Source organism: Podarcis muralis, chromosome 3 (assembly GCF_964188315.1).
Source record: "Podarcis muralis chromosome 3, rPodMur119.hap1.1, whole genome shotgun sequence".
Taxonomy (NCBI): domain Eukaryota; kingdom Metazoa; phylum Chordata; class Lepidosauria; order Squamata; family Lacertidae; genus Podarcis; species Podarcis muralis.
In genome coordinates, this window is record NC_135657.1 from 49844715 (window position 1) to 49957194 (window position 112480).

At 43.5% G+C, this 112480-nt stretch overlaps 5 protein-coding genes and 1 long non-coding RNA gene across 8 annotated transcripts; 3 read left to right on the forward strand and 3 right to left on the reverse strand.

Annotated features, from left to right (window-relative positions):
* The first annotated feature begins 25908 nt into the window (after nt 1-25908).
* Nucleotides 25909-40685, forward strand: UNC93A (unc-93 homolog A). Its single transcript, XM_077925831.1, has 8 exons — nt 25909-26278; nt 27082-27263; nt 28446-28675; nt 30811-30939; nt 32166-32377; nt 34064-34199; nt 36225-36356; nt 40007-40685. The coding sequence occupies exons 1-8, from the start codon at nt 26192-26194 to the stop codon at nt 40282-40284; spliced, it is 1386 nt and encodes a 461-aa protein (XP_077781957.1). The 5' UTR covers nt 25909-26191; the 3' UTR covers nt 40285-40685.
* A 1476-nt stretch (nt 40686-42161) lies between these two features.
* TTLL2 (tubulin tyrosine ligase like 2) lies at nt 42162-46838 on the forward strand. The gene is made up of 2 exons (XM_077925334.1): nt 42162-42236; nt 45156-46838. Exons 1-2 carry the CDS (start codon nt 42162-42164, stop codon nt 46836-46838), a joined length of 1758 nt encoding a protein of 585 aa, XP_077781460.1.
* A 396-nt stretch (nt 46839-47234) lies between these two features.
* Nucleotides 47235-80465, reverse strand: LOC114594336 (uncharacterized). 3 transcript variants are annotated; one of them, XM_028723896.2, is made up of 20 exons: nt 79454-80465; nt 76926-77501; nt 74498-74594; nt 73411-73656; nt 71871-72015; nt 70517-70616; nt 68459-69881; nt 68140-68263; nt 66947-67097; nt 65550-65765; nt 64781-64924; nt 64201-64350; nt 63290-63395; nt 62861-62964; nt 62221-62376; nt 61759-61860; nt 51543-51683; nt 50675-50759; nt 50100-50223; nt 47235-49076 (listed from the first exon to the last, which is right to left on the reverse strand). In XM_028723896.2, exons 2-20 carry the CDS (start codon nt 77349-77351, stop codon nt 48887-48889), a joined length of 4230 nt encoding a protein of 1409 aa, XP_028579729.2. In that variant the 5' UTR covers nt 77352-77501; nt 79454-80465; the 3' UTR covers nt 47235-48886. The 3 variants fall into 3 exon arrangements, with proteins under 3 accessions (XP_028579729.2, XP_077781959.1, XP_077781958.1); XM_077925833.1 differs by lacking the exons at nt 76926-77501; nt 79454-80465 and adding an exon at nt 75171-75643; XM_077925832.1 differs by lacking the exons at nt 76926-77501; nt 79454-80465 and adding an exon at nt 75092-75178.
* Nucleotides 80466-81918: 1453 nt separating this feature from the next.
* LOC114594335 (uncharacterized) lies at nt 81919-83873 on the reverse strand. The gene is made up of 2 exons (XR_013392201.1): nt 83748-83873; nt 81919-82856 (listed from the first exon to the last, which is right to left on the reverse strand). It is a non-coding gene; the product is annotated as an uncharacterized LOC114594335 (long non-coding RNA).
* Nucleotides 83874-83967: 94 nt separating this feature from the next.
* Nucleotides 83968-95420, forward strand: LOC114594333 (uncharacterized). Its single transcript, XM_028723891.2, has 9 exons — nt 83968-84100; nt 84841-85103; nt 85558-85773; nt 86606-86815; nt 88422-88576; nt 90702-90864; nt 92247-92450; nt 92708-92910; nt 93712-95420. The coding sequence occupies exons 2-9, from the start codon at nt 84857-84859 to the stop codon at nt 95023-95025; spliced, it is 2712 nt and encodes a 903-aa protein (XP_028579724.2). The 5' UTR covers nt 83968-84100; nt 84841-84856; the 3' UTR covers nt 95026-95420.
* A 1593-nt stretch (nt 95421-97013) lies between these two features.
* CCR6 (C-C motif chemokine receptor 6) lies at nt 97014-102178 on the reverse strand. The gene is made up of 2 exons (XM_028723893.2): nt 101451-102178; nt 97014-98999 (listed from the first exon to the last, which is right to left on the reverse strand). Exons 1-2 carry the CDS (start codon nt 101457-101459, stop codon nt 97947-97949), a joined length of 1062 nt encoding a protein of 353 aa, XP_028579726.1. The 5' UTR covers nt 101460-102178; the 3' UTR covers nt 97014-97946.
* Nucleotides 102179-112480: the final 10302 nt, after the last annotated feature.

Here is a 112480-nt window from a genome sequence, read left to right on the forward strand (position 1 = left end):
AATGATGTAATATCAATTTCCTTTTCTCTGATTACTTGGCAGCAGAATTAAATCTATAAATAAGCACAACTGATTATGATGATTCCCACCTTTATTTATTATTTCTGTATACATTGCAACCATAGCAGATCATTCTTCTCAAACCTTTTTTAATAAAAAATTATATTCTCCAAAGGAAGTACTTTTGCATAAAGTGTTGATTAAAGTTAGTGGGGAAAGTATTCCCTTCAAAGGTTCATAAATGACCCAACTGAATAACCCCAGGCAGAAATCCAGACCACCCTAAGTCACTGCGATCACATTTTATACTCATCTAAAAAAATCAGGGAAAAGTCTGGGAAGATGTAGATAATGGCCAAGGAGTGAGAGCTTTCCAATTCCCTTGGTAAAACAAAACTTGCCACTTGAGACTTAATTTTGCTTTCCAAACCCTAATGTCGTTGCCCAAATTAAATAGTATCTAAGTAAAGATGTTTTTGTTTTCCTGGGCATTTGGGCAACACCAGTGATATGTTATTGTACTGATAAATCTGCTGTATACAGAGCTTCATTTCCCAGAATGTTTTAACAGGCAATCCCTCTTCCTATGAAACTCGGAGGATTGTAGCTCTGTGGGATCTCCTAAGAACTATCTGCATCCCAAACAAACTACAGTTCCCACAATCCTTTAGGGGAAGTCGTGAAAGTGGTATGATACTACTTTAAATGTGTATCACAGATGGGTCCTGAGGCAGCTGTCTATGTTTGTAGAGGTCCCCATTATGCCTGAACTGTGGAACTATTGGCTTAATACAAGCCAGAATCCTCATGCCAAAGCAAGGGAATGATGGAACAGGGGACAAGCACTTCGCCTCAAAACTCATTCCTAGGTTCATGACAATGGTTTGCAATAATCATGTGATTTGGGCCTTTCTGTGTGCCTGCCTCACCCTCCTCAACTTGTACCTTTGTAAATAAAATAAATCTGATGTACTCTTATTTTTTCTCTCCCTCATAAAGAGAATGGCCAACCTGAAACTTGTGAAAATATGAAATACAACACCGGATGCTAATAAGTTGCCCATAGGGGCCTGCTGTCTATGCAATCACTTTGACTTCAGGGAAGTCATTTGATTTCAGTTTGATTATGATGCTGCTGCTGTAACAAAGAATGATAGGGAGGGTGGAAATCTCATTAACAGTGGTATAATACTGCCTAATTTGTGCAAAGCGGTGCCTGAGTGGCTGTAAATTAGATTACCATATTCAATTACTTACTGGAAACATTCCCGGCTGAGAATCACCTAGGTCCTAGCCCCTCACCCCCATGCCAAATGCACTTTTTTTGTTTTTTTACAATCCCTGCCTCAGCACACATAAAAGGAAAGACAGAATGGTCAATGACATGGTGTTTAATATTTTATTTGGGTGGATTCATAGAACCAGATATCTTCAAGGTGATTCTTTTTTCCTACCCATGGTGGATAGCCTCAGCTTGACCTACATCACAGGGTTTTAGTGAAGGCAAAACAACACAACTACATGTAGTCATGGAAGCTATGCTCTATAAATTACATACAAATAAACTGAATTTACACATTACAATAAACGAATGTGAGTTTACTTTTTGCTGTTGTTGACGTAGAGGTAGGCAGCACGAGGTTTCCATAACACCCTTTGGCAGAAGGTCACCTGCTGCCAAGTCTCAAATCTCATCTATTTGTACAGGCCTTTCAATCTGTCTGCATAGTTGGGATACCATATTCATTTGATCTGAGCTGTACCGTGTAAGTTATATTATTATTTATATTATTATTTATTTTATGTTCTCATTTGTTTTTGAATGTTGCTGTAAGTGAATGAATGAATGAATGAGTGAGTGAGTGAATTATGGCAAAGAAAGTATCCAAAATATCCTTAATATCTGTTTATTTTAGCAAATTATATTTGTAAATATAAGAAAGGGAAGTGAGGGAGGAAATAAAAACATTGCCAGCTGACCCTCACAATGAATATATTCTGTCAATCCTGATTTAAATGCATAGATGAATATAAGCAGTCCATCTGTCTAAATAAGTAATCAAGATTGATTATTATAAGACTTTTCTTTCTTTCTTTCAAAGGTAGAAAGCGCAGTGAGATCTTCAGACCACTGAGTTGTGGATCATGGGTGTTTGACCTTCCAGCTTTGCAGCAAACGTTTCTTAGCCACCACAAGGTCTCACAGACCTCACTTTTGTTGTCCATCTGCTAGTTCCCAAGACACGAGGATATAAAGTAAGAGTGTATGAACATCCACAAGCATCAAGGATTTCTTCAAGACAAGGTTAACATAAATGTGCTGTGGGAGGGGGGTTATTATTGGTTTGTTGTTCTTATTTTTTACTATGTATTTTGTGGCTTTTATATTGCAATGTCACGTTGTGTATGGGCTTGAGATCTACAGACGTAGGTCAGTACAGTGGTGCCTCGCAAGACGAAATTAATCCGTTCCGCGAGTCTCTTCGTCTTGTGGTTTTTAAGTCTTGCGAAGCATGGCTATTAGTGGCTTAGCGGCTATTAACGGCTTAGCGGCTTTAAGAAAAAAGAAACAAACTCGCAAGAACTCGCAAGACGTTTCGTCTTGCGAAGCAAGCCCATAGGGAAATTCGTCTTGCGGAACGACTCAAAAAACGGAAAACCCTTTCGTCTAGCGAGTTTTTCGTCTTGCGAGGCATTCGTCTTGTGGGGCACCACTGTATACAAATATAATAAATTATAATAATAAATAGGGTTGCCATATTTCAAAAAGTAAAATTCCTGACACCCTGAACTTTTTATATATATAAATCATTTAATGTGTCAACATAAATAGAAGTTATTAATATTGCAGTTGTTGCATAAGGGATTATTATTATGACCGGAATATAATTGAAATTAATAAGATTTTGGAATGCAGAAATAAAGAAAATCATCAAGCCATCAATTCTACCATGTGGGGTGCCACTTTTTATAATTTATATAATTTGGTATTTGAACAATTTGTGAGATGAGCACTGCAAACCCATAGTCGCCTTTGACTGGGCTTAACCGTCTAGGGGTCCTTTAACGTTTTACCTTATTAGTAATTTTATTATAAATCGGTAATGTTATAATGAGGCTATTATTGGATTGTAATTGAAAACTAATAAAAATTATTATAAAAAAACATGTAGTGAAACATAAAGTCTTCAAATGGTTGTTATCCTTTAAAAGTAAGAATTCCCTTCAAGGTTTTCCAGTGAGCAAAAATTAACAGTTTAAAGGGTTGTTTATATTGACAGAAGCACAGTTCAAGGACCGTGGCTGATGAAATCAAGTCTGAAATGAAATCTCTGTTTGGAGGAAGGTGTAATAGTCAATAAATGATCCCGTGACCTGTACGTATGCACAGGGCTGCTCAGGACTCTCCAGCGACGGTTCAGTAGTTTTGTTTGAATCACTCTGTTTTCACTAAGATTTCCTTTGTCCTTGAAATGACAATCTTCTAGCTAATCCTTTGGAGGCCACATATTCTTTGAATTCATTAGGCATATATATTTTTTGCTCCAAAAGCAAAAAAACAAAACCATTACACTCTTTTCATTTCCTTGAGAAATGAAATGTTAAGTCTCCGTATATTCAATTAGTAATTCTTTGTCGTTCTAGTAATCATCTTGGACCGAATGACTCTCTCATAAGAGAAAGCCCACAAATCTGAGCATTACCTTAAAAAACTAGAACAGAACTACCTATTTGAGTCTTCATAGCAATAGAATTTACCTGTTTCAAATCACCTGCATCCCACTTATGAAAGTAACTCTGCCTTCATAAATTTAATAAAGTGAAACATTTCTGTGTGTCTTTCATACATGGAAGAAGCGACCAAAGCATGCCAAAATACTAAGACTTAATTATTGATAGATTAATCAACTGAAATTTGATCGGTGAGGTTGAGTCCTAAAGGCATACATTTCTAAGGTTATTAGTTTTTTATGTTCGTTATGATAAATGGGATATTAAAATATCAAATATTGTATTTTTTCTATCATCATTTCAATTTGTTAAATTGTATGCTATATCACAAATCTTTCAATATTTCAAAAAGTATACTGCTGGTGTAGCACAGTATCTAATAGTGCAAACCTTTTCACTGTGCAGCGCAAAAGGGATCCCAAATCCCATTATGCTGGCAGAGCAGCACATCACATGAACATAAAAGAATCAGGCTGGCAAAATGTCACCTGCACAATAAAAGAAACTTGGTTGTAGTGGGGGCATGCAGAAAAGGAATGTAGATTAGCTGGACTCCAAAATGCAGGGGTGGAGAACTTCTGGCCCACCAGTCTTCCCCATTTGGTTCACCAGTCCATTTTCCCCAAACCATGCCCACCTGACCCACACCTGATGTCGTATAGGTAATATCACCTGTGGGGCAGGTAGAGATGCAGCTGGACTGGCTGCTCACACAGCTGATTCCTGCAGAAACCGAGATTGAGTTCCACACACACCTGCAGGTTTTGGATGTGTGGTTTTGACTCCTGCCAACCTAGCAGTTCGAAAGCACATCAAAGTGCAAGTAGATAAATAGGTACCGCTCTGGTGGGAAGGTAAACGGCGTTTCCATGCGCTGCTCTGGTTCGCCAGAAGCAGCTTGGTCATGCTGGCCACATGACCCAGAAGCTGTCTGCGGATAAAGGCCAATAAAGCGAGATGAGTGCCGCAACCCCAGAGTCAGTCACAACTGGACCTAATGATCAGGGGTCCCTTTACCTTTACCTTTACCTTAACTTACCTGAAGCCTGCAGGATTGAACACCCTGCACATCTGCTGAAGTGCAGGGACTTTAATCTTGCTTGGTATTAGTGTATAAGAGACATCCTCACAGGAAACTCTCTCATGCACCAGAACCCTGCAGAAAGCAGGATTCAAATGTGGGGTGTTTAATCCTACTTGGTCACTATCTCCTACCACACCCATGGGACAATTTTGGCAGGTGGGCAGGACCACCTGCATGTCAGTCACCTGGCCTGTTGGGCCTGAAAGATCCGTATCACTGCTATTCTCCCTCAAGGGTTCATCCCATCTCTTTCCATTATACCTACAAAAGCTGAGGTGTCACTCCAAACAATGTGGCACAGCGAAGCACAAAGAAGTTCCTTGACTTCAGTGGGAGATAAACAAGTTCATTTGCTAGAGCTCTTGTTTATAATTGTCAACTTTTCATTCTGTATGTTTTAATCTGCTCTTTTATATGGAGCCCACCCTCAACCTTTCTAATGTTGTAGGTTATAATTTGGGGGGGGGGTGTGCAAATTATAATTCCGTTATTCCCTCTACCTTTAGCTTTTCTCTAAAGCGTGATCTCTGCTCCCAATTCCATGGTTATTACATTGCCCATATGGCTCACTGGTGCAGTTTGTACCATGTTCTCCTTGTAATCTATGTTGTTTCTCGTGCCTAATTTTAAAGAAAAAATGTATAAACTATATTACAGTATTTATTTATTTCAGAAGGGTTCTATCAATGTGTTTATGTGTGTGTGAGAGAGAGGGGGGGAGAATAGTTTTGCTATGATTTTAGGAAAATAAAAAATAAAGAGAATCCACATATATGCTTTGTTCTGTGTCGTTATTCATTTCCCTAGGGAGCAGGAGGGGGGTCACGGGGTCTTGGCACGCAAGGTTTACAGGCTGAGCAGAGTTAGCATCTCTCTTCCTGACCAGATCCCCTTAACCCATGCTATTTCATTTTCAGCAAAGTTATCTAAAGCTGACCTTAGATCTTGGTGTAAACAAACTAGTGTAAGCCCCTGTCTCTTATCACAGTCTACGTGTGAGAGCTGCTTTAGCCAGACGGGCACGTAGACTTCTTTGGAGGGAGAAGTTTCTTCAGTTAATCCTTGCTATCATTTGGAATGTTTTAAACATGTCTGATTTCTAATAGGGGGTGGCCATTAGACACCACAAATGGAAGGCCAGAATCACCTCCACCCAAATGCACCACAGACTCTATTATTATTATTATTATTATTATTATTATTATTATTATTATTATTATTACTACTACTACTACTACTACTACAGTTTCAACAAAACAAATTATCAATCCAAATAATCCATTACATTATTTCCCCCCATTTTGTTCCCCCATCCCTCCCTCCCTCCCCCCCCCCCCCAAAGAGCTTCCCTCAGCTCCTCTCTCTGGTTTGTTTACACATTCCTCTTCTCTGCATGTTAAAAATTGTACATATCATTACCTTGTCTATCATATATTTTTACAAACTACTTAAAAAAACAACAAAATGATTTGGACTCCTTGGCAGTTTTTGAATAAACATCCACAAATTTATTAGTAGAACTCAGTCTCTTATTCCCTGTCAAACCAGATGTACCCAAAGAAAACTGTAGAGCTGGAAAAGGCTCAGAAAAGAGTGACTAGACTGCTCAAGAAAAGTTTCCCCCCTTTCCCTGGGCAACTTAAACTTGTTAGGAGCTTTCCATATGTACTGCGTCAGGAAGATTTTGGGCATCACATGGCAGGACAGAGTTTCAAACAAAGATGTGCTCTCCCAAACCCACATTCCCAGCATGTTCCCACTCCTATTTCAGCAACATCTACACTGTCTTGGTCATGTCCACAGAATGGAAGATGGCAGGATCTCCAAGGACTATGGGGAGCTGGCTTCAGGCACCAGACCTGTTGGCAGACCACCTCTATGTTACAAAGATGTCTGCAAATGTGGGAATTCCTTGCAAACGACTGCAGTGACTGGAGACAGACAGTCGGGATATGGTTCCAGAGCAGTGACCAGAGGAGGGATGGATTGCTGGGAGGACTGCAGAAAAAAGAAGTGCCATGGTGCATCTGCAGCAGCAAAACTAGACATCTCCATCTGCCCCAGCTGTATTAAAACATGTCTCTCCTGTATCGGTCTCTACAGCCACAGCAGGTGCTGTAACTCTCAAACAGTTTGACTTTACCCCTGAAGCTGAACTCTTTCATTGTCTCCAGAGACAGACAGATACCAATCTTCTCTAACACCAGAGTTACTTTGCTTCTGAATACTGGTTGATGGGAACCACAAATGGGTCCTAGGCTCTGTGGTTTAACCTACAGCGCCACCCGCATCCCCCATGCATGTGTACCTACTGCGTAAAAATGAATGAGAAGTCCTGTTCTCTGTGCAGCGGTATATAGATGGAATTGTTGCTCAGGTTAACAGTAGCTTTGCATGATTCCCTGGTAGATCCAGTGTCGTACTCAGGTGCTGCTTGTGGGCTTCCCATAGGCATCTGGTTGACCAGTGTGAGAACATAATACTGATGGACCTTTAGTCTGTTATAGCAAGGCTGTTCTTATGAAATTATTCAACAGTGGTGCAAATAATTATTATTTATTTGCATATTTATTTACTTATTTATGAATTGCTTCCCCTGAGGCATTCCAAAGAAATCTGCAACACAACTTTGACTGTTCGTTTTCCTTGCTCATAATGAGCATGTTTAGTTAGTATTGCCTGTGACTGATATACTTACATGGCAGTGAGTATGATGGTATGGACATTATATATTTAGATAGCATCAACAATAAAAAATTATGTGTCTACTTCTGGTCACCCTTCTGAATTCTTCTCACCTTCTTTTATGTCTTGGTTTCTCTACCTCAGCCACTCTCTCTAGCCCACATTAGACAAAGAACGTCAAGCAGACCTGTCTCTTTTCCTGCAATGCAGTGACTCCTTGTGGATGTAGATGCAGAAGCTTTGATGCACATATGTGAGCTCCACTGCCCACAAGAGCATCATCTCTTACCTCAGTGGAAGGAATAACACACACACACACACACACAGACACGCACGCACGCACACACATACACACACACACACACACACACAGAGGGAAACCCATGCATGTGTACCTACTGCATAAAAATGAATGAGAACTACTGCATAAAAATGAATGAGAAGTCCTGTACTGTGTGCAGCGGTGTATGGATGGAATTGTTGCTCAGGTTAAAAGTGGCTTTGCATGGTTCCCTGGCAAATCCAGTGCTGCAAGGGTGTCTTTTCCCCCCAGTTACCCATCCTGTCTAGTAGCAATTGATGAGAAAGCAGAGCTATGTCCTTGGGGAGGCTCAGATCCATTGTGAGGATGCTGGACTAGATGTGTCATTGGCCTGATCCAGCAGGGCTCCTTTTTTCTGTCCACTATTCCCAGCCAGAGACCACTCCAGAGAGGTTGATTATGCTGTGTTTTTCTTGGCTTTCTCCTGGCTGCTACTCACCCCCTTCCTCCTCCAGGTTCTTTTGGTCTCCTTGCCTGGACGTGGGAAGCTATCTTGTTCAATATTGTCTACACTGACCCGCAACAGCTCTCTAAGGATACCAGACTGGCTTCTCTTCCATTCCTATCTGGAGACCTTGGAGATTGAACATTGAGATGCTCTGCTATGGAGCTACAGCCCTTCCTCTAACACATTCTTTTAGGTGTCTCTTCCAATTCACTCCCCACTGCTTCCACATTGCCAGACTGACTTCCATTCCTGGCGTTGAAGAACATCTGAGTGGTGTCATTCTTGGGTGACTAGCTGCAGCTGATTCCAGGGATTATTGCTGAACTATCCACAGAGCTTCCAAGGATCTCGTATGTCCTTAATCTAAACAGTGTCCATCTTTTTGCAATCGCACACTACATGCTGAGTGTACCACAGCAATGTATTGTTTATTTAAAAGCACACTCTTGACTACTCTGAAATTGCTTTTGGCTGGCTAAACAAGTTTTGAATCATCTCATTACAATGCCTCCCTTCTCCTGATAATCTGAGTGGCTCTTCTTTCGCACTTGGCCCAGCTTGAATGAACTGTTCTTGGACATGTTGCAGGGCTCAAAACAGTTAACAAGTGAAGATTAATTTTTGCTTCTCTTTAGCCATTTTTATTTTAGGAAAACAAAATAAAAAAAATCCCCAAACAAACAGCAAAACAAAAAGGAAACATAGATGTATTTACCTCTACAATTGAAGATGAATTTGAGCCACATTGCATCAGGGCCTTAGTTCTGGATCATATAAAGCAATAACTGTGCATAATGAATATTATTGTAAAAATAACATATTCTCTGTTTAGAGTTTTGTTCAGCTTGTTACAGTGGCACCTCGGGTTACAGACGCTTCAGGCTACAGACGCTTCAGGTTACAGACTCCACTAACCCAGAAATAGTACCTCGGGTTAAAAACTTTGCTTCAGGATGAGAACAGAAATTGTGCTACAGCAGTGGGAGGCCCCATTGGCTAAAGTGGTACCTCAGGTTAAGAGAAGTTTCAGGTTAAGAATGGAACTCCGGAACAAATTAAGTTCTTAACGCGAGGTACCACTGTACTTGGTGGTGGCAGAGGCACCAACTTGAGCAGAAGATTGCAGGGAAGCAATGACATTCACGTGATGCAGGGAATAGCCAGGGGATGGGGCTGAATGCAGTGGCAGCACAGCTTCAGTGGCTGGTGGCTCCTTCTCTGTGGCACTTGGCCTCCTCCTCCTGTTGCCACTACTGGCCCAAGCCTGCTGTCCCCCTCCTTCCTCTCCACAGCAGCAGGAGGAGGATGAGCCGCCAGCCACTGAAGCTGCACTGTGCTCGGTTGTGGACTCGGCCTCCTTCGCTCTTAATTGTTCTCAGCATGGGGGGCGGGGGGCGGGAAGGGACCTGGGCCTCTTAAAGTAGGTGCCTATGGATGGTGGACAATAGGCTTTCTAAGTATCAGCTGGTGCAAACTAGGGAAATTTGTGTTAACTCCAGTCTTTATTTGCCAAGAGGTTCCTGGCTCCCAAAAATTATCTTGATGGTTGAAGGTGATTAAAATATACCACACAACACTATACTGTGCCCCACAGCAGCAAATAAGGGGCAATCACAGCTTCAGGCAGGACAGTTTTAATATGAGGAAACCATGGCTGTGGTTAGCTTTTAAAAAGTGGGAGATCCTGATCATGGATCCCCTGGATTATGGATCCATGCTTTCTACCCAACGGTTCAGCCACTGCATTTATGAATTAGCAATTTATTCAGAACAAACAGCACATCACAAGTCTTCAAGCCCCTCTCTTCCTCACAAAGAAACTGCCCTGGCCTATAGTTTGGATAAGTAAAAAATACAAAAAAGTTGGTGTTTTATATATACGGTATATATATTCAAGGTTGATAATGATGAATAAGGAAGTGAGAGTGCCTTTGAACATGTGCTGTATACTCCTTTTACAGTCCCAAGTGGCCCAAAATTAGCCAAGGATTAAGAGAAAGGGTTGTCAGGTCAAAGGACATGACTTTCTAACAAGCACTAGCCTTGGTGCCCCTTAGACATTCATAAGGCACACAGCATTCCTTGCGAGACCTTATCTCTTAGGCAGATGCCAGGGTTTTTCTCCCATAGGAGTACAGGAATGCAGGACTAATCTCAGGCAGCTTTAATTGGTTTTAGGAGAATGCAACCTGGCTGAGAGGCAACCAACTCTTTGCGGCTCACTCCTACTCTAGACCGATACTCTTTCAGGAGGAATATACCGTACCTGTTAAAGGAGAAAAGGGGGAAGAAAGAAAAGTAACGAAACAGAAGATGTGGGTGTAGTCAGTTGGTGTGAAAAAACAAACATTAAAAATCCTCATCTGCAGAGAGATAAAAATAGGTAGCGCATAGGAAGCTGCCTTATATGGACTCAGACCATTGCTCCATCTGTCTCAGTGTTTTTTGTCTACTCCACACAGACTGCCACTAGCTCTTTGGGGTTTTAGCTAGAAACACTGGGGATTGAACCTGGGACTGTCTGCATGCAAAGCAGATGCTCTACCACTGAGCTACAGTTGAGAAAGAGAAATTACCTATTTCAGCTTTCAGGTGTATCTCGACTTGGACACAAGTGAAAGAGCACACCAAGCTCTGCAGCCCCTTCAGCAAAGGCTGAACATGCACCTTCTCCAAAGCAGCCAGGTGCTACATATTATGGTATCATTGCATCACATTTCCAGTGTTTGCATTTTGTGTGGGTTTTTTCCCTGCTTGATAATTGGCTACAAATATCACTCTGCCTTCCTTGGGCCATCTACTTGCATTGGTTGGGGTGTGAAAAACCAGCCAGCGCCATTTGCAAATATTGGCCTACGGCCAACAAACACAGTTGCACAGTTAGCATCCGTCTGTTCAGCTGCCAAGGCTGCAAAACTCGGATTTGTCTCCATTCCTTTTAATTTTGCAAACAGTGTGTAGTTTGCTGTCAAAGAATAGGAACCTGGCTGGGCCAAATGCTGTCTTGCAGCCTTATGTTTTGATGACATCTGGCGGTCAGCTTGATAGATTATTTCCCAATGCTCTCAAACCACGTTTGCAGGTGGAATTTTGTTTCTCAAAATAACTGCTCACGTAAGTACTTCAGAAGTGTTTGATTAGCAATAGGGCTTTTATTGACTAAAGCTTTCTAAGGAGGAGGTCTAACACAAAAATGCACTTGTTGTCAGGGGGGGATTGTTCTCTTAAGTGAACACACCACAAAGAGGCATGAGTCAGTGCTTGCAGTTCCCCAGTCACCATGGACAACTGTCATGGAAACAGATATAACTCTGTAATCTTGCCAAATCCATTCAGCTTTGCCACCAAGGGAAGTGTGTGTTTGAAGAGCGCAGGCATATGTGCTTTGGCCTCTGCTGAATAATGTCTGCCAGCATGAGTGTGGCTTGGGGGAAATGTGTGGCTGTAGACAAAAATAAAATTATAGACATTCATAGAAATCCAACCTCATACCCAGAACCTGGGCCACCCCTGAGAGTGGACCTGTGCCCTACTTTACAGAAGAGAGATCTCTTTTCGAAGGGATGCGCTGTTTGACGGATTGTCTGACTGAAAGATAAAAGAGCCCAAAGAAGGGGCTTGGAGAAGTTGTCCATCAGTTGCATGTAGATAGCAGATTGAGAAGGCACACAGGTCACTTGGTCATAGGGCGGGATTCAACAAATAAGTCCAGTCAGTGGAAGCCCTGCACATGTGATCTCACTCAAAAAAACCCCCAAAGCCTTGGTAAACTTGCAGGTCTGGAGTTTTCACCAGTCAGACAATTGGGATGCAAGCTTTTAACACTGCAGAAGTCCTATGTTCATATTTACAAACCATAAGATTGTAGGGAATAGTCATTTTTTGGATAATGCAATATCGGGGGAAATGTAGTGACATATCCCTTAAGACAGTCTTCATTGTTAGCTTACTTAAAATTAATGAGAGGCTTCCTGTGAATACAGAAAACTATCTTGAGCATGATTGCATGGATCTGCAAGACTTTGCAGTCAAGAGGTACTCTGAAAGATGTTCTGTGTAGAAGCCACACATGAAGAAGTTGCTTCTGATATTTGCTGAAGCAGAGAAAACTAAACTATACAGTGCAAAATGTGGCTTGAAGTATGTCATGGTGCCTATTTTATATCCAAGTAATTCCATTTTTCATTTTCACATATATTTAATATGTTGTATATCATTTAAAAGAGAATTTCCAAAGGTTTCATTGTCTGGCAACTGTTTTTCAAAACAACATTTTAAACCTCAGGGTTTTTTTAAACAGCCAGAAGCAGGACATGCAATATGACTCAGAATTTCTTTAATTCCCCCCCCCCCAATCTTCCATTAAAGGCCTCTCCAAGGGAATAGATAATAGCTTAATGACCTTTTGTTGCATTGATAGTTTTGCTTTATCATTTGATAAACTGAGAAGAATAGGAATAAAATCAGATGAGCTAAAGACAATAAAACTAGTCTCGGCTTTGTGCTATGTTGGTTACAAAAACACTTACTTTTCCCACCTAACCAAATGACAAGATATATATGTGTGTCTGTTTGAACTTTATTCTCTTCTTTGAGTTTATTAGCATTAAGAAAATGTGACAAGATGTCACCTAAAACATTATTTACATGCAACAGTTCTTATGACCAACACATCACAATATGCAACTTACAAAACATATACCGGTATGTGTTGTCATGCACATCTAAACTCCTTTTTAGGAATGTTGTAATTTCGTTCCTGATTCTTCTTCTTCTTCTTCTTCTTCTTCTTCTTCTTCTTCTTCTTCTTCTTCTTCTTCTTCTTCTTTGGCAATCACTCGTAGCCGAGTAATATTGTCTTCCATAAACGTGGTTTTAAAGGTGAGTCCGTACGTGACTGTGGAGGTCAATTCTGGATCCATACGTCCTTCCACAGTGGGGACATAGTTTTCTGGGTGGGTGTTGATCATAATTATAAGGCCTATTATTTGTACAATACCATCAGTGTAGGGCACCTTACAGAGTTTTACAAAAAGAGACAGGCCATTGCTTTCAAGAAGCTTACAATCTGAAAGATACTGTATTTTTCCGTGTATAAGATGGTGTTTTTTGCTTTAAAAAAATTAGGCAAAAATTGGGTGTCGTCTTATACATGGATAGTGAATGCATGCGATTAATGGCAGGAGCAAGCAAGAGATTGGCAGCAGCAATTGGGCGGGTGATTGGTGGCTGCGGCAAGACCTGCTGGTGATTGGTTGTGACTGTGGCAATTGGGCAGGTGATTGGCGGCTGCAGCTAGGTGTGCGATTGGCAGTGGCTGTGGCAAGCGATTGGCAGTAGCGAGCATGCGGGTGAGTGATTGATGGAAGTGACCTCCCCCACCCTCCAAACAAGCTAAACAACTCAATTTCTTGATATTGGGTTTAAAAAATTAGGGGTTGTCTTATACATGGGGGTGTCTTATACTTGGAAAAATATGGTGACTCAGGCAAGAGAATGGTGGACATGTTACTGGCCGTTCCGTAGTTTGCCTGTGTAGAGATTAAAAATAAGACACAGCTGGTTTTTGGTATCATTTAAAGCACCATTCATTGTTTGTTTTGCAATGTTTGGCAGATTGCTGTTCCTAGTCATTAAAATTTTAGTTGCATCATGTGATCCTGTGTCTCCAAACGGAAAAAATGCCATGCTTCCTCATTAGGCCCAGTGGGCACTGCCACTCTGGTGCCATGTTATAAACCAAGTTGTTCCATCCAGAGCAGGAAATGCCTCTTAACCTCTAGTTAAAAACCTCCCACCCAAAAACCCAAAATATCCTCAACCTACCCCAAGTCTCCTGTTAAAAAAGCATTGATTTGACGCATATGACTAACCACATTGCTCTTTTACACAGCTCCTGACACAACGCTTGGCAAATCCGTCCCTTTAGGCTCTTCCTAATGCCTTTCACGAGCCTGTTTGGTCTGTCTGCTTAAATGCTTTGGGACACCAAGTAGACGTCCAAAGGCATTTCCCATGCTTTTTGCCCTATTGTGTGCAATACAATTTCACTGCATAGGATCCCTAGTGACTCTGAAAAGAAAAAAGAGAAAATTATGTTTTAAATGAATGCTTAATGTGCTGTTGGCTAATGAAATATCTGTTAACGTATTGCTCTTTTGAAGCTGGAAAAAATATTCAGATAAAGTAGGTTAGAACACAATCGTAAGAAACTTTTCTAGACTGTTGTTTTACCGCACAATAAATACAAGTATTTGGGGGAAGGGTGACTGAGCAAGATGCCTTTTACGGGCTCCTGCCCCCCTGCCTAGGGGTGCATGCCTTCCCTTACCTCTGCATTAGTTTCCTGTGTGTTGCTTCCAGGCTGCAGAGGAACTGGCTGTCTTTCCTAGCCCTGCCAAGACCTTCTGGGATTGGTGTCCAGGAAGCGCAAGGCCCCGTAAAACCTTTGGCTGTATCATCTGATCAAAGTAAATGTGGGCAGTAAATTATCCACACAGCAGCTAACTTAAAAGAATGAGAAAGTGGGACAACTTGCCTCCAGCGAGGAGAGGCTATCACATGCATTGAATCAGCTTGCATGAGGATGACATTTCTGAAAGATGGCATTGCACAGATGGGCAAGCATCACAAGTATCACCAACTTGTGGTATGCTAGATTTCCTTTACTGGGTGGTATCACAGACTGATTAAGTTTTTGAAATCTTGAATTGCTTCTCTAGATTAAATAGTTCTCCTTACAGTGGTAAGGATAATTGCTTGTGAAATATTAGACACTGTCTTTAGATGCAAACCTGCACGACCCTAGCAAAATTGCCTAACATTAGCCACATTATATGCTAACCTGTTAACTTTGGGGTTGATTAGTGCTGGGAATATTGAATAGATCATAGAATCATAGAGTTGGAAGAGACCCTGAGGGTCATCTAGTGCAATGCAGGCCTATGCAGCTGTGCCATATAGGCCTTGCACCTGCAACCTTTGTATTATTGATGGCTGAATGTATGCCTGGCTATAAAAACAAAGCTATGTGGTGGCTGTTGTAAATAATACAAAGTGCCAGGAGTTCCCCATGTCTTTTGATTCCAAAGGAAACCCAAAGTCAGAAGTGCTGGAAACACAGAACCTTCACTGCTTGGAGAACTGGGGTATATGCATAACAGTGTTTTCTCAGTCCCTCCTTGCCATCTTGTTCTCAGCTCTTAAAGCTTCCTTCAAATCCTCATCTTTTTCCTGTAGCCTTTGATAAAACACATTCATCCTCATGTTTTACCCCAGGCTTCCTCAAACTCGGCCCTCCAGATGCTTTTGGACTACAACTCCCATGACCCCTAGCTAGCAGAACCAGTGGTCAGGGATGATGGGAATTGTAGCCTCAAAACATCTGGAGGGCGAAGTTTGAGGAAGCCTGCTTTACCCAGACTATACCAAAGTACACATGTAACTGAACTGAAAATTCTGAGAGAGCATTCCAAGCAGAGATTTTGATCTTCTGTTATCCTAACAGCATTAAGTGGGCTGTAAATCAAGGTGGACTTCTCTTAACTCTGGCATCATGCAATAGTATTCCAGTCTATACTTTCTATTTTATTTACATATATACTCAGGTTATTCTTAGGTGGGGAAAGTATTTGACAGGGTTACACTCCCTCTGAAGGAGCAGGTACACAGCCTGGGGGTACTGCTGCTGTCACCTGAGGCTCAGGTGGCCTCAGTGGCATGGAGTGCCCTCCATCAGCTTCAGCTGGTGGCCCAGCTGCATCCCTATATGGACAGCGAATAGCCTCACTTCTGCTAGCTATGCTCTGGTAACCTCTAGGTTACATTATTGCACTATGCTGTGCTTGAGGCTGCCTCTGAAAACAATTCGGAAACTTCAACTGATGCAGAATTCAGCACCTAGGTTGCTCACCAGGGCAAGATGGTTTGAGCATATTACCCTGACTGCACTGACTGCCAAGTAGTTTCTGAGCCCAATTCAAAGTTTTGACCTACAAAGCCTTAAACAGCTCATGACTGCAGGGACACTTGGAAGGTCTAGTCTCATGGGTCAATGTTTGCTGCAATATAAAGGAAAAATAAGTCACTTGACATCATTGGGATGTCAGATGATTGACAGGTGGGCAGGCCGCAAACACTTGTCAAAGTCCTTAGAGGAAGAGCAATATATAAATTTAATAAGTCACCCTCTGAGGTTATGGGACACCAAATCTGGCCAGAAAAAAATGTTATGGTCCCTTGACATAAAACTTTAGATTCCAAAGGTTTCTGTCAAGAAACAAGACCACTGTATAATAATTTTGTTCACAAGGAAAGTGTTTTAGGCAATGCATGTTCTACCCCAGATAAGTGAGCTGATTATCTAAGAGATCAGTAATTAGTTTCTCAGGCCTCTGGCTGAGACATTAGCTGACCTGTCTTGCCTGTAGTTTGTTTATAGAAGAATCAGACAAATGTTTTTTTCTGCTTTGCCTTCAACTGCTTTTTCTTGTCCACACCCTTTGGTATAAGATAAAAGAAGCTGGGAGTCTCTGCAAACTTTGAAGACTAAACTCTTACCATCTTTCATGTTATCCCAGGCAGCCTCCACTTAAGAAAAATGCTGTATTTGAAACACCACTCTTTGTAATAACAATCTTAAGATGCAGTGTAAGGAACTTAGTCCTTCATGCAAAATTACTGAAATAGCTATTTAGCGACAGTGGTGGGTGGGGTCGGGTGTAAAAGGCAGCATCAGTCTCTCTCAATTACCCCAGAATACTTTCCCAAAATTGACCTTTACATATTTGAAGGCTTCAAACATTCCTTCCTCCCTTCTTCCAGCAAATTAAATGCTCAAAAGAATGCCAGTCCACACTGACCTGGTTTTATGACTTCTAGAGAAATTTTAAAAAACAACCATCATCTTAAATGTGACATGTGTTCCATGAATAGCAATGTTAGGAGCTGCTTGCAAGTGGGTGTGAGCCTCTTCTATTATTAGGATTTGTTTGGGATTTTTCCTTTACTACTTTGGATTATTTAAGCAATTGACTTATTTTAAAATGAGGGATATATTTAGTTCAGCTTTGCATGGGACCCTGACCAGAAAAAAATGTAACAGTTTGTTTTTGATAGAACAAGAAAGCTACATGAATCTTGTTGATTGGAAAGTGTGGTTATCATTTTGTTTCAGTTGCTCAGAGGATATATTGCTGCATGTCTGGGTCCCAGAGTCGTGGGTGCATGGGCAATAGTAAAATTAATAAATTTTAGTAAAAGTTAGAATGAATCAAAGTTTGGTTAAAACTGTGCCAAATACTGAAACCCATTGATTAAGCTCAGTGCTTTTTTCCTGAGGGGACGCATACCCCTAAACATTTTGTGAATCTTTGTACTTTTGTCCAATTACTGTATTTATTCTGATTTGAACTATAAAATGGTGATTTTCTTGAGTCAAAATGAGAGTAGCCCTAAACATTTTTTTTAGAAAAAAGCACTGATTAAGCTAATGCTAACAACATTGACCAGCTTCCTCATGAGGTAATCACCAATAGTGGTTGAGTGATTTGCCTAACAAAAGGAAAGCAGACTGGGCCACTGAGGGATTCAGTGTGAGACAGCTAAATGGGTGAAGCCTCCCTGGGCCCTGGTCTTAGCTAGTAACACAAAAGGCCAGTAGCTTTGGTGTAGGATTACAGTTTGCCTGTGGTAAACAACAGGGGAAAGTGCTATTTTGCATCAGGCTTGGTAAACAGGGGTTGCCAGGGTGGCAGTAGGTGATGATATAAACAAAAGGGGGACTTGCGTTTGGAAGAAGTTCCGGGAAGAAGAAGCAGGAAATGGACAGAACTCCATCCAGGCTAGCTAAGATAAGCTGGCGGAGAGACACAGAGATGGTGCCCTGGAATCCACGGCCACACTCCTAAAGGAAGCAAGGCCTTCCTGAGATGTGAATGCTCTGAACTTTCTCCACAGTAGGCTCATGTGTAAATAAACCATATTTCATAAAGACACTTCAGTCTCTGCTGTGCCTCATTTTTCCAAAGGAAACATAAACCCTGGGTGAGTACCAAGACCCCTGGAATCTCACACCACTCAGCAGAGATTGGCGTGGCTTGTAACAATATGTTAATTGGGAGGGGAGGGCATCACTACTGTAAAAAAAAATAATAAAACCACTGTTTCAAGTGGTGGCTGATGCTCTCGTCTTCTGTTAACAGAGCCATGGGCCAAGGCTATGCACTCCTATAGCAAAGATGTGTGGGTTACAGAGCCCACTAAACTTCTCCTGGTTTTTGTGAGGCAGCCTGCATATCATGGCATCTTCACCCTTGTGTTGGCAAACCCTTAGCAAGCTACTGGGTGGAAAAGGAAGAAAAGGTAAGGTGTATCGGATGCATTCCCTTTCTCCCAGAACCAAGCCATTTTGTTCCACGGTCCTTCTTTGATCCTGCAGACGTGGGGGAACTGCCTGTGACATATATAGGTCATGAAAGAAGGATGTGGACATTGCAAGTGACACACTCAGTGTTCTTGCTCTTCTCCTTGTGGGTGTGCACCAGGAACTGAGAGACTCACAAGGTGTTTCCAGCTAAAGGAAAAATGCAAAATGAAGTTATGCAATGCGGTTTGCGAGAGACTGGTAGGATGTTCCTGAAGTGGCCTTTTGCTTTGGGGTGACCTAGGAGATGGCAGTGCTGAGCCTTGGAAGAACAGGTGCTGCCAAATCCTGAGAAAGCCAGGTTCTTGAGCCACCATCCTGGGAGGCCCACCATCACGGCTGTGACTGCAGTTAGCGAGAAGGCTTTTCAAAGGTAACTCATACTGAATACACTGGAATGGGGGAGAAGGAAAGAAAACCCGAGGGTTCTTCCTGCTGTTTAGTGTGTGCAATATATTGCAGGTCCTTCAGGCTCTGCCCTAGGTGGAAATGAGGCTCCACTTACATGGGGTCTGCCACAGAACTATGTCTCCCCCTCACTAAAGAGACCCATTGGTTGGTGACAGATCACATGGTGGCATGCAGAAGATCCTGGGTTCAATATCTTGTGCATCCCAAGCTAGAAGGATCAGGAAGCAGAGCTAGATAAGATTCCTGCTTTAAACCCTGGAGAGCCATTGCCAGCTGGAATGGGCACTTCTAGGCTAGAGAGCTTTAGGAAGGCTGCTGCTACTGCAGAACAGAACGCTCAAATGGGACATGGGACGGAATAAAGGAGTGAGGGTTGGATTTCATTGCTGTATGGCTAAACTGGATGGCTTGAGAAGACAAATTCATGGGGGATAAGGCTATCAATGGCTACTAATTGTGTTAGTTGTACTTTACTTGCACTGTCTGAGTCAGTGAGCCTCTGAGGACCAGGTGCTGGAAATTGATTTTATTTATTTAAATCACTTATGTACAACTTTATACATATATATCTTTAAAACCCTCAAAGCAATTTACAACCTAAAGCATGAAATAAAACATTGTAGATGAAAGCCAAATACACAAACATGTCGGAGAGAAAACATGTCAGCTTGTGAGATTCTCCAGTGACCCTTGCAGGGTTTGGCTGCACTTATTTTTTAGACACCTCTTTTAAGGGTGCTTTTCAAAGGATATAGGTGGGGGGGGGGACCTGACTCCAAAAAGCAGACACAGATCAAACCTAACTGTGCCCAAATCTCCACCTTGCAAACATTTCCATTTTCTCCTGGGGCAGGAAAAACATAGCACCCTTCTTCCTTTTTTTCCAAGGCACAGAGGGAAATTGGCACAGCAGCCTGTATGCATCATGAGTGTGGCACAACTCTGGACAAAGTGTTCCAAGAATAAGCACACCAGTAAGGAAACAACCATTCATAATTAGCTCTTTGAGGGGGCGAGAGACGAGTAAATATAAAACCACAGCAACATAGAGATGTAGAGGGTGAAGGAGTGAAGAAGACCGGTTGTGCAACTCACCAATGAGAGCAATCTCTCATCCTGTAGTTGAATGAACGCCAGGGTAAGATTATGAATAGAAGATGACATTGTTTTGATGCAAGCTTGTGGTTTCTTCTCCTGATACATGTACTGGGGCCATGTGATTGTCTTGAGTCACGTAGCCCTTTTCAAAGTAGACACTTGCTCTGGGAACGATAGACTTTCATATCAGATGGGTCTTTGCCTTTGATCAAAAAGATTGCCCCTTGGAGCTGTGGCCACTCCAAAGTCACACTGAGTCCACCTAATTGTCCACATGCTTCCACAGTCTTTCCAGAAGGTGAAAAGAAATGAAGATTGAAGTGAGCACTGCTGAAAAGAAGATTACTAGATCATAGAATTGTAGAACTCTGGAGTTGGAAGGAACCCAAGGGCCATCTAGATCAACCCTCTGCAATGCAGGAATGACATTCTGCATGCAGAAATCAGCTGCGCTAGCAAGTCGGCAGCATTGGAAACAACCCTAACAGCTGCTGATGCGACCAGTGTGCTCACGTAAAGAATGGAAGCGCAACAACAAAATTGTGAAATCTTTCAAATAAGACTATAAAAAGGAAAGCTGGATCTTTGGGGGAATTGGGACACAGTTACGTTCCTATAAAACAAAAATCTAAGTGAAGATGAACTTCCTTGATTTTGGGATCATTAATCTTGATGACTTCTCTCTTTTCCTCTCACTTCTATGCTCTCTTGGTATGAGAGCTTTTAATGGGACATTTTTTGAATTCCCTATGTATGTAAGACCTGAGACTGAGACAGAACGCCTGTTTGGTTCTTAGGAGGCAACCTAATCTTAGGTGCCCTGACAGAAAGAATGAAAGGGTGTCAGGACTGATAAGTAGCAGGCCTATGGAACATGTTCACAGCTTGGTACAAACTTAAAAAATAAATAAATGCCAGCCCTATCAGATTTCTGTGGTAAAGACGCTGCACATTCCTAAGAAGGAACTGACTCATGGGGAGTTGGAAAATCCATTCCCTGGACAGAGATATGGAGCAAGCCAGACTGATCTCAAATCAGCTGCCAAACAGGGCTGATGGAGGGCGGGGGAGCTTTCATGTCCTGGGAAGCAGCAAAGACTCTAAGACTCTGGTCTACACTGTGGAATTTCACTGCCATGGTTTTGTGAGCATTTCGAGAGGATAAACTGATTCACTCCGCCGGTATCAGCCCAAAGGGTCAGAGATGTCACCCACCTGGGGAATCTCTGGGAATTGTCCATTACAGTTTATGCCTCACTTTGATGGAATGTAATACAATACCAGCTCCCTGAAGCCTGTCCTGCCCCAAGCAGGAGCTCATTTTCACATTCCAGAGGAAGATTCAGGACCCTCTGTGGCCATTTGGTGAACTGTTTTCCAAGCACTTTTGAGTATTTGGACCACTGGTGCAGGAAGGATCTCTAAATTGTCTGCCCTTCCCTGGATCGTTGCTTGACCTGGGAGTGTGCTTTCCTCCTATGTTTTACATTCTCTCACCTGTCTACTCTGTGCACGGTAAGAACTGCTCCCGTTTTTACACATGGCTAAATTATGCACCTGAGAAACAGATGCCCAATGGGTGCTTGTGCTTCCTGCAACCAATGTCCATACCATGGAGGCCCATTCTGACAACAGTTAGAACAAGGATGGGGAATCTGTGGCTCTCCATATGTTGCTGGACTGAAACTCTCCCTGAATATTGGCTGGGGCTGCTGAGAGTTGGAGTCCAATGGCAACTGAAGGACCCCAGGATCCTCATCTGTGAATAAGATAATGAATAAAAAATATCAGTGAGAGATCACCTTGTTGCAAAGAGACTACAAGGCCATTTGCACCTTCCAAGCATTGAAATTGTTTTTTAAACGACAACTGCTGGGTGTCTCCTCCTTCACTGATTTTCCTTGCAATGTGGTGTTGCTCAGACCATTGAGCATTGTGTTCTCCCCTCCACACATGCACACCTTTTATTGCAAATCAGACAGCTGCAGGGTTGCACTTCTGCTGTCTGCATGTAGTTAGGTTGCCTGAGTGACGGGGATTAGTTTGAGCCTTCCCATTCTCCAAATGAACCACATTGTGTAAGGGGTTTCATCCTTTCTTTAATCTGAGGGCCGCATTCCTCAGTGCGCAATCTGCCAGGAGCCCCATACCAGCATTGAGCATGGCCTTTGTATTGCGTATAGTGGGTGAAAAGATACCAAGGGAAGATAAAAGACTGTTTATGTATGCAGCAACAGTGGCAAGAATTCCTTTAGCCCAGAAATGGAAACAACAAGAACTACCAACTAAAGAAGAGCGGCGATGAAAATGATGGACTTTGTGGAACTGGTGAAGCTGACAGGAAAAATCCGAAACCAGCATTATCAAAAGAACTGGAGCAAATTTATATGATATTTGAAAGATTACTGTAAGCAATTAACAACACTAGCAGGGTTGTCTGAAGACTAGTAATGAGAAATTTTCTCCCTCTTTATTAACTTAAATTTTAAAGTATTTTTTTCGTAATGAGTGAAATTAGAATTGGAAAATGTATAAAATGCAATGATATAAAGGCTGATTTTGAAAGCCATAAGGGGGAGGGAAGGAAGTCAGTGTGCTCTAAAGAGCCATGGAGGTAAAATGGATAACAATTATATGATTGTATATTATTAAATGGAAAACTAATAAAAATTACGGTATATACAAAAAAAGAAAAGAAAGTGGACCTACACCAGACTCCATTCTTCATCCAGGCAAGCAAGAGATATTGCCATGGTTCAAGCGCACATGCCAGCCAGACAAAATCATGAGAAAAGGATCAGAGGAGGGCCAGTGTGGCCAGGCTGCTTGGCAGAGTCCCCACAGCTAGGCCAAGAGTTCTGAAGGACTGAGGGTACCTATCCCTGACAAAGCAGATTTAGGTAGGCCCTAACTTCAGGAGAGGGACGTGGGTGGCTCTGTGGTTTAACCCACAGAGCCTCGGACTTGCCAATCAGAAGGTCGGTGGTTCGAATCCCCGTGACGGGGTGAGCTCCCGTTACCCAGTCCCTGCTCCTGCCCACCTAGCAGTTCCAAAGCACGTCAAAGTGCAAGTAGAGAAATAGGTACCGCTCCAACGGGAAGGTAAACGTCGTTTCCGTGCGCTGCTCTGGTTTGCCAGAAGCGGCTTAGGCATGCTGGCCACATGACGCAGAAGCTGTACGCCGGCTCCCTCGGCCAGTAAAGCGAGATGAGCGCCACAACCCCAGAGTCTGCCACAACTGGACCTAATGGTCAGGGGTCCCTTTACCTTTTAACTTCAGGAGACATAAGCCCATCTATCTCAGCATCCTGTTCTCACAGTGGCCAATGACATGCCTGCGGGAAGCCCACAAGCAGGACGTGAGCACAAAACCACACTCTCTTCCTGCAGCTTCCAGCAACTGGTACTCAGCAGTACAGAATCAGAGCACTGCTGTCATGGCTAGTGGCCATCAATAGTCTTATCCTCCACAAACCATTTTTTTTTAAGCCACTAGCCTGCATCTCCCGCACACACATCTCTCGAGTAACATTTGGGCTGTCGTCGTGTCATTGAGTTCATTGCCCACTCTCTCAAAGCAGCAGCTGATGAATGGGAGAAGGGAGCAAGAACATGTCAAGTCACTTTAACGATGTATTAACAGGATATCCTTTGGTTGGAAAGCTGCTTTTTGCCTGTTTGGACAGTGTAGTTGCAACCAAAGGAAACTCCGGAGTCCTGCCTCATCTTGGAAGCTCAAATATTGGAGCAAAGGCTGATTTTCTTTACCATTCCGCCTGTATTGCTGAAAAGCAACACCGTGCTGCCCTCTAGTGGCTATTTCATTGGCTGCTTGGTATTCCCCAAGGAGATTCCACCCTGTATAGGAAATTCCTGCCAGTCTGTTGCTGCAAAAGTAACCAAAAGTCCTGCGGCACTTTATAGCAGCATAGTTGTTTGTGGGCTTGGGGCCACTTTATCCAATGCATAAAGTGGGCAGAACTGCTATTCCTTCCATTTCATAGACTTTTTGGTGCCACTGTTTACAAACATTGTTCCTTTAGAACAGGGGTCAGCAACCTTTTTCAGCTGTGGGCCGGTCCACCCTCCTTCAGAACATGTGGGGGGCTGGACTATATTTTGAAAGGGAAAAAAAGAATGAATTCCTATGCCCCACAAATAACCCAGAGATGCATTTAAATAAAAGCACACATTCTACTCATGTAAAAACACCAGGCAGGCCCCAAAAATAACCCAGAGATGCATTTTAAATAAAAGGACACATTCTACTCATGTAAAAACAGGCTGATTCCTGGACCGACCGTGGGCCGGACAGGGAAAGCGATTGGGCCGCATTTTGCCCACGGGCCTTAGGTTGCCTACACCTGCTTTAGAAGATTGAAAGATACAATGGAATAGTTAAATCTATGAACAAATAGAGCCTACAACAAAATGTTGCAGTGTGGGGTACAGCACTTCCTTGTCAGGTTTCCAGCCCCTCCATTCCATTTTCCCTCCCCACCAATCTTTCATCTGCCCTGCTGGACCCCCAACAGTCAGCATTCCAAAGCCAATGAGCATACAGTCTCTAGTGCTGACACAGACAAACTCAGCCCTCCAGATGTTTTGGGACCAGAACCCCCATCATCCCTGACCACTGGTCCTCTTAGCTAGGGCCGAGTTTGCCTATGCCTGCTCTAGTGGGCTGTTGGGGGGGGGGTTCCCCCCCCCTTTGGGTTGTTTCTCTCTAAATATTTTTTTGTACTTCTGCAGGGCTCAAAATTCCCCCCCTAGCCTGCAAATACCGTGTGGGTGGGTGGGTGTGGTGTGTCATTTTGGCTAAATAAGCAGCAGCAGCTGAAGTCTAAACACCAAAAATGGAGGGCATGGCACTGGAGGAGGTGGGGCTCTTCCCAATGAATAACTTTCGCACACACATGTGCCATACATTGAAAGCACATGGCTTCCCCCCAAAAAAACAGGGAATAATTTTCATCCAGTTCACGTTTAAAGAAAAACTAATCTAATTTGCATTTTTCGAAACAATACGGGAAATAAAATACAGGCATCCTTCAAAAATCACACTTCTCAAAATTTTGCAGTGTCTTTCTCCAGCCAAGTATTATGTACAAAAATGCACATACTAGGGCATAGTGCGTATAAAACACATATATTAGTGAAAACAACATGCAAACATGCATAGTACATGCTTAGCAAAACTGTGCACTGGAAGAAATTTGCACTAAAATGCCGATGGATTTCCATGAGAGTTTTTATTTTTAGAAAATAATAATCATCTCAAACTGATCTGGAAAAGTGGAGAACTGAATTTAAGATTGGAAAAGTGAGAAACAGTGAGGAATTGAAACTGGCCTGGCCCTAGTTGCAGGAGAGAGAGATAGATTATGATTTCATGGACTATCCTTATTTTTGCATGCAGTGAATCTGCAGTGGTTGTTGCCCAGAAGGAATGACAGTGCCCTGTTACCCTGTCATATTAAGATTCTGGATTAATAACAGGTACGATACCTCCCTTGTAAGCAATTAAGCAATCAGGCCTTCCAAGTGACCTTTCAGCCACTTCCCTTTATGGCTAACCTGTAACTGTATCCCACCCACATGCTACTCAAAAGGCATTCATTCCTCTGTGCCAGCTCTTCGCACTGTTACGTTGCGAAAGAGCAATATGAAAAACGCTATTGCGGTTGAACACACTTTGTAACTGGGTGTTAAAGGGCACAAATTATGCAAATAATCAAGGCATCTTTAAAACCCTTTTCGTCTAACAGAACAAGTGAATAAGTAACAAGTTCTTGAAGTATTTTCAATGCTGGAGAAGGTAAAGTTCATTGGCTTTAGCCCAAATGGTTGACTTGACATTTTTGCATTACAGGAGAAGCAAAGTTGTTGCTTGGCTGCCATTTCTCCTCCTTCCTTGGACTCCTCAGCTGGAATGATTCAGTGAACACCTAAAACCTTGCAATAAACAAATCTTATGGGACCCCAAAATGGAGAAGCATCTGAAGAATATTATTCTGGTTTCGGTTGGATTCTTGTTTCTATTTACTGCTTATGGAGGGCTCCAGAGCTTGCAGGTAGGTGGACCTTGTCATGGAGTGTACATTTTAAGGGGGTATCTTTGAAGACGATCTGTGGGGATATAATGCAACAGGGATGCTAGCCCAGTGAAAGGTAGCATGGGTCTTCCATAACAGAAGAGAAATCCCTAGAGATCACACAAACTTCTGGATCAGGTTAAAGGTCTGTCTAGTCTAGCACCATAGAGACCTTTGGAAGTCAACAGCCCTCTTCCACTGTTTCTTCTTAGTGGCATGTGGTCTTTGAACATGAAAGTTCAACATCATCATCATGGCTAATAGCTGTTGGGAGACAATGCTCCCATGATTTTGCCTAGTTCTCTTTTAAGCTAGTGGCCATCACTCCTTCTATAAGTGAATTGCATTATCAAATTATTCATTTGTCTCCCCTGAACCTCCTACCAATCGGAGCTAGAAGAGTCTGATATAATGAGAGAAGGAGAAACCTTTCTCCCCCCTATCAACTTCTTTGACACCATGCATCAATTTATAGACTTCTGTCATGTCCTCGTTGGACATTTGTTCTAAAAATGGTTTTTAACTTATTTTCATATTTTGTGTTGTTGTTGTTGCATTTATTTCTGACCCTTCTTCCTCCAGTGAGCTCAAGGTGTCATGCATGTCTCTCTTGCTCTCCATATTATCCTTAGTCCTTTGCAGTGTTTGTGCTTCCAAATGCTCCACTTAAGTCCTTGTCTTAAGGACTTGCTGACTTCTCTCTCTCCCCTACCCACGCCGGTCAGTCAAAGTCCCCTTATTTATTGCAAAGCTTTTGATTCCATTTCATTTTGTCTCTATAGAGCAGCCTCCACTCTCAAGAAGGCCTGGGCTTTGCCTCTCTGAGTGTTGTCTATGCAGCCCTTATCCTCTCCTCCATGTTTCTCCCACCGATCCTCATTAAGAAGCTTGGGTGCAAGTGGACCATTGTGGGCTCCATGTGCTGCTATATCACATACTCTTTGGGGAACTTCTACGCCAGCTGGTAATGCTGCTAGCCTACTTCTGATGAGATCTGTGGGACTGTGGTCTACTTCCATCAGCAGCCAGACTTTTTTCCATAGAATGATTGTGGCATCACTGCAAGGCTGAAAACCAAGTTGGGCGAGGGGGATTATACGAGCAGAAAATCTTCATATCTTAATTCTTTGTGGTGACTGCAATACAGAGGTGGGGGCCCTCAGCCCTCCAGATGTTGATGGACTCCAATACTTGTCAGTTCCATCTGGCACGGTCGATCATCAAGGATGGAGGAGCTGTTGTCCGGCAACATCTGGGTGGCCACAGGTCCCCCAACCTGCTGTAATATGTAAAGCAGCTTCTATAATGTGGGTGGTTTCTGGGTCCCTGCCAGCAATATCTCACAGTGGTGTGGAAATATCCCATAACGCAATGTGAGCGAGCCACGAGTGAGCCACTGTCCACATTATGGCTGCCACTAGGGAGTGGGCCATTGCCACGCAGCCACTGTTTCCATTTGCAGGAGCTTCCCTGTAACCATCCAATACAAACTTGCCTCCAAAATATGCATCCACAAAAGGAAGAGAAACAGCTCTTTCCAGTAGGCTTCTTTATGACTGTTCTGTGGTCAGAATTGATACCACCCCTAATCTGGACTAGAGTCCATTATCATGAGACACAGAGAGAGAAGGCTGGAGAATGGTGTTCCTCTTGCTCCAAAGAATCCCAAAGCTGACCCAGCCCTTTTAGCAGAGATGTGCTGAATGGTTCCATTGGGTATATGAGCGCAGCTTTAATGTTGTGGTTTTCAAATCACTCTGTTGAGAGCTGCATGAGCTTATTTCAACCCCCCAACCCCACTTAACTTGAAATGAACCTGATACACAATTATGCCCAGCCTCCTAGACCTGGGGAAAAACTTCCTGGTGAAAAGTCCAATGCATATTGAGGTCTCCGTCTATCATGTATTAGACAAACATGAATTCTGAATATTGCTTAAAATATGATAAGCAGGGAGTTAACAGCAAACCTTCAATACAATCTAGCTCCTTATGGCTCTTATATCACATGAATACGTGTTATAGTATAGGGGTAAACATTTGAGCAATTCATCTTGAATTTAATGATGTAACAAGCTGTCTTTGGGCTTTCTTTCAAGAATGCTAGCAGCGTAAAAGAGATATCTAAATAATGTGGTTTTTTGCAGGTACACACTGATCCCCACATCGATGATCTTGGGGCTGGGAGGAGCACCACTCTGGTCAGCCAAGTGCACATATCTCACCATCGCTGGAAACTCGTATGCTCGGAAAGCAGGGAAAGTTGGGAAAGATATTGTCAACCAGTACTTTGGAATATTCTTTCTGATATTCCAGTCCTCTGGAGTATGGGGAAATCTTATATCATCCCTTGTATTTGAGCAGACTCCCAACCAAGGTAAATATTAAAAGGTAAAGGTAAAGGTACCCCTGCCCGTACGGGCCAGTCTTGACAGACTCTGGGGTTGTGCGCCCATCTCACTCAAGAGGCCGGGGGCCAGCGCTGTCCGGAGACACTTCCGGGTCACGTGGCCAGCGTGACAAAGCTGCATCTGACGAGCCAGCACAGCACACGGAAACGCCGTTTACCTTCCCGCTGGTAAGCGGTCCCTATTTATCTACGTGCACCCGGGGGTGCTTTTGAACTGCTAGGTTGGCAGGCAAGGTAAATATTACATACACACAAACACACCCTAGGGGCTGTGTCCCTGCTTACACCACTTGTCAGCTCCCCTGCCATTCCCCCCCATACGAACCCCACCTAGAGCTTGCCCACCCCACCCCACCCCATGCCACTGCTGAACTCTCACCCTCCCAGCCCCATTTCTGAAGCTGTTCTACAGTCCTGCTTTGCACCTGCTCTCCCCTTCACTCCCATGTCCTTGCATCCTACCTCTTCCATTTGTGCACCCTGCCCTTACGCACAAACCACCCTCCTGGTAACCTCTGGCATCTTCCTCCTCTCCCACATTGCAACTACCTTTTCACTCTGACTTCATGAAAATCCAGGATTCTGGATCCTCCAATGAGGGCTACGCGATGGCAGCCTTACATTTTTATGATATTACCACAGGGTACCACGTCCTCGCCTATATCTGCCTTTGGAAGTGCTACTGATCAATAAAACCACTTTTTCATCATTTTTTTTTTTAAAAGTGTGATACTGTATCAGATACAGTAGTATAGATGCAATTTTAAGGATAATGGAATAACCAAAGCCTAGCGTGATTCTCCCCTCTTCCAGCAGCCCCCATAACCTAGCTACATTACTCTGGAGGGCATTCTGATACCACCACCACCCCTCAGTGTGGCTGCAGGGGAGGGAGGGCAGGAAAATACCTCCTGTTCAACTATCTGAGGATCTAAACTATTAAACCCAGTTAAAGGATTGTTTTCTTATTGGCATGGGTGCCCAGTTTGCAGTTCCTGTGGACAACTTCCTAGAGCATTGGGAAGAGGTCTAGTGGAATGGACTCCTTCGGATGGTGGTGGACTCTCCTTCCTTGGAAGCTTTTAAGCAGAGGTTGGATGGCCATCTGTCATGGATGCTTTAGATGAGATTCCTGCATTGCAGGTGGTTTGGGTCCCTTCCAACTTGATATTCTAGGTCTTCTAATGATTCAGTCTATGGGTTTGTCTTCTATTTGTGTGTGTGTGTGTGTGTGTGTGTGTGTGTGTGTGTGTTCAGCACAGGAGTTAAAGGATTAATTGGGCAGTGGTTGTTAACTCAGGCCAGGTGGAGTAGGCCGGTTAAAAGCAAATCCAGGGATAACAATAAAAGCAGGCTGCCTCAAGGGACAGATTAGGGCTAAATGCCACCGGAACTATATAGGGGGGGAAAGCCTGCCCCACAACTGCAGTCTTAAGCTAGTTTAAGGGGATAAAACTCCACTGGCTGACCAAACCAAAAGTTACTGCTAGGAGATTAGAAAATGCTGGTAACGTCCTTGAAGACTGGCAAGGGATCAAAACATTTGATCATGGCTCAAAGGCACGGTTACTTTGAAACTGCGAAATACCAATACTATATGAAATAGCAAAGCTTAATGAACAGAAGTAGCATTCTCTGAAGCTGTATCTGGCTTTTACACTGTTGTTCATGCCAGTCCAAGTGAGCTCCCTACGGCACTGTCAGAACTTATAGGACCAGAAAGGGCAATTTAGATGGTCCTGATCTTTGAAGTGCAGAGGGCACAACGGTGACCAGTTATGCATTGATGGAGCACATCAAATGCCCTGCTGCTCAAGCAGCTGCTTCCACATGGAATTGTCCACTAAAGGAACCCTGTCAATTGGCTATGGCATTTCTGTGTGTTGCAAAGGATTCCTGGACATGTTCCACTATTGCCTCTCAAGCAGCCTGTCCACCATTATTGATTTCATTGGTGATGAGAACCTCGATCATATTTTGAAGTACCTACCTCAGGGTTTTTTGGAACACAGCTTGAAATCCATTGCGGATGTATGCTTGAATTTATGGTCTTGATTTTGACCACTAACAACCACTGCTCTTTTCTTTTTCCTATGGCCTAGTGGAACACTCAGACGCAGATCTGTGCTGTGGTGCAGAACATTGCACGGGGGTAAATGCTACAAACAGCACTGTGGCTCAAAAAAAACCACACGAAACCTTAATCTACACTCTGCTGGGAATCTACACAGGTAGGTGCTTCCAGACACCATTTGTTTGTTTGCTGTTTGCTCGCTATTTCAGTTGATATCACCTAAGAACAGTTATCTCAGGTGTGCCAGGAACAATGTCTTTTAGCCATCAAATGCCTAGGTAAACAGAAGTGAACTACATGTCCCAGGATTCTTTGTGGAAAGCCACAACTGTTAAAGTGTTAGCTGTTAAAGCTTTAACATATAGCATAGAAGGTGTGCACCAGATCATCTCCAACATTTCACTTTGGATGGTCATTGCAGAGGAAGAAAAGGAGTAGTGGGCAAAGTATATTTCATGGACCTTTGTTTGCCATTATTGATTTTATCATCTAAGAACCCCTTGATGTGCTTTTTTTCCTGGAAAACCATTTGTAATATATCATATTTGACAGTATTTTATGGTATGCAATATCATTTAACTGTTTTTGATCGCTGTCTTGTAACTCACTTAAAAAATCTTACAGCATTTGATAAACAACATTCAGTGATTTTTAGTATTTGACAGCTTTCAATCTGCAAAATCTAGGACTGGTTATGATAGAGGCCCCCAGGCAAAATTATAACTGTCAGAAAATACTAACAGTGCCAAAGCCTTCAAATTTTAATTTTTTGGGTCAAGATTTCATCTTCCAAATTGTTGATTCAGATTTTGAATATGAATTTTCCCACTCAGAACTTAACAGGAAAGTTCAGCAAATTTGGCGTATTCATGAATATTCATTTCAGCTGTAAATTGTAAATTGTATGGCCTATGAGTGATTCAGGCCTCAGTTAATGAAATAAAGTCTAACATTCCAGTTCCATAGTATAATTTCCCTCTTCACATGTGCTTTGGAAAAGACTGTCACTAATTCTGAAGCCAGAGGCTCAGGAAACAAATTCACCTAGAGGCAATGTTGACAGACGCAATCATGGTGATCTCTCTTTAACCTCTGACCTAACCTGGAAGGGTAAGAAATCTGTCTTATGCAACAGCACAGTTGGTTTTTCCAGCTGCCCTAGCACAAATGACACAGCAGAGCAGTTTGCTGTGCATGGTGGATGCCCTGATATTGAAGACAGAGACTTCAAAACAGTTGATTTTATTTAAACTCTCTTGGCCTCTAGAGCTGAATTTAAAGACACTTATTGACTGAGTATTCTAAACCCATAACTGAGCTCTGAGAATAAATCTATGAATTGCTTGTCACTTTGGGACTTGGTTCTTATTCCAATGCATCCAGGCAGTGGGGTGCTAGCTGTGTTGCTAGTTGCTATTTTTCTGGATCGGATCACAGACGACCAAGCAGAGGGCGAGAAAAAGGAGACACCTTCCTTGTGCTTCACTTTCATGGCAACATTTCGGCATCTTAAAGATAAACGCCAGTGTCTCCTGATTCCCCTGACCATGTACAGCGGGTTTGAACAAGGATTCCTTGCTGGCGACTACACCAAGGTAGGAACGCGAGCAAAATGTGAGTTCTACCCTGAGTTCTTCAATGAATACATGGGGAAATGTTCATGGGACACTCAGGACTCTTGAGTCCCAACTCCCACTACAGATGGATGCCCTACTGAGAATACCTGAAACCTGCCCAAGAAGCCTCTGGAGTCAGTGAAGAAAGTGTTTTAGATGCCATTAGCCAGGAAGAGCAGGAATCAAACAAAACACACCAGTAGGTCCACCAAGAGAGACCTGATGAAAATCATGTGCCATCAGAAGTCAAATAAATCCCATGTGGCTCCAATACTTTCTAAAGGTCCTGTTGTCACTCAGGTCCTGTTTGTGGGCTTCTCATAGGCATCTGGTTGGCCAGGGTGAGAACAGGGTGCTGGATTAAATGGGCCTTTGGCTCTTATGATGCTCTTGTTATGTACTTATGTGACCTGCTGAGGGGAAGAGGGAGCGGACAACCACTCGGTGCTGCAGGGATCAGAGGGAGTTGGATCTGAATGGGGAAACATTGATACAAGGAGCAATTGCCATGGGTTAGAAGTCAAGTGTCAGGTCACTTCTCTCACACAAGACACAACACGCTGGCAGTTTAACTAGTTGGGGTTTATTAGCAATAACAGGCTTCCAGCAATCTGAGCTTCCCACAGCTCACTCCTCACTGTCGGAGTCAGTTGACTCGACTGGCTTCCTGCCCTTCCCAAGGCCAGCTATACCCCAGGACCGCCCTCGCTTCCTGCTGGTCCTCCTTGGTTCTAATCGCTTGCTCCACCTCCTACTTCTTGGAGACTCAGGTGCAGCCAGTTCCTCCTCCTCGGGAGTTGAATCCAACTCCCTCCTACCACCTGCATCCTGCTCCTTCATCTCTGTGCTGCTGCAAAAACTCACAGGCAGCATTCCAGAGCGAGAAGGGCTTACCTCACTTTCGTTGTGTGAAAGAATCAAGTTTCTATTTCCCTCTTCGTCCCCCTCTGTAGATTCCTCTCTGCCGGCCATGTCTCTGGTTAATGTGAGCTTAGTGGTAGCTCTAAGTTTATTTTTAGTACTAGCATATTGCTTCTGTGGTCTCCATCTGATTAAATGCATCATACTCTGATGTCCAGGAAGCCAAAGAGTTACTCATATGGTTGGCAATCATCTACCTTGTGGACACTTCCAGGCAGCCTGTTTATGATGTTACTGGCAAGTGTTATCCTAGATCCACACTTCCCAGTGCATTTCCCCATCACTTTCCTTACTGCAAAAAATCCCATCTTTGGGGGAAGCAGGCATGTTATGCAAGACCTTCCAAATCAATTATTGTTGCCCAACCTGAACTTACTGGTGGTATGTGATTGAATCCCACCCCAAAATAGTGACAGTCTGGAAGCGCTGTGTGTCAACTCCTCTCCCTACACATCCCCAGTTCTTCTGCTGCTTTAGCATTTGATAACATGTACGGCACATGAGCAAATTATCCCCCCACCCCGGCTCTCAACTCCATCACCGCACAGCAGGCACACACATTAAATCTGGAGGCCCTACGGCAAGGCACAGAGCTGTGCTTTATTGATCGCATCTTCTCTGTATGAATATTCACCCAGCACTCAGAAAGAGACACGAAGTCCTAAGCCTCAGATGACAGAAACAACGTTGCTGCATTGAATAATAATGCCATGTGCGCCTGTGTGTCTTTCTCTTTTTCTCTAGTCCTATGTGACCTGTGCCCTTGGGATAAATTTTGTTGGCTATGTGATGATCTGCTTCTCGGCTGCAAATTCACTCTGCTCCCTGCTCTTTGGGAAGATTTCCCAATTTACTGGCAGAAAAATTCTATTTGCAATGGGTATGTAAAGGCTAACGGAGGACCGGGGGGCTCATCTAGTGTGAAAAATTGGGTGTTCTCATACTAAGAGGCAGGGGGTATAATTTAATGAAGAACTGGCTAAAAACATGATCAGTTCAGATGAGGATTCTCCCCTCATTACTGGGAATGAAACAGTCTTGGCCAATTTGAATATCAAATATGTCTGTTTGCTCAGTCACTTCAGAGAAAGTCTCAGCATTTCTAACACAGCAGAAGGTGGTTCTCAACTCATGAATCACATATACTAATAGCAATCTCAATTCTCTGGGTGCCAGTTCTGAAGCAGTCAAAGCAGCACTAGTCTCACACAAAAGAGTGGTATCAGCAGAGCTGGTTTGCAGGGGAATAAAAAATAATATTGAGGGTGAGGACCCCAAAACAGTTCATTGAGGACTGAGGGTTGTATCCAATGTAATACTAACAAACACATTCTGTCAGGAAAAGATTTATTCTTGTGCAACAAAATGTCCCCCCCCTCTCCTCCCCCTGTGCACCCCCTAAATGTGTTCTGGGGGTTCTCCAAACCCTCCGGGGCAGATTTGGAGAGGGCACAGAGTGTTCATGAGGAAAAGAGAAAGAGTTCCATTGCATAAATGAAAATCCTTGCGCCAACAGAACACAGTAGTCAGTGTCACCCTGAGCATGCTCAGTTGGTGTGGAATGCTCACTGACGGCTAAGAGGGGGAACAGGGAATGGAAAATGGAGATGGAATAGAGGATCCTAGAAAATAACGTGGCTGGTTGGTTGGAAATCTGAGCAGAAGCACTCCACACAGCAACATTTTGCTGCAGGTCCCCTTTGTATTTCCTACCTCTGAAACTTTACTTTTGTGTGTCCACATGGGGTTCTTGGAGTGGTTGCATGGCATACTGATTTATACCACGTAATCCTGAATTAAATGACCCACAAACAAATCCCATCCCAGCATCTTGGACAGGGGAGAAGAAGGTTCCCTTCCTTTCATCTAATGACTGGCATTCCCTGAACAGGGAGGTGTCATGGCTTCTGCAGTCATGAAGCAATAAGCTACATATTTGCCTGTCCCTTTTGGAGGTGCTGATCTGACAATAATATAATTTATAGGGCCAACTGGCAGCACTTGCTAAGGCACTGATCTGACCAACATCAGGGAGGGAGGACAGACTATGAAGAAACATTTGGAGAACTTGGCACTCCTGGCAAATTATGTCTCTTGGGGTTCTCTTTCTCATGTTTCACTGGACTTTTTTTTAATGAGCACATTCTCCAAACTGAATGTACTTCACATCTAATATGACTTAAGAGAAATGTTCCCAACTACACATCCTGGATAAAATTTCACTCTTGAGAAAATCAGCTGACATTTTGCTGCCTACTTCACCCATATCATTAGGCTGACAGGTGCCCATTATATGCCAGGACTAAATTACTTGCCTTGACAATGGGCTGGCTGGCTTGTTAGGCTAAGCCAAGCCAAGCAAGAATGGGTGGGCATGAGAGACCCCAAAGAAGAGATTGTGGCTCCTGCCTGCAATCCTCCTGCTGCAACACCACGGTGAGCTAAGCTGTGCTTTGGCTTAGCCAACATGTCATCTGAACCAGGACTCAAGGTTTGTTTCCTCCAGGCAACCAGCAGAAGAGATAGCAGGTCCTTCCCTCTGTGACCTTGGGGGCCAATAGAAATGAGAAGACTCTTGATTTGTTTCCTGAACGGCAGGGTACATTGCCCAGCCAATGTGCTCCTAAGCAGCCTCATTGCCCCTCTGTGCACTCTGGTGGATCTCCAAAACATTTATGTAGCTGGAATTTTGACATCCCAGGTGGTTGCTTACTTCATCTTTATACCATAGCCAGCCTTGCTGATACTGCTTCTTTGCTTCCAATGTCACCTGGGGGGTTCCACTGTTGGAAACTAATGCACAATGTGGACCGTGGCCTGGTGCAGCTATATAATTCTCACTATCTGAAATGGCCTACTTCTGAAACTCTTTATTGTTTTCTCTCAACCTTTCATCATCTTCCAGGTGGAGTTCTCAACCTTGCCTGTATAATAGGACTATTGCTCTGGAAACCTCGCCCAAGCCACCTTGCCCTGTTCTTCGTATTCCCTGCCCTGTGGGGTGTGGCTGATGCTATCTGGCAGACGCAGACCAATGGTAAGCCTTTTCTATCATGGAAGACTGGCAGCACAAGCACAACTCTATGCAAGTTTACTTGGAAGTCAGTTCCACTGGGGTTTACTCTGAGGAAGGTGTGCATGGGACTGTGTGGCCTTAGTCTCACTGAAAGCAGATTATCTATACTCCAGTAACTATCGGTGCTTCCAGATGGGGGCATAATATTGCAAACTGACTGTTGCAAATGGGAGTTGGTAATAGCTATTAAAATAAAATTTAAAAACTAGATTAGATTTTCCCTAGAAAGGGTAACTTGAATTAAGTGGTGGAGTGGGCACTTTTATGCTGGCTGACATTCTATGCTGACATTACATGGATGCTCTGAAACATTTCTGTGCATGAGGAGCACCCGTCTGGAAGCTCCTGAGATATGTCTGAGTAGAATGCACCTTGGCAGAAAGAGTTGGAAGACTGGGGCTAGATCTACACAGCTATAATAAAAAAAAAAAAACCACCATTGTAAAGCTCACAGTGGAAAACATCACTGAGTTGTGATTTCAGCTCTACAGCACCATCTGATGTCACAGTGTTATAACACATTTTTAATGTTGTAATTTGATTAATGTAGCTGAGTCCTGGGTCCAAAACAGGTATGCTGTAACATCACTAGGGGCGGGGGTGTTAAAACTTAAATAGCATTTTATGCTTGTGGCAAACTTTTCTTTAAATTTTTGAATGCTGCAGAATCAAACCTGGCTTATTTTGCTTCAAATGAAACATAGTTTCATAGTGCTTTTTTCTTTAAAAAATGTTTAGGGTTACTCTCATTTTGACTCAAGAAAATCACCATTTTATAGTTCAAATTGGGTAAATGGACAAAAGTACAAAGATTCACAAAATGTTTAGGGGTATGCGTACCCCCAGAAAAAAGCACTGGCTATGTGGAATGACAAATGGTTTAGGTGCTTTCCTGGCAACAACTAAAAGCATCAGATGTGGACAAAAAGAGACCCTTAAAAGAGGTATACAGTAAACACAAAATGAGATAGGACTAGCCCTGAATAATCAACAGAAGATTTGTGAACATGTGCAGAGTGCCTTGCAATTATCAACCGCTGCTTCTTCTACCATTCAAAAAAACAACAACACCAAAAACAGTAGCCTGTGGTACTTGATCCATTGTGGAAGCTGTATCTTATCTTTGCTGCTTCTAAGAAAGAAACACTCCACACGTGCTCAGAGCTCCACTCTTCCTAATTATTACTTCACACTGGAGGGCACAGGTCTGCCATTGAAAACAGGTTCCACAGCAGAATTCAAATTAAACCCTGTGCTTTTGAATTACACACAAAGTGAGGTAGGCATGAGCTGCTCAGTTTAATTATCAGTTACATGACTCAGCTCTTACTTTAACAGAGTTTCATTACAAAGTTCCAAAGAGAATTCTAGAGACTGAAAAATTAACTCCTATCAGGGTTTAAGCAAGTAGCTGTTCCAAGAGATCTCTTGTGGTTGTGGAATCTAATATTGACCAAGGGCTCCCCCTAAAGGATTTTAATGGGAAATGCCTGAATCCTTGCCCTACTCCACATTTTCAGATTCATCTATCCAAAAGCGCGTGTCATATTTTGGCTCCTCACTGTATTGTAAGTTAAATCTGCTTTATTTCATTTGTTCTTCTATAAGAGCTGCTTCGTATGTAATAATATGCATACTATTATGCACACACAAGCATCTTCCATGCTGGAGTTTTGCAGTAGTTGTGTTGCAGGTTCGAACCCCATGTTGGGCAAAAGATTCAGATGACCCTTGTGGTCAAAGCCATCTTTCCCATAGGGCTTAGTGGTGCGTCGCGCCAGAGCGCCGGCCTCTCAGGGGCGCCCCAGCAAGTGGGGGAGCTGCGCGGCTTTGCTGACGGCCTCCCCTTTCCCTGCACGTCCACTGGCTGCGCCCCGCCAACCATATGGATGGCGGGCGCACAGCTTCCCTCCCAAGCCTCTGCAGAGATCACTCTCCTCCCGAGGAGGCTTGGGAGGGGTGCAACTTCATTCCCAAGCCTCTGCGGGGATCGCTTTCCCGTAGCAGCATGGGGGAGAGTTGCACCCCCCAATGGCTGTCAGTGCACAGCTATGGCCACCCCAACACTATCTGTGGTAATTTGGGGGCGCTGGGCGGATATTTGCACCCCGGCATCGCATCTGCTAAAGACGGCCCTGCTTGCGGTCCCTTCCAACTTTATAATTCTATGAGTCTATGCTGTTTAAAGAGTTGCATGGGCCTGAAAAACACCATTATTATCCTCTTCAGCAGGATGTAAAAAGAGCTCTAAACATGTTAGAGCCTGAGCATGTTCTGCCTTTGCTCTTAGAGGCTGTGAGCCTCTGGGTATCAGTTGCTGGGAATCACAAGTGAGTAGAAGCTGTTGCGTTCAGGTCCTGCTTAATGGCTTCTCACGGGTATCTGGCTGGCTACTATGAGAACCAGTAGTGCTAGATTAGATGGGCCTTTGGCCTGATCCTGCAGCTCTTGCATTCTTAAAAGTAGAACAGATGTTCTAGCCAGCAGCCTCCCCAATGTAGCATTTCTAACAGGTTAATTATAAACATAGGCACTTCCATTTGACGTGTGGATCATCCCGGGAAGTTATGCAGCCTCTGTATATTACATACCAGAACTGAAACCAGATCTTACCATACCCCTATCCTTTTTTTAGACATGAACTGCCTGATGTCATCATAGGTTAGTTCATATATTCATTCCTGCAGCAACAGAGCCCATAGTTTGCATGCCTAAGGATTCCAAGTAATAATAATAATAATAATAATAATTTATTATTTATACCCCGCCCATCTGGCTGAGTTTCCCCAGCCACTCTGGGCGGCTCCCAATCAGTGTTAAAAACAGTACAGCATTACATATTAAAAACTTCCCTGAACAGGGCTGCCTTAAGATGTCTTCTGAATATCAGGTAATTATTTATCTCTTTGACATCTAATGGGAGGGCGTTCCACAGGGCGGGCGCCACTACCGAGAAGGCCCTCTGTCTGGTTCCCTGTAGCCTCACTTCTCGCAATGAGGGAACCGCCAGAAGGCCCTCGGCGCTGGATCTCAGTGTCCGGGCTGAATGATGGGGGTGGAGACGCTCCTTCAGGTATACAGGACCGAGTAGCACTGTTTTAAAAGCACGGATAACATTGGCCATATTCACACCATACGTTTAAAGAATTGTGATGCCACTTGTCAGGGTGCCCCTGTTTTCCTCCACTCAGAGCTACAATTCTCCGAGTGGCTTAACAATCCTTCACAAGGAACTCTTGAGCATTGCAGCTCTTCTGTCTCTGCCCCTTACACCGGCTGAAGGTGTTGCCCTCCAAAAGCAGGTGAGAGAGATTTCCCACACCAAGGATTGTTTTTTAATGTCCCTGGACCACTGTTGCCTGGCGATGGACCTGTTCACAGTAAACTCAAAACCCAGCAGTATATGGTTTAAGCTACAATGTTGTGTGATCCTAAGCAGCTTCCTGGTACAAAAAGAGAAGACATCCATCATGTATTTTCTTGCAGCATGACCTTTTTCGGGGAGAAAGAGGGTTAGCTACTGCTGCTATAGTTACAGACCTAGATGGGTGTCAGATTTAGGCTTCAAACATAAAGTTTTGCCTAATTCTTCTCTTTCCATTTGTTTACAGCTCTCTATGGAGTGTTATTTGAAAAGCACAAGGAGGCCGCCTTTGCTAATTATCGCCTGTGGGAGTCCCTGGGGTTTGTCATCGCCTTTGGTTACAGCACGTTCTTAAGTGTCAATGTCAAACTTTATATTGTGCTGGCTGTACTGGTGGTGGCCATGGTATGCTATGCAGCAGTCGAGCACCTGGAATCACAGTCCTCTCCTGGTCCTGAACTACCCAGTATCTCAAAGCCGGAGCCAGACGAACTAGGCGAGAAAGATCCACAAACCCATTTGTAGCCCAGCAAAGCAAACCTCTGTAAGGCCAAGCAAATGGCCCAGTCCAAAAGTGCCTAATTATGCTCATGTGCATTTTGTATGGGCTACCAGAAAGTAGCTCTTGTGAAAGAGGCAGCGCATCACAGGACTGGTGCTACAGATGGCTTCTCAAAAGGCTCAACACCAAGGAAGGCTACCAAGGAACAGATACCATGATTTGTGCAATATGTAAATGGAAACTTCAGTTCTTTCGAACTGGTGCAAAATGTACATAGGATGTTTTTTTCTGCCAATACAATAATGACTTCAATTAAGACAGTACAATACTAGGGACCTTCTCTTCTTGCTACTAGTGACAAAAAATATTATTAATGGGTCTTTGATAATTTTTTTAATGGGGGGGGGGAAATAAATATACATTGATAATTCAAAAATGTTCTGTTTCTTACTAAATCACTCATATCCACATAGAAAATATAAATTGACTCTCAACTGGATTACAGGCTTACCACTCCCCTCAAGGAAATAAACATGAAACTGTAATTTCTCCATCCAAGTCTCCTAAGGAAATTGTTGGAGAATGCCCTGGGGGTACCTGCAATCCCCCAGAACTCTGAGTGTCCTCCGGTATGCGCAGCTCTGGAAAAGGCATCTCCCTTCTCTTCCAGGGTGCTTCTAGCGACATACATCATAATGATATATGCACACTAAGCTTCTGGCAGAACACAGCAAGAAGCATGAGACATCGTAGAGCTAATCTACTATTTATTTACACACTACGTAAATCTGATGAAATGGGGTGAAGGATGTGGCATGGCATTTGGACGAGGCCAATGAGCCGCACCGAGTCCACAAGACCAGTGGAAGCAGTCATGTGGTGCAATGAATGTCCCTCCCATCAATGAGAGGAATGTCATGGGCAGCCAAACAAAACTTCAGGAAAGGACAGGAGAGCGCAAGAACCAGGGGTGCCAACTTTACTAAAATATTGGGGGGGTAAGCCCCGCCCTGCATAATTGATCACATGACAGAGTGTTTGTCGTGGGGGAGGAAGGGAAAGGAGAATGTTAGCCGCTTTGAGACTCCTTCGGGTAGTGATAAAGCGGGATATCGAATACAAACATAATGCGGTGCATGGACACCATTTGAATGGCTATGCTCATCAACTTTTTTAGGGGGGAGGCCCCACAGCCACTAGGAGTTGGCTGCTCCCACCCTACCAGCACAAGCCCAGCACAATGCTCAAAACTACAATTCAACCGCTGCCCCTTCCCTTTTGGATTGCAGCTTTAGTTTTGTATTAATTATCCCCTGCTTTGGCACATTGTGCTGTTATTATACAGACTGGATTCCCACACTTCTCGTGTGATACAGCAGCCACCTGAATACCCAGAGAGAACCGCGTTCTTCTCCGCCCTCTACGGCTTCATTCTTTGCTGAAAAGTTATGCTGGAATTGGACACAAATTCTGTGCCATGATTATACCCATGATTGTGCTTTAACGTTGCAACCCGTCCTTGGACCTTAGCATGAAGGTAGGTCCATAATAAATAATTAGAGTGAAGGCAAGTAAATAATAATAATAATATTAATAAGAGCATAGCAGCAGGGCCTGTGAAAAAGCTGGCTCAGTTTGAGAAGAGGCCTAGAGTTCAAGGAAGGGGGAAGTGGAAAAAGCTCCTGTGACCATGAGAACATTCGCTTTTGTTCCCAGGATCTGTTTTGCATTGCTAAGCAACCAAGCTTTAACCCTCCTGGCTGGCTGGCCATCCAGGTGAAAGCAGGAAACAGGTGACGATTCAGGCAGCCCACAAATTCCTCTTCGGGTCTCAAAAAGAGACTGAAAGAAAAAACCCTTAACTGATGCCCTCAGCAGTGGAGCTAAATGTGTTGCACTGATGACTCTGGAGATAATTTTTATGCTGAAGGAGAGGAGTGCCATTGCCCCAGTGCAGGTGTTCCCAAGGGGAAAGGTATGTGGATATTCTTGCAATAAAAAAGTAACAGCAATTAATGTTGACTATGTGACCATGAATGAATGAATTGGGCCACAGGCAAGCCGCACACTCTGGGTTGTATCCAATGGGAGTGGGGTTCCAGTGGTGCAACAGGACTTCTGTTTCTCCTCCTCCCTTCACGCACCCCCCAAACTCTGCTGTGGGATCCCCCAACCCTCCAGAGCTGATTTTTGAAGTTGGGGGGACTGGTGGGAACAGGAGAGCAAATTCAGTTGCACAGATGGGGCACTTGTCCAAGTGGTTAGGGCCCCCAGTCCCAACCCCAGATTAGGATGTAATAGAGGTACACTGGCCTACCTTGGAGTCATGTTGTAAGAATTTCTGAGGTGCGGTATGAAACGCAACATGAATGCTCTGGGATCAGCAACTGGGCATGTTTCCAAATGTAGGGTACCCATTTTACTAATGGGATCGTGATTATGATGTCGCTGCCTATCAATAGGATTATTCTTAAGTGCCATAAAGGGAAACAAATTGTTAGTACTTAATCTATGGTTATAGCATTCCTGCTCCCAGTCAGGGAAAGACATAGGTGGGATTCTCTGCCTCAAGCGTCAAAATAACTTAGCCAGCCATAGATACTTACAACGCTATGCACATTGCTGTTCTCTCTTGGACTGGCCTTGCTATAAGGATGCAATCTTATGCACACTTATATTGAAGTAAGCACCACTACATGGTGGGATTTATGTCTAAGTAAATATTATAGGACTGCTCCGTAAGTAAATCAACGTTCTTTTAAATCTATGGCCTGGCCTAAAAGCTGATACGTTTAATATAAAGGTTACAATCTAATTTTTAAAAAGTTAACATGAAAAAGATATCAAAATATAACATAGAGGGTGATATTCAGCGATTTTTAGTCCGTGTAGGCCAACTGGAATTAATGAGCATGACTGAGTTAGGTCCATTAATTCCCAATGGGTCTACTCTGAGTAATTTGATTACCACCCATGGCTTGGGAAGTAATGTCTTTATCAAATGCAAGAGTTTAATGCAGAGGGAAATCCACTGAGAGTTTTCCTCCTGGAAGCCCATTTCAATAAAAGTGAATTGTGGGGATTCTGCAAAGATAGATTTGAAGTAACCGCTAGGCTAAGCTGGCTCAATCTGAAAAGCTGTTCTAGCTGTGAGAAAGGGCGGGAGGGAACAAGGAAACAGAATGCTGAAGTGTGTGACATGCTGGCACAGTGAAGTTTCTATGGTGATTTAGAACTTGAGAAATATACATTATTATCAGTTTCGCTTCGAAAGCTGGGATTCCAGAAAGGAAGAAAAATGGATTCTCCAACCCAGCATGAGATGGTAACAATGTCACTATGGCAAAAGGCGAGCCGCAACTCTGAAAAAGAAGAACAGATTTGCACAGCTACAAGAGAACTAAGGTTTGCACATTTTCTTTTTGAAGTAAATGTGGGTATTCAGGGATAAGGGATCTTCTGTATTACAGATATATAACAGGGAAGGGGAATCATAACAGTACAAGACGACAGAATAGCTAAGGACTGCCACTGAAATAGGAAAAGAGCTTGCAGCTCTGATTCATAAATATTATTTAATTTTATATGGTGCCATCACCGCAGCTGGTAGTATACATAGAACCAAAATAAAAGTACGGTACTTGCCCCAAATAACTTACGATCTAAATTTAGATGGGGAGAGTCAAGAAAACAACACAGGATAGGTAAGAGAGACAAGGGACAACATGGGGACTAATACAAATGGAAGCATTTGAGATGGAGATGTATGCTGGTATGTAATACACTTTTATTTGACAGTTTCTCATTTACTCTTGCATATTCACAGTACTGAACAGCTGGTGGGATTGAGGAGCTCGAGAAAAGGTATTTGGTTTTTTGAAAAATTCTCTTTAAACCTTCCATAAACTCAGCTGCCTGAGTTTTCCCAAGCTGGTATAAAATTATATTCATCAAGCCTGTTTGGCTTCCTAATGCAAAGCCTACAAAACAACTTAATTTCTCTTGGGACCTGAATATGAATAATATTGTACTTTCCCTTGTGCTGGCTTAAACACCTGACATAGTTCAAATCAGAACCTCTCTCTGCTCCCCACCACATACTTGCTGTTTACAATCAAGCAAAAAATAAATGGGAGCTTCCCTCTCATTGTAAACAGCAGGTATGGAGTCCCATGATTTGGATCGTTTCTGCCACAGCCCCAATCTGGCTTACATGCGCTCTGACGTCATTTTTTTTAAGTAACCATGGCATTAGTGACATCACATCAAGCTTGGCCAACCCAATAACCCACCATGCTAAGGTGGTCACACACATCACAACCAAGAAAGAAGCTTGTCACTCAAGGAGAATACAAGAGATGGGGAAGATCTGCATGAAATTTCTAGACACGTAATTTATATGTGTTTATACAAATCTAGAAATAATTACTAGAATCTCAGCAGAACTACAATGCAGCCATTTCCTCATGATGGGGAAGACTGAAACCCAGGGACCCAAGTGTCAGCTTAATTTGTTGTCTAGTAGTTAACTGTTGATAGGCATCTTCAAACTCTGCTCTCCTTTCTTAGGGTTATCTTTAAACTGACCTTGGGCCAGGCAGCCCTACAAATAGAAGACTTCCCTGCGTACAGTAGGACGCACAACCACCTTAAGGAACCCAGGGTTGGAGAACACATGCTAGAGGTCCCTGTTACTCATGACTCTTCCCTGGGGATCAGATCTAGGAACATCAGTGAAAGTCACTGGACTCACATGCTGAAAATGCACATCGTGTTTTATTACCATGCATCAATCAATGTGTTTGTACCCTGCATATAACTATATGCACGGGGCAACTCAGGTTCCAATCAAAGGAACGCATTCCTGTTGCTATTAAATTACCCAAACCGATAGAGTCAATTGTTTGCTTCCCCCACAGAAAACACCGATTTTCCAGAAAATCAAAGCTCCACCACAGCAAAAGGGGTTGATTCAGGAGGCTCGATCAAGCCACTAGTCTTCCGGCTAGATGACAGCGTTCCTGAATTAGTCCGTGAGGTTCTACTGGAGCGTGGCTGGATCGAGTATGATGAGCACAAGCAAGATAACGAGGACTGGAACCTGTGCTGGCAGAACCAGCCTTTCCGGATGACAGACCACCAAAGCATTAAACCATGGCAGAGGCTCAATCACCATCCAGAAACCGTCCGGATCACCAGGAAGGACTATTTGGCAAGACATTTGAAGCGCATGAAGGGAATCTACGGAACAACCCTCTATGAGTTCAGTCCAGCAGCCTTCATCATGCCCAACGACTACATTAAATTTATAACAGAATACACCAAGGAGAGGCAAATCCCCGGCAGGAAGCTCAGCTACTGGATCTGCAAGCCTGTCGCCAGGTCTCGTGGGAGGGGCATCCTCATTTTCAAGGACATTAAAGACTTTGTTTATGACTGCATGGTGATTGTGCAGAGGTACATCAGCAACCCCTTGCTTATTTCTGGGTACAAGTGGGACCTCCGCTTTTACGTCTGCGTCGCTAGCTTTTGCCCCCTCACTGTTTACGTGTACGAAGAAGGGCTGGTGAGGTTTGCGACGGAGAAGTTTGACCTCGAGGCCCTGGACAATGTTTACGCCCACTTGACAAACACAAGCATCAATAAGTTTGGGCCCTCGTACAGGAAGGACAAAGACGTCATCGGCTCCGGCTGCAAGTGGACGTTCAGCCGTTTCCGGGCCTACCTACGTAGCCGCAATGTGAACGACGTGCGCCTCTGGCAAAGGATCAACCACATCATCACCCTTACCTTGCTTGCCATCACCCCCTCGGTGCCGTTTACCTCTAACTGCTTTGAGCTCTTTGGGTTTGACATTCTCGTGGATGACAAGATGAAGCCCTGGCTCCTGGAAGTGAACCACAGCCCGGGTCTGCACCTCGACTGTGCCACAGATGCAGCTGTGAAAAGAAGGTTGCTCCATGACATCGTCGACTTGCTGAACTACAAGGAGGCCGACGCGCTGAGAACAAGCAAAGGGGTGATCCGGAAAGTGTCGTCCTTTGGCCGAACGCAGTCTTTGTTGACTACCAAAACTGACATCTCTCTAGATTTCCTGGCTTGTGGGAAAGGAACCAAGTCCGCAGTTACTTCCCCATCCCCATCACTCTTGCAGGTTAATAAGAGGAGCCCAATGTCTGGCAGGGCAGGCAGCGCATACCCCAAGAAAACCTTAACCTCACAACTGCGTGAACGAATGAACACGCCCAAAACATCCCTGCTGCCATCTAAAAGCAAACAGTTATTTAGAACTAGTAGTTCCCTATATGAGCCTGTTCAGTCTACCCGGTGGCTTAATTCAACTGAGCTCTGTACACACAAGCCATCTATCCCTCACTTTTTTCTCTCAGATAAAGACAAAAAGCCATTTCCTCGGGTGGGTGACTTTGTCCTTATATTTCCTTTCAGTGATGCAGTCCTTGAAGCATCTAGGGAAGGGATCCATGTCAAAAGTGTAATAAAAGAAATACACAAATTAATGAGCAAAGAATTGCAGCCAGAACACCAGAAATCAAATAAAAGTTTATTTAACCAGTAGACGAGCGGGACGAGCAATCCTGTATGTCATTCACACCAGAGGGTGCATGTGCTGCAGCTATGCTGGCACACGTTATGCCACAATCTATAAGACTCCCACAAAAGTTGGAGGAAGGATGCCACTATGAGGACCCATCTGCATCATAGAGCAATGGCTACACCACTTTAACAGTCAGGGCTTCCCCTAGGAGGCTGTATGAGACCACTTTTGAAAACCCACCACCGCTATGGATCCCTCTGACCTGAACAACCAATAGTTAGTGTCCCTTTTGGGGGGCAGGGGGCAATGTGGTGACTTCAACTCCAGGTGGTTTTGGATGGGACAAATTGTATAGACTCATTTCAGTTAGGATTATGGGACAGATCTGGGACAGAAACTGTTTTTTGGTGGCCTTGGTAGATTGATTTTGTTTGTTTATTTATACAAACTGCCAGATCATAATAAAATATTACAGCAATGCACACCAAATTAAGCACACACACAAAAGTACAATACAAGTTCATTAGTTCAGCAGCTTATGATATCATTCTGAACCACCCTACCACGTTAGGGCCGAGTGGCAGAGTTTTGTACTGGCGTTGGTCCTCCCTAAATGGTAGACCCCAGAAGATATTGCTGGGGAATTAAACATTACACTCATTGGCCTTTGACACACGGCATCTCACAGGGTTCCATCTTATCCCATCCCCGTGCATCTCCATGAAACTGTGGGATCATCTGTAGCGTCTGAGTGCAGTCCAATCAATATGCCAATGATACCCAGTTCTCCCTTCCTTTTCCATCAAACCTGAGGCAATGGAAATTTAGCACTGTAGTTTCTCAAAACTGAGGCACCCATTTTAACTGCCTCATTTACAGGACACATTAGAATTTCTTTATAATCTTGGTGAGTGCAGGGCTGAGCTTGCCACACCTTTGCAAGGTGGCCAAAGTTGTGTGTGTTTCTTTAATTTTGTCCAGCACTCTGCAGTCTCCCTAGCTGCCACATGCTGCCATTCTCAGGCTTTTACGTGAAGTGTGGGAAGCCAAGCAGGATGATTATTGGGAGCCTGAGATCAGGGCACTTGATGGTTTTGTTTTTAAGGGATGTTGCTGGTTATAAAACAACAGCAACACTTATTTCATTAAAAATAAAAATACTTTCAGTTGGAAGTGGTCAAACTCACATTAGGCAGCCTCCCCAGCTTCCGGTGCTTCCAGGAAAGCCCAGCCAGGAATGTTATAAGGCTTTCAGTAAGCACAAGCACCTGGGAAGGCTGCAGGTTGCAGACTCCTGGAGAGTTGATTTGTAGAACAAACAGAAAAGACACTGTAAAGCTTTTGGCCATCACAAAAGTAAGGTAAGTGCACCACAAACCCCACACCCTGGACAAGGTGGCTCTTGGGCTGATCCAGCAGGGCTCTTCTTAGGTTATTATTGTTTGAGGCTAAGCTGATGGAAATGTGATATTTGGTCTTCTCCATGGTGGCTCCCAGGCTTTTGATCTCCAGGTGGGGTCCATACTCCTTTCTTTACTTCATTCTTATGACAGAAGGAAGTAAAAAATTAAAAGCTATTTGGATGCAGCAAATCTGTCTGGCTGTTTAGAAGACATTACTGATATGTTGCTGTTTTCAGCAGCAGTAATTTGTTGTCAGTTATATTTTACTGTATTGCTCAAATGGTGTACAGTCATACCTTGGTTCTCGAACATAATCCATTCCGGAAGTCCGTTTGACTTCTGAAAACTTTCAAAAACCAAGGCACGGCTTCCGATTGGCTGCAGGAGCTTCCTGCACTTAATTGGAAGCCATGTCGGATGTTCGGCTTCCAAAAAAGTTCACAAACTGGAACACTAACTTCCGGGTTTGTGGCGTCCGGGACCCAAAACATACGAGTACCAAGGCATTCGAGAACCAAGGTACAACTGTATTTGTATTTTTGTGAGACACTTCAGAGACCTTTCTGGCCAAAAGATGAGATAAAAAATAAACTATAACATAACATCATGAAACACGACATAAGAGAACATAATGAAATGCTAAGACCACCATCCAGAGAGCACAAGTTACTCCTTATCCAGGATGACGATCTCCTTCTCATCTTTGATTCGAACCCGTCCTGAAGAATACTTGGTTTCCTGCTGGCCATTTGCATAGACAGTCTTGACAGTCCCATCAGGGTATTCCCTTCTCCTAGACTGTGCCATATGAATCTCCTTTTGCCCGTTATGGAACTGAATGGTTTTAACTCCACTTCTGTAAAGCAATAAAATAAAACAGCCCACCTCAGAGCATGTATACCCATGGGAACCCTGTTCATGCCAACAGACTTTACATTTTACACATAAGAATAAACCTAGCAAGTCAACCGAGTTGCCCATCAAGCGTAGTATGCTGTCTCTGGGAATGGCTAGAGTTGGATGCTTGGGGCAGGGGGAAACACACAACAGCACAAGGCTTGTGCCCTATAAACCTGCAGATCTAGAGCAATTTATAGTTTGGAGTAACATGTCTTATTGTAATGAGGACCAGGGCAGACAACTGCCTGGCTTTATTGGTTTCTGGCAAAGGGGCCAATATGATTTTGCTGCCCAAAAGTTTCCTTGTAATGTGACATTGCAAATTCTGAGATCAAATATGTTAATATCCTTTGTACCTCAGCACTGACAATCAACACAAGGAGTCGGGGCAGACAGACTAATGGATTCCATTGATAGGGCCCATTTGGGTTAGCACTGGCTCTATGTTCCCTGGCCCCATTGGGGGACTTGGTTATGGGGGTACCAAATACAAATGTTTCTTTTTAAGATTATGACAAACATTCCCTGTTGCATTCAACCTCAACTTTGATTGTAATTCTCAGAAGGGTAAACATGCTATTCCATTGCAGCAAAACAAAAAAGAGAGTCTTGGGGCACCTTAAAGACATATTACAGCACAAACTTTCGTGGACCACAATTCATTGGATACACAAAGTGTACCCAGATTTTTAAGCAATGAGGTCAGAGGGAAATGAATGAAGATAACACAGAGGCAGTGTGGATTATGTAACTGACAGTGGTTATTCTCATTTTTTTTAAAAAAAACCCTTTGGTTCTGCTTGTATTTATGTAAATGGGAGGACAGAATCCTAGCAAAGCACAATCCCTTGCAACAATTTTGCCTTGCAGAGCTCTACAAAATTCTCCAACGTGAACAGCAGAGTGTTGAGACAGTGCTAAAATGGCACTTCTGTTGAATGGTTCCCCCTTTCCAGTTCCTGAGTACTTTATTACTTACTTTTCCACTTTCACAACTGTACCGTCTGGGAAAACAGTTTCTTCCACCATACCTCCATCATAGCGGCGTTTCACAGTCTGGTCTGGAAACACGATTTCTTCAGTACCGTCGGGGTGGTACTTTTCTGTGGAACAGGACATTGTTAAAAAGTCTCATTTGAAACATGTGTGAGCTTACCTTCCCAGTGTGGTTACACCATGCCTGATACATTGACACACATGCATACACTGCATGTAATGACCTACACACAGATTGCATGTTATTTCTTATGTGGATGTGCCTCAAATGCAGATATCTGGCATGCCTGAAGCAACCTGAAATTTGCCACTCAGGATGCTTCACAACTCAGCAGGGTTTTTTTGCACAGGCCTGTTGGGTCCCACCTCAGTGTGCAAACTGAATTTCTTAACGATATGCAATATTCATTTATTTAATATATATAAGTTCTGACATCATTTTTAAATTGATCGCCCTTAAAGGAGAAAAAGATAGAAAACTTATTATCTGATACGCATATCTCTTTGGTAAACATTGCCTTTAAAATCAGTTTTAAATTCATAGTAAATTGATGTTACCAATCTGATTATTTGGAAACTGCAACACTTCCAATCCATTTGGGAAAACGGTTCTGGTTGTCTGTGTCTCTGCATAGTAATAAATCTGCATAATAATAAATAAGGAAAACAATAGGAAAATGCATTGGAAAGTGTGGAATAACAATTGTCAATGCAAATTCACAAACAAATCAGAATGAATGTTCAGTGAACAGCTGACATCATCTAACCTCCCCACAAACATTCTGCAAATAAATCAAGATGAATGCTCAATAAACTGGTTGTGTGGAATAGATCATAGTTCCATGTCCAATGCTGATTTAATCTTCACTTTTGCCCCTCTCTCTTATCTCTGCTGAGTCGTCTAGCTTTGTATTGCTTAAAGTATATACATTAACACCTTCAAAGGTTGTTGACTTATTTTGAGGTGGAAAACTGCTCAGGAAGGGGGGGGGGAGAGAATATGGGTGCCACCACGGTGACTTTGTTACTGCTTTTAAACAAACTGTTAAGCACTCTCAGAAGCCAGGAGGGTAGAAATGCTGTACAGGATTTCCAGAAGGAAGAGATTCAGTGGCGTGAACAACTCTTCCCAAGACTGGCAGAAGTGAAATAAATTATGCAAAGTTAGGATTTGCAAAGTAAGCATTTGCATAATTTATACATCACAGAATTCAACCATTGAGATGCTCTGGCACAGATTTCTTTCAGCACAACAAATGTGGAGACTTGCTAACTTGCTTATAAAAGATTGTTTAAGCTCAGGTCAGAGCTCAGCTAAATATTTATTTCCCCCTTCTTGGAAATTAAGACATTTAGAACTGAGGGCCATCTTTGTAATCACAGTTTAAAGTCCTCCTTCAAAGCAAAATAAAATAAATATACACACCACTCTCCGATCTGGCAAGATCTTCTTAATATCTCCATTGTAAAAAGTAACAACAGTTGTTCTTTTATCTGTGCTAATCTCCATTTTTGTCCCGTTTGGATATTTAGTAATCCTGCGCCCATCAGTAAACAGTTGTTTCACCTTTAAAACAAAGACCAGATGTGCAGGGTTGGTGTGTATTCACATTCTCTTTCTTCCTTCTCTTCCCCCCACAACACCCCCCCCCCCCGTAGTTAAACTGGAATACTTGAACTGAAGAAGACTCTGAATCATCTAAATGGATCTCTGTGTTTTATTACATTAGATATTTAAACTTCTGTGACTTTTAATAAGCTTCAGCCCAGAACACCAATTTTAACATGTTTCACAAGGTTAATTCAGAAGGGCAGAGCTGCATCAGAGGTGAGCAAGCAGACCAGGGGTCATCCAGTGTTCCACCTGAATGCTCAGAAACCCTCAAGGGCCTGTGTGCCGACATCTGAAAGAAAGCTAAAAGGAGCCAACTTATTTCTTTTGTCCAGAGCGAACTTTCCCCCCTCTACCTATTCCCAAGTGGGAAAGTTCACAATGAGAATCAGAAAAGAATAGCAGGCAGCAGAGACAGTTCCCATCCAAGATGAAACAGTCCTCTCTTCTTTCCTCTTGATTCTTTGTAAAATGAAAACACGCTGCCAGCACCACTCATGATTCCTGGTGACGGGGTGGGGGGGGGGAAGAGGCTGGCAGTGGCACTGTGTTGGCAGTGGCTTCACTGGGGGAAATCTGAGAGGCCCACCTTCCAGGGAGGCCTTTTCACAAGAATTTGAGAAGGGGTGTTAGCCTATGCAAGCAGCCCTGGTCAAATTCCCATGGCACCACCCATAAACTGCACCTGTCTAAAACTAGTTTAATCGTCATAATGAAATCTGGAAACTACTTTGTGTCAAGAGCATGGGATCTCAAACAGAGAATTCTTCACATCCTCACCAGCTACTACAATCCTTAGAATTTGTAGGGGGGGGGAGGGTTGGAGGAAACAACTAGGTTTGTGGTGTAGCTATGCTCTAAGACCATAATTCCACAGAAGAGGGAGCAAACTTGTATTCTGCTGCTGCAGAGAGTAGGACCTGAACCAATGGATTCTAAATACAATAAAGGAGATTCTGACTAAACTTTAGGAAGAACTTTCTTTTTTTTCTTTTTTTTTAATATTTTATTAAGGATTTTCTTGTTTTACAGAAGTGTAGTGCCTCATATATATTTTTCCCCATGTAACATTTTTACAAATCCGTTTCATTTGTTGAGGCATTAGGGGGAGAAGAAAATAAAAATAAAAATAAAAAAAGGAGAGAAAAGAGAAAGGGGGGTGGAGAGAGGGAAGATGGATAAGGGTGGGATTGGGTGGCGTGTTTCTATTATGTTTAATGTATGTAGAGTTTGGTGTCAGCGTGCTTGTGTTGTTCACTTGTGTTCCTTTGGTGGTGAGAGAGGTTGGGGTTGGCCTAGGGTGTGATTGTTTGCTTGTGATTGGCTGTGGTGATCTTTGTTTTCGTGTGTGAGTGAGGTGGGTGGGTGTTTTGGATCAGGTTAGCCATATTGATTTGTATGCTGTTGGTGGATTATTGTCATTGTCCTGTTGGGCTGTGTGTGTGATAAAGGGGAGCCATACCGGGGTGAAGGCATCTTCTTCTGTTTGTCCCCGTGTCAGTTTCAGTTTATTAGTTAATTTTTCTAGTAGGGCTGTTTCCCATACTATTTGATACCATTGGTCCATGCTTACTCCTGACAGGTCTCTCCAGTGTCTGGTTATGGTGTTTCTGGCTGCTGAGAGCAGGTGGGTTATGAGTTGTTTGTGGTGTAAATGGGCATTGTTGTCTTGGAAGATGTTTAGTAGGGCCAATTCTGGGGTGGTGTCTATTACTTGCTTAGTTATTTTACAAATTTCTTGTATGGCTGTTGTCCAGAATAGTTGGATTTTGGGACACTCCCACCACATGTGGAAGTATGTGCCTGTGGAGGTGCACCCTCTCCAGCATTTTGGTGAGGTTCCTGGGTGTATTAGCGCTAGTTTCCTTGGTGTTAGGTACCACCTGTAGGTGAGTTTCAGTGTGAGTTCTTTTCTTTTCGTTGATATGGATTTAAAGGGGGGTTTAGACCACATTCTGGTCCATTGAGTGGGGTTTATCTCATAGCCTATGTCATTCTCCCATTGATTTTTGATTGCGTCTAGGGGATTTGCGAGATTTTGGAGTAGTATTTTGTATATTGCGGATACCATCCCTTTACCGTTTCCCTTTGTTGTTAGGAGGAGGTTTTCGAAGGTTGTCAGGGGCCTAGTTGCTGCTGATTTTACTGTTGGGTTGTTTAAGAGGGCATGTAGTTGGTGTTGTGTTAACCAGGGCATTTGGGTGTCTTCTAGTTTGTCTTGTATTTCTTGTGTTGACAAGGGTTTGTTATTTTTATAAAAGTCTATTAGGCGATACAAGCCTTTGGTTCGCCAGGTTTTTATCTTGAGGTTTTGTGCTGCATGGTGGAATAATGGGTGGTATGCCAGGGGGATTAGTGGGGATGGGGTTGGGGATAGTTTGCCTATTTGTGTTTTCCATGCTTTGAGCATGGTCTGTGTGTACCTGTTAAGTGTTGTGGGAATTTTCTTTAGTTTGTTTGGGAGGAGTGGGTATGTTGTGGTGCAGGTGTTTTCAATTGTGTCCTTCTCTAGGTGTACCCATTGTTTTGTCTCATCTTCTAGTATATATGGGATTATATGGCGTATTTGGTTGGCGTTGTAATATGCTTCTATGTTGGGGATTCCCCATCCTCCTTCTGAGGTGGGGAGGTGCAGGTATTTGGGGCTTATTCTTGGTTTTTTATGTGAGAAGATGAAAGAGTGTAGTTTTCTCTGCCAACTGTGAAGTTGGGTTGAGGGGATCCAGATTGGGAGGGTTTGGAATAGGTAGGTTAGTTTTGGGAGTGTGATCATTTTGATCATGGCTATTTTGTCTGAGTGAGGTTCATGTTATTCCATCTCTTTAGGTCTTTGTTAATTTGTCGCCACAGGGGCTTGTAGTTGTGGAGGTATAATTTATTGAGGTTTCTGGTTATTTGTACCCCTAGGTATCTGAACTTGGTGTGGCAAAGTTTTATTTTGGTGACCTTCGTGAGTTCTTTTTGGGTGTGAGGAGGGGTGTTGAAGCACATAGCTTCTGACTTTGTGAAATTTACCTGTAGGCCCGACACCATTGCAAATGCGTTGAGTTCTCTGATTAGGGAGGTTGCTGTGCTTATGGGGTCTGGTGTTGTGACCATTAGGTCATCTGCAAAGAGCCCTAATTTATAGGTCCTGCCTTTTATTTCCACTCCCTTGATGTCTGTGGCTGCTCGGATGCGGATTGCTAGGGGTTCCAGAGCCAGGATAAATAAGAAGGGAGACAGTGGGCATCCTTGTTTCGTGCCTCTTTGGATAGCTATAGTGTTAGAATCCATATTGTTAGTTCTGCATTTTGCTGAGGCTTGGGAGTATATTTGTTTGAGGATTTGTAGGAAGTTGGGGCCAAATTTCATGTTAGTTAGTACTGCTAATATGTATTTCCACTCCAAGCAATCAAAGGCTTTGAGGATGTCTAGGGACATAATTGTCAATGGGAGTTTGGTTGCCTTGCTGTGTTCGATCAGGTTCAGTAGTTTCCTGATGGGGTCTGTTATATTGCGGCCAGGGACAAAGCCAGTCTGGTCTGGGGCTATTAACTTGTGTAGGAAGATTTTTAGGCGGTTGGCCAAGATTGATGTGAATATCTTGTAGTCTTGGTTTATTAATGAGATTGGGCGGTATGATTCTACTTTGAGGCTGTCTTTTAGTGGTTTTGGGATGGAGACTATTTTGGAGTGGGTCCAGGTTTTGGGGATGGGGCCTCCTTTTATGATGTCGTTGAATAGGCGGGTCATGTAGGGCATCAAGGGTTCTTTGAATTTCTTATAGAATTCTGCTGTGAAGCCGTCTGGGCCTGGGGCTTTGTGTGGTTTCAAGTTTTTGAGGACCGCATCTATTTCCTCTGGGGTGATAGGGCTATCCATGAATTCCTGTTCCTCATCAGTTAGGGTAGGCATGGTCAGTCCTGCTAGAAATTTTTTGATTTCCCTCTCTGGTGGGTTATGGGAGGTGTATAGGTTGGAGTAAAATTCTGCAAATTCTGAAATTATTTCTTTGGGGGAGAATGTTATGTTGCCGTCTTTTTTGGTGATGCAGTGTATTCTTGTTTTGAGTGCTTTTTTCCTACATCTATTTGCTAGTAATCTGGAGTTTTTCCCTCCATATTCATAGAAACGTTGTTTAGAGTATAGAATGTTGATCATTGTTTTGTTGATTTCTAAGGAGTCTAGTTCTCTCCTTTTCTGTTCTATAAGTTTGAGGAGTTTTTTAGATCCTGTTTGTTTGTAGCGTGATGAGAGGGCTGTGATGTCTTGTTCTATTTTGCTAATTTTTGAGGAGGTTTGTTTTTTAAGGAATGTTTTCTCTTTTATGCAAGCTCCTCTGGTGACCGCTTTCATTGCGTCCCATAGGAGGGGGGTTGTTGTATTGTTTACATCGTTTTCTTTGAAGTAGTTTTGGAGGGTTTTTGTGAGACTCTCTCTAATTTGTTTGTTTGTAGTTAGGATGGGGCTGAAGGACCAGGATGGGGTGGTTTGTGTTCCTTCTCCTATTTTAACAGTGACTTCTACTGGGGCGTGATCTGTGATTTTAATGTTACCTATGTTTGTTGATTCTACTGAGGGAATCAGACCCTGTGTGAGTAGAATGCTGTCCAGTCTGGACACTGTATCATGGCGTCCCGATTGGAATGTATGGCTGATGTCTCCCGGGTTTTGCTCACCCCAAATGTCATAGAGACCCCTGTTTTTTAGCATTTTTAGTAACTTGTAAGAGTTCCTGGTTGTTGGGGGTTTCCTTCGGAGGAAGGTTGCCCATGGGGTTGTGGGGTGGATATCTTTCAGGGATATACCTTTCATATTTAGATTGAGGTCCCCTCCTAGGATTGCTTCCCCTTCAGAGAAGGAGAGGAATTTGTTTAGTGTTTTCTGGAAGAATTCTAGTTGTTTCGTGTTTGGGGCATATATGGAGCCGATTGTCAGTTTGATTTTGCCATCTAGTGTCCCTTTAGCGAAAATGAATCTGCCTTTTTTGTCCTTGAGGACTGTTGTGGCAGTGAAGTTCAGGTCCCTACTGAGTATTATGGCTACACCACGGGCTTTCCCTGAGCCTCGTGCGACCCACTGTTGACTAAAGCGGGGGTCGCTCAGGAGTTTGCTGCCTTTGGGTGGATTGTGTATTTCTTGTAGGAAGGTGATGTGTGGTTTCATGGTGTTTATGTATGAGGTGATGCGTTTTCTTTTGATGGGGTTTCCCAGCCCCCTCACGTTTAATGTAATTGCTTTTAGGTTAGCCATTTTGTTTATCTATTATGTGGGGCGATTCCATGCCAACCCGTTCGGATTGTCTTGTGTCTCTCTCTTTGTGTTGTTTAAAGAACCAGTGGGGTTGCGCTGACCTAGGGTGTGGTGGGTGGGGGGCTAGTAGGATTAGAGTGAGATTTGGGTTAAAGAGTAGGGGGTAAGTTGTAGGGAGTTTCCTATATGTAGTCATATAGGTGTTTGTTTGGGGTATTTTGGGCCATCTGGCATTTAGCCAGTTGGTCCTAGGTCTCAGCTGGTGTGGAAGGCCGTGTTCAAGGACAGGCCGTCCCCCCTGTTGTCTGCGATAGGGGGTGATCAGCGAGACAGTGTGAAGTGACTTTGTAACGTCGCTGTCAGGTATAAGGTTTGTAAGCAGTGTTGCCAGTATTATGAGCAACATTGTTGGTGTGTTGGGGTGGGGATGTGGGTGCTGGTACGCTCTGGTGCCACCATAGTGCTGGTTGGGTATCAGATTTTAGCCTGATTGTGGGTTGTGTTATTAAGGTTGGAGTTGTTTTTCCTTAGTATGGAGTATGAGGATGTTGAAGGTGTGGGTGATGGGGAATGTGGTTGAGGTCGTCTGGACTGGTGTTGGGGTGGGGATTTCTGTGGGGGTGCGGGGCTGGGGGGGTGTTGATGGTGTTAACTAAATCTATGTTTTGGGGGGGGGAGGGAAAAAAAAAGGGGGGGAATCACCAGTCCTTCAGTTTGTGGTTTTTTCCTGGTTGCTTCTTTCAGCCGGGGTTGTTGTTGTTGTAGGGTTGTCCATCTGCGATGAGTTGGTTTGGTTGATCTTGGTCTGGTTTCTTGTGTCGTATGGCCGGCGGGACGGTTCTGAGCATGATGCTTGCCTGTATTGGTTTGCGTTGTTGCGCCGCTTCTGTTGTATCTTTTTCTTCTGTACCATTGTCCAGTTGTTTGCTGTTGTTTCCTCATGGTTGGGGCTGTCACTTGGTGGGTTTGTCGGTTGCCATTCTGGTGGGAGGTCGAGTTCAAGGTTCTTTAGTAGTTGCAGGGCCTCGGGTATGTTGGTAGCCATGTGTTGTGTTGTGTTCGTTGTTACAATGAGGCGGAAGGGGAAGCCCCATCGGTATTTGATCCCTGCTTGTTGGAGACGCTGGGTGCATGGGCGCAGGCTTTTCCTCCGGTTTAGGGTATCCTGAGATAGGTCCTGTAAGGCCAGAATGGGGGTTTCTCCATATCGAAGGTTGCTTGAGTTTCTGAGTTGGTGCCATATTTCTTCCTTCTTTCGGTAGCGTGTGAAACATACAATGATGTCTCTCGGGGGGGCGCTGGGTTTTGGCATGGGTTTTAGGGCTCTGTGAGCCCTCTCCAAGTCATCTGCCTCAAGTTTCAGGCTTGGGATTGTGTTTTTCAGCCAGCGTATAATTAGGTCTGCTGGGCTTTTCTCCTCTGTTTTTTCAGGAAAGTTGCGGAAGCGGATGTTACAACGTCTATTGCGGTCTTCAAGGTCGGCTTGCTTAATTTTCATCTCTCTGTGTTCTGCTTCCATTTGGTTTACCAGTTCGTCCAGTTTCTTGTTCACACGTGCGTTCTCCTCCCGGTATTGCTCTATTATTCTTTCTTGCATTTGGTTCTTGTTCTCTAGAGCTTCCACTTTGGAGGTTAGATTGTTGATTAGTACCTGCATGGGAGCCATTGTGGCCTTCAGTGCTTCTTCTAATCGTGCTTCCATTTCCCTCAGATCTCGTTTCGTTATTGGGTGGTCATCATCTTGAAGGGGAGCTACCATCTTAGCATTGTTTGCCATCTCCCTGGTTGGTGTCATCTCGGTCTCCCTGATGGTTTTGGTTTGAGGTTGGCTTGGCGTCCTCTTGGGGTTGGGCGTGTGATGGTTAGGAGTTGTGGCAGTGGTGATTCCTGGGTATTGTTGGGTTGCTGAGCTGATCAGGCTTTGTTGGCTGGTGGCTTTTACAGAGCGTTTGGATTAGGTGGTCATTTGTGTCACTTCTAGCCTGTGTTTTAAGAACTTCTTTAGGGCTTCTGTAGATGCCTCAGCGGTGCCGCCGAGGCGGGGGGGGGGGGCAGGTAAGCAGAGATGGGTAGACTCTCCTCTGCTTTCCCGTCGGCAGAGATGGGGGCAGCAACGGTAAATTTGGGGCTCCTTTTTCTTTCTTTCTTCTTCTTCCTCTCTCTCCCTTTCTTTCTCCCTCTTTGCGTTAGTTCCACTGTCCTCCGGGTTTTGGAGCTCCTCTCGGCTGTTGGGGGGGGGGGTCGGGTGCCTTTCCGGCTCAATCAAGGTCGTGGGGGGGTGTTTTGGCTCCTTTGATAGATGCCCGGGCACCCCCAATTCCTCTCCGTTGGCAGTGCTGGCAGCAGCAGTTCTGGGGGGTCCGGGAATCGGTCACCAGAGCCTTTTACTCTGGCTGGCTTCAGGAGCTCTTTTCTTCTGCTGCTGCCGCCATGCTGCCTCGCCGGAAGTCCGGAAGAACTTTCTGATGGTAAGAGCTGTTCAGCAGTGGAACAGAGTCCCTCATGTGGACTCTCCTTCACGGACGGTTTTTAAACAGTGGTTGGTTGGTCGTCTGCCAGGGATTCTTTAGATGTGATTTCTGCCTTGCAGGGGTTGGACTAGATGACCCTCAGTGTCCTTTCCAACTCTATGATTCCATCTAAGGTAGCCACTGTTCTTGTCATGTTTGAATTTCGCTTCTGCTTCCCCCACAACATTGCTCTCCTGTCCTGCTTCGTTCCTGTATTGCTTTTTGCACATATGCAAATAAGCATGTGCAGATATCAGCACAATCACAAAGTTGAGTTTACCAGCACAGTTTATGTGTCCTTTGAAGAGAGAGGCTGGAATTTCTCTACTTGCAAACAGGCACTCTGGCTCCTTCCTGTACTGTTATAAATGGGGCATGCAAAGCAAGGACACTGGAGAAGTTGTTAGAATTTTGTTCTGTTGCTTTTTTGGGGGCGGGGGGGACAAGGATCAAAAGAAAAGGTGAGTTGTCCCAAAGGTATCCTAGGCCTTTCAGAAGAAGTGCCAAAAACAGCCACCTGGTTTCTTTAAAAAGCTTCAGGGTATGGGAGACACACTCCTGCCATTCACTTAGGCTGATTTGAGATCTATGACCGGCACAAATGGCATTAAAAATTCTATCTGGCAACTCAGCATAATCTGCATTCCTCTGGAGACCTCCGGTGCTGCACAGGGTGCTCCAAATTGTGCTTTAATGAATTACCATATGGCAGTGACATATGCTTGTAGCACTTTTATTTTCATGTAACGTGACCCCCATCGCATGCATGCCAGCTCTGCAAGAAGTTAGCTTCATTTCATGCAAAGAGCTCCTGGGAAAGCAGCCAAGACCCCTCAATGAGCAGATGGGGAACGCAGCCCTGGTGATGCGTGTGCCACACGGAACCAGCTGCCTTGCACTCCAGCACAACCTCCAGTGAAGACTGTGTACAAGAGGAAGCTTCCCTGGGTGGTTTGCAGGTGAAAGGCATATTAAATCAATGGAGTCAACTGTGAGGAGAGCATTTGGAGCAAGGCAGGGTTTATGCACACACATCAAAAAGCAGCTCAACACTACATTGGCACCAACACTAATAAGATTTGCCTTGGGGGTAAGGTTTGCAAATCAGCTTCAAACCCTGGTTGCAGATACTAGCCGAAGGAGTTCTCAACAATATCAAATCTGCTTAATGTCAGTGATTGAGGACAAGAGAGGAGAGGATGGGAAGAATGGGATCCTATGGTCCACTCCCAATCTCTTAACCATGGTTAAGAGATCCCTCCACCAGTCCAGTGAGAGAACATTGACCGCCTTCCAAATCCGCTGTCCATTTTGTAATTCTGTATAGCATCTGCCAACATAAAGGTGCAGAAATCTGGGGCGCAAGGTTGGAAGAATATTCAGATGCCCTCCCCGGTGGCATGGGGCCATCCCACAAAGAAGCAGCTCCCATTGTTGTACAAAATGAAGCTAAGTATGAGGATATGAAGGCCAGAAGGAAGACCCTTGTACAGTGGTACCTTGGGTTACATACGCTTCAGGTTACATAAGCTTCAGGTTACATACGATTCAGGTTACAGACTCCGCTAACCCAGAAATATTACCTTGGGTTAAGAACTTTGCTTCAGCATAAGAGCAGAAATTGTGTGGCGGTGGCGCAGCAGCAGCAGGAGGCCCCATTAGCTAAAGCGGTGCTTCAGGTTAAGAACAGTTTCAGGTTCAGAACGGACCTCCGGAACGAATTAAGTTCCTAACCCGAGGTACCACTGTAATTGAATGAATTGCTCTGTATTTCACAGGTTCATTGTATTACTGCTTGGACATGAACGTGGCTTTGACTTGTTTTACATTTTCACATACACTAGGTTTAGTTCCATTGGTTGCTCTGATGTTCTGTGTTAATTAAGTTGCTCGCGGTGATTCGCTTTGGTCTTCCTTTTGGAAAAGTGCGACAGAAGTAATAAATGACGTTTTCAAATATTATGCTACCTCTGTAGTAGCAGCATGTGGGGTGGGGTGGATCCACCCTCATAACACTGGAGTCACTGCTGCCTACGTGAAGGAGTGGCAGCGAAGTCAGGGCTGTGCAGGTACACCAGTGCAATTTCTGGATTGGCAGCAGGGGTCCTGCCAATGCACCGCATAGCCCCCACCTTGCTGCTGCCCTGCCCCAGCCCTGTCCAGGTAAGTCACAGTGCTACCAATGTGAGGAGAGTAGCTCTAGGGCCATGCTCCAGGGCCACACACCCCACTACTTCTGTCACTTAATATTTCTACTGCTTTTATACTTAGCTAATATTTCTTACCTTTCCATCGGGGTACTCTATTATTTCTTTCACTTCCCCATCCTCCTTTATTTCAGTATATAGTGATGCTCTTCTGGACAGTATTGATTTGAGAGGAGAAGCCTATCAACAATCAAACATAATTTTCATTGCATGTATTTTTCTGCACAGAGTGGCATGATCTATAAAATCCCACGTAAGAGGGGGAGTGGCACAGTATTTTATTCAAGAAGAGGGTGTTAGGGATCCCCCCCATATATATCCTTTCCAGCTGTGATGCCCAAGCTAGCTAATTAAAACAAATAATGAAAAAAATATAAAAACCAAATAGATAAACCTGGTGTAAGCCTAATAGAGATATCTCTCGCCAACAGAATTGAAGGTTATCTTAGCACTTGGTTGCATAAGAGAACAAAAAAGAAACACTACTGATACAGAAACATAGACATTCAAGGAGAAATTCAGACACCCAGAAGACCAAACCTTATTTTTAGTTTCCACAAAAATAGGAAGATTTTCCACAGGTGTATTCCTGCCATTTGAGGCAATGCTGTTTTTCCTGGAGGTGGACATAGAAACCACTTGCTCAGAAGATTTATTGGATCTCTGAACCCTTTTATGGCTAGGATTCTCTTTCACCTGTAAAAATTGTTACCTGTCAGTAATCATCCAAAACCACTTAAGCCATATGTTTAAAGGAATCTGCTATATTTAATGCCATATGGTTTAACTGATCAGTAAATGAACCCTGTTTTCCCCACCCCTTTCCCCCAGAGCAGCGGTGTAGCGTAGGTTACCAGAACCCGGGGTGGTATGGAGGGCATGGATGGGTGGGAGGGAAATGAGCAGAGTGGGCATGCACATTCAACTGCCTAAGGGCGTTTGTGTCGCCTAGGAGATCGCAGCCACAGAGATAAGAAAAGAAGAGTTGTTCCTTTGTCTGGCGAGGTCACTTCTTGGTTCGTATGGAGAAGCCATTTTTAATCAGAGCCCAGTGACAGAAACAACTGGGGCAACTGCCCCTGTGCCCCATCCCAAGCTACGCCACTGCCCCAGAGACTCTTATCAGAGTAGGTTTTTAGGCCTGCTGTAAAATATGCTCAAGGCTTATACATAAACATACCTGTATTTCCACATTACTCAAGGATGTGGTGCTTAAACTGTCGTTGCTTTGACTATTTAAAAATGCTGTGTCGTCTGAACTACCTGAAGTGGAAGAGAACGTGCCTAGAGGGATTAAAATATTTACATATTAAAAACTGTCAACAGCCACATATGAAAGCACCGATATTTCAAGTCCTGTATTCGGACTCCAAAACATTGATATTGATGTTGTCCTTGGCCAGAAAAATGGACATGTTTGAACAACACAGAATCATAGAATTGGAAGGGACCACGAGAGGGTCATCTAGTCCAACCCCTTGCAGTTCAGGAATCTTTTGCCCACCATGGGGCTTGAACCCATAACCCTGAGATTAAGAGTCTCGTGCTCTACCGACTGAGCTATCCCAATAGGAACTAGGAAGTACGCAACCATTTGAACATACTTTACCTTTCACATGCAGAGCTGGGCTCGTAAGTACGCTTGGTTCTGATTCAGACACGGGTGTCTTCCTTCCATAACTGTGCAGCTGACTGTGAGCCAACTGAGGCAAAGCCTACAATGAAGAGGAAGCCTTTAAATGAAGGGGCACAGTGCTCCTACGCACTTGAAGTGATTGAACAGGCAGGCTTTCCTCACTGTGGTGATGTGGAGCTGAGCCAAAAGCAGCAGGAAATGCCATGGCCCTTGGAGAAAAAGGTATTGTGTGGTTTATAAAGACACCAGCTTGAAGATATGTTCCAATAGGTTTAGATTTGGATGTCACTGGGCCACGCGCTGTAGATCTTGTGAAGATTTATTTATTTAGAGCATTTGAACCCTGCTCTTCAGCCAAAGAGGCTCCCAAAGCAGTCCTTTGGCAGAAAAATTTCACTGGAAAAGGAGACAGGCTTAGCCAAGATTAGAATAAATGCATTCAAATAATGCCTAAAAAATTATCTTTTATGTAAATGGGTCGACTATAGGTTTATATATATGTAGCAGGCAAGTTTAATTATATGCCAGTAAAGAAATAACCTTTTGTAAGAGGAAGAGGCAGTAGGCAATAATCTTCATAGAATCCTGCTTTGCACTTTGCAGTATTTTTCCAGAAATAAAAATAACAAATCAACGCTGCCAGTCTCTGTAGACAACACTAAAGTAGATGGACCAATGGTCTAACTCAGTACAAGGCAGCTTGTACTCAGACATTCCTAGATTGTTAATATCAGCAACTGTTGTGACATGGTTACTGTGTAATCGGTTGCACTGCATTTCATGCTATTTTAAAACTTTTTTTATTGTACACCGCTCAGAGGTTTCTTTGTTTAACATAAGCATTTTTTAAAATTTCCTAAATAAATTCAAAGTATGTGCATTACTTTCTGTAGTCCAAACGGTGTTTGATGAGGGGTCCTCTGGCTTATGGGTGTCACACTTCTGTTATGAACTGCTTTACATGGGCTCTTCACTCTTTGATCTCCTGCTGCAGATTTCAGTGACTCAGACCTTTGCAGAGCCCTCCTTGTTGCCTAGAAAAGATTAAATGCTTTTTTAAAATTATTGCATGGTGTTGGCCTTTGCTGTCTTATTTGTGAGCATGCCACTAGGAATACTTAAAAACTGAAGATTTAACATGTTTCCACAGTATTTAATAATACCAATAATAGTTAACATTTCCATAATACTTTCAAATGTGCTTCATTATCTGGATGTAATTTTTACAGCAATTAGGGATGCTCAAGGAATTCTACATTGATGGACTAATCTGATCTACTGAAGCATGACTGTGTTCTGTTTTTGTTTTATAGATGTAATTTTGTTTTTGTTTTATAGATATAATTTTATTGCAGATGTTATGTTGTTATGTTCATTACAACACACCAGCTGTACACTGACTGTATGCATGCTAGAAGCAGTATAAGGTTATATGGGGACTGGGGAAGGATCAATATATCTTACCTGTGAATCTCTAGGGGCCAATTCATCTGGTGGCACTATTTTCCTTCCCATAAGCTTATTGTCAGGGCTCTTGTGGCTATTTTGCGACAATTTCTCTACCAGGGTTTCTTCAGGTGGTGTCCCTCTCAAAATAGCTGCTGAGACCTGTAAAAGAAATTATAATGTAGTAGCAGTTAAGAATGTCTCATGTGCCCAGTAGATTCAGCAGCCATTCTCTATACACAGAGCCGGCGCACCTATGAGGCAAGGTGAGGCAACAGCCTCAGGCAGCAAGAGCCACAGGGGCAGCGGATGTGTCCTCCAAGGAATGCATTCAGGTGCCAAAATGTTCTGGGCCAGCCTTGTCTATATGTCTAATTTAAAGAGCAGACAAAATTAAGGCTGCTTGCAGGCCAGCCACATTCTTCCTGGAAAAAGGACGGCAACTCTCACGAGACTGCTCCTCCCTGTAGATTCCTACTCAAAACAGATGTGCTAGTTGAGGATGGACTCCAACTCTAGCCTGTCGCTTCTCAGAGGACCCATTGCCTACCTGTGAGAAGATCTGCTAGTGGGGAAAGGAAGAAAGAAGGTGCCAGCTTTTCCCCATCCATTCAGGAAGAGTTCTGAAGCCTGCTCTAGAATAAGAAGCAACATCCAAGGAGCCGCAATCCTTTCCCCATCAGTGGATCTTTTAAAAATGAGCATAGCTACATCAAAACAGCCACAGCACATTCACAACAAAGCAAGCCAAGAAGCCAAACACAAACAGGAGGTCTGCCTATCCTACCGGCGTTTCTCTTTTTCTGCCAATCGAATCCACGGCTCCATGTTTCCTTTCGCTTTCCATCTTCTGATGCTCAGAGACCCTGAGCTCGTCTTGAAGCTCCAGGTTCTGTTTGGTCAGTGCTTCGACCTGGCTTCTCAGCTCGCCATGGGCAGCGTGCCAGCGGGTCTCATTCCTTCTGAACTCCTCCTGCAGCCCTGCTATTTGCTGCTTTAACATCTATCATTAGGAAAACAGGGTTGTTGGTTTTCCAGGGAAAGGTGTGTTGCCATTTCTGTGTTGCAACATGACTGAGTGACATCAGGCCCTCTCCTTATTTCACTAAACCTCACATAAGTACTACTGCAAGCTTAACCTACATGTGGTTAATACTCAATTGCACCACTGTGGGCAATTGTCAGCCAAGGCTGGGTCTTCTGACTCAACTCAAGCAGGGTTTCTAGGAGAGCCATGTCCACTTTAGGGACAGGAATAGATCACAGAAGGCACAATGAGGGTCATCTTGTCCAACCCCCTGCAATGCAGGAATCTTCTGTCCAACGTTGGGCTTGAACCCCCAACCCTAAGAGTCTCATGTTCTACTGAGCTAGCCCAACAGGTAATATGAAACTGTTCTGTTGCATATGATTAGCTGCCTTCTGAATTTAAGCTCCTGAAAGTGCAGCTGAGGGAGAATAAGTCTATTCTCATATAATTTGGGGGTATGGTGGAGATGTGTGCCAAGGCGAGGCAGGGTGTAAGCACCATTTGTAACCTAACGACTTGGTAGGTAAATCTTGAAAGGACCAAATCCAGGGTAGTGATAAAACAGGTTCATGTACGAGAGGAACTGACAAGCCTGGAAACAGAAATGTAGGGACTGGCAGTGGTCTGAAAGAGACTGCTCCTGAATGCTCAAGGGCTTCTTTCCCTGTGTAGGAAGTAGAGATGAAAAGAGTTGATGAAGGACAAGACAAAGAGCAGGACAGAGAGAGGGGAAGTCATTAGTCAACTTAACGGCAATAGGAAAATCTCCCTAGGTACAAGAACAAGTCCTCCTTTCCCCTGCCCTTGCAAGTAAGCTCCCCCGTTAAATTGCAATGCAGCCCTCACCATTTTTCCAGCTCCAGTAAGAAGAAGTGTTCTGATACACCAAACTAAAGAAGGCCAAGCCTACGGACAGCTGCTCTAAATGCTCATTTAAAAGAGGAAATTAGATTCAATTATGGAGAGGTAGCTCAGTGGTAGAGCATCTCCCTTGTGTACAAAACAGAACAGGTTCACTTCCTAGCATTTGCAGGTAGGGCTTGGGGGAAGTCCTGTCTGAAATCCTGGAAAGCCACTGCCAGTGTAGACAATACTGCACTTAATTTTGAGGTTTCTATGATGCAAAAAGCATCATTGTGCAATATACAACTTACTTGTATTTCCCCTGATTCTCCTTTACCTACTGTCGTATGCTTCTCAAATTCTGCCTTTTCTTTCTGCAATTTCAGGGCTTCCTCAGTCTTGCACTGTTCCAGGGAATGCAACTTCTGCAACCTCTTGGCCTCAAATTGGTTTATTTGTCTTCTGTTGAAAAAGAAACCAAGGGGTGATGTAAAAGACTAGGCTATCACATGTACAGGAACTCAAGGGTTTGTTTTCACAGATCTGAGACTTGGGCATTTTTAAAAAAATAGGGGGAATGTGCTTAATACTACCTGTATTAAAATCAGGTATGTCATAGTCTTGAAAAAAAATCTATCTGTACTGGACCATAAGGCTGGAATGGAGTGCTGTTACACTCATGTCCTTCTCAAATTTGGTGGTGTCTTCCAAAAAAAGCTCAATAACTTTGCAGGTGTCAGGATTTTTTGAAATCTGGCAAACCTAGTTTAGTAGAACTTGGAACTTTTGCACTATTTTATGACATTCTGGTTGGCTTACGAAAGGTCTTTCCCTAATTTGGCTTGATAACGCCATCTGTGCACTCAGTTGTAGGCTGGTTCATATTAGTGTACAGGTGACACTGAAACAACTTATAATTTCAATCTTTTCTTTATGTCTTTATTGTTTGAACAAGGGCGTTTTGTTGCATGCAGAAGCTTCTAAGAACAGATGGCAAAGTTTGGAAATCTAAATAGCAATGCTTTAAAGAAGGACGCGGGTGGCGCTGTGGGTAAAAGCCTCAGCGCCTAGGGCTTGCTGATCGAAAGGTCGCGGTTCGAATCCCCGCGGCGGGGTGCGCTCCCGCTGCTCGGTCCCAGCGCCTGCCAACCTAGCAGTTCGAAAGCACCCTCGGGTGCAAGTAGATAAATAGGGACCGCTTACCAGCGGGAAGGTAAACGGCATTCCGTGTGCTGCGCTGGCTCGCCAGATGCAGCTTTGTCACGCTGGCCACGTGACCCGGAAGTGTCTGCAGACAGCGCTGGCCCCCGGCCTCTTGAGTGAGATGGGCGCACAACCCCAGAGTCTGTCAAGACTGACCCGTACGGGCAGGGGTACCTTTACCTTAAAGAAGGATAATGATGTCGTTCTTTGCCTCAGATACAAAGGGATTGCACAAGAGCTACCCACGGGAAGGATGGCATATGAATTCCTATAGGAAAATAACCACAAACAATTTCCTTACCTAAGAAAGTCCATGGCTTTTGCTTGTTCTTCTTTCATCTGAGCTAGGAGAGAAGTTTCTCTCTGACGCACCTGAACTTCCGGTTCACATTCTAACTTATCAGTGTGCCTTTTCTGAACTTGCTCTACAAAGAGATTTATGTTAACATGTGTTAAAGCACAAAGAGTCAAGTCAGTCTGTGTAACCATTTTGGTTGAATTTGATAAGGAGGTGTCTTCAACAAAGCTTTTCTACTGCACCATTTATCTGAGCTTGCTGAATGCAAGCTGAATTTTCTGGATATTAAACAAAAACCACTTGTCATTTTAAAATGTCTTACCTGGGATAGCTCTTTTATCATCTACATTTGCTTTGCTTTTGAAAGCAGGGAAAAGGTTGGCCACAAGTTCACTTGTCAAGGAAGGAGGTTGCAAATTGTACTCTGCACTGTAATTGCTGGCAACACGGTTGCTCTGTGTTTTAGACTTCCTTCCTCCTCTTCTAGTTTTTGAGGGGTGGCAGGAAGGTCTTCTAAGGAGGGAGAGCGTCTTTCCAAATTTCAGGCTGCCATCATCAACACTAGATTCATTGCTGCTGCTGCTACTTGTGATAAGAGTGGCCTCCTGTTGACCTGCTGGTTCCTGGACACCAAACTTACTGGCAGGCAATTTTCCATGGTTTTTCAATGAGTAATCATCAGCTCCACTGGGTTCGTCAGTGGCATAGTCAGCATCGGAAAGATCCATGTTCTTGCCAATGTTAGCTGGTCTATGGTTACTAGGCTTTACTGTGAACTGAGAGCAATGAGATTTAGGTTCATCTTCACTATCAGTATATGTGCAGAGTGAATCACTAGAGAGGGGCTTTCCTCCCCAAGCATTAGCAGCACCTGCATTGCTGTTCTTTTGGAAATTAGCCATTCTGGTGACACATTTTCTATCTGATTTAGGTGTAACTTTTATTATTTGATCATTGACTTTCTTAAACCCAGGGTTGACTTCCACTTGGCCCTCTGGGCTTTTCCCCTTAGAAACACAATGCTCATGTTCACATTGTCTAATCTGAGTCACGCTTTGAGCAACCTGAAGTCCAGAGCTCTGCTCCTCTTGATTGTCTTGGTTGCTTTCTAAGTTATGAAGCTCAGGGACATCTGGTGAAGCATCCATGGACCTTCCTGCCACCTGTGATACTCTGTCTTCTATGTTCTCCATAAGCCACATTGGAACCTTAAAATCCAGGGATCTCTTGTCAACCCTAACCAAATGATCTTGAGACCCAAGACTTGAGGTTTCATTTTTTTCAGTCACCTTTGCTTTAATGTCAATTATTTGTTCATGACATTCCTGTGAACATTTGGATCTGTCAAACTGAGGTGGTACGCCAGATACTTCTCCATTTACCATCCCTTTGCTATCACAACCACCAGATTCACTGCTGTCTTTTATTTCATCTGACCTTCGCTCACAATTATGAAGCTGGCCTTTTACATCACCCTTGAAGGTGATACAATGTGTGTTTTCATCATCCATGATCAGCACGGTGGGGCTAGTGACCTGCCTTTTCAGTTGTGGGTGTTTCCCCAATAGTTCTTCTGCATCCCATTGAGAAGGCCATGAGAAATTATTTTGACAATCAAAGCTAACGCGTCTAGGAAGTCTGGCTGGTTCCTTGCCAACACTGTTTCTCTTTTTTTCAAGCCTTGCGGTCCCTTCCCCACGTTTCAGAAATGACTTCTGAGCAGTGGCTTTAGTCTCACGGGAGTTCTGTAAGGAAGGCAGTGACATTAAAATGTGGTGAGATTTCTTTCTTTATTTCTAATAAATAATGAATCCCATTAAAAACAAACAATCTCAAAGAGCTTGGGTGTGAATTTCCAAAGTTTCTGAAGAGAAGAATTCTGGCTCCAAAGACAATGGTTAGCCTCCTCTTGATTTTATTGGGGATTTATCATAGGCTACAGTGTTAGGGGTCCTCCACCTCAAGATGGTGGTGGTTTCCCACAAGTAAGTATGTATGCCAGGCCACTGCCGGCAACCTGGTGTTCTCCTGACCTCACGGCCAGCTCGCTTGATGCCTGTCCCAAGGAATGACTCTCTCTCTCACACACACACAGACAGACACCTGCTGATCCTAGGTGCCTCAAACCTTACATCTACACACCAGAGTGTATAGTCCAAAGCCCTACAAACTTCCAAATTTCTTCTATGGACCAATAGGTGTTGTTTATATATGAGAAGCCCTCAATAAAGAATGGCAGGCATGTTCCTGCTCACAGAAGAGAGCAATGAAACCCCTGTTCAAAGAATGAATCATGCCAAATGGGTTTCGAAATCATGCAGAACCATAGGGTTTTAGCAGCATAACAAACATTGTATTAACACAACTTATGCTCTGGTACCTGTTGCTGCTTCTCTGCTTGTTGAGAATCGACTTTAAGTTGCTCCTCAACAAATTCCTCAAATGTCTTCCGCCTCACTCCAATTCCAGGTCTGATTGGTCTAGGGAAATAATAAAGCAGATTTGAACATAAATATTCTGCAGCCATTTTCCATTACGACGAATGGCGGCTGAGGCATGTTATGCTGCTTCAAACTTGGAAGGGGAAATGGCAGAATACTAATAAGAGAAGTGGCAATGGATATCCTACCATTGCATTCCCTTCACTCCCCCCTCAAGAGGTTCAGAATTTCCTCACTGTGTCAAGTCTAATTAGCTCACATTTATCAACACCCTCATGGGGAAAGGGCCACAGCTCAGCAGTAAAACATCTGCTTTGCATGCAGAAGGAGAACCTGCCAAAAATCATAGAAAGCCACTGGTACTCACTGTAGACCATACTGAGCTAGATGGACCAAGAGTCTGAAGAAGTATAAGGCAGCTTTCTATGTCCCTGGACTGATTTTATGGTAGTTTCTTAATTTTTAGCTTGAAATAATGCTGTTCATGTAAAAATGCTTCCACCTCTAGACAGTATTGGATTTGGATGTTGTAAAGATATCAAGGGATCCCTCCTATATGAGGGGTGAGGAACCTATGGTCCATGGGCTGGATCTCACCCAGTACTGGATTACATCTGGACTGCTTTTAAAGTGTGGGTCTTTGAAGGTTTAGAGAGCTTTGAAAGTGCAAACCAAATTGGGAGACAGCTGGGCCAATCTGCACATTCAACGCTCTCCTCAGGTGGGAAAGTACAGATCAGCACCAGTGGTCTGCAGATGTGATACAGTGGTACCTCGGGTTACAGGTACTTCAGGTTACAGACTCTGCTAACCCAGAAATAATACCTCGGGTTAAGAACTTTGTTTCAGGATGAGAATAGAAATCGCGCAGTGGCACCGGAAGGCCCCATTAGCTAAAGTGGTACCTCAGGTTAAGAACAGTTTCAGGTAAAGAACGGACCTCCAGAACGAATTAAGTTCTTAACCCAAGGTACCACTGTACATGCTTTCAGTGGTGGAAATCTGGACTGGGTCAGCAATCAGCCACTCAATACACATTTTCAAAACTCTCTTCAGGAACTTTTTACTTTTGTGTGGCCCCTGATTGACTCCTCGCCCCTCCACCCCATGGGACTTTGGCTCCTGAGAGAAAAGTTCCCCCATCCCTATCCTATACAAAAAGGGGATAAATAAAATGTGCTCCTTTCCCCACTTAACATTTGCACCAAACCTTCCACCAGTTGTAAATGTTTTAACAGTTTTAGAATTTTTTTAATGTTTTAAGAGTTTTATAATATTAGATTTTCCCCTCACCTGTCATCTACATTCCGTGTCTTCGTGTTCATTCTTAATCCAAAAGGGGAAAGAGAAGCATTTTCCTCTAACTGTTGCTCCCCCCTTTGTTCTGTAACAGGTGGCGAAGTTTCAAGCCAAGGTTCTCCACCTGGCAGACTTGCTTCTAAATATCAGGAAAGAAAATAAAGGCTTTTACTACATTAATTAGGTCTCTTGAACAGGGGAGGGGAGAAGGAGGGGAAACTGGTAACAATGTCCCAGGGAACCTTTTCATGTATTAAAGGGTGGAAACGTACCCCCAAGATATTTGTTTCTCTAAATAAACTGAGACTGAATCTGGATAAGATGCAGATTGTTTGGGGGAGTGGCTCCTGGATCTAGCATTGTCATTTGAGGCCCAAGTAGCTTCAGTGGCAGAGTGCTGACTCCCCTCCACACACACCAAAAAAAAGGCAGAACTCGCATTTAAGGGATGTAAGAAAGCATCAGTTTCCATTCCAACCCAGGTTCGTTGCATGCAGCACTGTTTCCACTGCACTGCGGGTTAGCTTCCGGCAAAAGCTACACTAGTTGTGTACTGTGCATTGTGGCAGAATGTCATGTCATGTCATGATTACATGATGTTATACCATACCATTCATTTCAGTGCAAAGGAAACACAATGGAAATGGGGAGGGGGGTCATTAATTACACTTCATATGTAGACAAAAATAACAGTGAATACCTATGGTAGACACTGGATAGATTTCTGTCCACAAATAAATGAACACCAGCCATTTCTGCTCGTTAGGCTACTCCACCAACCCTACTCCCAACTGTGGGACGCAGGTGGCATTGTGGTCTAAACCACTGAGCTTCTTGGGCTTGCCGATCGGGAGGTTGGCAGTTTGAATCCCCACAACGGAGTGAGTTCCTGTTGCTCTGTCCCATCTCCCGCCAACCTAACAGTTCAAAAGCACACCACTGCAAGTAAAAAAATAGGTACTGCTGTGGCAGGAAGGTAAATGGTGATTCCGTGCGCTCTGGTTTCCATCGCAGTGTTCCGTCGCACCAGAAGCTGTTTAGTCATGCTGGCCACATGACCCAGGAAGCTGTCTGTGGACGAACACCGGCTCCCTCGGCCTGAAAGCGAGATGAGCGCCGCAACCCCACAGTCGCCTTTGAATGGACTTAACCATCCAGGGGTCCTTTATTTTTACCTTTTACTCCCAACTAGGGCTGGTGGACAATTTTGGTTTACTCTGTAATTTGGAGGGAACCTCTCTGGTCCACATTCAATGGTTCATGCTCAAATTAGAACTTAGACACATAGATTCAATTGCATGTCTACAAACCTTTCCAAGTCTGATTCACTCCAACATATGTTTTATGGGCTTGTGTGTGTGTGTGTGTGTGTGTGAGAGAGAGAGAGAGAGAGAGAGAGAGAGAGAGAGAGAGAGAGAGAGAGAGAATGGGAATATAAAAACAAAAAATTATTCATTCTGTGTTTCTTTCTTCTGTTTAAACCATTGCTAGGTGCTTGCAGCTTTACTTTGGTTATTTTACTTTAGCTCATCACCTTTTTCGTGAGGTTCAGGGTGCTCCCTTGAAACTTCTAAGAAGTTGCTGTTTGCTGAGGTTTCTGTGGCAAGTTGCTGGAAAGTAGGCTTTATTATTAAGGGACTGGTTTGTGAGCTTCCATTATTCTGAGCTTGCAAAGAATTCTCCGAAGGGAACTGGACAGGGAATAAAGCAGCTGGGACTCCTGGAAGGGATGGGATCATAGCAAGAAGGTGAGGGGGAATACCAGCAGAAGCTGAAAAGCCTGGATAAAGAAACAAAGCAAGGAGCAAAAATTAGTGTGGTCCTTGATGTCTATTTCCCATTTATCCAGAAAGTATCTACTAAACTGACTCCACGCTAAAAACAAATGATTTATCTACCTCAGTGCCAAACTAGTTGCCCAACCTTTCTGAAGGCTATTGTTTGCTTCTGAATGCACATATGGTGAAACTATAGGCAACTCCAGATGAGATCTTAAAATCTGTATGTAGATTATTGATATTATCACAAATGGGTTGCCAGCATCAGCTTTTTCTTCAACTTTTGATAAACTCTAGGTGCTTCCAGATGGGGGCTGAATTTTCAAATAGGTCACTGATATATCTCAAACAGGCTGTTGACTAGAGGCTATTTCTACTTACTGGATTTCCCCTGGAAATGATAAACCCAGAATAAAAGGGTATGGAGAGTAAATGACAAGCTGGAATTTTGATGCCAATGATGTGTGGGTACTACCAAAAAAAATGCATCCATGAGGGGAACTATCATCCTACAATAAACACCTGTCTAGACGCTCCCTATTTCATATATATCTATCATTTATCAACAGAAAATTATGTTTTGTGTGTGATGTTTTAATAGGCACTAGAATTGTTTTTGTGGAGAAAGCCAAGCATCATTAGAATGTCCCGCTTACACAATCCTCCTGAAATCCCCTGTAATTTCTTGCATCCACCCTGCTCTTTTGAAATGTGTTTAAAAAAGCAGCACCTTGGGTCAAGATGACCCAAAGAGCTGTGGTTATTTTTATAGCCTCCTCAAATTATGCTGGAAGATATAACACACTGACGAAAAAGGCAGGAATCTTTCATTCCTTGTAGTACCTGAATTAAAGAACGAAATTATTTTCTGCTGTTCAGCTACTAGCTGTTGAAGGTGCTCCATCTGGTGCATTATGAGCTGTTCCTGCTGCCCTGGACTCTGAAAGAAGAAAATAAAATGAAAAATTGTCTAACTTAACCCTTAAAAGCAGTAGGACAAGGATGGGGAACCTGTGGCCCTCCAGATAGTTGGGCTCCAATTCCCATCTGCCCCAGCATGGCCAATGGTTAGGGATTATGGGAGTTGTAGGTCAACAACCAATGGAGGTCCACAGCTTCCTCATCTCTGCAACTGGGCTTAAATTAGTCATGGAACTACAATCCTATGCACATCTGAGAGTAAATCACACTGAGTACAGTGGGACTTGCTTCCAAGTAATCTATAGTCAAGGAATATATGGTCAGGACAGATAAAAGAAAGTATTTCTTCACACAGCACATAGTTAAAACTACAGGATTCACTCCCACAGTGATGACCACCAATTTGGAGAATTAAATCAATTCATGGAGGATGCAGCTATAAGACTCTCTCAAGGCAAATCTTTAAAAATGTAATATAAACGCCTGCGAGCGTTCCAGTTAGAGAACAGCTTTTACCATGGACTTTGAAGAAGCTTAAACTCAGGACGAAAAGGAGAAACGTGCTAAGAGGAAGGCACGTTTGGCAAATGCTCACCGTGATCAACTCCCGTCTGGAAACCTATTTCCCCACTGTGGAAGGACATGTGGATCCAGAAATGGCCTCCACAGTCACTTACAGACAATCTTACTCAGCTGCGAGTGATCACCAAAGAAGAAGGAGTTCTAGCTTCCCTGCTGGGACGCAGTTTGCCTCTGAATATCAGTTACTGGGAATCACAAGGGGGGAGAATGCAGTTTCATTCAGGTAAGGCTAGCCTATTTCCCATAGGTATCTGATTGGCCACTGTGGGAACAGAATCCTGGACCCAACAGGCTTGCAGCCTGATACAGTAGGGCTCTTTGTTGTTAAATGCAGATTATATCTTTAAGGGAGTGTGGCGTTTGCCCATTGATTTAGAAAATGTTTGAACAGGTGGGGAAGTTATGGTTAAAAATATAGACCAATAGGAAAGCCAGAGGCGGCGCCTCCCTGTGTATAAAAGGGCTTAGCCCGAGGCTTGAGTTAGTTGCTATCATAGGCGCCGACTCCATGGGGCTTGAGGGGGCCCGAGCCCCCTCAAAAATTCGTTTGGGGGGGCTCCGCCCCCCCAATAATCTCTGGCGCCCCTCCAGCAGAGCGCCATCGCCGCCCCTCCCCCAGCCCAAAATGCACAGGGAGGGGCGGACTGCATGCCTCCTGCCCTCCCTCCCGAGCAAAAGCTCCACCCAATTTCCTTTGGAGCTGATTAATAGGCGCAGCACGCTCTCCCCTATTCGCTCACGAGGAGGCGGCGCCACTTTATTTGCATATTCATGAGCTTATTTATTATTCATGAGCTTTCCCGGGCCCCCCCAATATTTTTTATAAGTCCGCGTCCCTGGTTGCTATTGTTGTTGGGAGCTGTTGGTGGGTAGTTGGTTGGTTTTAGTGGGTTGGCTGGTTGGGAAAGGCAGTTGGAGAATCTGTTGGTAGGCAGTTGGTAAGAGAGAGACAGTTAGGGCAGTTGGTTCTTGAGTGATGGGAGGTAGAAGAGATAGAGAGAGGAAAATAAGACTAAGAAAGTAAAGAGTAACAATGTTTGCAATGCCGTAAAAGTTTGTTTGTGATTGAAATAAAACACACTCTTCTCTATTAATTGAGAACCTGACTGAGGCTGAAGTGATTTTACCGTTGAGGACCTGGTTGGTGACAGCGGATTAGTGGTGTACGGGTCAATAGTCTGTGAAACGACCGGGGACTCTGTACGAACGCCACAAGGAGGAATAAACAACTACCTCTCACATTATCCTTAATCATTAGCCATTACTGGGTGGGGCTGATGGCAGTTGAAGTCCAGGTAATCCATTTATTTAGCATTCATCATAATTTGCCTGCACAAAACTTACATGGTTGTTAGAATATGTCCTTATATAGGGCATTCATTCTGATATGTTTACAGGGCAGTTGGACAGCAACAAACTTTCATCCTCATTTGCTTGTGGGGTGTTTACATGCTGCCCCATTAATCATTCAATCATCTCACATTTTTCAGTCCATTTCGCCATCACTTTCTTAACCACAAAATGTCCATTTTAAAATTATTTTTTTAAGTGGATTTGTTGTACTAGAACAACAGGGTGCTTTAATACACTTTAACTGTGGAAAACCTAAAGTTCCAGTGTGCGCTTAAATTCCTCCTGTAAAATAGTGACAGTCTGGAGGCACCCTTTGTTTTGAATAGACACTAGTGCAGTATTCAGCAGGGTGTACAGAATTAGAGGGTTTGGATTGTAATAATGTTAACTTAGTTTAAATGGAACACAACCTCACCTGTTTACCGTTTTGACAGCATATAGCATCTTGAGTTATCAGAGGAGGAGGAGAAGTAGCAGCGGCAGCATTTGGGATTCCCAGGGTTTCACTGTTTTTACCAGCAGGGACTGTTCCTGCCTGAGTTGGTGGTAATAAGTGAGGAAAAAGAATAGAGCTGGCTGTGTAACTGAATGGCTTGGCATCCTGAAAGATTTGAAGGTGGCCTAGGTCACCAGGTAGGCCAACGTCTCTTTCCAGTGTGCTGGACGTATTCAAGGATGTAAACTGTGCAGGAAAAGGGTTGTTTGTGCTGCTTACCCAACCCAGACTTAAGGAAGATCCCGTTGTTTCATCAGTTGTGCTATGGCATGATGCTTGGGCTGGCAAATCTTTTACAACCTGCTGAGATAAACAGTCTTTCCTCTTGAAAATATCTGATTCCATTTTCCACCTTTTGAAACTCTTCTTATGGAACTGTGAATGTAGCTGAAAATGAGTAAAGTTTGTGGAAACTAATCCTAATGTCCTTCATTTTGATTTAACAGAATAGGGGTTTTTTGCACTGAAGGATAAAGTTCTTTTTTTCAATAAAACCTGGAAAAAATGTGCAGTAGTCAGGTTTTAAGTAGTAAACATTAAGTAAGCTGTTGTTGTTGTTGTTGTTGTTGTTGTTATTTATTCTAAATGCCACCTTTCCTCCAAAGAGCTCAAGGCAAAATAGATAATTCTCTCCTTCCTCCCCTCTCCATATTATCATTTTCTCAAAAGCACTGGAGTCTTCTTGTTGACAGAATGATGGGCTCACACTAAGGCAGATCTTAGTTTGTTCTACCTGTCCCTCTTTATTGAACTTTCTATAGAACGTAGCATGTTTTAGTGACGAAGAGTTTGGGGTGGAAATGTGAGGATGAGAAGGGATTAGAGAGAACCCACAAATATCAGTTGTATCCAGATGCCAGTATTTCTCTCTTAAAAAGGTAAAGGTAAAGGTACCCCTGCCCGTACGGGCCAGTCTTGCCAGACTCTAGGGTTGTGCGCTCATCTCACCCTATAGGCCGGGAGCCAGCGCTGTCCGCAGACACTTCCGGGTCATGTGGCCAGCGTGACAAGCTGCATCTGGCGAGCCAGCGCAGCACACGGAACGCCGTTTACCTTCCCGCTAGTAAGCGGTCCCTATTTATCTACTTGCACCTGAGGGTGCTTTCGAACTGCTAGGTTGGCAGGCACTGGGACCGAACGACGGGAGCGCACCCCGCCACGGGGATTCGAACCGCCGACCTTTCAATCGGCAAGTCCTAGGCGCTGAGGCTTTAACCCACAGCGCCACCCGCGTCCCCATTTCTCTCTTAGCCCCTACCAATACTGTATGCTTAGCCACACAAAGACAAAAGGTTTTATACAGAATCCCTCAGTAGCTGCCTTGGTAAAAACTAATCATGTTGCTAGGGGCCTTTATACAGGCTCTGTGCCGCTACACTTGCCTCATATGGACTGAACCCTTCCTCACATTTACACACGTGGTAGTTTTGGTCAAGGGCACAGACACTCTCCGTCATTGGCCAGCCACTACCTAATGATGGAAGTCAAAAGTGGACACACCATCACCCTGGCCATGGCTGAAAGAACCTCCACTTGGAAGAACAACAGAGAATACTTTAACAATTAAAGACTAACACAATGATAATGGCATAATAAGCTCTGAAAGACTAGAGTTGGTCAACAACCTCTCTGATTTTGCTGCAATGGATTAACCCGGAAGCCATCTAATGAGGCCTCTTGTCCAATCCTCTGGCCTGTTTCAAAATATCCTACTGCATTAAAAGCAGCCCTGCATGGTGCTTGTCCTATCTTTTGTAAACAAAACAAAACAAAACAACCCGAAAACTAAGATTTCACAGCTGCTCTGAGCAGTTTCAGTCCAGAACTATATAGGAATTCGGCATAAGTTTTCTTAAGGTTTAACTAACGTCATTTCTGAAGACTTTTTTCTTATTATAGTTTTTTGTGACACACTTTAAAAAATACAGTAAGTGCAAGAATAGTCAATGTTATAACAGCAGCCATTTGCACGCTTGAGAGGTTTAAGATGAAATACTGAAAATCAGATTACGAAACTGCAAAAGGCACCTGCTTAATGCAATCCTATGCACCTCCATGGGAACACCGTGAAATTTACTCCTGAGTGAAGCTGGCTCTTAGGTACTATTTGGTCCAAGGTTCATGCATTATACATTGTCCAAGCATGAAACATAACGACTGAGACTAGTGGGAATTGCTCCCAGGTAACTGTGAGCAGGATTGTAACCTTGGGATAGCAAAGAACTTGAACCATACACTTCAGTCACGCAGCCATCAGAAATGCTGTAATAGCATTAAAACGCCACGAGGCTCTTCCAAATTGTGTGCTATGTATCCCACGCAAAATGGGGCAAGGAGCCAGTGCGGTTCTAGACTAGGGCCAGGACACCCCAGGGTTCCAATCCCCACTCAGCCACGAAACTCACTGGGTACGCTTGGTCCAATCACTGTCTCACAGCCGAACCTACCTCACAGGGCTGTTGTGAGGATAAAATGAAGAAGCAAGAACACCACCCTGAGCAACTCTGCGGGAAGGTGGGCTGGGTTTGTGACAGAGGAAAGAGTCCCCCTCTGGCGCTCATCCAGACGCGTCTTCTCCACTCCGCCCGTCTCAGTCGCTGCTGTGTCTGCATAGGAAGCCTCCCGGGGCTTGAAGGGAAAGACCTAATCCTTCGAGGAGCGACAGCAAGGCGTCGAGGGCTGCCGTCGTAGCTACAGCAACCGTAAACAGGAAGGGCTGAAGCCTCGGCTCGCCAAAGGGGCGGGGAGGGGCGGCAGCGCGGGGAACCCCGCTTTATTCCCCCCCGTCGGAAGAGAGCTACTGTGCTCCTCGCCTCGCCGAGACAGCCCTGGTGGGAAGCTTCTCCGAGGGGCGCGGAGGGCATTGCAGAGAACAGAGCAGATCCTGGACGTGCACAACCGGCAGGTCCGTCCCCCTCGTAGGCTCAGCCTCTCAAGCCTCCCAAGCAGCGTCCCTAGGCCCCACCACGTGGCTCCGGGATCGGCAAGCAGCAGCGGGAGAACGAAGTGTTGCCACCGCCCCGACCCGGCCGAGCCCCACCTCGGGCTGAGGGGGCATACCCCACACATCCCTCGACGTCCCCGCGGGAGGATCGTGGCGGGATGGGAGGCGAGAGTGGGGCGCGCGCAAGGCCAGCTCCCTGCAGGATTTCGCGCGCTTCCCGTTGTTCCGTAACTGCAAGCCCAGTGCATGCATATCTACATTCTGCAGGGTCGCCTTCATTTCTCTGCTGGGACTTATGTCTTCTGCTTCCGCACTTTCCTAGCTTCCAGTACGACACCATCAAGTTCAGCTACTGCCTTGCACGGGATTGTCAATTCCGTCGTTGGAAGATCTCATGGCAGTGCAGAACATTAAAAACACATTGGAAACATTAATGATAATCTCATAATAAAAGCACGGAGAAAGGCATCCTGAGCGACAGCCTATTAGTAAAATAACCATCATAATAACAGTCTTCTCCTCCACACTTTCACAGAACAAACCAGTCTTCCTGAGTCCAAGCCAACCTGGATAGCCAAGAAAGAAAGACAGGGTCAAGATCCATTCAGGGAGCCATCAACAAGGCAAAGACCCTCCGCCAGGCTGGAGGTGAATCTTTCCCCAGTCCAGAACATCTCCCAAGGCACAGAGTTCACGATTCCACCTGCCCAAAGTGCAGGTAGAACTACTGCCAGCAGGCTCTCTTGTCAGCAGCCACCCACTCAGAGTCCCCCAATGGAGTTTCACATGGGGGGACTGTGCCTGCCCAGGTTCCTCTGGCTCCTGAAGCAGCTCCAGTGCCATCACTTGATGACACTGGGCCGGATTGCCACACCATTTCCAGGCTAGCGCAACCCACAAGCGTGCCCTGGCCAGCATGAGCGATGGGGTTGTGGGTGTAGCAGTGGCTCTACTGCTGTGTTTTGCCCTGCCTCCACCTGGCCAGTGTATGGATTCCTCAGTCAGACTCATCTCCATGCTGCTCTGTCACTGTATTGGTAATAAAACTAGTGAAACACTATGCCATCTTAGGAAAATAATTGAACCTGCAACACAAAAATCTTTTCATGTTGGAGGTGGGGGGGGGTCAGTCTGGATAATGCCCCGAGTCCCTTGCCATTCTTGGGGCCCTGTATCCAGTGAGGGCTAGAATCTAATAAAGGAGGTTGCTGAGCTGGTCAGCCATGTTTCTTTGGCCACTATGTGTCCCCAGCAGCATCCCAAAACAATGAGATAGGTTGCAGGAACTACAAGTAAGTAATGGTTCCTCCAGACCCACTCACCTAGCTACTAATTATGAGAACAGTAGCCAGAAGAGTTATGTGTGAAGAAGCTGGAAGCAGGAGACACAGAGACATGCTTGCTCTCTGCTTCATCCAAAGCTGCAACTAATAGAGAAGCAAGATCTTCTGGGGTGTTCATGCTGCAAGGTTATGCTCAGGTTGTATATATGCAGAAATAAAAACAGTATCAAGCCAATCCAGCTAAAGAAAAAGAATTGAGGAGCTTTATTTTATTTTTTAGTGATGTATGGAAGTGAGAGCTGGACCATAAAGAAGGCTGATCGCCGAAGAATTGATGCTTTTGAATTATGGTGCTGGAGGAGACTCTTGAGAGTCCCATGGACTGCAAGAAGAACAAACCTATCCATTCTTAAGGAAATCAGCCCTGAGTGTTCACTGGAAGGACAGATCCTGAAGGTGAGGCTCCAATACTTTGGCCACCTCGTGAGAAGAGAAGACTCCCTGGAAAAGATCCTGATGTTGGGAAAGACGGAGGGCACAAGGAGAAGGGGACGACAGAGGACGAAATGGTTGGATAGTGTTCTCGAAGCTACCAGCATGAGTTTCACCAAACTGTGGGAGGCAGTGGAAGACAGGAGTGCCTGGCGTGCTCTGGTCCATGGGGTCACAAAGAGTCAGACACAACTAAACAACAACATTTTATTTTTAAAAAGCAATTGTCAAAAACTTGTCAGCCACCACTAGAAATCCAGTCAATTACAAATTGTTTGTACATCTAACTTACAAAAATAATATACAGCTAAGAGAAGTGCTTTTTAGTAAATAATGTTTTGTGAATACTACTCAGACAAATAATGTACCCTTGACGGGCCAGACAGACAGATTTGTAACTGATCCAGTATTATTAACATTGCTGCTGCACTCTGATCATTTCTGTTGTGGTGCTTGTTCACCATCATCATCATCACTGGCAAATGCCATACCCCCTTCTTTTCCATGGGAAGTCGAAGGCATTTGCTGTGCCTGTATTACATGTGTTGAAGTTTCACTTCTAAAGGGGGTTTTTATTGGTTTCGAATTGGCTGGGCTCTTCATCACCTTCAGAGTTCTCTAGGAAAGCCATTCCTCTTATTAGGGGAGGGTATCCTGTCGGATGTGTAGATCCTGAACTCTTGGCATCAGCTCTGCTCTCAGGATGCTCTCCTTTATCCTGAGGTTGGTCATCTGCAAAAGACACTCTGCGCTCTGCTTGTTTGAATGATGCCAAAGTTTCTGCATCTGATACTGGTATATCCTGCACTGGCCTCATATCAGCTCTGCCCTCAAGATGCTCTCCTTTGTCTTCAGGTTGGTCATCAAATTTCTGTGGCAAAGCCAGATTCTACTTGTTTAGAACAGAGTGTAGAATAATGGTATTTACCCCTAACGAAGGAGTGGGTGATTTCCAAGGAACTATGGTGTTTGTTATCACACATGCAGACGCATTAAGATAGTTTTTCGATGACTGTGTTGTTTCTCTTTGCAGCCATGGAATGAAAGCAAGGATGCTAGCTGCAGCAATATTGCAAATTCCAGTTACTACAAAGCCAATATTGTAGTTGCCGAGCAAGTCATACATTGCACCTGCAATAAAAATATGCAGGTTAATTTTCCAGACTTTCTCAAAGAATAACTTTATTTCAACTGTTCCTGTAAAACCTTGCGTTAAAATGACAAACCAAAAGAGATTTTAAAAATTCTTCCTACTTTCCGGGGCCACATCCCAGACACAGGCAGCATAGTAAAGAGACTGCTAAATAACTGTCAGGTGGGGGGGGGGGGGTAGGAACTAACTGCCTAATAAAATAACAGATTTGCATTGGTTGATTTACCTGCAAAGGGTGCACCAAAACAACTGCTTGCATTGACAACCATGAGAAATCCCCATGCAACTGGCATTTTCTCGGGCCCCATCAAATCAAATGTAAGGACAGGTAAGAGAACATAGTTTCCTGCATCAACAAATCCCAAAACAGAGCAAGCTGCTATTAGGGAGGTAAAGTGAGAATTCCACTGTATACACGTTGACTACGTCTCCATCCAAGTGTCTGAATTAAGTACTCGTGAAGTTTATTCTGCACAAAAGTTCCTGCGCACCCTCCTTTTATAAGGTTCTGGTTTGTCTTTCGTTTTTTCTTTCTTTCTGCTGGAACTTCAACACAGTCCTGGCAGAAAGTAACGAGTGCTGTATGCATATTGAAGGCTGGGCGGGAGATTTGTGCTCCTCCGGGTGTTGCTGTCATAATTTAACAGCAGTAAACGCAAATCATAGGAATAGGAAGAACCTATTAGACCAAACATGACAACCCTTGCTCCAGTTATTGCAGAAAGAAAGACAAACCGGAACCTTATAAAACGCTCAAGTTGCGCCAAGCGTAATAATACCAGTTAAGTGGTCTCGAAACATTCCCACAAAAAGCAGCGCTGCATTGAAGGAAGGCGCACTTTATATACTTCCCTTGACGACGTACTTGCCTTCTTTACTTATTTCTCAAGATTTAGGTGCCACGTGATGGCAATATAACTTCATCGCGGTTGACAAAAGCCTCGAGTCTTGGAACCTTGGAGTGGAAGTGTGCTTCTCGTCTTTCTGTCTCTGTGGCAACCTAGAAAGCAGCCCCGCCCTGTGTGTGTGTGGCCACATGCCGATTGTCCCCGCCCCCATTTTGGAATGGAGGCGGGGCCTAGGCGCCCTTCGGCTGCTGGGGTGCTAACAGTGGACTAGAAAGGATGAGAGAAAATGTTGGATGAGACATCCGCTAACTTTCTCCCACCTTTCGCGAAATTGCGGTGCGGTGTCCGCTCCCGTTTACCTCCGTCCATAGAAGGTATTGGTCAGGAGAGTATAAATAGGAACATCCGTGGTTGATAGCGGGAAGAACAATTTGAGGAATCGAATGTGTAACCTGTGGCCCTCCAGACATTACTGGATTGTAGCCCGCACCAGCATGGCCAAATGGCCTGGGATGACTGGAGTTATAGTCTAGTAGTGTTAATTGGGAACAGTATGGTGAACATAAAGCCTTAACTTTCCTCATATTATTTAAACAGTTGAAGGATTATTATTATTATTATTATTATTATCATCATCATCATCATTATTTTGCTTATAAGAGGAAAAGGCAATACAGAAATTAAACAGGGAATAATACTTATAGGCTCAATAAAAACCCCACCTCATTGTTTACCTCCCCACAACCCAAAAAACCCCAGAGGTGGGTTTTATCATGTTAAAAAACAGTGCATGCACCAAATTAAGTGGAAAGATGGATCTTGCAGCAAATTAGAAGTGTGTACTTAAAGATTCCCTTAATGCTCTGTATTTTTAAAAAAAATCAACAGAGTTACTTGCAGGTTTTTATAAAATTAATCATCAATAAGTGAGTTCTTCTGTGGATTACAACGAGTTCAACTTTGTTTGCAAAGCAGGTCTTTGTGCATCAATAATGAGATTTTTAGAATATATATATATATATATATATATATATATATATATATATATATAAAAGAACCCTTTTCATGTTTTGCAGGCTAACAGACATCCATTTACTCCCCCCCCCCATTACAGGTCTCTGTTTTCCATCATGAGCATATTGCAGAGATTTCAGTCTGTGGTACTGTTTGTTAGACATGGCCTGAGGCGACAGAGAACTCTGGCTGAGATCAATGCAGATGCTTCTTTTGTACACCCCCCTCCTGATGGGGGCTGGGGCTGGGTTGTGGTGTTGGCAGCAGCCATCCATTCCTTGTTTATCAGTGGCCTCCACAGTGCTTTTGGCGTTTATATGATGCCCCTTCTTACAACCTTCAAGGCAAGCAACTCACAGATAGGTAGGTCATCGTCACATGTTATATACGGTTGGATTAAGTATGATATAATGGGTGGTGTTCAACTAAGTTTTACACAGAGTAGACCCACTGAAATGAGCAAACATTAACCAACTGTGGATTTCAAAAGGTCTACTCTAGTGGGTGTTCGGGAGAGGGTGTTATCTTGCGCGAGGAGAAATCTTTGTGCTGACAGAACATTCACCTTAGTGCTACATTGACTACAACCTTAAGGGTTAATACAAAAAATAAAGAGGGAGTTAATATTACCTGTTGCATCTTGTTGATGTGTTGAAATAACAAAACAATGTGGCTTGTATATGTTGCCGCATTTTCATAGATCTCAAGGGTTATAGTATTTCATACCTGTGAAGCATATGGCAATCAGTTTTACTATATCGTACGTGGCATGTGTGCATTTTCCTTCATTTAATTACAGCTGTTTGTCCTTTTTTAGCCTGGATCGGATCCATCAGCTATGCTTTCATTATGATATTTGGTCCTGTATCTGGAAAACTTCTGGTGAAATATGGAGCCATCAAAGTGGCAATAATTGGAGCAATGGTTGTCATGATTGGTCTAATATGTTCTTCCTATACCTATGATTTGCGTTTACTATTTTTCACTCACGGAATCATTGTTGGCGTGGGATCAAGCCTGGGCACCACTCCAGGTAACACTTAAAAAAAAAAAATCAGTCAAGCAACCTGAATCACAATAAAATAGCCAGTTGCATTCTTTGTTCTGAAAAGTTTGCTGTGTGTCCGTGAAGAAAAAAGTCACTCCATAATACAGGCCTCATATTTTTCATTATAACCACTAAATTTATCTGGTCATTTTGACAGGCTGGGTACTTCAAAATAACACATACTGTACCTAGTATAGACTACCATTTATTTATTTGAAGCATATATATATCTGTTCAGGTGTGCAATGTCCTGTGTGTAGAGGGTGTGTGTTTCAGCTTAGGACAGTGTGTTGTGAGGTAAAATTTCAGTGTTGGGCACTGTGATGTGGAAGTCACAGCAGGGTGGAGTGTTATGGGGTTGAGGTGTGAAGAGTGTGAGGGGTTTGCAGTGGGTGGGGGTGTCCTCCATGACAGTTCTTCAGGTTTCTGAAGGTGCCCATAGACTCAAAATGCTTGTGAGTTGTGACCCTTCATCTACCCACTGCACCACACTGTCATATGGGGTGTAGGTGTTGTGTGGATATGGGGAATGGCCTCCTATGGCATTTCTTCAAGTTTCTAAATATGCTCATGGGCCCCAGAGAGTTGATGGCCTCTTGTTTAACCACTGTTCCACACTGATATTTCTTAACTAAAAGAAAAGGCATGACACATCGCATCCACTAGGTGGCTCCCCCTGCAGACATGGCAGTACTGACAAAATTGTAGCTGCACTTTACTTTCAGTCATGCATGACACTGTTTTACCAAACCTTGTTTTGCATAGACTTTGATGGGGCAGGAAAACCTTAGTAACTTTTGCCATTTGTTTTTTGTAGGCCTGATAATGGTCAGCCTTTACTTTACTCAAAAGCGCTCATTTGCAACTGGAATAGTGATGGCAGGAGGGTGCGCAGGAACTTTTGTGCAAAATAAACTTCACGAGTACTTAATTCAGACACTTGGATGGAGACGTAGTCTACGTGTATACAGTGGAATTCTAATAATATGCATCATTGCGGGATTTGCATATCAACCTCTTCAAAAACGTATGTAATGTTTTGGTTGTCTTAGTTACTTTTCCTTCTTCTTGCCGTTGTTATATTCCGGTTGCAGATATGTCTTCATTTGCAACAGGCCAACTAGATGTGTCAGGAAGACAGGAACAAGGAGTCTATGGCCTTCCAGATGTTGCTGGACTACAACTCCCATAATCACTAACCATTAGCTCTGCTGGCTGGGACTGATGGGAATCGGAGTCCAGCTGGAGAGCCAAAGCTTCCCCAGCCCTGATTTGAAGGATGGCCATAATTAAGAAAAGGTCCTAAATAAATAAGTTTTGGAACCCTGCTTAAAAATTGAAAGTCAGGGTCATCCATACCTCTGTGAGGAAGGAATTATAATTTGGCAGTCATCACAGAAAATATTTTGTCTCTTTTGCCCGGCAGCTGAATCAGTCTCACTGGTGGGCTTGCAAGCAAGGCCTTCCAAGGCAGATCTTAATGTCCAGACAGACTCGAACCATTTAAAGCAGGTGCAGGGAAGCTTTGCCTCTCTAGATGTTTCTGCACTACAACTCCCAAGAGCCTCTGCAAACATGGCAACTGATCAGGGGTGATGGGAGTTCAGCAACATCTGGAGGGCCAAAGGTTCCCCTCATAACTTGCATTGACTCAGAATCATCTGTAAGATGCAGAAGTAATTACTGAGTAAGAACCAGAGTATATGGCTGCAGCTGAAAAGGATGTGCACATGTCCCCCTTCCCCAACCAACAATATCTGATTTATTCCATTAGATATCTAAGAAATTCTAATTTCTCCCACATCCTGATACAATTATAATCTGTGGTTCCTTGCCAGCCATCAGTGATGTGAAATAGAGCAGGGAATGCACATTATAATGACATTAGGTCATGGAGTACGTTGAACTAGACATTACAGAGTGGGGAACAGGAACTTGAAAAATACATGAGAAATTTGTCTTCAGTTAACTTCAAGGACAGGGCTATTATTCTAGAAAAAGAGGTGCTGGAACTCACCGTGAACACCTCCCTCATTCTCTTAGAATGCCAATGGCACCCACCTGAGAGGTGCCGGAACTGAATTCTGGCAAATTCTGGCTGAAAAAAAGCTGTACTCAAGGGGCTGAGTAGAGTAGCATGATCAGGACTCCCAGGTCATGCAGTGGCTGAAAGTAGGCCAGTATCCCACAACTGAAGCCCCTCTTTCCCCAGGATTCAGTTGATAAAGGGTTTGGTGCCAATGGGGAAAGTAGAAGATTTCCATCTTGTTTTGTGAAATTTTAGTGAGATATGAGCATTTTAATTCTATTGTAGCAAGCTTCCTAAATTTAAGGGTGAGGTCAGAGTACCACTTATGCAGACATAGCAGACTAGTTAGGAATATCTTTTACCTTTTGTTTATTAAGCAAAAGGCATTTTCCTATGTCTCCATGTACTTAAAGCAAAAGTACAAATTAGATTTTTGTGCATTGGCTGTATGTGTTTGAAACCTCATATATGTGCTTAGGGTTTAAAACACGTCCTCTCATCTTTACTGCTTCTTGATGGTGGGCCCTCATCCTTATTAGCCATGGTATTTTGTAAATATTATTATGCAAATAATAGTTTGTTTCAATTGTGTGTTTTTTTAAAGATAGAGCTCATCCAAGTGTAGTCGAAAAGTTTAAAACCTCCCCACTAAGAGGTTTTATTGTTGATTTAAGTTTGTGGAAAGATCGTATCTTTGAAGTTTGGGTCTGTTCTCTTGGATTAGCCAAATTTGGATTCTTCATACCATTTGTGCATATGGTAAGAACTAGTTTGTACACTTGTTTTCATGCGAAATCCTCAGTATGCTTCTTTTCTGCTGTATTTTATATGTAATTTTATATATGATTACGATGCAACAACATTCAATATAGAATCAAATGTTTCATAATAAAATTCTTCTAAATAAGTATCTTCCTTGGCAACAAAACCCAGTAAGTGTTTGGACAATTTTAAAAGTGTTAGCAAGTACAGGTTGTACTTCGGTTCTCAAATGCCCTGGAACTCATACGTTTCGGCTCGTGAACAATCAAAAACCAGAAATGAATCTTCCCGTTTCTGAACATTCTTTGGGAAGCTGAACATGCAAAGGGGCTTTTGCAGCTTCTCATTGGCTACCGGAGCGTCCTGCAGCCAATCAGAAGCCGTGCTTTGGAAGTTGAACGTTTCGTAAGTCAAACAGACTTCTGGAACGGATTCCATTCGACTTCTGAGGTACAGCTGTATTGTGGTAATATGTAACCTTATTTATATGCCAGACATGCAATTTCTTGTCATTATAATTTGTGCTTTTACAACTGTGCTCTCTATCCACATTTTACAGATGGTCAGTGGTGGCTGAGAAAAAATGACTTACACAAAGCTGGTACAGAAAAGTGAAGTCCTTGGTTGTCTTCATTTTGAGAATAGGAGATATTTGTGATCTTAGATCAGTGCACCAAAAAGGATAATATTTTATTGTTTTCATCTTAAATAACCCCGGGGAGGGCTGGCAAAGGTTGATCTGCTATAATTACCAAGGGACCATATAGATCTGATGACACTTTGTAGGCACAGATTTTGTTGTTGCTTACTTATTTTTACATTCAACTTTTATGCTGGCCTGGGAACACTACAGTGCTGAAGGTGTAGGGTGCAAATAGACTTCAAATAAATCATTGGTGGGGGTGGGCAGGGCAGACTCACCTAACAAGAACAGTGTGGTATAGCGATCAGGGTGTTAGACTAACAACTACGAGACCAGGTGTCAGGATGCTGTCAGCAGCTCCCGGCTGGTTGCCCAGGAAAGTATAAAGACAAGAATACGTTTCTTACAGTCTTTTTTTATTTATAGAGAGAGGCTGTAGAACCCAGTCTCTTGGGTAATGGTGTTGTCCTGAGTGAATCTTCTCACACACACACACACACACCACCTTTCCCGCTTCCTCATTCGTCATTCTCATCGTTTCTTCTGTGGGTGCTGCTACATGCCCTCTGTCTTCAAACTCTTTCCTCTCCTACTTTTAAGGCCTGATGGGTTCTGGAAGATGGAAGGTCTGGAATGCTTTCTAATGAGAACAGGTGTTGCTCCGGCTCTCCCATGATTTCCCAGCTTTTCCCTTCATCTGCCTCTGAGCTGCAACCTCCCACAAACCCCTGTTGTCAATCTATATTGTCTTCCACTTCCTCCTCCCTGGAAGGGCCAGGAGGGGGAGGCGGTCTCCACCACTCCTCCTCCTCAGCCCAGTCCCTCACACTAGGGTACAAATCCCCACTTGGCCATGAAGCACGCTGGGTGACCTTGGGGCAGCGGTCACTGCCTCTCACCCTAACCTACCTCATAGGTAGGGGAATAAATGAGGAAAAGGAGAGCCATGAAATCCACCTTTGGTTCCTTGAGAAAAAGGGATATAGATGCAATAGATAAATAAGCTTGAGAAAGCGACCTTTAGCTGTTCCTTTTGAGACCATTTGCACTTTCCTTCGTTGTTTACTCTCCAGAAAGGCTTAAAGATGGCTACCAAATTATTTTATATGAAGAACCTGTCAGATGCAAATTATCACATCCCTTTATTATGGCAAATCAATGATGTCATTGCCTCAGTTCTATACTTTGCAGCTGTCCACAGACTCTACTGAAGAGGGAGAGGGCAAGGAGGAGAAGAAGAAAGAAGAAGTAGTAGGAGGTTTGATGCTTCCTGGCAGATTCTCAATTAATTGTATTAATGTATGTTTTCCGACTCCCGGCAGTGTGCGTTCAAACACTCCGACTTACACAAGGAACCGCTGTAACACTGAATGACCTGGATTGCTCAGTTGTAATCAGCACTCAGTTGCCTAAATATACATTGTATTTATGACAAATGCATAGAGAGGTGAATATAAACTCAGTGGCCTCATTTTGCAGATTAAACTTGCTGGTGACCTGGGCATTCCACTGGAGAAAGCATCCTACATTATGGTAGCCATTGGAGTGAGCAGCATGGTTAGCTCTCTTCTATTTGGAAAACTCTGTGATATTGAACGAATCGATCGGCTGTATCTTAACCAAGTGTCCATATTGTCCGTTGGCAAGTATTCCGCATAAGCATTCTTTTGATTTTGTTGGAATAGTGCGAAACTTTTAAGAGACTAGTCAGGATTAGAAAAACTACTCCCATGGTGAGCACAATTGCCGATTAGGACTGACTGAAATAAATGAAGTTCTGCTACTTGATCCAGCCAGGCCTGTGTAATCAGAACTCTACCTCTGTCTCCATAGCTGGATGTGTTTTCTCTCTCTGGTCAGGGTGTGCAAAGCCTTTTTGTAAAAGTTGAAAATGTGATCAAAAATGGACCCACTCCATTCTCTTATCCCTGCCAAGTGTCTTATGGGGGGTGGAGGTCAGCTAGTTAGGGGTGGGCTCAGTGGAGTGGATATACCATTTCTTCATAATTATCGGGATTTATGGAATTTGGTGGTGGGACGCGGGTGGTGCTGTGGGTAAAACCTCAGTGCCTAGGACTTGCTGATCGCATGGTTGGCGGTTCAAATCCCCGTGGCGGGGTGAGGTACGGGCAGGGGTACCTTTACCTTTACCTTTATGGAATTTGGTAGATGGAAAAGTCATCCCAAACAATACACTAGGCCGATCATAAGAATTATAGGGCCTCTATATACCCAGGACAAGCACTAGACTGGTCATTTTTCATTGGATACTTGCCATTTAATGGTTCAATAAATAAAGAATTATCAGCAACAACTATCCAGTAATTGTTTTTAAGATTAATGCTGAAGTATACATACTTTGTGTATGCAAATGTATTCTCCCCCCCAACTATTTAAGAAGATTTGTAAGCAGTTAAAAGAATCATATGGGTTCCACCACCATTTGAAATATGCCCATTAAGGGATCAACCAATGATATTGTTTATGTATCCTACCCAAAAAAACCACTGGCCCAGTAAAGAGTAAAAAGCACTCAATAGGATTTATTTGTTTTGGAAGTGTTCTGAAAAAAGCCTAGCAATAACAATGCAGTTGTTGAGGTAATCTGAGATTCAAATGTGTAGTTTAGAAAATGGTTAGTGTTGACCCAATAGACTTTTGATTCCCTACCCATCTGCTTATGAAATTCTCCCGAGTTTAAGCAGTCATAGAATGATAGAGATTCTAGTCCAACCTCTTGCAATGCTGGAATCCCAACTAAAGAATCCACGACAGAAGACCATCCAACCTCTGCTAAAAAACCTCCAGTGTATCAGCAGTGATTTACTACATAGCACCTTCAGAGATGGGAAGCTGTTTAAGAAACAGAAATTTGTTGAGTAAGGAGCACTGAGCTTTCGTAATGGCTGGATAGTGGACTTTTAAGGCTGTAACGTTACTGTATTGTCATGTGTTTTAATGAATCGGTAAGCATGTTTGTCTAGTAAAATATCCTACAATGTAGTTTTTTGTTTTGTTTTCCAGGTGTGGTATATTTTATCATTCCTCACTGTACAAACTTTCCCTCCCTAATAGCAGCTTGCTCTGTTTTGGGATTTGTTGATGCAGGAAACTATGTTCTCTTACCTGTCCTTACATTTGATTTGATGGGGCCCGAGAAAATGCCAGTTGCATGGGGATTTCTCATGGTTGTCAATGCAAGCAGTTGTTTTGGTGCACCCTTTGCAGGTAAATCAACCAATGCAAACCTGTTATTTTATTAGGCAGTTAGTTCCTACCCCCCCCCCCACCCCCCACCTGACAGTTATTTAGCAGTCTCTTTACTATGCTGCCTGTGTCTGGGATGTGGCCCCGGAAAGTAGGAAGAATTTTTAAAATCTCTTTTGGTTTGTCATTTTAACGCAAGGTTTTACAGGAACAGTTGAAATAAAGTTATTCTTTGAGAAATTAAGTTTGGAAAATTAACCTGCATATTTTTATTGCAGGTGCAATGTATGACTTGTTCGGCAACTACAACATTGGCTTTGTAGTAACGGGAATTTGTAATATTGCTGCAGCTAGCATCCTTGCTTTCATTCCATGGCTGCAAAGAGAAACAACACAGTCATCGAAAAACTATCTTAATGCTTCTGTATGTGTGATAACAAACACCATAGTTCCTTGGCAATCACCCACTCCTTCGTTAGGGGTAAATACCATTATTCTACACTCTGTTCTAAACAAGTAGAATCTGGCTTTGCCACAGAAATTTGTACCATCTGTACAGGTCAAAAGTGTGGGTGATCCTGGCTGTGCAGTTTCCCTTGGTGTAGGTATGATTTTTTTTTAGCACTAATTTAAAATGCTACAGAAATTAATATTATTCAACACCAACAAACAACACAAGCACACCAAACATTGCGTGACTATGACTGTGACCCTCACTGTGGCCCAGATTACTGAGTTTAAAAAAGCCAGATTTTGACTTGGCACTGAAGTATAGTCATGGTCAGCTGGGCCTCTGACAGGGAATTTCTGATCTCTTTCTTATATCTCTTCTTTAGATTTGCTTGACATTTATTGTATATTATGTTGAAAACTTTTAATAAAAATTACTTATAGTAAAAAAGAGAACCACCAACCCAATGTGATTCATTTTGTTGGGATTCAGTTTTGACCCAGAGAATATGCTCCTGAAATTGTTTCGGTTATCGATTTCTTGTGGGAAGAGCTTTGAGTCATCATTAAGATTCTGTGGATTTTGTTATTTAATAGGCAAATGTTTAGATTTCAATATTATTTGATGAAGCTTTCTTAATTTCTAAGAACAGTGATGATCCTTGGGACAGGGTATATGAAGACAGAGACAGTTCTTAAGATCATATATTGTTTGCATCAGATTCTTCATCCTATCAAGTCCCTATAACAATTTCTCATTAAAAAAAAGAAAATCAATACATTTTTTTTAAAAAGTCCCTATAATAATTTTACTGTATTTCTTTTCTTTCAGAGTCTAACTTCCTCCTACACAAAAACACTTTATGCTGGTGATGAAACTCAATCTTTTCATTCAAAAAGATTTACCAGTAGTATTAAATCATTCAGTGTGAAATCGTTAAAAAGCATAATGAAGTCAGATGCAACAGGGCTTTTGACAAAAGCAGAACCAAAATCTTCCACTGGGACATTGGAGATTGACTCACAAGAACAGGTTGAAAGAAAAACAGATTTGATGCCAATGCAAGAGCTAAGCACACCAGAAACATCATTTAAAAGTGAAAGTGGATTGATAAAACATCCAGAATACATTTCCTACAAAAAAGAAGATATGTTGGCTTTTCTAAACACATATGAGGCTGATGAGGAAGAGAAATTTGTAAGTGAAATTGATTTGAGGCCAAAAAAGGAACTAACCGTGTCAGATGCAGAAACTTTTGAATCTACAAAACAGTCAGAACGCATTCCCCATAAAAGAGAAGACGTAGTGGCTTTTGTCGATGAATATGATGGTGAAGAAGAAGAAGAGAAACTTGATCCCACAAAAGAGTTGAAGCCGAAACTGGTTTGGGTGCTGCCCACATCAGATGCAGAAATGTCAGGAGAGCGCAAAGTGGCTTTTGCAGATGACCATTATGATGACGAACATGTGGACTTTGGTAGTGTAACTAACTTGAGGCCAGTGCAGGTGCTAACCGTATCAGATGCAGAAACTCCAGAATCTACAAAACCAGCCGAGCGCAGAGTGGCTTTTGCAGATGACCAACCTGAAGACAAAGGAGAGCATCTTGAGGGCAGAGCTGATACGAGGCCAGTGCAGGAGATACCAGTATCAGATGCAGAAACTTTGGCATCATTCAAACAAGCAGAGCGCAGAGTGGCTTTTGCAGATGACTATGATGATGCTGAAGGTGCACATAGTGGGAGCTTAGCTGACTTGAGGCCAAGGCAAGTGCTATCCATATCGGATGCAGAAACTTTGGGATCTTTCAGACCAACAGAGCGCAGAGTGGCTTTTGCAGATGACTATGATGATGCTGAAGGTGCACATAGTGGGAGCTTAACTGACTTGAGGCCAAGGCAAGTCCTATCCGTATCGGATGCAGAAACTTTGGGATCTGTCAGACCAACAGAGCGCAGAGTGTCTTTTGCAGATGACCAACCTCAGAATAAAGAAGAGCATCCTGAGAGCAGAGCTGATGCCAAGAGTTCAGGATCTACACATCCGACAGGATACCCTCCCCTAATAAGAGGAATGGCTTTCCTAGAGAACTCTGAAGGTGATGACGAGCCCAGCCAATTTGAAACCAATGAAAACCCCCTTTAGAAGTGAAACTTCAACACATGTAATACAGGCACAGCAAATGCCTTCGACTTCCCATGGAAAAGAAGAGGGTATGGCATTTGCCAGTGATGATGATGATGGTGAACAAGCACCACAACAGAAATGATCAGAGTGCAGCAGCAATGTTAATGATACTGGATCAGTTACAAATCTGTCTGTCTGGCCCGTCAAGGGTACATTACATAGTACCCTTGCTTGATGTCTGCGTAGTATTCACAAAACATTATTTACTAAAAAGCACTTCTCTTAGCTGTATATTATTTTTGTAACTTAGATGTAGAAACAATTAGTAATTGACTAGATTTCTAGTGTGGTTGAAAAGTTTTTGACAATTGCTTTTTAAAAATAAAATAAAGCTCCTCAATTGTTTTTCTTTAGCTGGATTGGCTTGATACTATGTCTTTATTTCTGCATATATACAACCTGAGCATACCCCTGCAGCATGAACACCCCAGAAGATCTTGCTTCTCTATTAGTTGCAGCTTTGGATCAAGCAGAGAGCAAGCATGTCTCTGTGTCCACCCATTAGCCTGGAGGGCACCATTACTTACTTGTAGTTCCTGCAACCTAGCTCATTGTTTTGGGATGCTGCTGCTGAATGATTAATGGGGCAGCATGTAAACACCCCACAAGCAAATGAGGATGAAAGTTTGTTGCTGTCCAACTGCCCTGTAAACAAATCAGAAGGAATGCCCTATATAAGGACATATTCTAACAACCATGTAAGTTTTGTGCAGGCAAATTATGATGAATGCTAAATAAATGGATTACCTGGACTTCAACTACCATCAGCCCCACCCAGTAATGGCTAATGATTAAGGATAATGTAAGAGGTAGTTGTTTATTTCTCCCTGTGGCGTTCGTACGGAGCCCCCGGTCGTCTCACAGACTTTTGACCTGTACACCACTAATCCGCTGCCACCAACTAGGTCCTCCCTGGTAAAATCACTTCAGCCTCAGTCAGGTTCTCAATTAATAGAGAAGAGTGTGTTTTATTTCAGTCACAAACTTTTACGGCATTGCAAACATTGTTACTCTTTACTTCCTTAGTCTTATTTTCCTCTATCTCTTCTACCTCCCCTCACTCAAGAACCCACTGCCCTAACTGTCTCTCTCTTACCAACTGCCTACCAACTGCTTCTCCAACTGCCTTTCCCAACCAGCCAACCCACTAAAACCAACCAACTACCCACCAACTCCCAACAACAATTAACTCAAACTAAGCCCTTTTATACACAGGGAGGCTCCGCCTCCGGCTTTCCTATTGGTCTATATTTTTAACCCTATCTTTCCCACCTATTCAAACATTTTCTAAATGAATGGGCAAACGCCACACTCCCTTAAAGATATAATCTGCATTTAACAACAAAGAGCCCTAATGTATCAGGCCGCAAGCCTGCTGGGTCCAGGATCCTGTTCCCACAGTGGCCAATCAGATGCCTATGGGAAATAGGCTAGCCTTACCTGAATGAAACTGCATTCTCCCCCCTTGTGATTCCCAGTAACTGATATTCAGAGGCATACTGCGTCCCAGCAGGGAAGCTAGAACTCCTTCTTCTTTGGTGATCACTCGCAGCTGAGTAAGATTGTCTTCCATGAACACAGTCTTAACAGTGAGTCTGTAAGTGACTGTGGGTGTGCAGCTTCCTTCCCAAGCCTCTCCATCTGCTAAAGATGGGGTCCTTGTCCTCCTGCTTCCTGGCAAAAGCCAGTGCGCAGCCTTCCCGAGCTGCCTTCTCAGGTGCCCCAACGCTGGAGACCATGCCTGTCAGCACGTTTTCCTGCTTGATCGCCGCCACCACGCCTGGGATCAGGGCGGTGGGGGAGGCAGAAGACATTTTCCACCGCTCCCTCCCTTGTTTTGGAGTTGCGGGATGTGTGTGTGCGCCAGAGGGATCTTTGCACCACAGCACCGGATATGCTTAAGATGGCCCTGATGTGAAGGTATCAATTCATCAGATATAACTTTAAAAACGATGTACCTTCACCTTGTTTTTATCATTTATTTCTTTATTCAACTTTTTTGAAAATACAAATTGAAAATCAAGCATAACAAAACAGGTGCAAAGGAACAGTATTAACAGGGCTAAGGCACCTCAATGACTATATATACTGATAATCTTAAACATTTTCTCCTTTAAAGTTCATTTACAGCATTTTTCTTTACATGGTTTCAAGACAAAGAGAGAAAATAACTCCCAATGTCTATAGTCTGGTATATCAGTCATTGTCCTTTACACTTGACTAATCAATAAAAAAAACTTCCTTTATTTTCTCAAATGGGTCCTTTATCTATGGTCCCCTCATTACCCTTAGTTTTTGCATTTTTGACTACATATGATAAAATTAATAAAAATGATAATTCTAAAACCCTTTTACGGGCCAGAGAGGGGAACCACGTCTATTTCAATCAGCAAAAGAAAAGCCTATTCCCAGTGGTCAACAGGTGCCATTGCTAACAACTTAGCCAATTCAAGAAAGCAGTGGGGCAAACCATAACAGTACACTTTCGATAATTCTTATAATATCAATAGCTGAAGTGGAACTATAACAAAACAAACACAGGAGCCAGCTGCACCCATTAAAGGAAGAAAGAGTCCCTGCATTTCCAGAAGATGGCAATCTTGTGTTTTTCTGGTATGTCTGAAGAGAAGAGGTATGCATGCAAACACCCGGAAATCTGGTCCCGCTATGGGAACAGAGAGACTGGCTTTATTTGAAATGTGTAAAGAGCTATTAGCTACCTTTGAAACTGACCAGTTTTCTGTGGCAGAAGCTTATACGGGCATGATGTATTAAGTGAACTGATTTGAACAGTATAAAGAAGCCAGCATATCTGTGTGAGGCCTGAATAATGATTCTACCCGAGGATAACCATATTGTATACACAATAATCCATTATGTCATTCACAAACTTCACTTGTCTGTCTGGAGTGGACAGCATCGGAACTTATCTTTGAACCAAGGGTAGTTCCACAGTTCATATGTCTCACACAGCACAGGCTTGTAATTATTTTCACAAAGTAGTTCCTGAACTTCACACCAATGAATGCATAGAGCACAGGGTTCATACCACAGTGCAGGAAAGCCAGAGTTTCCGTTACGTATTTTGCGTAAGCCAATTGCTTTTCACTCTGGCAAGCTTTGTCCAGTTTCCCCATAGATTCTGCCGTCACCAGGAGAACCATATTGTAGGGAACTTGGCACAGCAGAAAAACAACTACGATAGAGATAATCACTCGTATAGCTTTGCTCCTTTTGGAATTCTGAGCCTGCACTAAGGTTCTGACAATGAAGGTGTAGCAAAAAACCATGAACAACAGAGGGACAAAAAATCCAAATAAAAGCTGGAAACTTAATATGAGCAATTTCAGTTGTACATTGGAATTTGCACTGGATTTGTGATCACAAATGTATGTGGTTGCATTGCCTGGAAGTGCGTAGCTTTCACTGAACATGAAAGTAGCACTTGAGATTAACATAGAGGAGACCCAGACAGCCAAACAGATCACTTTACTGTGGGCTAGGCACCTTGCCCGAAGCTTAAATGACTTTATGGCCTGCACAATGGCAACATACCTGTCTATGCTTATGCAGGCCAAGAGCAACATGCCACAGTTGAAGTTAATGGCATAGATACCTTTAGTGAGCTTGCAGAGGAAATCCCCAAAAATCCAGTTGTCCAGAGCGTAGTTCACTGCCCAGAAAGGAAGAGTGAGAACAAATAATATGTCCACAATAGCCATATTGCAGAGGCAGACATCAGTTATAGAATCAGACCTCTTATATAAAACAAATGTCATCACTACAAACATATTTCCCACGAACCCCAGGACACAGATCAGGGAGTAAGCAGTGGGAAGAAAGGCTTTCGTGAAGTTTCTGACTTCATCCTTGTCACATGGCATTGCAATCTCAGCATACAAATCAGAATAATCTGCGATGGTTGATTCTTCCTGAAAGCACAATGGATTCGGTTAAACTCACATTTCGTCAAGCTCTGGTTTAGGTAAGGAAAATGTTTGGTAAAAACATTTGGTCTTCATTTGTTTGGTTCTTAAATGTACATTCTGAGGCAGGGGAAAATCCATGCTCCATAGGAAAGGCCTGGAATATAGCAGGGGGGAGGATGTGCTGTAGTGGGAATGGAGAATCACCAAAATTAGGGCAGGGACAGAATTTCTTTGTTCTGGAGAGAGCAAGGTACATAGAATGGCACAGATGTCTGTCTCAAACTATGACCCCAAAAAACTTCCTGTATGAGGCTCAACACACTCCCTCACTCCATCTATTCTAGCAGAGAACCTGGGCTGGCAAGCTTGTCGTTCGGAATGTTGCCAATTCTGTTATAACACTGCTTAACTTCTGATTGGCTTCAGCAAATCTCACAAAATCACGATATCCCACATAGCCACAGCAAAATAAATTACCACAAACCTGGTTAAATGTGATCGCACAGTTTGGTCTCAAAACTTTCCCACAAAGTAACAGTCTTATAGCCCAGTCTTCCCCTTCCCCCACCCTAAAAAAAACCACCAGGACACAGTTAAAGTGCATCTCCCCACATACCCTATTCATGTAGCTTTATATTCACACATTATAGGATGTGTGCATGTAGAGGAAGGAGGGAGAAATACGTTTCATAAACTCACACAAATTCATAAATGAATCAGCAGTTAGATTAGCACACTTAGGGGTGCCATACATCCAGGAGCTCCTGGACATGGCCTCTTTGGGGGGTCCTACATGCCCATCCAGGGGGAATTTTCCATTTGTCCTGGATTTGGGGTTTAAAAAAGAAATTGTGCACGGGTTGCTCTGGTTCAGGCTCTGGCACAGGATCTTGGGGTCAGCGGCAGTGGGGGGGCTATTGCGTGATTGCCCTAAAAAAGCTCATGGCTCATATGGCAACCCTAACAGTGAACACATTTCTGGGCAGTCTATAATACAGTATTGGAATAAACAGAATTTCATATAATAGGTTGCACCCCCATATGATGAATGAGTGGAAGGCAGATCACACAATGCATTTTTTCTTTCTCCTTCTCTCCCCTGCAGTCCCTGGTATCCCCTTCCCCAGAGGAGAATACTGTGGACCAAATACTGGGGAATTCCTCTGGTTGTGGCGAGGAATCTTGCTCCACTTGAGCACAAGATACCTCCAGCCAATTTGAGGCAGTTCACCTCTTCCATTGCAGCCCCAGTTTGCACAGTCCACTGTGTTTGGTAAGTCACTGCAACTCCAGAGGGGCTTTTCTGGGGGTACAGAGAAGGAGGGTGGGGAGAAAGATCCATTATGTGAGCTTGTGCATTCTGTTTGTGCAGTGTTTGTTACAACCTAACACGCTTAGGAATTATGGACATCTCTGTGAAATATTTTTCACTGAAGTCCTGTATGGAAGATAGGACGGGCATTTCAACCTAATTTGAGTTATATGCAGTTGGCAGACTTGCTTCAGAGAGCTGGTTAGGGACAGGATAAGGAGCAAGAAACTTAAAATATTAAATAAACATAATCTCCAGTGGTCTCTTGCACCCAGCATTTGTCTCCAGTGCATGTGGCAAATCTGCAGGTGTGGTGAATACAGTGGTACCTCGGGTTACATATGCTTCGGGTTACATACGCTTCAGGTTACACACTCCGCTAACCCAGAAATAGTGCTTCAGGTTAAGAACTTTGCTTCAGGATAAGAACAGAAATCGGGCTTCGGCAGCGCGGCGGCAGCAGGAGGCCCCATTAGCTAAAGTGGTGCTTCAGGTTAAGAACAGTTTCAGGTTAAGAACGGACCTCCAGAACGAATTAAGTACTTAACCCGAGGTACCACTGTATATATATTTCAGAAGGAGCCAGAAAAAAGTTGACCAATGAACTGGAGCGAGCAAAGCTGTCATTTCCATTGTTACAGTGCAGTTCCATACATGTTTATCAAGTTCAATGAGAATTACATTGCAATCCTAACTCAATGGGACTTGCTCCTAGGTAAGTGGAATTAGGGTTGCAGCCTAAGGGGGCTTCCAAACTGTCACTGTTTTCAAGTGAGATTCAGTCGCTTACACAGGCAAATTCAGGTTGCACAGATCAGACTTTTTGCATTAAGGAAAGTGAGGGGAAATGCAATGGAAAGTGTCAGATGCCGCTGGTTTTGACACACCAACCTCTAGCCAATGTTCTCTTATCTTCCTGCAAACAAATCAGGATGAATGTGCACAATCTAAAATTCCCCCAAGTCTCACGCCAAGTATGCACAGGTTGCAGCCGCAGAGGAAGAAACAGAATTGGCTTTGAAGTTCAAGACAGCTCTGCTTGATCTCCCTCATCGGTTTCAGTACACATAACATAGTATTGCTTCCTCTTTTACCCTCTGTGGTGAAGAGAACAGAGTTCAGCAGAAAAAGACATACCGTACCCCGCTCATTATGGTGCTCTGTCTTTCTTTTGATCAGAGAAGACTTGTAGCAATAGCAGTGACAGTTCAGTTGGATTTACGGAAAGTCTGTGCAAAGAAAGGAAGTGGATTAGGAAAATGAAACAGGAAAAGTATGTGTCTAATAAGCCCTATGGAGAAACTGGTCGAAGTCTAGATCAGTGTCTCCTTGAACTTTTTGAAGTGCACTTATTAGCTATTGTGCTGTCTTTGATTTCATAGGACTCTATGTATGTTAGTTCTCCCAGAATTTCAATATGTGGAATATCATGGAGGACTGAATCCAAGTAGGTCAGACTCAGAGCTGTTGAAATCAATGGCTGTGGTGAACATGTCTGTTGATTTCAATGAGTCTGAATATGATTTGGTTCAATATGATTTGGTTGAATTCAATCCGGACTTCTTACTGTTTAATGAACGTGAACAGCTTAGCACAAATCCCTTTATGAATAATGGGGTGTTTTTAAATAAATAAATAAATAAATAATGATTTTATTTTTTACATTGGTTTGTTTTCTGCTGCTGTATTATGAGATAGTTGCATTTTAGTTGTTGAAAGCAAATCTGAGCAAAGGGAAAGTAGATGGGTGGGGCACACGTTTCTAAACCAACCTTTTTCCTCCAGTGCAGCCAAGGTGATCTACATACAGAAGCAGCTTTCACTTCTTCCTCCTCCTCCTCCTCCTCCTCCTCCTCTTCCTCCTCCTCCTCCTCTTCTTCTTCTTGTTATCTATTTCCCACCCTTCACCCTAAGGTTCCAAGGAAAGTCACAACATTAAAGTACAACATTAAAAACACAAAAAACACAATCCTCAAATAAGGTCCTAGAGCCCTGTTTAGGGAAGTTTTTAATGTGTGACATTTTAATGTATTTTTAATCTTTGTTGGAAGCCGCCCAGAGTGGTTGGGGAAACCCAGCCAGATGGGCGGGGTACAAATAAATTATTATTATTATTATTATTATTATTACAGGTCATGTCAAAAGCCAAGGTAAAGGGGTGCCTTCAGCATTCACCAGAAGCTGTTTAATGAAGGTGCCAAATGCACCTCTGTGGGGAGGGAGTTCCACAGCTTAGGGGCTGGGGAATGTAGCCCCATTGCATCCTTCAGGTAGTGCAATGGGTTAGTGCATCTGGCTAACCAGAAGTTTGGGGGTTCGAGATTCCTGTATTGCAGGGGGTTGGACTAGATGACCCCTGGGATCCCTTCCAACTCTACAATTCTGCTTCTACGAGTCTATGGCACTGCAACATTCATCCAGGTCCCATGGAACTGACTGCATGCATCTTCCCACACAGCTGTGGAACACACATCCCCATGCATGGCAATCAGCTGTTATGCACAACTAGTGTCCTGTGTCAAGAGCTGGACCAGGGCAAAAAAGGCATAGAATAAGTGAAGATGCAGATTTGGGCTTTTTAATGACTTGCTGTTTTTTTTTTTAAGTCACTGCACATGGAAAAAAAATAAAGTGTAAAAAGTACATGGAACTGAATGAAAAACTCAGCATAAACCAAAGGCTGCAACACAAGAAAGCTTACTGTGCAAAGTGAAAAGTATTGGCTGAGTGGTGCCGATGAAAACGAATCTCCTTGTTGAACAAAATAAGTGTATCCAGTAATGTCGGAATGGTTGCATGTGTGTGTTGTGGCTTCCTGTGCACACAACACAAAGTCCTAAACACAGCCCATTTCAACCTTAAAAGACGTTTCAACCCATTTACCTGGGACCAAAGTTAAAGTGCCTGGACTGTTGATCTTATTTATTTTATTCCGTTTATGAATAGCTTCCTGTAAAACAAAATCTTTTTTAAAAAATATGGTAAAGAATTAGTTCATTACTTTTATATTCTGCCTTCCCATCAGAGAGCTCAAGATGGTATATGTGAGGATAAAAAGGGTCACAGGGCTGAAGGTTCATCCAGTGATTTTCATAGCCAAGTGAGGATTTAAGTCTGGCTTCCCAAGACGTATAGACTAGCCATTACACCACAGTTCCTGTGGACTACGCTTGGTCCAAATAAATCTAGTAAGGAAGGATGATATCTTCTGCAGTGAAGGCAAATTAAAATACTTAATTTTGCTTCTCTGCTTCTTTGTTTGAGTATTTCCTTTGCATGTTTATCCTCTAACAACTCCATTGCCTCTCAGGTTAGTTCCCTCCTTTGATGCATTTACAGCACAATCCTATACAGATTTACCTGAAAGTAAACCTCCCTGTGTTCAGAAGAATTACTGCCCTTGTAAGCAAGTTTAGATTTACAGTCTAAAAGAGGTTTTAATTAAGAGTTTGTGGAACAAGCAATTGCTAGCAAATCATATTATTAAATCTGATTATTTCTTCATCTGAATTATTGTCGTGGTACCCATTAAGCAGACATATATACAGTGCTTTTTTCTGGGGGGATGCAGGGGGACGCATACCCCTAAACATTTTATGACTCCTTGTACCTTTGTCCATTTACTGTATTAATTTTCCCCGATTTGAACTATAAAATGGTGATTTTCTTGAGTCAAAATGAGAGTACCCCTAAACATTTTTTTTAGAAAAAAGCACTGCATATGTACCGTATTTTTCGCTCTATAAGACGCACCAGACCACAAGACGCACCTAGTTTTTGGAGGAGGAAAAGAAGAAAAAACATATTCTGAATCTCAGAAGCCAGAACAGCAAGAGGGATCGGTGCACACTGAAAGCAGCAATCCCTCTTGCTGTTCTGGCTTCTGTGATAGCTGCGCAGCCTGCAATTGCTCCATAAGACGCACACACATTTCCCCTTACTTTTTAGGAGGGAAAAAGTGAGTCTTATAGAGCAAAAAATATGGTATATCAGTGCATTATATTCAGCAACAAGAAAATATCTGAAGAAATTTAGTTTCTATCGTGCCTATTGCAGTTAGCTGGACTTACCTGCTGAGTGTGATACGTTTTGCTGTAGTTATTAAAATCTGCAGAAAAAGAGAGATGTTTTCCAAGTGCTGAAAACACATATAAGGTATTTTCTAAAGCACCTTGCCTGGAAGTCTGTTACACATGCAAATAAAACCTACACATTGAAGTCTTTGTTCTTCTGTCTCAGTTTGAAAAAGAACATTGACTTTGCTAGTGTGGTTACTGCGGTTTCCCAAATCTCACCATGTGTCAGCTCTTGGCTACCACAAACCAAAGCAAATTAACAGATAAGCTGAGAGAAAACAGGCACATGAAACTCAGCATGCTCCAAATAGGTTCCCAGGTGCAAGCAGCTTTTCCTGTCCCCTGCTTCTAACCTTCATCACAAACACACAACTTATTTTAACAATCTGCACAATTGCAAACAGTTTTATACATACAAATTAGTTTGGCATTTCTGCACAAAGGATACACAGCTTGGTACGTGACAAGTGTTCTACGCATCTTAATTCATGGCTTACTTAGGTAAGTTTGTGCCTACAAACAGTGCTGAGTGTGGCTCTTTTTTCCACTGCAGAAGTGAGTCTGGCTTCTCAGCAACTTTCCACTTCAAATGAGGGCAGATACCTGTTCTGAATCAACACTGATTTCCTTTTCAATGTGGATGTCTGCATTTTAAAGAGAGTTTTCATGTCTTCAGTCATGATGCGATCAAATGTTGGCTTGGCACAGGGATTTGAACCTGTGCCCCTGCACCAATGTTTTCAGGACTCCAATTCCCAATGATCATGGGTGATGGGAGTTGCAGTCCAGCAACCTCTGGAGGGCCACAGATCCCCCACACTTGGTTCAATTCCTGTTTCAAACTTGAAAAAAAACTCCTGAAAGATGGGATGCACGTAGCCCTACGGAGAGGGACTTTGATTCTTATGCTGTGTGTGAAGCATCTAGACCACACTTAGCTTGCTCAAAATATTGTTACGAGTTTGGGGGCGGGTTAGGTTGTATGCCGGAACCCCTCTTCTAATTCCTGGATCCAGGACAGATTCAATTGCTGCAAGCGCAAGGCCAGCCTGGTAATCCCCCTCTGAGTCGCTAAGGGAACAAAGGGAGAAGTTCTGCGCAAAAGGACAAACAGGTGGGCCTGTTTCCATGGTGGGCCTCTCTCCCCAGTCAGTTAGAAAGACAAAAGGCCCGAGTTTAGAGTGGAATTGTGATGTGACCTAGAAGCAAAGCAGCAAGATAGATAGATAGATAGATAGATAGATAGATAGATAGAGCAACGTTTGAGGGGAATGGTTGATTTCTGTGGGTATCCAAGGCTGTGGCTATGAGAGAAGCAAGACTCTTTTGGAATGCTGTGAGCCCTCCATCGTAGAGTCAGCAGGGGCATAGGAAGGGGGGTGCGAGGATGCAGACCACCCTGGGTGACATCATGATGGGGGTGACAAAATGCTGGCTGAACTCGACGCTGCCTGTGTAGTGGAACCGAGCGGGGTTGAGTTGCATCGCGATGCCGACATGTCCCCTTCCCACCTCTGTGGCCAGGCCCATGCGTGGTCGGCCAGACCCTGCTCTCCTTGCCTGGCCATGTGCCGCCCTCGCTCAGGTGCTGTGTGTGTGTCTGTGTGGCCAGGGTCAAAGCTGTGCTGCTCACAGGGCAAGGCAGGGTCCTTCTGGGGCTGACACAGACTCCCGAGAAGGGCACGGAGGCGGGAGAGGCTGCGGTCGCATGCTTTTGCCTTTCATTTAAGGGCCAAGGTGCGCTAGTTTGGGGGTGGGTGGTAGGAGAAGCGGTGCCTAGGAGAGCTTCGCAGCCCAGATGGTTTGAGGGGGGGGGGGAGATCACACAATGGTTTACGGGTGGAGAGGAGAGGAGGGAGGTGAGAAGGAGCCGTGTCTCTGACAAGGCAAGGCGGGGTCAGGACCAGCAACAGCATCGCCTGCGCGGCTTTCTTTGATGGGGGGGTGGAGGGAGGGAGGGGGAGAAGGCGGGATCTGCATTGTGATTGCCTGCGCAGCTCTCTTTGATAGATTTCAAATTCAATTGGGGGGGGCACACAATAAATTATGCACTGGGTACTACCTGACCTTGCTACGCCACTGAGGCTCAGGTTGTAAAGGTAAAGGTAAAGGTACCCCTGCCCATACGGGCCAGTCTTGCCAGACTCTAGGGTTGTGCGCTCATCTCACTCTATAGGCCGGGAGCCAGCGCTGTCCGCAGACACTTCCGGGTCACGTGGCCAGCGTGACAAGCTGCATCTGGCGAGCCAGCGCAGCACACGGAACGCCGTTTACCTTCCCGCTGGTAAGCAGTCCCTATTTATCTACTTGCACCCGGGGGTGCTTTCAAACTGCTAGGTTGGCAGGCGCTGGGACTGAACGACAGGAGCGCACCCCGCCGCGGGGATTCGAACCTCCGACCATGCGATCGGCAAGTCCTAGGCGCTGAGGTTTTACCCACAGCGCCACCCGCGTCCCAAGGAGGCTCAGGTTGTACATATGTGTAAATAAACTATCATAATGACACCACAGCCCCTGCTATCCCCCATTTCAGGAAACCAAACCCTGAGTAAGCACCTGTAACCCCTGGAGTCTTGTACTGCTTGGAGATTGGGGAGGCATACAACTATATACATTCCCCTGAGCTCAATGGAACTTACTCCTAAGTAACGTGCATGAGATCACAACTTTAAGCTTTAATCTTGTGCCCACCTTCTTAAGAGTGAAAGTCATCCTGAAGTAGGACATGCCAGAATAAATAGGCACAGGAATGGTTTTTATTATTTCTCTAGATAATTTTAGATATTATCAAAATTCACTTCTTAAAAGTTATTATGTATTCTAACAGCAGTTCATTTCTCCTTCCTCAGAATATGTATCTCCCCCCCCCCTTAAGACTCTTTCTTGGTATTCAGTGAAATAAATGAAAGTTGTTACCAAGAAATGCTCACAGGAAATGCACATTTACTTTGGTGTACATTGTTTCTAAGTATGTTAGACATACTTAGAATCACAGAACAATAGAGTTAGAGGGACCCAAAGGATCATTTAGTCCAACCCCCTGCAATGCAGAAACCCTGACAAACCCAACCTGTTTATAAACATCCAATGAAGGAGAGGCCACTACCTTCTGAGGGAGTCTGCTCCATTGTCAAGCAGCTCTTACCCTCACCTCCAAGTCAGTCAACAGGCACTGGAGCAGGTAGTGTGTGCTGAATTTGGGTGCTAGGCACTGGCCACCTCACTCCTTCGTCTGATTTTCCAAGCAGTTCATGGTTGCTGGGTTTTACTTCTTTTGCACTCTCCTGTTTCAATTACCTCATCACCCCAAATAGTTCAACCATGTACTTGAGGTAGCTGCTTGTTTCATGGATGTCTACCACCTCAGACCTGTTTCTACTATTCACAATAGCAGCCCACACAGTATTCTTTTTATGGGTTAACTAGAGCTTGAGTTCAACCATGAAATACATAAATAATAATGAGAAGAGTTCCTATGAACACATATAGAGCGCTGGTCCCACTGCCTCTAGTAATACACAGCCATCATGACTCACAGTCATTGATAACCTTCACCGCCATGATTTTTTCTACCATAGCCATAACTTGTGGCAGCGAACTCCACAGTTTAAGAATGCACCATGTGAAACAAAGGCAAATGGATGTGGCTTCCATCACACAGGATCTCCCTGTTTAAAAAATAACTTTTAATTATTACTTCCATTTCTGCTGTTTAGGCTTTATGTGCTTTGATAGTATGTCACCGGAACAAAACCAATGATACGAGAGAGATTTGGGGGAACCTTGAGGTTGCAGAAGTCCCTCAAAAATGGTTTTAGAAAAAACCTTTAGAAGCGGGAGTCTCCCCCAAAACAGCCCAACGGGAACTGAGCATGCTCAGAAGCCATGGCCTGCTGATAGAGCATTGTGGAGGAAGGCATGGCTGACTGATTAGAGCAGTGATCAGGAGCACTACATGTGCCAACCTTTTGTTGCTGGTCTCATGTGCAGTTCTAGAATTAATACCTTTCAATTCTAGAAGTCTTTCTGGATCTGGCTTAAGTGTTTTGAGCTTTGTTTCACAAAGAAACTCATCTTTCACAGTGTCCCAGGTAGAACAGGAAAAGGCGACACCTGGCACAATCTCCCCATCATTGTTAAATGCAAATGAAGTAATATTTCCTGAAAGACAGGAAATTGTCTTTCACATCAACTCGCTATAAGTCATAACTTCAGTTTCTTATTTGAAAAACCAGAAATCACATTAGCAACTCTTTCCAAGACTATTTCTTAAGTCTGAAGCACTTCCAAGAGGTGGGAACATTTAATGTGATTTCTTGAACACATTAAAAAGGTAGGGACATGATTATAGCTTTAAGACCTTGGGTGACATCCAGCATTGTGCTCTTCTGGCCATTCTATCTACAGTGGTACCTCGGGTTGAGAACTTAATTATTTCTGGAGGTCCGTTCTTAACCTGAAACTGTTCTTAACCTGAGGTACCACTTTAGCTAATGGGGCTTCCTGCTGCCGCTGCATGATTTCTGTTCTCGTCCTGAAGCAAACTTCTTAACCCGGGGTACTATTTCTGGGTTAGCGGAGTCTGTAACCTGAAGCGTCTGTAACCTGAAGCATCTGTAACCCGAGGTACCACTGTACACAATCATTGCAGCTTGCCAAGTGGAACAATTGCCCCTTCTCCTTCCCCCACAAACTGTTATGGGGGTTATGCCATCAACTCCCAGAACCAATATTAGATAGTGCAGGTGGAGATGGAGGAAGCCCCATTGTGCTAGTAGAAGTCCTCACACAGAGCTTCTGCTGATGGGGCTAGTTAGGTGAATCCTAGCCCCCCTTTTTCCTGGACTAGTTTCAAATGAGGGAGCTAAATCCATGATATATTTTTTTTAAAACAGAAAAACAGCTTTCCTTTCCAAGACTGTTCCAGATGCACACTTGCCTTCCAGATGCACACCCATGCCGGAAGATTCTGTTGTGCAGCACACTACACAGAAAAAAAACACAGCCCCTAATTGCAAGAGATAAGAACATCTGGCTTAACATCCATCTGAGCTTTTGCACTCATCTGCTCAGTTCCTTGTTTTACATAATTTGGTTAATGCGGTTAATTATCAGTCATAAGATTTCAGAAATTTTCTATCTATCTCATCTCGCAGTTAGTATATGCGGAAGGAAAATGGTAGAGATGAGAAAATAGGTCATCTGCCATCTGATAATGCTGAAGAACTGCAGAGAGAAATTTCTTCCAAAGCCAATATGGTAAACATCATCCTAGAGATGGATGATGAGACTCAGTCTGGGGACGAGGGATTTATCTCTGTCTGGAAAAGTAGGATCACAGCTGCTAAGCCTTGTGTTATGGGTTCAGGTTTTGGTTCTTCTGTGTAAACAGGAGATAAGGCAAAAGAATGATATTGTATTTCTAGCTTCTCTCTGAAAAATCATAAAGGAGCTGATGACGGGGGTGACTTTGGAAAGGAATTATGCATAAAGCTCTAAACAGCATGTTTAAAAGAAAGAAATATGTAGCCATTCCCCAGTCTTCTAAGTGAAGAGAGTAATCCAAAAAGTTATAAGGCATCATTATTCTGGGCCCCCTTTGTGGATTTTCTTTCTGCCCAGATTTTTTTTTTTTAAGCGATTCATGGAGGTGTATGTTAAAAATGTCCCTGAAGACTACAGAATTAGTGAATACCTTATTTTAGATGGCGGAAATCCCTCCATTTTCACATTTCAAAAAATCCACATTACCCCCTCTCCAAGCAGCTGGCAAGGCTTTTTAAAAATATGCAAATAGGGGGAAGGGTCTCTGTTACACTTGTAATGAAATCTTAAGAAATCCACTCACACCCAAGAGCCTTCTTTTTTAAAAAATAAAAAAACACTCTTTGCTCAATCTCCTTAGACTTCTTGGTACCAAATATGTAGTATGGTGAGGACACATTTGGCTTGGAAATTCTACCAGTGGCACAGACTCTCTTTGTCTCTGGGATCAATGTCCCTGATTATTATGACACACTGAACCCTCTCACCAGGTAACCCACCCTATGGCTTATGAATAAGGAACTCTGGTACTGGTGATTCTTGAAAGGGCACGTTACGTAGGAAAGCACTACTCTCTCTTGATCCTAGCTTAACTGCACCAGAATGCTGTCTGTTCAAGCAAAGGGCCTTAATTTGCTGTTCAGAACGCTACTAGCTCTGATCCAACACTACTTCTCTGATTAGCTACAGCAAATCTCACAAGACCTCAATTCTAGGTACATAGTTACAGGAAAGCAAGTTCCCATAAATATCTCCAAACATGCAAAGTAGCCACCATTGTTTTCCTCTAGAACTATACTCTCCTCTGGGCCTTGGCCCTGCTCCTAGCAGTTATGGCTGCTCAAGACAGGAAGTAGTTATTCCTGATTAATTAACCTGGTATGAAATGATTGACATCTGCCATCTTTAAAAATTAAGCAGCCCTTTTTAAAAAATCTACTTATTATAGATGTAGCTCATTCTAACAAACTTAAGCGCTCATGAAAAGTTCTGCTAGCTGCTTAACCATTTTCTAGTTTCCTGTTTGCTATTTATGTAACTGACATGTATTTGTAAAACACATTACATTGGTCTAAGACTCTCTCAGTTAAGGAGGCAGGGAAACTGACAAATTATGTTTATGTGTACATGTATGAAGGGAACCTTGTTTGTTGGTTTCTCTCCTCTAGTATACGGGGGGTCAAGTACCTAGGTTATCTGAACAGAAGTATTAATCCCCAAAACAAAAAAAATTCCTTCCAGTAGCACCTTAAAGACCAACTAAGTTAGTTCTTGGTATGAGCTTTCGTGTGCATGCACACTTCTTCAGATACACTGAAACAGAAGTTGCCAGATCCTTCTATATAGTGAGAAGGTGGGGAGGGGTATTACTCAGAGGGGGGTGGGAATGGGTGATTGGCAGATGGCTGTGATGAGCTTGTTGACGACTCTTAAGGACGGCAATAGGTCTTACAGGAAAAAGCAAGGGGTGAGAAGGTGAAAAATGGCTTTGTCATGTATAGTGAGATAAGAATCCAATGCCTTTGTTCAGGCCAGGTGTCTCCATGGTTTTAAGTTTGGTAATGATTTGCAATTCAGCAGCTTCTCTTTCCAGTCTATTTCTGAAATTCCTTTGTAGTAAAACAGCTACTTTGAGATCTTGTATAGAATGTCCTGGGAGATTGAAGTGTTCTCCTACTGGTTTCTCTGTCTTGTGATTCTTGATGTCAGATTTATGTCCGTTTATTCTTTGGCGTAAGGTTTGGCCTGTTTGTCCAATATAGAGAGCTGAAGGACACTGTTGGCATTTGATGGCATACACAATGTTAGACGATGAGCAATTAAATAGTCCCGAGATGGTATGTGTGATGTTGTTGGGGCCAGTAATGGTGTTGTCCGGGTGGATGTGGCAGCAAAGTTGGCATCTGGGTTTATTGCAGGCTCTGGTGCCAGTGTCCGTGTTAAGTCTGGTTGTAGTATTATTGTGGGTTAGGAGTTGTTTGAGATTGGGTGGCTGTCTGTAGGCAATGAAAGGTCTTCCTCCCAGAGCTTGAGAAAGAGAACTGTCATTGTCCAGGAGAGGTTGTAGATCTCTGATGATGCGTTGTACTGTTTTAACTTGGGAGCTGTACGTGATGACTAGAGGAGTTCTGTTATTTTCTTTTTTGGGTCTGTCACCTTCTCACTATATAGAAGGATCTGGCAACTTCTGTTTCAGTGTATCTGAAGAAGTGTGCATGCACACGAAAGCTCATACCAAGAACTAACTTAGTTGGTCTTTAAGGTGCTACTAGAAGGAATTTTTTTTGTTTTGACTATGGCAGACCAACACGGCTACCCATCTGCAACTGGAACTATTAATCCCCGTTAACAATACAAATGGCTCAATGACAGATAAATCTCTAGCTAGAATAGTATTTTGTTGTTGGCAGCATTTGGGCAGTGGGGGGTATAGTTAAGGACAGCAGTCAGTGCTTTCCTCCATGTTTCCTTGCTGACAGAAGAAAGATGGGTGGTGAGTAGGGAGAAGCTATGTTTTAGTGCTGGCACCTCCTCTGTGGAAGGACCACCCA

Excerpts from the sequence above, each read along its gene's own strand:
- UNC93A (XM_077925831.1), top strand. The coding sequence starts at position 26,192 with ATGGAGAAGCATCTGAAGAATATTATTCTGGTTTCGGTTGGATTCTTG. Across the intron at positions 30,940-32,165 it reads TCTGCTGGGAATCTACACAG|GCAGTGGGGTGCTAGCTGTG; the intron begins GTAGGTGCTTCC and ends CAATGCATCCAG. Across the intron at positions 32,378-34,063 it reads TTGCTGGCGACTACACCAAG|TCCTATGTGACCTGTGCCCT; the intron begins GTAGGAACGCGA and ends CTTTTTCTCTAG.
- LOC114594333 (XM_028723891.2), top strand. The coding sequence starts at position 84,857 with ATGAGCATATTGCAGAGATTTCAGTCTGTGGTACTGTTTGTTAGACAT. Across the intron at positions 86,816-88,421 it reads ATATCAACCTCTTCAAAAAC|ATAGAGCTCATCCAAGTGTA; the intron begins GTATGTAATGTT and ends GTTTTTTTAAAG. Across the intron at positions 88,577-90,701 it reads TCATACCATTTGTGCATATG|ATTAAACTTGCTGGTGACCT; the intron begins GTAAGAACTAGT and ends CTCATTTTGCAG.
- TTLL2 (XM_077925334.1), top strand. The coding sequence starts at position 42,162 with ATGACTCTGGAGATAATTTTTATGCTGAAGGAGAGGAGTGCCATTGCC. Across the intron at positions 42,237-45,155 it reads AGGTGTTCCCAAGGGGAAAG|AGTCAATTGTTTGCTTCCCC; the intron begins GTATGTGGATAT and ends CCAAACCGATAG.
- LOC114594336 (XM_028723896.2), bottom strand. The coding sequence starts at position 77,351 with ATGGAATCAGATATTTTCAAGAGGAAAGACTGTTTATCTCAGCAGGTT. Across the intron at positions 51,684-61,758 it reads TAGAGTACCCCGATGGAAAG|GTGAAACAACTGTTTACTGA; the intron begins GTAAGAAATATT and ends TTTGTTTTAAAG. Across the intron at positions 50,224-50,674 it reads GTTTCCAAATAATCAGATTG|AAAAGTACCACCCCGACGGT; the intron begins GTAACATCAATT and ends CCTGTTCCACAG.